Source organism: Anabrus simplex, chromosome 7, assembly GCF_040414725.1.
Source record: "Anabrus simplex isolate iqAnaSimp1 chromosome 7, ASM4041472v1, whole genome shotgun sequence".
NCBI classification, from domain to species: Eukaryota; Metazoa; Arthropoda; class Insecta; order Orthoptera; family Tettigoniidae; genus Anabrus; species Anabrus simplex.
This window is the reverse complement of record NC_090271.1, coordinates 271,859,054-272,003,232: the sequence shown is the minus strand read 5'-3', so window position 1 is coordinate 272,003,232 and position 144,179 is coordinate 271,859,054. Positions and strand designations below refer to the sequence as shown.

Here is a 144,179-nt window from a genome sequence, read left to right as displayed (position 1 = left end):
GTTGGAACAATGCATTTAATAGCGTACTGAGTGTTAAATGACGAACGCAGCATTTTATTATTTACGGGTTTATTTCGGCCAATATTTAAGTATAGAATTCGATTAGGATACCTAAGAAGCAAAAAAAAAAAAAAAAAAAAAAATCTACAACTCCTCTATAGAGGTCAGTTCAGTTAGTTTTTTTTTTGCTAGTGGCTTTATGTCGCACCGACACAGATAGGTCTTATGGCGACGATGGGATACGAAAGGCGTAGGAGTGGGAAGGAAGCGGCCGTTGGCTTAATTAAGGTACAGCCCCAGCATTTGCCAGGTGTAAAAATGGGAAACCACGGAAAACCATCTTCAGGGATGCCGACAGTGGGATTGCAACCCACTATCTCCCGTATACAAGCTCACAGCCGCGTGCCCCTAACCGCACGGCCAACTCGCCCGGTCAGTTCAGGTCAAATGGAAGGAAATTTCGTTATCAACTTAATCTAACCTTGTCTTCTCACTCAGCCTTTGTTTATTCCCATTGACTTACGGCATATATCATCATCATCTGTTTACCCTCCAGGTTCGGTTTTTCCCTCGGACTTAGCGAGGGATGCCACCTCTACCGCCTCAAGGCCAGTGTCCTGGAGCTTCAGACTCTTGGTCGGGGGATACAACTAGGGAGTATGACTAGTACCTCGCCCAGGCGGCCTCACCTGCTATGCTGAACAGGGGCCTTGTGGAGGGATGGGAAGATTGGAAGGGATAGGCAAGGAAGAGGGAAGGAAGCGGCCGTGGCCTTTAGTGAGGTACCATCCCGGCATTCGCCTGGAGGAGAATTGGGAAACCACGGAAAACCACTTCCAGGATGGCTGAGGTGGGAATCGAACCCACCTCTACTCAGTTGACCTCCCGAGGCTGAGTGGACCCCGTTCCAGCCCTCGTACCACTTTTCAAATTTCGTGGCAGAGCCGGGAATCGAACCCGGGCCTCCGGAGGTGGCAGCTAATCACGCTAACCACTACGCCACAGAGGCGGACTACGGCATATATCATCATCATCATCATCATCATCTGTTTACCCTCCAGGTTCGATTTTTCCCTCGGACTTAGCGAGGGATTCCACCTCTACCGCCTCAAGGGCAGTGTCCTGGAGCTTCAGACTCTTGGTCGGGGGATACAACTAGGGAGTATGACCAGTACCTCGCCCAGGCGGCCTCACCTGCTATGCTGAACAGGGGCCTTGTGGAGGGATGGGAAGATTGGAAGGGATAGGCAAGGAAGAGTGAAGGAAGCGGCCGTGGCGTTAAGTTAGGTACCATCCCAGCATTCGCCTGGAGGAGAAGTGGGGAAACCACGGAAAACCACTTCCAGGATGGCTGAGGTGGGAATCGAACCTACCTCTACTCAGTTGACTTCCCGAGGCTGAGTGGACCCCGTTCCAGCCCTCGTACCACGTTTCAAATTTTGTGGCAGAGCCGGGAATCGAACCCGGGCCTCCGGGGGTGGCAGCTAATCACGCTAACCACTACACCACAGAGGCGGACTATGTTGAAAACCACTTCCAGGATGGCTGAGGTGGGAATCGAACCCACCTCTACTCATTTGACCTCCCGAGGCTGAGTGGACCCCGTTCCAGCCCTCGTACCACTTTTCAAATTTCGTGGCAGAGCCTGGAATCGAACCCGTTCCTCCGGAGGTGGCAGCTAATCACGCTAACCACTACACCACAGAGGCGGACAACGGCATATATACCTGTAATATATTTGCTTGTGTGTTTAATTACAGCGTGGTTTTGTTTCAGTTCGGCAAATAATAGCAAATTTCAAGCAGGAGCTGAATTATTTACACAAGGCAAGCACCGAAGAATGTGGTTATAGTAATGCGTATAAAAAAAGATAAAGGCGGAAATATACGAAATTAAATAGAGTGAGGATGAGAGAGAGTGTCCTCATTGAGCTTAAAAACTGACTTAATTATGAATATCTTGAGTGATCATTTATTATCATTTACTTGGGTAAGGCCAACGGCCGTAGCCGTGTTGAAACACCGGATCCCGTGAGATCTCCGAAGTTAAGCAACATTGGGCGTGGTCAGGAGTTGGATCTGTTGCCACGCGCTGTTGGTTGGGGGTAAGGGAATGGAGGAGCGGAAAGGAACTGGCCACCCTACCGCACGTAAACTCCGGCTCAGGAACACCTCTGCTGAGGTTCGGACCTGCCTTCGGGCAGAATAACCCTTACCTACTTGGGTAAGAGAATCTTTATTATTGATACTTACACTGAGGTTAGTTTGTTTATGGTTATATCTCTGGATTTCAATACGGAACTGGTCAGGTTGGTAGCAATGATGAGCCATTAGAAAAAAGAGAATAAAACGGCAATATTTGTATAGTATTTTTTGAGGAGTACTACATATATTAACAAGCAATTTCCTGCGGGCTCCACCCGCAACGTGTTATGATGTGCATTACCACCACGGAGTAGTTGAAAAGTTCCGAGCTAATGAAATAATACATATGAACTGTTGTGGTAATATACTACAATGTTACATCATGTATAAAAATGAAAAACTATGGTACATACGATTGAAACAAATACAGTAATCCAATCTACGACTAATACGAAGTTATGAAAATACGTCTGAAAGCAATCACTCAATACTCATTCCAGATAACAGGCTGCAATGTTGTATAACACAGCAAAATTTGCCGCCTGGAATTAATCATCCGGTCTAGAAAGCCAAGACTAACGGCCGAGAGGATTCGTCGTGCTGACCACACGACACCTCGTAATCTGCAGGCCTTCGGGCTGATCAGCGGTCGCTTGGTAGGCCAAGGCCCTTCAAGGGCTGTAGTGCCATGGGTTTGGTTTGGAATTAATCATTTTATACTCATTTAGAGAAATGAGGTTATTTTTCCAGAGAACAAATCTCTATGGAATTGAGGTTAATACAGAGATTGAATCACTAGACTGTATATAGAAATTCCTTGCTATTTTAATTTGCATGCTATTTGTTTGTCCAGTCTATCCGTTAAGAGTTTTCGTATCAAAAATATCGTCAACACATAAATATAAATACCTTCCACCCTTATATCACATTATGACCAGTTTTTTGAAATCATTGACGAGGTATTTATACCTCCGCGACCCGTAGACTCATTTATTGGATTCAGGTTAATTTTGCAGAGAATAAATCACTAGATTGTGTCATACAGCAAAACGCCGGGATGTACCATTCCAGTACATCCATATGAGGTTTGGCCATATTCCTGGCTATTCAAGGATCCTTGCTTTTGGTGTACCCTGTATAATATTCGTTGCTGTTATATGTTCCATGCTTTTCGTGTGTTCAGTCTATTACTTAAGAACTTTGGTGTCAAAAATAACTTCAACAGAGAAAACATTCTGACCGTTATCACATACTGCGAGTATTACCAATTTTATTTGATTAAAATAATCTTTGACAAAATTACTACCTCTATGAAAGAGCTTGGAATCCCGAGGAACTTGGTTAGCTTGGCAGAAATGACCTTGAAAACAACAGTATGCAAGGTGAAAGTGGAACAGGATCTGTCAGAGGCGTTTTTTGTTGAAAAGGTGCTGAGACAGGGGAATGTTCTCTCCACTCTCCTATTCAATTTAGCACTGGAAAAAGTATTACGCCAACTACCCCTCAACCCAGGGGAACCATCCTGAACAGATTAGTACAAGTGATAGGATATGCTGATGATGTGGCAATTATTGCACGAATTGAAAGAGCTCTTGAAGATAACTATGCTTTGTTAGAAGAGAAAGCACGGGACTTAGGGCTAGAAGTGAATATACTGCAAATAAAACAAAGTATATGAAGATGGGAGACAAAGAGGGAGCAAGATGAAGAACCACAGGGAGAATACATGGGTAGGAATATCAAAGAGTTACAACTTTCAAATATCTAGGCTCAATAATAACTGCAGACCATAAAACCTCTGTGGAAATACAGGAAAGGATGAAAAGTGGGAACCGATGCTTTTACACCTTGCAAAATATGTTTAAATCCAAGAATGTCAGTAGGAATACGAAAATAAAAATATACACGACAGTACTAAGACCTATAGTGATGTATGGCTCAGAATGCTGGGTGATGACCACTAGAGAAGAACAGTGGCTGTTACGGTGGGAAAGGAAGATATTGAGAAAGGTATTTGGAGCAGTTAGAGATCAGGATGGATGGAGAATAAGGACAAATGCAAAGCTGCAAAGATTGTTTGGCCAGCCAGATATTGATGTTAAAATTAAGCAGGGGAAGAAATCGGTGGGCTAGTCATGTTCAGAAACTGGCTGAAACTAGTACTGTCAAAAAGTCTTTATAGGAAAACTTCAAGGAAGAAGGAGGAGAGCAAGATCCAGAAAGAAATGGATTGATGATGTTGAGGACGACCTTAGAAAGCTAGCTAGTTGCTTTACGTCGCACCGACACCGACAGAACTTATGGCGACGATGGGACAGGGAAGGGCTGGGAGTGGGAAGGAAGCGACCGTGGCCTTAATTAAGGTACATCTCCAGCATTTGCCTGGTGTGAAAATGGGAAACCACGGAAAACCATCTTCAGGGCTGCCGACAGTAGGGTTCGAACCTACTATCTCCCGAATACTGGATACTGGCCGCACTTAAGCGACTGCAGCTATCGAGCTCGGTGACCTTAGAAAGATGGGAGTTAAATGCTGGAGTAGGAAAGCCGAGTACCGGGACGAATGGAGGCAGGTGATAATGCAGGCCAAGGACCTACATTGACTGTAGCGCCGACAAGTAAGTAAGTAAGTAATGACACGTCGGAGTACCGCATGAACCTTGGTGCAAATGTTCGCATTGATCAGCGTAGGCGTGTAGATTTGTGTAACAAACAAACAAACTTACTTTTCTATAGATATAGATAAAAAATTTAAATTTTGCTATGATATAGTGCATTATGTAATTTAATATATCATGGGATGAATAACAATGGCGGTATGCACGGCTTGAAAAATTCAATTATAGCACTGTCCTCGACTTCCTTGAGATAAGATTTATAAATTAATGTGCAAAACACATTAAATCAGTCTGGATGCAGTTTATTGAATGTCGGACTGAAGAAAAAGACAATGACGAGGAGGTATTGACAGAAAGCGCAGGAGCAAGGATGACCTCCTTCCCTGCTACAGCATTTTTTTACATAGCCTCTGCGGGGACAATCGGTTTCTTATGAATCTAACTTAATTCAATTTATTGATGATTTACACGCAAGTGAGAATTAAATGACCCTTAATATCGCGTACAGATAAAATGAGGAACAAGTCTAGGAATATACACGTCGGCAGCCGTAACTTGATTTATTTCATTTTGCAATCTTCCCTTTACGAGAAAGATATCATTCTGACACCATCGCCTGATGTCTTCCAGGTATATTTTCTAGGTAGTCGAACTTTAAATAATGTTTCGCTAATTACCATATAGTATTCTAGGTTGAACTTGCCAATTTCTTTCCATAAATATAACATAATCCGAATCTTAAACTATTTTACACGTATCGTCTGTGATTTCATATATATTTTATATTCCCTAATATGAGCTATTAGAGGTAGTAAAGTAGATCTGAGCTTACACTCGGTACCTAGGATTCGCTTTAACTATTTCATTAGTATCCTCTGCTTTCCGTGATAAGTTTTAATCACTTTCATCACGCAATTTTTTCAGATCAGGAGTCCCACTCCGTATCTTCCTGTTCTTACGCTACTACTATAAATCATCCAGAAACCACCATTAAAATATCTCCACTCTCCTGTAACCCGATTTCAAACAACCCCAGAATTTTCAGGATTATCTTGGTTAAGGAAAATATTCTCGAATTGCTTATTAATATAAATATACGAATACGAAGGCTGAATTTCCACTACGTGTAAGATATATGTGTGTAATAAATACATGTCCACATACATATATGATGAAATAAAAGATGAAATGCCATATTTTTAAAGGAATATGTCAGAATATTGTATCCAAGATACCTATAGGAGTAAGTAAATTGCATTTCCTCACAAATTTGAAGGGATAGAAATAACCATAATTGATGCATGGTCGGTTAATCTCGCAAACTGTCATTAATTTATTCACATACCTCAGACGAGTTCTCATAGAGGCTCTATGATAAGGAAGTTATTAAGCAGTAAACCATTCGAAACAATTTACATCGGATTAAAAGTTAGAAACAAAAACGGAAGTCTGCATAGGTTGTAATGGACATAGGATATGAAATGGGAAATACGTCTTTGAGGAGGTGACGTGGGAATTGAACCAGTTTATTGCAACGCATTTATTTTTAGCTGTTTGGTACTGTTCCGTAAGGTGAAAATTAATGTCAAGTGTACTTGACGGGACATTACCAAAGTTTAAGTTATATTCTGGCGCAAATGAAATGACAAAAGAAATGTAAGTTATCACCTAGTGGGCGAGGATCAGAGTTTTCAAACTCTCTGTATGAGACGGCGAGGAAATATTCGATGCCGTCTCCCCTCAACTTCTCTGCCGCATACCATAGAACTTTCCACAAGATGATATAGAACAAATAAAGAAAGAAGGAAGAGAAAGAAATAATAGAAGGTGCCAAATTCCAATGACAATACAAGTGAAGAAAAAAACTTTGCGGTTCGTTCCCTTCACGGGAAGAAAATTGAGTTATCGAAATCTTTTCTTCTTTCATGCAGTCTCCTCTTTTCTCCTGTTCCTCTCGATCGAATAATTCTCTCTTCTCTATTTATGGGCCTCAGCTAACTTTAGAGAGTACATACAGTATTACATCCTTTGTTCGAGATTTGACACTATATAACTCGCTGAAGAATGAGACTCACAATGTTCGTGGTAAGTTACAACATACTCAGCTATACAACACAGAGTTGTAGCCTCTGCAAGCTACAACACACGCTTGTAAAATAATGCAGTAATATAGAGAGCATTTCACACCTACAGACCTGGACTTGAAAGAATAGAAAAGTGGTCAAGCATTTTTATGTTTAGTATTACTTCTTTATTAAATATTCTGACATTTTGAACCGTATTGTACATGAGTATATTAGGGTTATTTTCAGGTCAGCTTTTAAATTATTAGACCTTGAGACAAAATTAGGAAACTAAATTATTGAATATGCGGTGAGTGAAATTAAAGAACTGTTTGTAGCAGCTGGATTTCCTAAACAGATGGTATAATGGCATTGGAAGTTCCACATTACAATTATTGTTTAGATGACACTCAAGTTCGAATCTTGTCCTTCCAGACAAGGCACAGTTGAACAGTGAAAGGTCCACTGTTTTTTTAAATTAAAAATCACAAGTAACCGCCTAAAATGTTAATTTTGAAATATTCAAAGTAGCACTTAAACTTTCCATGGCCGGAGAGAAACTGAGTGAGAATGAATTTGGGTACTAATTTCTTGCACTTGAGTTGGCTATATAAGTAGGGAAAAAATTGTCTTGTGACAGACTAATTTTTACTAAATGTCCAGAGGTTGTTCCACTGTCTTATTAGATGTGTTTTTATTTCGGCTTTTGCATAGCGTGGGGGCGATTTTTTGTATGTGATTTCTCTGTTAGATGTGGAAGCTTCTTTTGCGAGGATGTCCGACTTTTTATTTCCAGGAAAACCGATGAACTCTCTGACCCAGGAAAGACAGACGTGGGGGCACTACTGTGCTCTGTATCTTATAGTAGCAACTATTGGATTGACATTGTGCTTGTCGTTGATTGTGTTCAAACCAGCCTGCGAGTCACTTAAATCTGAGCGCTACTACTGTTGTGTTCACACCACTCCACACGTGATTAGTATTCAGCAACGTTATTACAGTAGTGTCGAAAAATTAAACATATTAAGAAAACCTTAAGAGGGAGGGTGACGTGATCACCGTAAATCGTTAGTTGAAAGAGAAAATCACCTGGCCTTAATTATACCATGATAAATAAATCATTAATCAATCAATCAGCTAATCAATAAATCAATAAAATGAAATGAAATGGCTTTTGGCTTTTAGTGCCGGGAGTGTCCGAGGACAAGTTCGGCTCGCCAGATGCAGGTCTTTTGATTTAACGCCCGTATGTGACCTGCTTGTCGTGATGACGATGAAGTGGTGATGAAGACGACACATACACCCAGCTCCCGTGCCAGCGAAATTAACCAATTATGGTTACAATTCCCGACCATGCCGGGAATCGAACCCGGGACTCCTGTGACCAAAGGCCAGCACGCTAACCATTTAGCCATGGAGCCGGACAACGAGCAATTGAAGTCAAAAGTATTATTCCTAATTAGGATACGTTGGAAAGAAAAATTGTTTCTATTAGGAAGGAAAAAAGAGGATTAATTTTAGACCCAAGTGTGCGAATGGAAAAGGCCAACAAGGAGGCAGTTCGCGTTTACGGAGAAGAAGGCTCTCTTCCATTCATGCGTACATCACACAGTGTCAGACATAACCTGAACACTAATGTAATGGTGGTAAAGAGTCTTCTCTTTAGAGCTCGGGCAAAAGTTTTCATGTATGTGAAGACCATTTAGAAAGAATTCAATATTACTGAAAATGAAATAGATGTCATATGTGGAAATGCTTCAACACATTCTCTTAATATTTTACATTACCATTTGAAGTATTGTGTTAGTAGATTACTAGCAAATGTACCCGTGCTTCGCTACGGTATTCTACATTGTATACGGATATCGACGTAAATACTGTGCGTGCAGCAAATGAGATTGTTTTAAAATTGCATGTCTCTTAGCCTTATCCGAGAAATAGCATGGGGAGGTCCACATACGTTGTTTCCAATGTAAAGTGAGGGTTGCGGAGTTGTGATGATAACGCCAGGCTCACTTGCCTACTGCCATTCACAATCGAGTTGGCAAGTTTACATTATAATTGCAGGCCCCAATGCCTACTGCGCGGTCACAATCGATTTGGGGAGTTTTAGTTACAATGGCAGACCCATTTCCTTTTCAGACAGGTTACAGTTGAGGAGTTTTTATTATAATACCAGGCAACTTCCCTACCACCAGTCAAAATTGAGTTGTGCAGTTATCATTATAATGACATTCCCTTTTTACTGCTGCTAGCCAGCTTACTGCCAGTCACACAGAATTAGTGAGTTTCCATGAAAATAGCAGGCCACAATGCCTAATGCTAGTCAAATTTTAGATTGGAACATTTGTTTATAATGGCGGGCACCCTGGCCTAGAGCCAAACACAATAGAGTAGGGGACTTTCGAACAAAACTGCATGATCCCTTGCCTTCTGCAAGACAAATCGAAAAGTGAATTATTCATTAAAATGGTAGGCCCTCCTTACTAATGCCAGTTACACAGGAGTTGGAGAAGGACCCCATTCCTACTGCCAGCAGTCAAAGTCGGTGTAGGGAGTACTGATTACAATAGCAGACACATCCTTTCTCGATCTCTACAAATCGACATCAATGAATATATATACAGATGGACATACGAAAGTATACGAATGTTTACAATATTGCAGACCTTCATTTACAGATTAACTGCTGCTAAACGGTACGTCATATCGACAAAGGATTGTACCGTAAGGCGCAGTATTTAGCGATCTAAATGGCTGGTCCTATGATATTTTCTCGCATCTAATCTATTCATGGGTCAGATTGAATCAAAAACGTTGAATAGGTTGAAATTTGTGTAAGAATATCTTACATTTCCATTACTTTTCGGATAATTATGTGGCATAGCATTTGGCTCACATATGGGTACTGGGTGGGCCAATGTTCGTGTAGAGTTTGATCATACTATCTTTCCTGTAAGTGATTGAAATTATGCACATGAGAAGAAAAGGTTTAGAAATTAATTTCCATTAAGGCAGGTAGATTTCCATAAAGTTTGGTTGTGTGTATTTAGAGGGAGTGCAAAATCACGGTTTCGGTTTCGTATAAACCCCCAATTAGTTCAGGGATTTAGAAACTATATTTGCCCTAAAACCTCCCCAAAGGACAGGTGGATTCTAAATATGAAGTTTGGTGGAAATATATCCAGTAGTTTTCAAGTTAGAGAAAGACAAACAGACCAACAAACAAAGAAACAAAAAACAAACTAACTAACTAACTAACAGACACCAAGGAAACCTACCCCTGGACAGATGGATGCTATATATAAAATTTGGTTCAAATATCTTGTTAGTTTTCAAGTTGTAAGAAGTACGCTTTACACGCACCCGCTGGGATTTGTACCGAAAAACGGTCCGTTAATGATATATCCCTTACTAAATCCTGTTATCGAAATGATGCACATGAGAAAAAAAGGTTTAGAAATTCATTTTCATTAAGGCAGGTTGATTTCCATTAAGTTCGGTTGTGTATACTTTGAGGGAGTGCAAAATCACGGTTTCGGTTTCGTAAAAATCCCCACTCAGTTCAGGGATTTAGAAACGATATTTGAGCTAAAACCTACCCAAGGAGAGGTGGATTCTAAATATGAAGTTTGGTGGAAACATATCCAGTAGTTTTCAAGTTATAGAAGGACAGACAAACAGACAAACAGACAAACAGACACCAAAGATAAAAATGATGCAGATGGTCATTATTACACCTGAAACGGATAACTGTACGGAAATTTCGCCAAAATCAATGTACAGACACACGGTCGTTACGCTTTTATTTTTTGCGCTAAAACCTACCCAAGGACAGGTGGATTCTAAATATGAAGTTTGGTGGAAATATATCCAGTAGTTTTCAAGTTATAGAAGGACAGACAAACAGACAAACAGACAAACAAACAGACAAACGGACACCAAAGCTAAAAATGATGCAGATGGCCATAATTACAGGTGAAACGGATAACTGTACGGAAATTTCGCCAAAATAATCAATGTACAGACACACGGTCGTTACGATTTAATTTATATAGATGACGGATAAGCATGAGCACGTTGAAAAGTGCAGACTTCCACTTCGAGATTCATATCTCCTAAACGGTTTATGATATTAAGAAACGGTTTGCGCCATCAGACGCCTCATTTATCGCTCTACATGTTTGTTTGTAAACCATTTCCTCGTATCTCCCATATTAAGGGGGTAAATTGAGATCAAATTTTGAATACGGTGAAATTTGGGTGCATTTTTAACATTTTACATTACTTTTTGCCTACTTATGTATAAGCTAGAATCATGAAATTTGGTACACATATGTCCCTTAATCGTGCCAATGTGCGCACACAACGTGATGATCCTATCATTCTTATAAGTGTGTCAAACAATGAAATATACTTGTAAAAATCACCAAATTTACGAACAATCCAGAAATACGGCCAAATTTAACGTATAAGGGAGAGAGATACGACAAAATGTCACAGGACCAAAGTTGTAGATCACTCCGAAAAGAAGCGACATTGTGCCATCCGTTTTGTGATACGACTTACCGTTTAGCCAAAAAATAGCTCAAAAGGAATGTCTGCACAGTCATTAAAATTGCCTATATACTTCGATATCTTAGGGGGGTAAAAAGTGAAAAATTTGAACATCTTGGAATTTTTCCGTCGGTTAGGGACCAAAAGCTATAATTTCACCAAATTTCAATTGTCTACTTCGTCTGGCAGGTTGTGCCGCCATTTTGATTTGGGGGGATAGGGGATAAAAATGAGGAAATTCTCGAAAATTTTTAAGCCCACGAAACCTATAGGTTATCGTTTTGGATATACTATACGACTGTGTTCTTATGCTGAGCCCAAAATTTGAGCCCCCCCAGCGTGCCCCCTTCAGGGAATTTTGAGAATTTCCGATTTTTCTAGGGATCCTGGGGTCATCAGTTTCCTCCGTACAAAGTTTCAAATTTCTGAGATTTCTGGAAGTGCCTCATTAATTCACGTCTTTTTTCATTTTTAAATATTTATATATACATCGCTCCAGCCCGACTTGCTTTTATATATATAGATAAGTGGAGGATACGAAATAGCCTTTATGTTTTTTTCTCCTGGACCCTCGTGGTCATCCGGAATGTCGGTCAGATTTTGACATTTCGGCACCAAATGAAGTTCCTCATTTTTACACGGTATACACAATTTTTTGCATTGATAGTTTGTCGCATCAATACTCAAACTCCAGTGATGGTGGTGGTGATTATTGTTTTAAGAGGAAGTGCAACTAGGCAACCATCCCCTATATAATACTAATCAGAGAGAAAAAATGGAAGGGTTCGGACACTTCGAAATGAACGTATCGGCCAAGGGAAGACAAGGGCCACGAAGCGCATGAAAATGAAAGACTCCCTAGGCCTCCATACGTAATACCGTCGGGGTCGGAAAAGAACAAGAGTTTACCAAGAGAGGTCGTATGGGATAGATGAAACTGAGGAGCCTGGCACAAGTAAGTAGAAGCAATTCCAGGACTCAGCTCAGGGCCCCGTGGTCGCCAACCCAAGTTCAGAGCCCCTTCGGCCCCTTTTAGTCGCCTCTTACGACAGGCAGGGGATACCGTGGGTGTTATTCTACCGCCCCCACCCACAGGGGGTAAACACCAGTGAATGTATTATTGCAAAACTTTCGCACATGGCCTTACAGTGGCTAGGCTATCTTTCATTCCAAGAGTACAGCCGGGGCATACATGCATTAAAAGCTTCGATATAGATCTTGAGGTATCACCTCTATGCTCGAGTCAATTAATGAAATCAATTAAAGTAATTTATCTCCTGTTTCTTTGTGACTAAGTACAGTTTTCTCTAAATTACCAATATAATTATTTCAAAAATAAGGTTTCCTAGAAGGAAACCATGATTTAATTTAAAATTAACAGTCGATGAAATTAAAGTATTGTTTCCTTCTAGGAACATTGTTTTTGGTATAAAGGCCAAAGGCAAACATTTATACAAATGGAGCCACATGCTTCCCCTAGTGCACCGTCTCTGCATTGTCCTACATAAGAGGCTTGCAGTGCTTCTAGACACCAACTAGAGTCTAGTTCCAGTGTATGGGACAGTCACCAGGATTACTTGATTTAAGAACTGGAAAAATTCCAAATCAAAACAGCTCGATTTGTTGTAGATGATTTACGACTAAACAGTGACTTCGGTGACTGCCCAAAATGCTGATCAGTGTGATTAATGGAGTGATTTAAGAAATGTACAGGACAATGTTTTTGTTTTCCAACGATATGTGGGTCTTACCAGACACAGACACCTCGCTATCCAGCTGTAAGACCACTTCGCATCACTCATTAGTTAACTTCCCTTCACCATCCTTCTCGCCGAGCTTAGTGGCTCAGACGGGTGAGGCGCTGGCCTTTGACTCTAACTCAGCAGGTTCGATCCTGGCTCAGTCCAGTGGTATTTGAAGGTGTTAAAATGCGTCAGCCTTGCACCGGTAGATCTACTGTCAGGAAAAAGATCTGCTGTGGGACTAAATCCTGGCACCTCTGCGTCTCACTTAAACCGCAGTAGTATATATAAATTACGTTAGGAAATTTGTTTAGAAGGGTTATAGACAGGTACATTCAGGGAAACGGGGTGACCTAACTAGCGGTGATAAGGGTACAGGGAAATGGAAGTCAAGTAGGGATGACATAAAAATGTTAGTGCTCAACTGTAGAAGTATTGTAAAGAAAGGAGTCGAATTAAGTAAAATTAATAGATATATATACTTACCAAATATTGTAATAGGAGTTGAATCATGGCTGAGAAGTGATATAATTGATGCAGAAATATTCTTACTGAACTGGGGTGTGTATCGTAGAGATGAAATGGGAGGAGAGAGACTATTCATTCTGGTGAAAGAAGAATGTGTAAGCTACGAAAAAGTTATAGATGACAAACATGAAATTCTAGGTGTAAGTCTCATCTCTAAAGATAATAGGCAACTCGATGTCTTCGGGAAAGGGTAGTGCTGACGCTGATTCAGAATTATTTGATAGGGTAATCAGCTATGTTGGAAACGATATGGAAAGGAATGTTATAGTAGCAGATGATCTCAATTTACCTAATGTCAATTGAGAAGGTAATGCGAACGCCAGCAAGCATGAACAACAAATGGCAAATAAGTTAATTTGGGAAGGGCTGCTGATTCAGAAAGTGATGGAACCAAAATGCAGACTGTCGGCTGGACCACATCTGTACCCGGTCACAAACGTCGTCATTCGATGCAAAACACAACTGATTATCGCTTCAGCTGTTTGAAAGGTCGTTGTATTACTTGTGAAAAGGCAGATATGGATGGCGTGCTTTACACACTTTGTGTGGACTATCACTACTGCAGTGTCTACGTCCCTGCCCAATAGCATTAAAAGATGTCGTATGAACACAATCAATTCCGTTAAAAACTTCGATTGCTTCTCAGAAGTGTTATTGTCGTCACATCATTCCGTACGTTCGTTTTTCTCCAAAGTTTATTGCGCCCAAGTGTTCAAAATATTAGTATGAATACATATATTCTAAACGAGATAAAGTAACTATATTTTTACCTTGCCCCATCAGAATATTTGCTTATCAGTGGAAAAAAATTAACCACGAGAATCTTTATTATTTGTAGCCCGACCCCAACATGTGGACAAGAAATTATTTAAAAATAGTGCTGTTTAAGGAAGACAGAAAAAATATCATTGGTGTTTCAATTTCACGTCCCAGTAACTACAGAACTTTGACTATTTACTGGGACGACGAATTGCTGGAATCTTGTCCTCGGGATTTCTTTTATCACTGCCTTCGTGATATACAGGCCGTACTGTAGCTCCGATGACATCATACAAATACGGATGCTGTTTCTTCCGTTCGACTCGCACAATTAAGCACATGATGCGACTGTGCCTTTAGCGTATAGTTAAGAAAGATTCCCAAATGTTCTAATAATATAACAGTTGAGATCATCAACACCTGTAGTCATTTCATATCTCGTAAGTTAGATCTATGTAATTTTAGGAGAAGTAGGCTTAAATGTGATCAAACTGGTCAATGCATAACGATTGATTTACTCGCCCATGTACCCAACAAATCATGACCATTATGAATTAATAAAAATATGGAGACAACGCACGTACGAAAATAAAAATAATACAGCAGTGGCACCATACCTTCAGACGATGGTAAGTACAGTACAACATTCGTGGGTTTCTTTTCTTGGAATTTCTGGCACTATCCTTCAAGGAATTAAGTTGCATCGATTGTTACACCTAAGATTTTCTACTAGCAATAGTTATTAAATATAAACTTTCTAAGGTGTACAGTAGTAATGCCAAAATCATTTGACAGAAGGTCGGGTTTTATAAAATGCATCTCGTTCTACATTTTAGACCGGGTTCTGCATTTACTTCGCACGTTCTCATTATTACCTAATCCACTAAATATCAGAAATGTAGGTTCACTTGATTACTGATAATCTGGGTTACTTTTATACTTGTTCTGTACCAACAATACAAGACACTGCTATAAATCTATACCAGTAAGAAGGAGAAAATCAAGAGTAGAACTCACTCACAGCTCGGAAAACTGAGTGAAACTCTTTATAGTTGTATTTTCGGTTAGGAATCTCGTCTTCCATAAAATTCTCCTGCTCTCGTTTGAAGGAAATGAGAATATTGGTGTGTAATCACATGTATAGTTGGAGATTCGTCGTGATCCACACAAATTCTTGGCAGCGTGACATTTATTTAAATTCGCAACACATTATATTTCCACAAAAACGTGCTCTACAATAACAATTAAAACAACAAATTCTACGAGCAGTATTACGTCCCTTGATTTTTCATTACTAGCTACGTGAAAATAACATACTGCACCTAACCTAAACTAGGACGCTTCATTATCTCTTTAAGAGCTGTTTACGTACATCCTAATGTGATTCAGAATCCTTCAGTCCGCATTTAAAAAAAATCCATATTGTGTGAATAACGTTTTGTAACCACATGTACGTTTTATCCATGATGAGTGGCCTGTCTTGAATAGAGAGGAAGGATTAACTGAAATTCAATTGTCGATGAACAAGATGTATTACGCAAATAACACCAGATTGTGTATCTCATCTTCGTGAGCTAACGGAGGTAACTTCAGGTACACACAGTACATTACGTGGTTATTGGTGACTCGTAAAATAGAAGAACGTGTGAGGTTCAATGATGGTTCTTCACAAGGTGATAGAGCAGGATGTCAGTAATTGTACAGTACATGAACATGTGTTGGTTTGAAATAGAGTTTTGTTTGCAGTGTGAATGTACTGTATTTCCACATTGATTCTGAGCTGTGTTCGTGTATTACATCTACTGCCTGTCGTTACTCCAAGTGAATAAAATTACTCGGAAAAACAAATACGGTTGTATACAAGAGAGTGAACAATGCAAGACTCTTCCTACGTTGGGGATATCAAATATTGTGTATAACGCGTTAGATGAATTTTTTTTCATTTAATAAAATTCTACTCTATGTTGCACACAAAGGAGCAAACGTTTTTGTCCTTCCCTTCCATTCGTAAACATTTGTTTAGGCGGCATATACAGCAGTCACTGAAAAAACAAAACATTTCCATATTTGCTTCCCACGCTTGTAAACAGTAATGATGGTGATAATTGTTGCGGTAATTATTATTTTATGGGCAGTCATCCTCTCTTAAAACTAATCCAAGGAAGAAAATAGAATAGGTCTAATCTGACGATGAGTATGTGTTGAGGCAAAATAAATAGAAGGGTGAGAAATAATAGACTCCCTCGACCTCCTAAGTCTAATATCGTCAGCATCAAAAGTGAACAAGAATTGACCAAGGGAGAGTTCCTACAGAAAGTGGAAGCAATGCCAGACTCACCACTCCACTCTTCACAGCCAAGAGTACCACTTTTCGTCGTCTATCACAACAGCAATTCATGGGATTTTCCGCAGGTATTCCATACCCCACCCTCAGGAGGAAAATGTTACTTTCTAGTATATCAGTTCTTGAGTAAATGAACTTTGACAGGTCTATTGTAATTTAGAAACTTATGTTAATCTTCTTCTTATTCTACTTTTTCTAATAGCTTTCCCACAATTTGTAGGATCGTGGATGCGAACTTTGTAGCACGCGTGGAGTTGGCCCCCTTTACGGCCGGATGCCCTTCCTGACGCCAACCCTAAGTGGAGGTATGTACTAAATACTGTGTGTTTCTGTGTTGGTTGTGTGGTGTGTTGTCTGAATGTGAAGAGGAGAGCGTTGGAACAAACACAAACAACCAGTCCCCATGCCAGAAGAAGTAATCAAAGGCGATTAAAATCCCAGACCCGACTGGGAATTGAACCTGGGACTCTCTGAACCGAAGGCCTCAACGCTGACTATTCAGCCAAGGAGTCGGACAATTTGGAAGCTGACGGTACAGTACCAGAAATCGAACAGGCGCCGAACGAACTGGCTAGGTCATTCACATTGCGTAACAGTAATTTTAAATTTTTGAGGTGTTGAGTTCAAACCTGACCATCCGCAGCCTTCAGGAAGGTTTTGTTTTGTTTCCTATTTACGTACCAGGAAAATAGTCCTGCTCAATCGTTCAGCTGGTCATAGTCGTGATTCACCTGATATGGCCTCACCCCATCTAACCTGATTAATGCCAATCTCCTTCATATATAGGCCTATCTCTCATTTTTCATCCTAATTTTTAACAACTTGTGAAAAAGGTGTCGAGGTTCGGAAATTATGTGATTCGCGGAATTCAAATAGAAACAAGAAGGAACTGGCCAAATACAACTAGCCCTTATTCTTCTTATACGGAGTCGGCCCGAGAAAATCTGAAGAATTTATGTTTCCGGCTTAAACGTATTACCGAATTTACTGATTAATTCGATATCTAATATGTATTAAATATTATTTCGGAAACATACGAAATTAATTTTTGAACTGCATACTACAACCGATGTATGGGAGTGATCGATGACATGTTTGACAGATGAAGCAACAAACCACGCAGTCGGAATATCCTCTCCAACACATGGTGAAAATACAATTGTCTAGATACAAAGGGATATATCAAGTATATCATCATGTCCACAGTTTAGCATTTGCTGTTATGGAAGAGGTAAGGTCGATTTTCAAAAACTTGTCTGATCATGTTCGCTTGGAAAAACGCAAAACCCGCAACAAAACCGTGAATAATTTAAGATGGAACGTATTCCAAAAAATATATTTGTCGGAATTAACACTCTTCATTTTAGCGTCTCTAACACGTGGCCCGTTCAGAAATTATATTTCTCATTAAAAAAGACAACACAGTTACACGATAAACATTATTGGCATCCGATGCAGGAACATTGGAGCTATTTTTCGACATAACCACCGCCAGGATTGAGACACTTGTCATATCATGGGACCAACGTTTGTATGATGGTGTCGTAAAAGCCTGACGCCTGGGAAAGGAACCAACGTGTGGCATTCGTCTTCAGCTCTTCGTCCGTGTGAAAATTTCTAAAGGAGCATGAAACATTAAAATCGCTGGAAGAAAGATCAGGACTGTGCGGTGGATGATCAAACACCTCCCAGGCGTACTCCCGCATAACAGTTGCTGAGCACGGAGCCGTATATGGACGATCATTGACATGGATTAGCACAACACCTGCACTCAGCATTCCACGCCCCTTATTTTGAATGGCTAATCGGAATTTCTGCGGAAACTTTACCACAGACCGAAACCCTCAGATGGCGGGAGAAAGAATACGAACCACTGCTGCTGCGCTGCTGACACTAGGCGGGACTTGTCCGGCCTGTATACGTATGATTCATATGTCATAGATCTATCAAGCATGCTCATATTTCTCGTCTATGTACGTTAACTTTACAAGGAAAGAAATAGGGAAACTTAATTTCTGGATTGTGTACGTACTGTACCTTCCTAAAATAAATGACATAATATAGTGAAATGTAAAACTCCGAGGAAACTGGGCAACGATCCTGGAAGGAACAATATAATAGCATCTTAGACTACTGAAATGGTGAGGCTTCAATGTGTAGAAAAGACTGAAAGGGAGTTATATTTTAACTTTGATGTGTTTATAAGTTACATAAACAGAGTGTGGACATGTGCAGACAATTCTTGTCGTTAAAATAAATATTTTACTAAAGACAACGATACAATCCAAAACGGCTGTGCTAAAACATTCATTAGCACCCACATTACAAAGAGTAAAATGCTTTGATTTGTACGAGAAAAGGTTCACCAAAGTTGCTGAATTTAACATTGCTAAGATAGACAAGGCTAGCTGCCCAGAAGACACCTTTCGTCACACATCTAAATAGAAGGCATCCAGACAGTATTTAATCCAACCAATAACCATCATAGCAGCGTCACGCCATGAAAATAAAGGCATAATAGTAATAATAACAATAGGCTTAATAATAATCTCGCTCTTATTCCGAACTACGGGATCCGCTGTTTTCGTATATCTCCTCCATTTCTGTCTGTTGCCGACGTCTTCAATTTTTTAAGCCAACGTCACGCATGTCGGTCTGGATGTTATCAGTCTACCGCTTTAATGGTCGTATTCCACTCGAGTCTGGTTAGAGAGCTGTTTTATTAACACTTAGTAGTCCTGCCTTCTCATTTCGTGACCACACCAGCGGGGACGAGTTTACCTTACTTTTTTCCACAATTGGAACAACGACAAATGTTTGTCAAAAGTCTGCATTTCTTACGTGGTCACAACGAGTCAGTCCAACAGTCCATTGGAGAATCTTCACCTCAATGCTATGAAGAGCCTGCTCACGCCTTTTTCTTCATTGGGCGATGCTCTGCCCCATAAAAGGTTGCTGGGTGTACCACGGTGCTGTAGTTGTTTGTTTTTAGGTGCAGAGGCATTTTATTTATCGCAGAGTATTCCGGTAACTTGTATCCACTTTAGCCAAGCCGATTTTATTCCCCCCACCCCCAGGGTATTAGAAGTCGCATCGTAGTTCGACGTGACAGTGGACCCTAGCTATTAAAAATCCTTTGTCTTCTGCTAGTCATGATCGTTAATTCTCACGGTACGACTGGTTTGGGGGCCACGTTCTAGGTATTTAGTTCTGAATGTTGAGGCGCAGTCCATACTCAGCCAGTCTATCAAGCCAAGTTTTTGCCTGGTGTTCTCAGCAATCTATCCAGCGAAGTTTGTGTCTCGTGTTCGACTTTGATACGTGTTTCTTGGGCAAGTAACACATCATCTGCGTAGAGAAGGGTCCATGGGGTCCAGTGTCTGTATATCAGCTGTTTCTGTGTCCATGTAGAGGGTGAATAATAGTGGTGATAGTGCAGAGCCCTTATGTACACACACTGCGATATTAAAAGACGGAGAAATTCCGGTCGGACTCCGGACCACGCTAATGGTGTGGTATAGAACTTTTTTCCAACTTACATAGACTTCTGGAGCTTCATGAGAGCGAAGACCTAGCCTAATAAGGTCATGTGAAATTCTATCGAATGCTGTTTAGAAACGCCATGTGTACACTGTTTTGTTCCTCTCTGCACTTCTCCATCAACAAGGGTGCGGAATGGACTGCGTATTGCAGGCCTTGACGTTGGGTGTTACTTTGATAATGTTTCTGAGCGTCCTGTCTAGCTCTCGCTCGAATATCTTCAGTGTACGTCAGAGGATTCGTATAGGCCGATACGTCGAGGAGTCACTCACGTCTTCTTTACCCTCCCAAATTGGAACTGTCGTGCTAGTTGTCCATTTTGCGAGGAAGTTCGTACTCGGTTATCATCTGTTTGAAGAGTGTAGCGAGGAATTCTGAAGAGGGCTTTCCCAAGCATTTCCAATATTTCTGCTCGCATGTCATGTGGGCCAGTCGCTTTCTCATTCTTCATCTTCACGATGCCGGTCATTACTTCCTCATCTATAATTAAGGTCAGAGATTCGAATGTGTGAGAACGACTTGCAATTGGTGAATGTACAATTTCTTCGTTGTTGATCTTTGTCATAACGGGCTTCTGCTAGAGCCACTGCTGCTTTTGATGATAATTTCAGTACTCGACTATCGGTAAGGTCAGCACAAGACGTGTGCTCCACCAAGTGTTTAAGGCTGTCTTCTTCTCCTTAATTACTCACGTGACTTCATCATCCCACCACCAGGTCTGTTTTCAATGAATTTAGCCCAGTTATTGATTTTCCCAGAGTTACTGATGCTGCCTGATGTATTAGTTTCACAGCATCTTTCCATATACCTTCTACCGATTAGTCTAGTTTTACCGAGAAGTAGATTAGGGGTGTTACCAGTGCATCTTGCTGCTCATTCTTCCATAACTTCTAATTCATTCTGGTCCACTTTTAGGTGTTTTAGGTTGTCTGAATTTTTCCAGAATATCATGGACAAGGAAGCGGTGTTGGCGGGCGAGGCAGTTAACTAGAATCACCTGGTGCCTGTCACCAGCTTCAAATCTAGTTGTCAAAACATCTAACAACCGATCTGTGTAGCATGACCTCCACAGATGTATTATTATTGGACTTCGAGACGTATTGGTGTTAGCCTTGAGGATTCGCTGGAGGCGGAGGTTTCGGGCTGAAGGAAGTTCCAACTAATAAGGCATAGCGGAATAAACTTATGTAAGTGTAATTAACTGCATTTGAAGTTTAGGGAATATTTTTGCGGGTTTTATTTGAAATGTAACCGTTAGAGCTTTCCTTTGTCATCGTTATTTAAGGATGGTCTCCGTGCTTAAATTATAATTTTCCTTGTGGGAAATGGTTTGCATGTAAATTAAACTGGATGACTTTATGTAACACTACAATTGAACTTACATTTTTCGGCTTTAAGGGTTCTCCCACTCAGTCACCCCGTAGTATAGGATTAACCTCTGCTTCATCGGGCCATCAGCCCACTTAGTGTTCGAACCATTCCATTCCGGAGAGCTTGATGTCCGCCTCCTTTCTAATTAGGTATCAGCCTATTTTAAATATTTCCTTTCCTAAATTAGTTTTTGCTGTATCCAAGTAGTATAGGCCTTTGGCCTCTGTATACAAGTTGAAGGGTAACCTTAGTAAATACGTTCAATCTGTGTTCTTCAACTTAATAGGCGTTTTTGTGATCACTAATTAAAATTAAAATAGTATGGTGCTGATCTTGTTTGTGAAATGGGTTGTGACCCTTGTTTGGAAGTATAATGACTGAGACATGGTTCCTTTATACAATTTTAAGGCCAGCCTCTAGTTCAATTGAGAAATGAATCAACTAGACCTTATCATGGTCATGTTTTTGTAAAGGGGAGCTCAATCACTTAATAATTGTACCTGTTAGGAGCCAATAGGCTCATGTTGTACCGATGTCAGAGCTTTTTAGCTCTTATTTTGTTTTCTCGAACTGATGAATTCCAGTATTTTTCTAAGTGGAAAGGGTTTATCGAGCAACCTTGATCTTCTATGAACCGTTAACTTACTGTGATGAAACCAAAAACTATTAGACAAAAAATGAAATGTCTGGAATTTTGATAGTTTAACTTATACTTCGAATATTGCTTGTCTGCCCATTCAACCCTGGCCCTTTCTATACCTCTGTGAACCGAGGAAACTCTGTAACAATAATAATAATAACAATAATAATAATTTGTTGCTATTTGATTTACGTCGCATCGACACAGATAGGTCTTATGGCGACGATGAGGTAAGAAAGGCTTAGGAATGGGAAGGAGGCATCCGTTGGCTTAATTAAGATACAGCCCCTGCATCTGCCTGGTGTGGAAACGAGAATCTACGGAAAACCATCTTCAGGGCTGCCGGCAGTGTGGTTCGAACCCACTATCTCCCGTATGCAAGCTCACAGCCGCGCGCCCCTAACCGCATGGGCAACTCGCCCGGTAATAATAATAATAATAATAATAATAATAATAATAATAATAATAATATAAACATCAGCACTGGTTAACATAATGGATTTGATCTTTTATGTTGAAATACGTGTTGGTCACAACCATGCCATGAACCTCTGCACAATCAAGTGTGTGACAACCATAATAATTTTGCACTTCAAGTCCACATCCACCGTGGCATCTCATATATCTTTCCCACTGAAAGGCAACATGTACTTTTAAATCTCCTTCAAAATTAATGGACTAATCCGGAGGAAACTCCCGAAGATGAGAATCGAGAATGTTCCAGAATTCATCCTTGTTGTAATATAGACAGCTATTGATGAATAAATCTTGACAGATATGAGCCTATCCGACACTCAACTGGCACTTGTGATGTTGTTGCGGTAGTGCTGGTCAATGGCTGCTGACACACCGTTCCGTGCAGTATTGTACCAATATAAATTACTTTGTAGCCATTCCGACTTTCATTCGCTTTTGAACCTCTCCACTTGGTCTCCACTAGGTATGCAACAAAAATGGACACGTATGTTATTCAGCATTTCTGCTAACTCGCAATGTCGTCCAGTCAATGTTCCAGTGTTAAGTACAGTATTACTTGCCGTTTCTGGACTAGCTTCGTTAACGTTACCTGTCCATAGGAAGGTAACCCTCGCCCATTTCTCATCACTCGGGCGCAAGTGGCGCTTTCGGGGAATGACCTCTCATGATCCGAATTTCGAAGAGACAATTACTTTGTAGCCATTCCGTATTTCGAAGAGACATAGCCATTGATGCAACAAGAAATAGCTCAAGCGGCGTGTCGCTTCGTTCGTCGCCAACATCATTTATGCCTATTGCCAGGATTAAAAGAATCTGGAGTACAGGCACATTTACCAGCTGCCTGTAACATGACGAATAGACGCTATCTTTTTACAGTGTTTGGTCCGCGAAAGCTATTTTATTTTGCTCAAACCCGCCAGCAAGCCAGTTAGGAACACCTATCCTCCACCTGGGACGAACGCCGTATTGGTAACACTTCTCTCCCTGCTACGATAGTATATAAAAATACGACATCATATAATAATAATAATAATAATAATAATAATAATAATAATAATAATAATAATAATAATAATAATAATAATAATAATAATAATAATAATAATAATAATAATAATAATAATAATAATAAATCTTCACAAATATGAGCCGGAAATATTTGCATCTACCCACCTACAAAAGAGATGAACATGGGTCACGTAGAAGCAAAAACCACTTCACGGGAAATACCCCCACGAACTGGGTGAGCCTCATATCGACGAACCTGCTTCGCACATTTGGCTGACCTACTCTGGTCTTTTCCCAGAAAAAGAAGGATGTGTTTTGGTCATCCAAGACCAAGTACTGTAATTCCTACACGGAACTAACGTAGATTCACCTTGCATGTTCCAGTACCTGTCATAGACAAGTGCCGCCGCTGTTACGAAACTACAGAAAGCATGCACGTCATCTCTGGCTGCCCACACTTTGCCAACACTTGATTATAAGCATTGACACGATCAGGCAGCTAAAATCATTCACCATAAACTTTCTGTAAAATTTAGATCTCTTCTGGCATCGACTGTAAATTGGAAATACACACCTCCACCCGTTCTCGAAAACTATTCATATAAGATTCTACGGGACCGTGAAGTCATAGCCAATGTCACTCTCTGCAACAATAGGCCAGATATTCTAATCGATAAATGAAAAAGATTCGCGTCCCTTACAGTAATCGCTTGTCCAAACATATCCAGTCTGCAAATGACAATAGCCACCAATACCTCAAAATACACAGAAATGGCAATAGAAATACAACGCCTGAGAAAACTAGAATTATTCACCACAGTTCCAATAGTAATATCATGTACTGGTGATATTTCTAAAAGCTTGCACAGGTCTCTGGCCGCATTAAACCTACATTATCACACTCACGTTAAACTACCGAAAGCAACCGTCCTGAGCACCTGCCGCGTTGTGAGAAAGTTTCTAGAAATTGCTTTTCCTTTGAGTTACACCAAACAGCATGAAGATCCAGGTCATAGTTCCGGTAATACTGAAGGACAGAATCCCAAAAAGGGGAGAGATAAAAAATGTGTTTGAGACCATCATCTGTGCAATTTGTTGTATATATGTTGTAAATATTCGTAGATAACTGTATAGTTTCCTAATCCAGAGGGTGACTCCTTTCTTAGGCTGAGTCAGCTCATCATGATACCGGCACAAGCCGAGCATTCCTAAATGGATGCAATAATAATAATAATAATAATAATAATAATAATAATAATAATAATAATAATAATAATAATAATAATAATAATAATAATAATAATAATAATAATAATAATTAGAATTAGAATTAGGGCTCGGATGTTTAAGACCTAAAAATAACCCAAATAAGCAAGCAAATATGACCTCAAAAGAGACAAAATATGACCTCAAAAGTGACGAAATATGACCTCAAAAGTGACAAAATATGACCTCAGAAGTGACGAAATATGACGTAAAATGACAAAATATGACCCGAAAATGATTAATCTAAATATGATCTTTTTAAAACTAGAAATCAATCTGTTTTTAAATATTTTGCAACTTTTAAGTCCAGATTTCATTAATATTACTCAAATGCGTTAACGTTTAAATTGAGCACCCCGAAATGAATTAAGTAGATGTCTTTCAATACATTATGGTAGGTCGGCAGGGCACATACTGCAAACTCGCATACCTTTTTCATTCTTCTCCGCGGGTGGAATTGAGTGTATGACAAGATTCATATTCAAAGCATAAGGCACGAAAGATCTCCGATTATCACTTAACACATTATTGTAAGAAGAGAAGCTCCTTTCTACGACACAAGACGTTATTAGTGCATATTTAACTAATGTTAAATCACTTCTGACGAGTATGCACTCGTCTTGAAATTTACTGGTAAACAACATCATTTATCTTGCACACACAGCGAAAAGTGTCATTTCGACTAAGCACGTTTTAAAGTTTCCGTTTTACACTGTCGCCAACTATTCCATGTGTCTGATGTACTGAAAGTTCAGCACTTCTCACACTTTCAATACGTGCATGAATTTCTAAGCTAGCAACTTCTAAACGAGGAATTGCACTCGATATAATTCCAAAATTAGACTTAATATATGCCAAACTTCCTGACAAACTGTCAGAAAACAATTCAACAATATTGATAGAAGAGGCAAAGTATTCCACTTGTATTAGCTGCAGACATGATACCGAGAAACAGTTTTGTGAATACTAGTTCGTATTTGGTAAGTTGAAGGTAATTTTGCACAGCTACAGCTGTCGTCAAACCGCCGAAATATGACCGAAATATGACGTTTCTACGAAAATATCTCAAAATATGACCTTACGACAAAAAAAGCTAAAATATTCATTTATATGACAAATAAAAATCACTTAATTGTGACGATAATCACCTGATTTACACCAAAATCCAATCATGTATAAGTAATAATAATAACAACGTAAACGTTTCCACATTTTCAATACTAAAATATATTCACAAAATTATAAATTACACGGTACTAGTTTCTACCCATCTAGGGGTCATCATCAGCCGTATTGGAGCAAAGATCATTTTTGGCGAAATCCTAAGAAAATGTTATTTTAAAGAATAACAAGTGAAAAGAGAAGTTATTATGGTAATAGTTAATAATACAAGGAATATACATACTAAGAGGTTTTTAACAAAGAATAAAGTATAAATGGGGTGTTGTAAAAATTATAATCAAGGAAATCAGTAAGTTCTTGTATTGAAATGACATATATAAAAATTATATATGGCTTAGGAAGAGGGCTTAAGGTGGGGCTGAAGGGTGCGGGAGAAAGTGTAATTGTCTTGGAAAAGTACCTTTGATTAAATTTTGTGAATATATTTTAGTATTGAAAAGGTGGAAACGTTTACGTTGTTATTATAATTACTTATATATTATTCTCAGTTCAATACGGACCAAAAACATGAAATTCATAACCATTAAAAATCCAATCATGCAAAAAAATTGACACAAAGGAAAAAATATGTCTTTTCCTAAACATCCGAGCCCTAATAATAATAATAATAATAATAATAATAATAATAATAATAATAATAATAATAATAATAATAATAATAATAATAATACAGTAACATTAAACATTTCCAATTCCATATTCAAATATGCATATATTTTACCATCGACTGACCTGGAATGATTTTTTTTTCAGTTTCAATATCCTCACCGTGAGTACGAAAGGTCAAATTAGTTTCGCATGCCGAACATCGTGACCTTCAGTTTCCTTTTATATTGCACGACCTTACCGAGAACGTCAACTAACAGTACAGCACAAGAACCATAATTGAGGAACATAAGCTTCACTGCCGCCGCAAGGTGGAGAAAGAATCACATTACAGCACAAGAACCATAATTTAGGAAAACAAGCTTCACTGCCGGCGCAAGGTGGAGAAAGAATCACATTTCACACAAAGTCGTTGTTAAAACCAAATTCAATTTCAAATACTGAAAACAGCTACCTCCAGAGAACATGCTTTAAAAACAGAAAAATACAGTGTATCCAACTAGCTATCGAAAGCAGAATTTCTTCAATAATTCCTACAACAAAGATATTGCAACATCCAATAAGATTTGAATATGCATGGACGTGATTCAATATTTCGTAAATCTCAAACTCATTGATGTAATATATATTAGATTCTTCTTCATAGTTCAACCATGTTGTTAGTTTGAGTTGTTGTTTCCTCTACATTCCACACAGTTTACGGACGTTTCGAATACATTGCAGTATTCTTTGTCAAGGCGAATTAAATACCCCTAGTCGATCCGAGATAATAAGTTTCCCAGGCAGCTAATCAACTACGAAACTAGTTACTCTCCTTGGCCTTAAATAGTCTTTTCTTTGGCGGAAGGTCATGAAAGATCCGAAACGTATGGGTCACTTGCCAGGAGGCTGGGGATTACCGGTTCTCTTACGTGACGAGAGTTCGTCCTGTGTGTTCTTGTTGTAACGTGCAGCTTGTAATCCATGTATAATGGGTATCCAAGAACCGCTTATTTTGTATCCCTTCTCTAAATTCATATTGTTCGTGTGTTTCTTAACGTTGATAGCCTCTCGGATTTTCTTTCGAGATTCCAGAGAATTGCTGCTAAATTTTAGTCAAATAAAATTTCGTGTCTTGTTTCTCAGGAATACTTTGCTATAGCTTAAATATCCCTATCTTGGTCCTTGGTGTGATATCTCGTTTCACCTACGCAGCAGATACCACAGATATATTCAATGTTGTAGGCTCCAGGGGCCTGTAATTCTATTGTATCGTTGACTGGTGGCAGATATAGCTTCCGGTGTGGTTTATAGATGGTCCCTATGTCGTGTTTGTTTACCTCTAAAAAATGAGTAAAATAATACATTTCTTATATTTCCAAATTAATTAGTGAAGAGGGGGTTTCAGCTCTGACAGAAGGCAGTTAGCCTTTCTGACAGATAGTTTTGTCCCCCACCAGTGTAATAGAACAGAGATTTTCCGACTCATCGGGTATCCCTAGGAAACAGATGAGTAAAAGGGCACATTTTCGCCCTGGGACTCTCCATCCATCTCGACCCCAACAAAAAAAAAACAAAAAAAAGTATTTGTTTAGTTTCTCGCCTTCTGTCTCTAATATTTCTGACTGTTTTCGGACGGGTGCGTTCCTTCTTCCCTTTGTTCTCTTGTACGGCGCCCTTTCCTTTACTTTCTTCTAATTTTGTAAAAACTCGTCGGATATTGTTAAATGAGTATCCATTTCTCCTCGGGGTTACCGTGAGTTGTTCTTTCTCTTCTTCATATCTCTAAGATCGTATTAATAAGTAGTTTTGGAACAGCCTGATTTTGTGATAGGTGGTGGTGAAAAACAGGCGTGCAGGAAACCCAGGACCGGTAGCTTCCCCTCTACATCGATTTCTACGGTAGACTGAATATTCACAGGAATAGATTTGAGATGGTCGAAAAATAACTGCAGATAATTGCTCCCTTGGGGCCATGTGACGAAAGTGCCGTCCACGTAAAGGAGAAAGCATTTTGGTTTCAGACTTGATGCGGCTAAGGCTTTCTGTTCGAAATGTTCCATGTATATTTTTATAATTATCGGAGAAAACAGTAATTCCATTGCAGTCCCTTGTGTCTGTTCGTATAACTCCGTGTTGAAATAAAAAATATGGTCTTTTGGCAGTTTCTTGTCTAATAGTGCAAATACATACTCCTGTTAGCTGCAACTTAGTGAAAAGTAACGAGACGTCAAATTTACTAATACGTCCGTGCTTTCGATGGATTGATCTTTGAAGAACTAGATGACATTTTTCGGAGCTCCTTAACGTAGGTTTCATTGTGCCTTATATGTGACTGAACCAGTCCGGCTAGCAAACGTGCGATTACGTGAGTCGGAGACCTCATAGCGCTCACTGTAGTCCGCAGCGGCATGCTTCTTTATGAAGCTTTGGAAAGCCATCCTGTTTGGGAGGTATCGGGTCGGAGGAAATCATCTTCTATATTTCGACTGGAATAATGGATCGTTTATTGTTTTGTGAACAGAAAAAAACAAGGTTCAACACGCAAAACGAACGAAATAATTCTACAGACTGTGGAAGCTTCACATCATCGATATAAATTCCAGCTACGAGATGAAACTACCGTTTCCCCAAATACGGACATCATAGTGAGGAACCACTAACCCGTCAGTATACAAATATTTCACAGGCATATAACGGATAATAACACTTTTAGCGACATCCAAATATGTTGGGAAGTTTCAATTGTAATGTGTTTGTCTATACTAGTCTACTATTAAAAATCAGGTGGTATCTGTTAGTTCGTTCGTTTGTTTGTTTGTTCCGGATAGCCTCGAGAACTAGTGGACTGACTGAGAGGAAATTTGCTAAATATATAGCTTGAAATCCCGATTCGCACTAGGGATATTTTAGAATTCGATATATTTCACCGTTTCTAAATAGTGGGATATTTTACAGGAGTATGTACCAAATTTGTGCAATTTTCGCCCCCACATCAGCTAAAATAACGGGTATACCGTTGGCCCCGTCGAATAAATAAGTGCACAGAATGTGGTCTTGAAGTTACATTTTCTACAAGGTACGTCATAGGCCTATGCATTTTCTTCGTAACTCCAACAGTTTTCGAGGAAATTAAGCTTTCTTATGATTTTATTAATGAATGGGCTACTTATTTCACGCCTAAGTAGCGCTCTCGCAAAGCCATGCTCTTTTTGTAAAGTTGTTGTTCGTTTGTTAACATCCCAACTAGTTGTTGTTGTTGTTGTTGTTGTTGGGTAATTACCTATGTTTTTAACTTTACTTTATTATGACTTGTTTTGTTAAGCTAGTAGTAAGCTCAACTAATAGTAGTGTATGCTGTAGTTTTAAATACTGGAAATACTTAAGTTGTGCAGAAAGTTAAACCAGTAGTATTTATTGTAATATTTTCTTTCTATAGAATTGCTTGTTGTACTCTTGTTGTTTTGTTGTTGTTGTTGTTAGGTAGTTATGCTTTAACCTTACTTGATTATAACTTGTAATGTTAAGTTAGTAGTAAATTCAACCTATGGTATTGTAAGCCATAGTGTTAAGTACTGGAAATAATTAACTTGTGTATTAGATTGTATATGATGAGGCTGGATTTAGAATGTTAAACTAGTAGTATTTCTTGTAATAAATTTTCCTTGGAATTGCTTTTTGTATTCGTGTTGTTGTAGTTGTTGTGTAGTTGCGTTTTTAACTTTATTTTATTATCACTTGTAGTATTAAGTTAGTAGTAAATTCAACCTATAGTATTGTAAGCCGTAGGGTTAAGTACTGGAAATACTTATGTTGTGCATGGATTTATATATAGTGTAGCTGGATTTAGAAAATTAAACTAGTAGTATTTCTTGTCATATTTTCTTTCCATGGAATTTCATAGCCCAGTACTCTCGAATAGCTCAAGACTTTACGTCTCCATCCGACAGGGTCATATGTCCTCACACCATATAAGACCAAAAACGGCTTGCTAGGCCATGGATGTGAAACGGCTCCTTGAATTGTGTGCTCTACCTACCTTATGTACGTTTCCTAGTGACAGTGACTCTATGCATATAATCTTGGTGACAGCACGTTGGATTGTCATATCCCAATACACGTTTTCCGATGGTTTTTCGTTCTTAACTCATCAACGAAAGTGAAAATTAAATCTCCGGCTTCGAGGTGCTTCCGTAACCCATTCCATCTACCTATGTTCAAAATTTCAGATCTCTGCGTGCTGTAGATCTTGCTTGGCACAGACAGACAGACAGACAGACAGACAGACAGACAGACAGACAGACAGACAGACAGACAGACAGACAGACAGACAGACAGACAGACAGACAGACAGACAGACAGACAGACAGACAGACAGACAGACAGACAAACACTTCCTTTTATTGTTATAAGATTAGTATAGATTATTATTCCTATTTATCAATGTCATATAACATTTGTGGGCTACAGATGGAGGTTCGTATTCATGTAGAAATCTTAAACTCTTCCACAGTGCAACATTAATCCAATCGTAATAACCCTCCAGTTGTGTTCCACTTCACTGGTAGATGTCAGCAAACAGGAACGTCAAAGTTGGTTTGCAGAACTATAACTCAGTAGTTCAGTCCATACGATTATTATTACAATTATTATAATAACTAGCTGAAGACAACCCGCTTCTCAGGGTTTTTGTTGTACATCTGTGCGGTTTTCTCTATATAATACAGAAGACATGCATTAAAGGACCACTCTATATCATACAGAAGACATGCATTCAAAGACCACTCTATATAATACAGAAACATTCTTTCAAAGACCACTCTATATAATACAGAAACATGCATTCAAGGACCACTCTATATAATACAGAAACATGCATTCAAGGACCACTCTATATAATACAGAAACATGCATTCAAAGACCACTCTATATAATACAGAAACATGCATTCAAGGACCACTCTATATAACTTAATACAGAAACATACACTCAAAGACCACTCTATATAATACAGAAACATGCATTCAAAGACCACTCTATATAATACAGAAACATGCATTCAAAGACCACTTTTTTCCTGTTTCTTCCTTAATTTTCATTTTTTTCTGAGTACATAAATATATTATATGCTAAGTAATATCACAAATAAATATATACAGTACATTTTATACTTGTTGTCTGGCGCATGTCCAAACAGATTTTCTTCTCGTGCGGAACGTGAGAAAGCAACATACAACTGACCATGTGAGAAACAGGAATCCTTCAAATTAACTACGCAATAGTGGAACGTTTGACCCTGAGCCGTACTGATACTCATATCATAAGCTGATTTCACTGGAAATTGTAATCGTTTGGAACAAAATGATAAATCATTTGAGATTTGGTATGAAAAACAATTTTTCCTGTTTCTTTGACGGTTAGGGTTACTGCCTCAATTTCTTTTTTTTTTTTTTTTTTGCTAGTTGTTTTACGTCGCACCGACACAGATAGGTCTTACGGCGACGATGGGACAGGAAAGGCTAGGAGTGGTAAGGAAGCGGCCGTGGCTTTAATTAAGGTACAGCCCCCAGCATTTGCCTGGTGTTAAAATGGGAAACCACGGAAAACCATTTTCAGGGCTGCCGACAGAATACTGGATACTGGCCGCACTTAAGCGACTGCAGCTATCGAGCTCGGTGAGTGCCTCAATTTCAGTACGTATCAGCTTTATATTCAAGTATTACAGAAAATGCTCTCAGATGTATTCAATCAACAAACTGTTATGATTCTGGGATCACCACACTCCTGTCAGATGAAGGATGAAGGAATAAATCGAAATCTACATTCTGTTTCCAGTCATTCGACCGGGCTGCCGAAGCCTGTCGCACTCTTCGGAGGCAATAATTAATGACTGAAAGATGAAATGAAATGATATTGGACAGTGTTGTTGGAATAAAAGATGACAGAAAAAGCCGGAGTGCCCGGAGAAAAACATGTCCCTCCTCCGCATTGTCCAACACAAATCTCACATGGAGTGACTGGGATTTGAACCATAGGAATCAGGGGAGAGAGCCTGGCGTGGTGCCGCCTGAGCCACGGAGCCGCCCTCATAGACGGTATATAAAACCAAGGAGTACACCTCACAGCCTTCTAGAGTACATTCTCACTCAAATCCTTCCAGTAAATCCTCATACATTTTTATACATTCAATGACGAAGTCAGTCAATTTCAAGCCACACATCCCCCACACCACAACAGTTACTGACACGCAACTACCATAGTGCACGATGGGAGACTCGAGGCTGATACCACACATAAACACCAGTGGTCTGGGATGGGTGGTTATGTCTGCAAGGTGAAATATACGAACACACACGTCTATTTTATATATAGGCGGTCCGTTTCAAAGTTTTTGAGTGGTAGTAGTCTCTGGTCTCCCATCGTTAACTATGGTGGTTGTGTGTCGGAAGCTGTGATTGTGTGGAGAAGTGGGGGATTGAAAATGACCAACCATTTATATAAACAGACGTGTGTGTCCTGATATTTCATCTCACAGCTGCAAATACTCGAAGCTACTACCACACGCAAACACTAGTGGTCTGCGGCGGGTATTTTTGTAGCTGTGAGGTAAATGAAATGGCGTGTGGCTTTTAGTGCCGGGAGTGTCCGAGGACATGTTTGGCTCGCCAGGTGCAGGTCTTTTGATTTGATGTCCGTAGGCGACCCGCGCGTCGTTATGATGATGATGATGAAGACGACACATACACCCAGCCCCCGTGCCAGCGAAATTAACCAATGATAGTTAAAATTCCAGACCCTGCCTGGAATCGAACCCGGGACCCCTGTGACCAAAGGTCAGCACGCTAACCATTTAGCCATGGATCCGGACAGCTGTGAGGTGAAATATACGGACACACGTCAATTTTTATATATACTTGGCCACATTAAATCCCCAGGTCTACACATCACCACAGATATGGACACGGAACCACTATATTGCACGACGGGAGACTCAGGCTACTACCACACACTAACACCAGTGGTCTGCGACGCGTAGTTGTTGCTGAAAAGTGAAATATACGAGCACACACGTCTACTTTTATGTATAGACGGGCACTTTCAACCCCCGCATCTCCCATTCAACCACAGCTATTGACACACAACCAATATAAATAAATAAATAAATAAATAAATAAATAAATAAATAAATAAATAAATAAATCAGTGGTCTGCGGTGTGTAGTTTAGGCTGTGAGGTGAAATATACCAACACACACGGCTATTTTTATATACAGTATACAGAGGGGTCCAAAACAGTGTACTCACTGTTTTATAGTCAATACTTTATGACAAATTTCACTTTCAGGTAAAATTTTTGGCACTGAGAGAAAGCTGCAGACCGAATTACAGCTGTACGTGTATCTGGCGTAATGGCACCCCATGGCGATACGATGTGAATGGCTTGAGCATATGTTACGCGAGGATGAGGATTTTACAGGGAACTTTGTGTGATCTGACACGGCACAATTTAAACTTCACGGTACTGTTCGCCATAATTGTGTCTACTGGTCTCCAGTAAATCCTCACGTTCATGTGGAGAAATCGTAGCGTCATGTGCTGCTGTTACACCAGATACACGGACAGTTATAATTAGGTCTGTAGTTCGGTGATATCGGCATTGTTTAGAAGATGCTGGTAATCGTTTCAAACATATAACATTACTCTCTTCTAGTGAAAAGAATTGTACCTGCAAGTCAAATTTATCAGATGATATAGACTATCAAACTGTGAGTACATTTTTGTACCACTCATAGATATAATATTGCGAATGATGAGTGCCTCACTAATGGATTGTTTTGTCAATGGATGAGGCAGGAATACTTGGAACAAGTGGGAGTTGAAATGAGCTCGTAATGTTTTAAATTTTCGCCAGGAGATGAACAAATCTCATGATGATCTGATGGAAAGCCCCGTTATTATGGCCTGTACTGACGGAGGCCTGGTTTGTCATTTGCTTTCTAATCATCACACTATTACCAAATCAGTTATTTACTTTGTGAAATGATCCCGAGGATTTAATTGAAATATAACTGACAGTTGGTATTACCAATTGCGCATCATTAAATAGCTTGCATTAGGATGTTGCATCAGGTGTCATTGTTGATGCACGATACTCTCCGAATAATACTAATTACAAACTAGATAATTTGAAGCCCAATTGTTTCATTAAAGGAAAGGAGAACCTCCATAATTCTTTTTTGTTTGTGAGTATTGCCCTATCAATGGCCACTGATAAATTGTTAAATCTCTGGATAATTGATCTTAAATTCTGATGATTATATACTGGGAATCAGAATCGCTTCCGATTGCTGTGGTTTAATTGGATGTCTAAGGGATGTCCAGGGCCGTCATTTCTAAACGTATGAAATACAACCAATCAACGAAAGAACAGTCTTTGTTATTAATAAACGACGGCCTAATAGAAGATTGTGAAGGGTGATTCAGGGTCTAATGGTAAAATGAGAAGTCGTAGCTTGTCTATTACTCTCAACGAACTTAGAGTCATTTTACGATGATAATCTTTTTGGTTCATAAAATAGGGTTTGCTAGAACAGGCGAGTGCACTTCTAATTAACATCGTAATGCTCAAGATTTACTCTTCAATCAATCAATCAATCAATCAATCAATCAATCAATCAATCAATCAATCAATCAATCAATCAATCAATCAATCAATCAATCAATCAATCAATCAATCAATCAATCAATCAATCAATCAATCAATCAATCAATCAATCAATCAATCAATCAATCAATCAATCAATCAATCAATCAATCAATCAATCAATCAATACTGATCTGCATTTATGGCAGTCGCCCAGGTGGCAGATTCCCTATCTGTTGTTTTCCTAGCCTCTTCCTAAATGATTTCAAAGAAATTGGAAATTTATTGAACATCTCCCCTGGTAAGTTATTCCAATCCCTAATTCCCCTTCCTATATTTGCCCCAGTTTGTCCTTTTGAATTCCAACTTTATCTTCATATTGTGATCTTTCCTACTTTTATAAACGCCACTACTAATGTCATTCCACGCCATCTCTCAGCAGACAGCTCGGAACATACCACTTAGTCAAACAGCTCTTCTTCTTTCTCCCAGTTCTTCCCAGTCCAAACTTTGCAACATTATTATAGCGCTACTCTTTTGTCGGAAATCACCCAGAACAAATCGAGCTGCTTATCTTTGGATTTTTTCCAGTTCTTGAATCAGGTAATCCTGGTGAGGGTCCCATACACTGGAACCATACCCTAGTTGGGGTCTTACCAGAGAATTATATGCCCTCTCCTTTACATTCTTACTACAACTCCTAAACACCCTCACAACCATGTGCAGAGATCTGTAACTATTATTTACAATCTCATTTATGTGATTACCCCCATGAAGATCTTTCCTTATATTAACACCTAGATACTTACAATGATCCCCAATATGAACTTTCACCCCATCAACGCAGTAATTAAAACTCAGAGGACTTTTCCTATTTGTGAAACTCGCAACCTGACTTTTAACCCCGTTTATCAACATACCATTGCCTGCTGTCCATCTCACAACATTATCGAGGTCACGTTGCAGTTGCTCACAATTTTGTAACTTATTTATTACTCTATGGAGAAAAACGTCATCCGCAAAAAGCCTTACCTCTGATTCCACTCCTTTACTCATATCATTTATATATATAAGGAAACATAAAGGTCCGATAATACTGCCTTGAGGAATTCCCCTCTTAATTATTACAGGGTCAGATAAAGCTTCAAACACTCTACTTCTCTGAGATCTATTTTCTAGAAATTTAGCAACCCATTCAGTCACTCTTTTGTCTAGTCCAATTGCACTCATTTCTGCCAGTAGTCTCTCATGATCCACCCTACCAAATGCTTTAGACAGGTCAATCGCGATACAGTCCATTTGACCTCCTGAATCCAAGATAGGTGCTATATGTTGCTGGAATACTACAAGTTGGGCTCCAGTGGAATAAACTTTCCTAAAGCCGAAGTGCCTTCTATCGAACCAGTTATTAATTTCACAAACATGTCTAATATATTCCCACCGGGCGAGTTGGCTGTGCGCGTAGAGGCGCGCGGCTGTGAGCTTGCATCCGGGAGATAGTAGGTTCGAATCCCACTATCGGCAGCCCTGAAGATGGTTTTCCGTGGTTTCCCATTTTCACACCAGGCAAATGCTGGGGCGGTACCTTAATTAAGGCCACGGCCGCTTCCGTCCAACTCCTAGACCTTTCCTATCCCATCGTCGCCATAAGACCTATCTGTGTCGGTGCGACGTAATGCCCGTAGCAAAAAAAGAAAAAAAAGAAAAAAAGTAATATATTCCCAAAGCTTACATACAATGCATGTCAAACTTACTGGCCTGTAATTTTCAGCTTTATGTTTATCACCCTTTCCTTTATACACAGGGGCTACTATAGCAACTCTCCATTCATCTGGTATAGCTCCGCCGAACAAAAATAATCAGATAAGTACTTCAGATATGGTACTCTATGCAAACCCATTGTCTTTAGTATATCCTCAGAAATCTTATCAATTACAGCCGCTTTTCTAGCTTTCAGTTTTTCAATTCAATCTTATTGTAAATGTCATTTTTATCATATGTAAATTTTAATACTTCTTTAGCCTTAGTCTCCTCCTCTATCTGGACATTATCCTTGTAACCAACAATCTTTACATACTGCTGACTGAATACTTCTGCCTTTTGAAGATCCTCACATACATACTCCCCTTGTTCATTCATTATTCCTGGAATGTCCTTCTTGGAACCTGTTTCTGCCTTAAAATACCTATACATACCCTTCCATTTTTCACTAAAATTTTTATGACTGCCAATTATGCTTGCCATCATGTTATCCTTAGCTGCCTTCTTTGCTAGATTCAGTTTTCTAGTAAGTTCCTTCAATTTCTCCTTACTTACGCAGCCATTTCTAACTCTATTTCTTTCCAGTCTGCACCTCCTTCTTAGTCTCTTTATTTCTCTATTATAATAAGGTGGGTCTTTACCATTCCTTACCACCCTTAAAGGTACAAACCTGTTTTCACATTCCTCAACAATTGCTTTAAACCCATACCAGAGTCTGTTTACATTTTTATTTACCGTTTTCCACCGATCATACTTACTGCCTCATGCCTGCTTTATCAGCCATGTGGTACTGCGTAATAAACCTATTTTTAAGACCTTCCTTTCTATTACATTTATTTTTAACTACGACAAAAACAGTTTTATGATCACTAATGCCATCTATTACTTCAGTTTCTGTATAGAGCTCATCTGGTTTTATCAGCACCACATCCAGGATATTTTTCCCTCTGGTTGGTTCCATCACTTTCTGGATCAGCTTTCCTTCCCAAATTAACTTATTTGCCATTTGTTGGTCATGCTTCCTGTCGTTCGCACTTCCTTCCCAATTGACACCTGGTAAAATCAGATCACCGGCTACAATCACATTTCTTTCCATGTCGTTTCCTAAATAGCTGATTATGTTATATAATAATTCTGAATCCGTTTCAGTGCTACCCTTTCCCGGTCTGTACACTCAAAATATATCAAGTTTCCTATTATCTTTAGAACTGAGCCTTACACCTAGAATTTCATGTGCTTCATCTTTAACTTTTTCTTAGCTTACAAATTCTTCTTTCACCAGAATGAATACACCCCCTCCCACCATTCCTATTCTAACTCTACGATACACACTCCAGTTCCATGAGAAAATTTCTTCATTCATTATATCATTTCTCAGCCATCATTCAACTCCTATTACAATATCGGGTAAATATATATCTATTAAATTACTTAATTCTATTCCTTTCTTTTCAATACTTTTACTGTTCAGCACTAAACATTTTATGTCATCCCTACTTGATTTCCAGTTCCCTGTTCCCTTATCACCGCTCCCTAGGCCACCTCGTTTCCCTGAATGTACCTCCCTATTACCCTTCCAAACAAATTTCCGAACTTATACATACCACTGCGGTTTAAGTGAAGGCCATCTGAGCGCAGATTCCAGATCCCTACCTCCTACCCACCCATTAGGATCTAGAAATTTCACTTCCACTTTCCCACATACCCACTCCACAGTCTCATTTAAATCCCCAATCACCCTCTAGTCACTATCCCTCCTACGTAGTTTTCCACTAATAACAATCTCCGCTTTCCCACACATCTCCAACTATGTTGGTACTTATGCCTGCTTGCCTTACGTTGTTGGTACCAACGTGAAACACTACCACTTCTCCTTCATCTCCACCCTCTCTTCTACTTTCTTCAACATCTGCCTCAAACTAATTCCTGGATAGCACTCTGCCTTGGTTCCCTTTCCTCCACACACTTTCCCCACGTGTCTAACGATGTGGAATCCCCCATGACCAGAGCCTCAACCCTACCCACCTCAATTGATCCCCTTCCCTCCTGGTCAGCCCTATCTTTCCTGATAGCTGCAAAAGCTACTTTCTCCTCCCTTTTCTCCTTCCCATGACCCTGTTCCACCTGTCTTTTCCTGTCCTCTACTCTGCATTTCCCTTTCCTACGTTTTCCCTTCCTCCTACTTCCACACATCTCAGCAAAAGTTCCCTGTCCCTCATCTTCCCTCTGTTGTTCTGCCTGGAGTGACTCGTACCGATTTCGCACAGACACCTGTCCTGAATTCTCATCCTGAATAGAGCCCTTAGCCTGCAATCTCCTTCCCCTTATAACATTAGACTACCTTCTACAAATCCCCCCCTTTCCTTCCCATCGCTATTGTACACCTACTGTAACGTGTACATTGTTTGAGGGAGTCCTGTCTTCCTTCATGTCTTCTGTGAGAATCCTAATTTTCAACCTCAAACTCTCCAATTCCTCCCTCATACCCATCAATGCCTCGTACACCCACAGTTCGTACACTCGCGCTCTCCTGTATCACGAGGAAAATTATATCACTTCCATACGTTTGTGAAAGGCACTATTTTGATATTACCACAAAAAGTTATGAATTAACTTTCAATTTATACGATCCTTCACTTTAAAGCAATAATATGTGACAATATACATGAACTCATGTTGTTTGAGTCACCAGTCCATGGATGGTTTGATGAAGTACTCCATGTCAGCCTATCCTGTGCTAAACTTTTCATTTCTACGTAAATACTTCATCCGACATCTGCTCTAACCTTCTTGTAATATTCATACCGTAGTCTACTCCTACCGTTCCTACGCCTGAAATTCCATCAAAAACCAACTGAACAAGTCCTGGGTGTCTTAAGGTGTGTCGTATCGTTCTGTTCATTCTTCAAGTCAAATTTAGCCAACTCGATCACCTCTCACCAATTCGATTCAGTATCTCTTCATTCGTGATTCGATCTATCTATCTCACCTTCAGCATTCCTCCGTAACACCACATCTCAAAAGCTTCTATTATCTTTCTGAACTACTTATCGCACATGTTTCACTTCCATACAGTACCACGCTCCAGACTGAAGTCTTCAGAAACATTCTAATTCCTATATCAATGTTCGAAGTAAGCAATTTTTTTAAGAAAGCTCTTCCTTGGTTCTGCTGGTCTGAATTTTATGTCCTCCTTACTTCTACCATCGTTAGTTACTTTACTAAACAAGTAACAATATATATCTACTTTCTTTAAGACTTCATTTCCTAATCTAATATTACCCGCATCAGCTGCCTTCGTTCCACTGCAGTCCATTACTGTTGTTTTGGACTTAGTTATTTTCATCTTGTACTGCTTACCCAAGCCTCCGTCCATACCATTCAGCAACTTCTCGAGACCTTCTGCAGTCTCAGATAAAATAACAATATCATCGGTAAATCTCGTAGTCTGGATTTCCTCTCCCTGGATTCCAATTCCCTTTCCAAATTCCTCTTTGATTTCCTTGGAGGGAGGGGGGGGGATGCAGCCTTGTCTCACTCCTTTCTGGATTGCTGCTATCGCAAGTTTTCTCGGTCCAGAAAGTAAAGATGTAGAGGTTTGGTGATCTATATTCTCGATGAGTAGACGGGTTGCATGGATCTCATTCATCGTACTAATCCTGTTGACGAAGACACACTGGTTTGGTAAAATCTGGACAATGTTGCGTAGTCAATTGTCTATAACTCGTTCAAAGAGTTTTACTGAGTGACAGGGTAGGTGGACTGGGCGATAGTTTGCAAAGTCGCGAACATCACCTTTACCCTTCCAGACTGGTATGGTAGTGCTCGACAGCCAGAGTTTGGGGAGGCGTCTTTCGTCAAAAATGCGATTGGAAAGGGCGACAAGGACTTCAGATCCGCCTTGGCCGAGTGTCTTCCATACCTCAGATGGTACGTCGTCTTGTCCGGTCGCATAACCATTTCTCACTTTGATCACAGCTTGTGATACTTCCTGGATGTGAATTGGCAGGACAGATATCAAATCGGATAGCATCTGTCTTCCGTACGACAGGGGATCACACTACCTGCCTCTCACAAGGGCCTCAACTATGAATTTCAGGCAACGTTGCCACCAAAATTTACTAGGAAAGAGATGAAATCGAGCAGTGTTACTCGTATGTTATGTTAAATTAGAGATTAGCCTTTTTTTAAGCTGTACACTATATATAACTAAGCGATCTGTTATTATTAAGGATAATAGAAATGAGCTGATTTAAAATTTTTGGATACCATGTTATACCTCGTCCTCATCATTATAATTATTTCTTATCATTATTAATTATTTAATAGCTGTAAAATGATCCTCGTGGTCTCTTTAAATCTTTTATTTCTGCACATGTAAATATTGTATTTTCTGATGAGAAATAAGAAAGGGCCTATTGCCCTAATCTTTCCAGACACAATAAACCTATTCTATTCTGTTATATTCTTTTCTATTCCACCTCTGCGACTATTTGCTTTTCCTCCCTGAAATGGTTTAGGTGTCCATTTCTATTTAATCTAACAAAAGCTTAATTTCGCTCTTTTCTAGAAGTGATAGCCTCTTTTCACTATTTCATAACTACAAGAACGGGAAGTCATTCTGCGTCATTCCGAGTGAATAAATCGCACTGCTACTGCCTTGGCTACGGAACTCCAAAGGGAAACCAAGTGGGCCAACACGTCAAACATTTCTCTGGACTGGCGATTATGATGTTGTTAGTTATTGTTTGAAGGCAAAGAACGACTAAAAATCTTTACCCCATAAAATATAATAATTGGAACACAAAGTAAAAAGTTCGATTATTGAAGGAAATCATTGACAGGGGAAAGAAAGGAAAGACTTACAAAGAGTGTGAAAATGATACAACGTCCAAAGCTTGACGGAACCAATATCATTAGGATTGCTACAAAATTGAGGGTGTCATCCTATTTGCTTGCTTCATACGACGTGAACATTAAGGAAAGCCTCTACGAGTCTTGTTCAAATACGAAGTCCAAGATCCACATTCGGCACATGAAGGCCTTTTAATCAAGCCTCAAATAACTTCACAAAAAATTAAAATTGCAAACCAAACAACCCAAGCTTTGTGCGTAAAGGTTATAATGTTATAAAAAGCGTAAACTGTATTTTATTAACGATCCAACTTTAAGCAATTCATGTGTACAAAATTTGAAAAAATTACTGGCCTCCAGGTATGAGGCGAACATGCTATACCTACACAATAGGCCTGAGACCTAAATGTGAATAACAATATTAATGATAATAATAATAAGAGAGCTTGCTAGAGGCTTTACGTCGCACCGACACAGATAGGTCTTATGGCGACGATGGGATAGGATAGGCCTAGGAGTTGGAAGGAAGCGGCCGTGGCCTTAATTAAGGTACAGCCCCAGCATTTGCCTGGTGTGAAAATGGGAAACCACGGAAAACCACCTTCAGGGCTGCCGACAGTGGGATTCGAAACCACTATCTCCCGGTTGCAAGTTCACAGCCGCGCGCCTCAATAAGAAGAAGAATAAACCAAGGAAGTTAGCTACGCGGTTTGTGCCAGTAGCTGTGAACTTGCATTCTGGAGATGTGGGTTCAAATCACACTGTCGGAAGCCCTGAAGATGCTATTTCGTTGTTTCCCATTTTCGCACAAGGCAAATGCTGGGGCTGTACCATTATTAAGAACATGGTCGCTTCCTTTTCTGCCCAAGACCTGTTCTATCCTGTTATCGACATAATATCTACTGTTTCGGTACGACGTAAGGCAAATAGTAAAATTATTATTATTATTATTATTATTTTTACTTTTATTATTATTATTATTATTATTATTATTATTATTATTATTATTATTATTATTATTATTATTATTATTATTATCGAATGGATTCAGCTATAGTGTGCCAGTATTTTGATAATACGGGATTTAGGCTGCGTAGTTATTTTCACATTTCGTTTCCCATTATCGCACGGTGGAGAAATAAAGACCCGTTTCGTTTGACCTGTGGCCGAGTTGTAATTAATTTTGCTGAGTAAACATCAAATGTGTCACCAGTGATCTTTTTCATGCCGACATCGTACGACATGGGGTTGCGGATGGATTTTCAAAAATTCCACTACCTCTCCTGAGTTTTAACCCAAGATGTTGGGGTTCGAATGCGGACAATCTATCACTCATCGACATAATTTAAAAATTATGCAGTGGTCCTGAGTTAATGTCCCAGAACATGGTAGATGAAAACAACAAACTCCTTTTTTTTTCTGGTACACCCACTATGTTAGCTTAAAACCTCGTATATTTGAATTCACCATTCTGGAGTAAAATTGTTGTATGGGAAAGAAAATATGTTCCATAATTTAAGCCAGGCAGGTATATGACAGGAAAGTGTTTGAAAAATCACTCAACACATTTGACAGTGTAACACGTTCAAGAATGGTAATACTCACTACTGCTGTGAATAAATGCTCCATGTGACAATATTACCATTACATTTTGCTTGTTCAGCTGAGCAAATGTTGTTATAGCGACATTTGTATTATACCCGGCTCATCGAAATACAAACTTTTCGTTCGTTTACACACGGATATCATGATGTATTTTAATTATCGGTGGAATCGATATGCTCATTTATTTTTGCTAGCGTATCGTATTCGTTAAGCACAGGCCATCTGGTAACTTAAACATGTAATTCAAGGTAAATAAAAGTGTAATATAAATTCGTCCATCAATATGGTAACGAGGGGCATGCAGCAGTTTTGAAGAACAGTTTGAAATAATAACACCATTAGAAGTAAATTAGTAGAATTGTAGCATCATAAGCAGGCCTAGAATTTATGAAAATGAAAATCCACATCCTGTTTCCAGTCATTCGACCAGGTCAGGAATGGAATGAATGGAGACCCCATCTAGCGGCTAGGATAGAAATCGTGCCGGCTGCCGAAGCCTGTCTCACTCACCTGGGGCAATGATTAATGAATGACAGATGAAATGAAATGATATGGGAGAGTATTGCTGGAATTAATTATGACAGGGAAAATCGCAGTACCCGGAGAAAACCCTGCACCTCGTCCGCTTTTTCCAGCACAAATCTCACATGGAGTGACCGGGATTTGAACCACGGAACCCAGCGGTGAGAGGCCGGCGCGCTGCCGCCTGAGCCACGGAGGCTCCCCAGCATTTATATGCAATAAAAATGGCTGAATATCCTCATACCTACGGCCTAAACATGTTCAAAATATTTAGTGAAATGTGGTTTATTTTAACCCTGACAGTTACACCATACGATTTTCTGACGTGTCGTGCGAATGAATGCCATCTAGTACTCATAAGGAGGGGAGAGTTATGCCCTCCACCACCTCTTTTCCTTTTTCATTCCGTCTGGTAACTTTAAGGTAACTTTAAATAATAGGCTTTGAGTGGCACGTCTTCGAGACGTGTGGTGTAACTAAAGCGATATTTATAGACATTTTACTGTCAGGGTTAAATATAAAAAGGTGAAAAATATCTTTATTGTATCAAAATTAAACAATAAAAAGAATAGAGTTAAATATTTATTGCTTAACTTGGGAGTGGTAACGTGGGGTGCTGCTACATGTCCACGGTAAAATAACTACTGCCATTCGTGTTTGGTTAACTTTACTGTTAATATTTTTTCAACCTTTATTCATAAGTTCTCTTAAGTTCTTTACATGCGTCTCCAATGTTTTATGTTATAATTTGCTTTCTTGTAGCACAGACACAAAGATGTCTTATGCCGACGATGGGATAGGAAAGAGCTAGGAGTGGAAGGAGGTACAGCTCCGACATTTGCCAATTGTGAAAATGGGAAATCTCTGGAAACATATTTGGGACTGCGGACAGTGGAGTTCAAACCCACTATCACTAGTATGCAAGCTCACAACTGCGAGACCCGAACCGCACGGCCATCTTGCTAGATTCTTACAGAAATAAAATGGGCGATTATTGTGATCGGGGTGCTGGTGAAACTTTTCGTGTACTTACTTCTAGGTCATTGTGTTATAAGTGCTTACGATGCATGGAGTACAAAAAGCAAAACAACACACAACTAATGAATCTGAATTCGACTTTCAAGGAAACAGAATTAGGTACATTGAAGGCTCAAATGATGAAAAACGGAACTGTTGTTGCATCTGTGATGTGTACCTGTTTGTTTAAGGGACAGAACATTGCAGTTCTATTCGGTGTTTACTCTAGGACTCCTAAGGGGAGAGAGATAGAGAGAGATTTAGAGAGAGAGAGGGAGAGAGGATTCGTTGGATACTTAACTTTACATATCACTGATATTTTCCTTACAAATGTTCGCAGATGCTCCTCCTTTCGAGTAATTGTCCCTTGACTAATTTATGAAATGCATTATGGCTATTAGTGCCGGTAGTGTTCAAGGACATGTTCGCCTCGCCTGGTGCAGGTCTTTTGATTTGGCTCCCGTAGGTGACCTGCGTGTCGTGATGAGTATGACATTATGATGATGACGACAAATACACTCAGCCCCCATACCGGTGGAATTAACGAATGATCGTTAAAATGGTCGAACTTGACGGGAATCGAACCCGGGATATCTGTGACCAAAGGCCAGCACGCAAACCATTTAGTCATAGAGCTGGATGACTATTTTAAACACCATAGTATTATAATTTTAGTCGTCATATTATGCACTTGTTAAAATAAATAAAAATTGTTATTATGGGTTCCACCCTCACGGGAGTCCATGAAATTTTTTTTTTTTATATCGCTGGGTGTTATGTTTCTCGCAACAACAATTAATGGAAAATTGTATCCCATGATAAAAGTGATTTGACCAACAACGGTTCTTTTCAACAATGGCTGTTTTCTAAGAATCTAAATTGTTCGTAAAAGTAATGTATATATACCCCATATATATTTCTTTTTGCTATTTGGCTCTACGTCGCTCCGACACAGATGGATCTTATGGCGACGATGAGATAGGAAAGGCCTAGGAGTAGGAAGGAGGCCGTGGCCTTAATTAAGGTGCAGCCCCAGCATTTGCCCGGTGTGAAAATGGAAAACCAAGGAAAACAATCTTAGGGCTGCCGACAGTGGGGTTCGAGCCCACTATCTCCTGGATGCAAGCTGACTGCTGCGCGCCCCTAACCGCACGGTCAACTCGCCTGCTAGTAATAATGTTATTGGATTTAAGTCCCACTAACTCCATTTTTTTATGATTTTTCGGAGACTCCGTTATGCCGGAATTTAGTCTGGCAGGTGTTCTTTTACGTGCCAGTAAATCTTCCGACACGAGGCTGACGTATTTGTATTTGTAAAAGCATAACAGGGGAAAGCTATTCCTTTTACAGGCTGGACTGAAAATGTTGACACCTCAAGAGGAATACAGAATTACAAATGCAAAAGAGGCTCCCGAGCAGATTATTCAGTCAATGGAATCTATCCTAGTTAGAAAAATCAAGCTGGAACGATCCAGTCGAGATCAGCCTCCTACACGGAAAGGCCGGTGTTACGTTTGGGTGCAAGATGCTAAAATCAGAAAGGAAAAGTATAACAATTTGAGGAAGCCAAAATAATATTGTGCACATTGTAATAGATATGTTCGTAAAGCAGACTCAGAAGAACTTAAAAAATGTGTCAATTTGCTTGAAACAGATGAGTTAGAGTAATATCAATTTACACGTTACAAAATATGACTGTATGAGATGTTGGTGTGTGAGTCATCAATCCATAGACTGGTTTGATGCAGCTCTTCATGCCACCCTAACCTGTGCTTAGTTTTTCATTTCTACATAACCGCTGCATCTTACATCTGGTCTAATCTGCTTGGCATACTCATATATTGGTCTACCCGTACCGTTCTTACCCTCAAAAACCAACTGCACAAGTCCTGGGTGTCTTAAGATGTGTCCGATCATTCTATCTCTTCTTCTCGTCAAATTTAACCAAATCGTTCTCCTCTCACCAATTCGATTCAGTATCTCTTCATTCGTGATTCGATCTATCCATCTCACCTTCAGCAATCTTCTGTAACACCACATTTCAAAAGCTTCTCTTCTCTTTTTTTCTGAGCTAGTTATCGTCCATGTTTTACTTCCATACAATGCCACGATCCAACCGAAATTCTTCACAAACATTCTTCTAATTCCTATATCAATGTTCGAAGTGAGCAAATTTCATCTCTCAATAAATGACTTCCTTGCTTGTGCTAGCCTGCATTTTATGCCCTCCTTACTTCTGCCATCGTTAGTTATTTTACTACCCAAGTAACAATATTCATCCACTTCCTTTAAGGCTTCATTTCCCAATCTAATATTCCCTGCATCACCTAACTTCGTACGACTGAAATCCATTACTTTGTTTTGGACTTCTTTATTTTCATCTTGTACTCCTCCCCCAAGTCTCCGTCAATACCATTCCTCAACTTCTCTAGCTATTCTACAGTCTCAGATAAAATAACACTATCATCGGCAAATCCGCGGGTTTTGATTTCCTTTCCTTGGACTGTGATTCCCTTAGTTTTCAATATTTGAAATTAGTTGAGATTATTGCATACTAGGTACATTTTGTAGTGAATGGATGAGGTTTTAATAAAATTGTAATTTTTAAATAATAATAATAATAATAATAATAATAATAATAATAATAATAATAATAATAATAATAATAATTTTATTTATTTATTTATTTATAACTTATCTAAAATACATTTGCAAATATGCAGTAGGATATTATACATTATCTTTGCAATTATTTACACCTGCAAAGCACTTGATGTGCTTATCTGCCGGTGTAGTTGTTTCACATTTATATACAATGTTGCAATCCTTACTGTTTACAACATTAATAAGGTATGTATATTTACATTAGCATTGTAATTTTGTCCTGTGGTGTGAGTTTTTCTTAATCCCTGAAAGTATCACTCAATGTAGATAAGTCTTTGGTACATTTTTCATTCATGAACAAATATTTAAACTGTAATTTTATTATCTATGATCCATAGTTTCACATGTTTTTTTAGTTGATATTTGGTTTTCAAGTGTGTCAATTCTGAGGGCAACTTGTTCAAAAATTTAGGAACTACAACTTGCAGTGTTCTGGATCCATATTTGTTGTAGTACCTCATGACCTGAAAATAACTTATATGTCTCAGTCTTGTTCCATGTGTATGTTCATTAACAATTCTATATGGTGGCTTCCAGTAATTTTCTTTAATTATGTTGTACATATATAGTTGTTTAACTCTCAAGAACCTTTCCTTCTGGTACATCCCTGCTAACATATCCTCACTTAAGCTAAATATTCCCCTGTTTTCATACCAAAAGAATGCTTTGACAATGCGATTTTGTAACATTTGTACCATGTTTATGTCTGTAACAGAAGCTGATCCCCATACACTTACACCATACGATATAAGTGACTCAACAAGTGAATGATAAACCAATTTTAAGCTATCATGAGGTATTATGTACTTAACCATTTGCATTTTGAACAAGCTTAGCCTCAGTCTTTCACACAACTTATTAATATGTTGCTTCCATGAAAAATATCTATCTATTATTATACCTAAATATTTCATGTTATCAACTTCCTCTATTACATAGTCACAATTGCATGATTTTTGTTCACCATCGTGAATGCACTGAACTGAATGGCCTGTTATTTTAATGTTTTCTCTTTGCATTTTTGGGGTAGTAATGTACAAGACTTTTGTTTTTGAAGTGTTAATTACTAGACCCTTATCATGGCACCTTTCTTGAAAGTAGTTGTACTCCATTTGTAAATGCTTCTCTGCTACTTTTGGGTTTTTATGTACTGATACAATTATTTTATCGTCTGCATACATGAAATATTTACATTTTTTAAAACATGAGCTTATATCATTGACAAAAATAATATACAAAATGGGTCCTAGGATACTTTCTTGTGGAACACCTCTTTTAATAGAAGTTATTTCTCCATATATATTATCAATTTTTACCCTATACGTTCGGTCAGTCAGATAACTTTCAAAAACTTTTAGTGGTGTTCCTCTTACCCCAATTTTGCTTAAGGCTGCAATAATTTTTTCATGGGAAATTGAATCAAATGCCTTTGAGAAATCAATAAACATAGCTAAAATGTGCATACCTTGATTTAGCTTCCCATTGATCAAATTGGAGAATTCCTCAAGAAGATTACTTGTACCCTTGTGTTTTTGATAAGCAAATTGATGTTCATCAATAATTTTAAATTTTTCTAAATATGAGATTAGGTGATCAGCAATGTATCTTTCAACTGCTTTACCTATAGTTTGAAGAATAGATATCTGTCTATAGTTTTCATACTGTAAATGTGAACCTTGCTTGTAAATAGGTCTCACTATGGCAGTCTTCAGATCCTTTGGGAAAATACCTGTCTCTATTATTTTATTGATTAGCTTCTGTATTACTGGTGTTACTATGTCTATGTTATCTTTCAGATGTTTAACTGTTAATTTATCCATGCCTGGTGATTTATTTATGTCCATTCCTTCAATTATGTGTGCTATATCTGCTGTACTTGCTAGTGGTAGATAAAATGATGAAAGTCTCTCTGTATTAGGTAATGGTCTTCGTTGTACTCTACATTCATGTACTACCTTGTCTAGCTGTTCTGAAAATGTTTTTGAAAAGTTATCAACTATATTTTCTAGTGAGTCTTGCCTTCCTAAATAATGTCTTACCGTTTCTTCTATTGTCCATTTCTTTTTAGTCTTTAGCACATCATTTAATACTTCCCAAGTTTTCTTCATGTCCCCTCTACAACTTTCAAACTGCAATCTGTAATACTTTCTTTTTGCTTTTTGAATATCAGCTATTATATCATTCCTCATTCTTTTATATAACCTCCTTGAATTTTCCTTATTTTCTGGATTTAAATTTGATGCATTTTTCCATCTTTTGAAAAGTCTGTCCCTTTCTTTGATTTTTTCTATTATAGCACCCGTCAGCCACAGTTGAGAGTCTTTCCTTCTCTTCTGTTTTTTTGTATCCTTCGTTTCAATAGTTGCCTTATTAACTGCATTGCAAATCTTCATGTATATATCATTTGAACTCATGTTCTCATTTATTTCTTTTGCAATAATTTCTATTTCTGTTCTTAACATGGATTTACTCACCCTTTCCTGTATGTTATCTATAACTTTTTCACTTGGAACATATTTATTACACCTAGTATCATGTGATATCTGTACAGTTCTTATATAATGATCAGAAACTTTAGTCTGAATTACAGAAGAATCTCTTACATTTTTCCCACTCCTAACCAATGCATGGTCGATGCAGGATTGTGTTAGTTTTCCATTTACATATTCTTCCCTTGTGAACTTGTTAATGCAATGAACTAACTGATGATCTGCTAGCACATTATTGTACAAGGATGTGACTCTGCTGTCTTTCAGAATATCTATGTTCATGTCCCCAATAATTATTAAGTTTCTGGCATTCATACTATGTAAATGAAGATCTAACTCCTCCACAAAATCCTTTGGATTATAGTCAGGTGGTCTGTATACTGCCATAATGATCCCATATAGTGTTCCATTAATCCAAACTTCCCCTGATAAATTTTCAAATTGATTTGTTATACATTTCTTTTCTTTAAATATGAACCCTTCCTTGACAAAAATGACTATTCCTCCACCCCTAGAAACATTTCTTATTGAATAATGCATACTATATCCTTCTAACTCATACTGCTCAATTTCCATTTCATTATTTACACTTATTTCACTAAATATTAGCACATCTACCAGTGGCCTGCTGTGTCTTAATATTATAACCATCTGATCCCAATATTTTCTAATTGATCTGATATTCATATGAAGTAGAGACATTTCACTTTCTTGTTTCTTTGTCATCTGTAGCCATTCATCACAATTATTGTATACCTTTGAGTCTAGTAATAAACTACAACTATCAATGTAACTAACATCCATAACTAAATTTAAGATACATTAGAGTAAAATTAAATATTGATATTTTCATAATCATAATAATCATAATAATAATCATAATAATAATGATAACCTGACGCGTTGCCCTCTAAACCGCGGGGCCGGACTTCTTTAAATTTTAACTTAATTTTGTTAATTACCCATGTAAGTGTGCAGCATAAAATTTACAGATTTGACATTTTTAGTAAAATGAAAAAATCGGTTAGTGCGACTGTCGGCTGTAAAGACCGTTGATTAGTGGCCCTTTGGGAGTTCTTATAACCGATTTCGATTGTATCATGTTGGACCTCGTCTTCGGACACTGGAGGCAGGAAGAATTTTTCCTCAACTTCCGAGTTCCAGTTATGAGGCTAAGTGACAAAATACTTCTTTTTCAAACAATTCTTTACTGTTATAATGAAAAACCGGAAAGAGTCCACTGTCCAACATCCTCTCATGCTGAAGAAATTTATTCATCTTGGCTAAGTTTCCCTCTGCCATCATGAGGAACTTTAATTGACGTCCTTCCGCTCAATGTATCGCTCAAGTTGAGAGTTGCTAAGATGTGTGGTGGCTGTGGTCAGGAACTCCCCCGTGCGCCAACCATGGGGTTGAAGCCTGGATGTGGTGAGGAAAATCCCTGCGGACGTTCTGGAGGAGAACTGTTGATTGAGACTTCAGAAGCAATGTTTCGCGGGTGCGACTGCCATCACATAATAAGCTAGGAGGGAGAGATAAACGCGTATACCGCCGTAGGAAGGGGCCATCCTGCCAACGAACTAATCGCTGGCGAGGGTTCTGGATATCCCGAAGGAATTATACGCTCTGCCTCACAGAGAAACAAATGACACATAGACGATTAGAAATTAACACTATCGCACGTATGCAGGTTATTTCAAATCTAGAAATATTCTTATTCATGCTGATCTTTCTAAATGCCTTCTGAAGTTAATAGCAATGCTTGTTTCAAAAGTGATTTACTGGGGATTTTTCTTTCTTTTTTCTTTAGAATTCGCTGTGCTGAATGGCTCAGGCGGTTGACGCGCTGGCCTTCTGACCCCAACTTGGCCGGTTCGATCCTGGCTCAGTACTGTGGTAATTGAAGGTGCTCAAACACGTTAGCTCAGTGTTGGTAGATTTATTGGCACTAAAAAGAACTCCTGCGGGACAAAATTACTGCGCCTCGGCGTCTCCGAAAACGGAAAAGGTAGTTGGTGGGACTTAAAGCAAATAACTTATTTTTTTTACAATTGACCTTTACGTCACACCGATTCAGGTAGGTCTTATGGCGGCGATGGGAAGGGAAAGGGCTAGGCGTGAATGGAAGGGGCGTGGCCTTAATTAAGGTACAGACCCAGCTTTTTCCTGGTGTGAAAATGGTAAACCACGGAAAGCCATCTTCAGTGTTGCGGACAGTGTAGTTCAAAGCCACCATCTCCCGAATGCAAGTTCACAGCTGCGCTCTCCTAACCTAATGGCTTACTCGTTCGGTAAACTACTGAGGATAATATTTGTAATAATAATAATAATAATAATTGTACCGGGCGGTACACCTCCACTCCGTTAATTTAAAATGTGCGCCTGTTGGAACTCCTCTGCTGGAGGAGGGCTGAACTTTATCTACGCTGTTAATTCTTTACTTTCTCAAAAGATGTCACCATGTGGAAAAATTTGAGTTTTTGAACTGTGTCACTTTTGATGTGTTTTTGTTTAGCTTGAAGTAAGAAGTGTGAACTTTCTCTTCTAGAGGACACTACTGAAGATCAACAATAGTGTAACCTAGTGCGGAGTCAAAGAACTATTTTGTTGGAGAAAATTTAATTTCAAGAGTTTGTTCTTTGTTAAATTTCTTTCTGTCTTTGTTTAAGTTGGCAATATTTACCCCTTTCTTCCCCTTGTTATGAATGTAACCAATCCCGAATTTCTTTAATTAAATTCTGACCTATCAGGGGTATCTTCCCCCAACTTGAATCTGTTGCGGGGTCCTATCCAATAAAAAAGTTGTGGGCGGGTGTTTTCTTTCCCCTACCGCCTAGAACCTTCCACGAGAGGTTATAAACTGCTGATTTTTGGGTCTCCGGGCCACTTCTGTTCCATCTTTCAGTGTGTTAAGTACATAGCAGGGGGCGGGAAGCGCCTCTTTCTTCGGCAGCGGTCAACAACAAGGTAATGGCCGATTAATAACTTCTTTCTTTGCTAGCTCAGCAGTTTAACTTTCGGGGCGGGTTCTAAGCGTTCTACCATGTAACCTTTTCCTAAATGTAACTACTCTTTTATATATTCTCTTTTAAAGCTTCATATTGGGATAGAGAGTGCTAACCCTCTCGAGCTCCCACTCATATTGTTGTGAGGTGAACTTAGTTTTCTCAACCTATTCTTCGATAACGTAAAACAATGTGTTCTCTTCTTAAGTCACCTCTTTAGAATGGGATTAGCCCTTGTGTTAACGGCCTAGTGCCAAGTAGGTCTTAATCAAAGTGTACTAGGAGTGCCAGTTTGCCTCCTCCCAAATTGTCATTTTAGAGGTCATTTAATTAACCTTCTTTTTCATTCAATAGACCTCAGTAGGTTGGGTATTTTACCCCTGTGTATATGTCCTGAGAGGACAGCTTGAAGGTGAAGTTTGGTGTGGCCTGTGATTGGCTTACACTTTGAGAGCAGATTGCGCTTTTGGAATTCAATTTTTGTATGCCTCGAGGAGGCTTTACTGTGTAATTTGGAGCAAGTGCTCCAGGGTTTGATTGGGGTCTTCTGCCCCTTGGTTAAAATTTGTATATCGGAAAGTTGGGCTAGTTGCCCAAGAATTGTGAACTCAGGGCTCGAAGCCCAAATTCCGTAATCTCTGTAATTGTACATTTCAAATTGTGTTTCGGCTACTAAGTACCTGTTCTTTGTTATTACTTAATTTTGAAAAGAAAATATAACCTTGTTAAATTTTACAGTAACTTTGATTCTGTAGTTTGAGACTCATTCACGCCCGCACCTTCTTTTACCTCTACCTACCACCAAAACACGGTAACAAGTGGTAGCAGAGCGTGGTTGAATGGGTCTCAATTTAGCCCCTTTTGACGGCTAAACATTGTTTTGATCCGAACTCTAACTATTTTCCCAGTTGCTGGAATTTTTTGAGTTTTTCTAAATTGTTCTGTCATCATGCCAGGCCCTCGCGATGTTCTCCATCTTAATTATTTGCGCAAAGAGGAGTTGATCTATGAATTAACTATCAGAAATGTACAATCTGGAGGCACGGTTGCAGTAGACACTAACAAGCTTAGAGAGTCCCTAGATTTGCCCATTTCCATCCCCAATTTGGGAGAGAAAGAAATTGATGACTCTCTTTCCACGATCGTCGAGAATATTACTGGGCTAGCTTCTGTAGTTAGTTTTTTTGATGAAAATGATCCGTCTCCTAATCAAATTAAGCGTGTGCAAGGCAGGCTATATCATTTTTCGAATAGGGTTAACGATCTGTTGTCTCTAAAACTGAATGACGTTCAGAGGAAGGAAGCTAGTACGCTCCTGGAAAATATTTCCGAATTATCTAGTAAGGTCACTTTATTGTTGACTGGGGAAGTCCCTCCCAAATCTGATCAACCCACCATAGTGAATGCAGGTAGTGAGGAAGCGCCTCCCAAGGGAGAAGTTAATAGGATAACCGTTGCTGCTCAAACTATCTCTGCCCCATTGGACAACGAGCCTGAACGCCGTGCATCGTTGAGTAACATTCGTTCTGAATTAACTTCTTTGCCATTGAAACCTTTACCTACTATGTCACCCGGGTTTAGCAGCTTGCCTCATCCATTGGCAATGTTGCTCAGAGGGATTTCTAAGTTTTCCGTTAATACCACCAGTGATGTAATTTCTTTTTTAAGATTTCTAGTTGAATTTCAGGATCATGCCCTTGTGTTTTCTCTTTCTCCATGTCAAATTTTGCAAATTATCTATCCGTATGCTATTGGTATTCTCTCTGATAAAATCGTAAGAGCCATTGCCGAGCAATCATCTATTGAGGATTTCCATGCCCATTTGCTAGCTAACTTCATCCCTGCTAGGGCTAGGTCCTCCCTTATTCAGAAGTACTATTATCGTGTACAGCGCTTGGATGAAAACTTGGCTGATTTCATACAGGACATTAAGTTTTATACTAGGGTGTTTGCCCTTCATTTTCCTGAAGATCAGATTGTACAGGCTATTGTAGAGGGAATTTCACATCCCTATAGGTCATATTTGTGTTTCGCGGCGTGCCCGCAAACTTTCTCGGAACTTGAAGCATTGGCCGTCTCAGCGGAAGGAGTTAGATACGCCGATTCTTTGCGTGTCGCGAAAGAACCCCCGCCTTCCATTAGTAATACTCGGCCTCCACCTCGCCGATCAGTCACCCCTCGTAAATGTTATGCTTGCGGGTCGCCTGACCATCTGCGCAATAAGTGTCCTCTGATCAAGTCTAGTAGGGCAAATAATGGAGCGGGTTCATCACAAGGCTGTTTTAAATGTGGGGCTTTCTCACATATCGCAAAGAATTGTCCCAATTCGAATAGCACCCCCTCCTGCTCAACTTCTGGTGTAACTTCCAACAACAATCAAAAGTGGCTAGTGGCTGCGGCTGAGTCAACTAATTCTGCTTCCCAAGGCTCAGCCCCTGGCAAAAAGGTCGAGAATTCAGGGAACGATAAGTCTTCGAATACATCTTTTGAATGCCCCAAAGAGTGTCTTAGGATTGCGGCGGATACCCCCGCACCTGTTCCTTTTCTTAAGATTGAGTTAAATAACGAGCCTATAACAGCTCTCTTAGATTCAGGCAGTGTTTGTTCGATTATTTCGGCTGAATGGTATTCTAAATTGAAAGCTGTTTGTAAACTACCTGACTACGTCTCATCTCCTATTCAATATGTTTCGGCTAATTCATCTCCATTAGAAATTCTAGGTTCCGTACTGGTCAAAATTCGTATTTTTAAATTTACATGGAAAATTAAATTGTTTGTGGCTAAGCACTTGTCTTGCCCCATCATACTGGGAGCGGACTTTATTTCTCACACTGGTCTTGTGCTCGATCTCCAGTCTAGGTCGTGCACATTCAAATTTGCTTCTAATTGTAAAATACCACTATTAAAGTGTAATTCCGTGTCATGTTCTTCTATTTCGCCTACCCAGGATGAGATGTTGTTAGACCTTAGACATCTACCTGAGGAGCAGGCTAATAGTATTCGCAAACTGTGTCAGTCGTTTCCCGAGGTGTTCTCTGATACTCTTGGTGTTACTGACCTTATTGAATACAAAATTGAGGTCACGGATTCGATTCCTGTCCGTTTTCCACCTTATAGGCTATCTCCACCTAAAATGAAGGCTCTGAAAGAAATTATCGATCAGATGTTGAAGGATGGTATTATTAGGCCCTCTAAGTCGGCGTATTCATCGCCTATTTTTCTAGTCCCGAAACCCCAAGGAGGCTTCAGGCCTGTCATTGATTACAGGGCTCTCAATCGGAAGGTGGTGTTACAATCTGTGCCCCTTCCTGACCTTCACTCTTGTTTTTCATGGTTTCGTAAGGCCAAGTTCTTTACTATCTTGGACTTGAATCAGGCCTATAATCAAATTCCCCTTGCCGAAGAGTCTAAACATCTTACAGCGTTTGCCACGGACTGGAACTTATACGAATACAACCGCGTGCCTTTCGGGCTCCCCACGGGAGCAGCTGTACTCACTAGGCTACTAGATAGGGTCTTCTCCGACATCAAATTTGAATACTTGTATCACTACTTGGATGATGTCGTCGTATTTTCAGAGACTTTTGAAGAGCATCTAGATCATCTGCGAGAAGTTCTCGATCGCCTTCGTAAGGCTGGGTTAACTGTTAAGTTGTCCAAGGTTGCCTTCGCTAAGCCCTCTATGTCATTCCTAGGGCATATTGTGTCACCCGATGGTGTAGCAGTCGATCATTCTAGAACACAGGCCATCCGTGATTTTAAACCTCCCAAGGACATTAAAGGTATCGCCAGGTTCATTGGTATGGTGAATTTCTTCAGAAAGTTCATTCCTAACTTTGCTAATAGAGCGGCGCCCTTAAACCTTCTTCGTAGGAAAGGCATCAAATTCGAGTGGGGACCTTCTCAACAAGCCGCTTTTGAAGACCTTAAATTAGCGCTTTGTAATGCCCCTGTCCTTGCTATGCCTGATTTCTCGAAGAAATTCATTGTCCAAACCGACGCATCGTCGTCAGCAGTAGCTGCAGTCCTTCTTCAAGAGACTGAACTAGGGAGGCGACCCATCGCCTATGCGTCTAGGACATTGTCGGCTCAAGAAGCCAAGTATTCCATCTATGAGCTCGAAGGTTTGGCAGTCTTATTCGCCTTAGAGAAGTTCCGTCTCTATCTGGAACATGTTAAATTCGACCTGGAGACAGATAATCAAGCCTTAAGCTGGGTCTTAGGTAGGCCGCGTCGTACTGGTCGTATAGCCCGTTGGGCCATCCGTATTTCTGCCTTCCAATTTGACGTCAGGCATATCAGAGGTACCGAAAATGTTGTTGCTGATGGACTCAGCCGTATGTTTTCTAACGACGTCGAGATCCAGGAACCGGTCGACAGTTCATCACCTCCCGAGTCCATACTATCTGGTGTTAATGCCATTTTAACAGATGCTCCCATGCTTTTTAGGGATATTGAGAAATACCAACGTGAAGATCCGACGCTGGCTCCGATAATGGAAACCCTTTCTTCTGGGGAACATGTCGTCCCTTATGTTCTGAGGAATGGTGTTTTATGTTGCCCTTCGAGGCATGACAAGATGATGAAGGTTGTCGTTCCAGCTGTTCTTGTGCCTATGATCTTCAAGTACTATCATGAGACCCCATTAGGGGGGCATCTTGGTATTTTTAAAACTCGTGAAAAGATTCGTGAAATGTTCATCTGGAAAGGTATGGACGGTGTAATCCGTGAACTAGTAAAGGCTTGTAAATCCTGTTTGATTAGTAAACCAACCACGTCCACCAAGGTAGGCCTCTTGTCTTCGCATCAAGCATCGCGCCCCATGGAACGCCTGTATATTGATTATGTAGGACCCTTCCCCCAGTCGAAGGGAAATGCCAACAAATTCATCTTTGTATGTGTAGATGGTTTTACCAGATTTTCCTGGTTATTTCCGACTAAGCTGGCTACCGCTCAGTCCACCATTACTTGCCTAAATTCTATTTTTGCTTCTTTTGGTCCGTGCCAATATATTGTATCCGATAATGCTAAGGCTTTTACATCTAATTTATTTCGTAAATTCTGCTTTGACTTATCCATCTCTCATGTAACTACTTCCGCGTATTATCCTCAACCATCTCTGGCTGAACGGGTTAATCGTAATCTCAGGTCCGCACTGATTGCCTATCATCATGATGATCATTCCAGGTGGGACACGTCCCTGCATTGGTTAGCTTTTGCTTTGAATTCGGCGGTTCATGAATCTCACAAGTTTACTCCAGCTTCTTTGATGTTCAAGTTTGTTCCCAACTCGCCGCTCTCTAACCTCTGGTCTCTGAGTGACATTCTACCCGAGACAATAGATCCGGATAACATTAAAGATCTTTGGAAGAAGGCTAAAGCCAATCTTAAAGTGTCTCATGAAAAGGTTAGGGAAAGGTATGATCGTGGACGGAGACCTACCCCTTTGAAGGTAGGTGACCAGGTTAGGGTCAAAAATTTTGTTCCCGCGGGCAAGCTTGCCCCCAGATTTCATGGGCCATGCATCATTCTCGATTTTCTCACACCGGTTACATTGTTAGTAAGCAATCCAGCCACCGAGAGGATATTTAGGGTTCACCTGTCCCAGGTGAAACCGGTGTAAATTTTGTGTCAACTTGCTTCATATAATTTGATAGGAATATGATGGTTATATATATATTTTTTTTTTTTTGAATTCCACTCTTAAGGCATTCTGCTCCTTCTATTATATTTTATTTTATATGTAAGCATTTCTTGTAAACCTCCCCGATTGTTAAACTGCCATCCTGTCCTTGCCACGGCCATTACCACGCTCCCGTCTCCTGCTCCAATACACACTGTGGCTTCATAATATTAAATGCCATGGATATCTACACGCCGCTGGCCCCTCAACCTCTCCATAATGCCTGTGCCCTCAAAAAAGATGATGGTCCAACACAATTCTGCCGCCTAGTTTTATGTTTCAGTGCCCCCGCAGCCGCGCGGCGCTGTGCCGCGGCTGGGTTCGAGGACGGGCCCCCTCGGCCCCAGCGAGGACGACATGTGCACGGCGAGCCGGAGCTCTCCTCCCGGCCAAGGCTGATGTGCGGCGCACAACCTGCTACTTGCCCGCAGCCTGTATATGTTCACCGCGGGCGCGGCGTGCTTCAACACCCTTGCTCCCCTCATAGTGCGGGCGAGCGGTATCTCAGGGTACTTGAGGGGTCCGAGCGGCCTCCTTTGGACGCAAGCTGCAACGGCCGGTCTGGCCATTCAACTTAGCCTACATCAACTACATGGACAGTCACTATAAGAGATGACTACACTTGGGAATTCAACAACAAATTTGGTGGACATTGCAAAATTTTTCATCACATTTTAAAAGATTATCTTCAGAAATTCGCCTTCTACAAACATAAAAACCTTACGTTACCAATTACAACAAAAATTTTGGAACTGAATTAAGAATTTCTCAAATACTTCTGCAAATTATTTTAATATCAACATCAAAACTTGGACTTTTGTTTTCAAACTGACTTCATGTGAAATCCCTGGAGGAACTTTTGGGGGGGGGAGGTCTGTACCGGGCGGTACACCTCCACTCCGTTAATTTAAAATGTGCGCCTGTTGGAACTCCTCTGCTGGAGGAGGGCTGAACTTTATCTACGCTGTTAATTCTTTACTTTCTCAAAAGATGTCACCATGTGGAAAAATTTGAGTTTTTGAACTGTGTCACTTTTGATGTGTTTTTGTTTAGCTTGAAGTAAGAAGTGTGAACTTTCTCTTCTAGAGGACACTACTGAAGATCAACAATAGTGTAACCTAGTGCGGAGTCAAAGAACTATTTTGTTGGAGAAAATTTAATTTCAAGAGTTTGTTCTTTGTTAAATTTCTTTCTGTCTTTGTTTAAGTTGGCAATATTTACCCCTTTCTTCCCCTTGTTATGAATGTAACCAATCCCGAATTTCTTTAATTAAATTCTGACCTATCAGGGGTATCTTCCCCCAACTTGAATCTGTTGCGGGGTCCTATCCAATAAAAAAGTTGTGGGCGGGTGTTTTCTTTCCCCTAACGCCTAGAACCTTCCACGAGAGGTTATAAACTGCTGATTTTTGGGTCTCCGGGCCACTTCTGTTCCATCTTTCAGTGTGTTAAGTACATAGCAGGGGGCGGGAAGCGCCTCTTTCTTCGGCAGCGGTCAACAACAAGGTAATGGCCGATTAATAACTTCTTTCTTTGCTAGCTCAGCAGTTTAACTTTCGGGGCGGGTTCTAAGCGTTCTACCATGTAACCTTTTCCTAAATGTAACTACTCTTTTATATATTCTCTTTTAAAGCTTCATATTGGGATAGAGAGTGCTAACCCTCTCGAGCTCCCACTCATATTGTTGTGAGGTGAACTTAGTTTTCTCAACCTATTCTTCGATAACGTAAAACAATGTGTTCTCTTCTTAAGTCACCTCTTTAGAATGGGATTAGCCCTTGTGTTAACGGCCTAGTGCCAAGTAGGTCTTAATCAAAGTGTACTAGGAGTGCCAGTTTGCCTCCTCCCAAATTGTCATTTTAGAGGTCATTTAATTAACCTTCTTTTTCATTCAATAGACCTCAGTAGGTTGGGTATTTTACCCCTGTGTATATGTCCTGAGAGGACAGCTTGAAGGTGAAGTTTGGTGTGGCCTGTGATTGGCTTACACTTTGAGAGCAGATTGCGCTTTTGGAATTCAATTTTTGTATGCCTCGAGGAGGCTTTACTGTGTAATTTGGAGCAAGTGCTCCAGGGTTTGATTGGGGTCTTCTGCCCCTTGGTTAAAATTTGTATATCGGAAAGTTGGGCTAGTTGCCCAAGAATTGTGAACTCAGGGCTCGAAGCCCAAATTCTGTAATCTCTGTAATTGTACATTTCAAATTGTGTTTCGGCTACTAAGTACCTGTTCTTTGTTATTACTTAATTTTGAAAAGAAAATATAACCTTGTTAAATTTTACAGTAACTTTGATTCTGTAGTTTGAGACTCATTCACGCCCGCACCTTCTTTTACCTCTACCTACCACCAAAACACGGTAACAATAATAATAATAATAATAATAATAATAATAATAATAATAATAATGATAATAATAATAATAATAATAATAATAATCAAAGGGGTCTTAAGAAACGACAACTGAAGAACGTAAGAACCACTACCCTGTTTTCATTTAAGTATTAATGGGGGGGGGGGGCGTTCATGAAAAAAAATACACCATTTTAAAGATGCACCAAACCCACACTTTTGAAGGTACGTCAATGAAATGTTGTACCATGCTTTACATACAATTAACACATTCTCTATTATGTCCCTGGATTATATATATCTATTAATATTTTTAATTTTCATTTTTTAAGAAATATATATATGCATCCTTTCCTAAAAAGCTTGCATATAGTACGCTTCCTTCACGAGGTTTTCTGAATATATCGATTAAGAGAATTTGAAAAGTAATAATTTTGTAAATATGATATACAAATACAAATTTCCAAGTACTTTGCCCCATATTTCAGCTTACACTCAGAATTTCAAAATTTACTCTTGAGTCAACATTTATTAGGTTTATAAAAATAAATGTACAAAATTTTATAATTCTACCCTTCATAGAATCTGACAAAAATACATAAACGTTTAAAAGCATAATTTTCAGAAAATGCAATTTAAAATTGAACATACTGTTTTTTTCTCATATCACCTCTTCAGAAGGCTCCAGATTTGTATTCAGCGTCCTCATTCCCTTCAAGTCTCCTCTTCTGGTTTCTTCCTTTCTGCCTTCTTTGCTTTACCAAGTCTTCAGCCGACTTTTCAGCTGCAGAGAGGCGCTCTAAATCTTTTTTTTCTCAAGATGTCTTGTGCGAAAAATCCTACCTTAAAGCTCATTCTCTCTAACACGTTCATACTCCCTACGTACCCACCATTAAATACAAGAACTGCATCATAAGTTGCAATTTTGACAACTGTAGCAGATGAAAATGTTGTTTTATGGCATCGTTTCCATATGATTGTATTTAGAGACTAATTTGGATTCTGATTTTTGCCAAGAATACTTTTTGAGAAGTTCAGAAGCGGCCAGAAACCTGCAAGTTGGCCTGAAAACATCTAGGATACATTTTGGAAGCCTCTCCTTGTAAATGTAGGGGTTATTATCTCTCTGAGCTTGTATATATTTCCACCAGCTAATGTGGCACAGATTACGAATGGTTTGTTCATCTGTTGACACCATGTGAAAATATGTACCGCATACTGTTCTTACTTCGGATCTAACCTCATTGCTGGTTTGTTTCTCACGTCTTGAGTTAACTAACTTCTGCAAACGCAGTTTATCCATTCTTCTATACACTCTTCGTGACCGTGGAATTATTGAATGATGAAAGAATCGAACACTTGCACAAGGCAAAACAAGAATTCATTGCTTCTTCATAAACAAAGCAGCTGGTGTGGTATTATTTCTAAGATACGGAACACAGTCACAGATGATCTATAAAACCAAAGAGTATGTATCACAGCTATCTAGATGTATCCCGTGCAAGTGTGCTTGAACGTAATCCAGGGAATCGTCCTTCACCGAGATAGTATTAAAGTGTTGCTTCAAAAGTGGGAGTGGAAGGAAAGTCGCATCACACATTTAATTATTATTTTTCAGGCACTTAGGATGCGATTTCATACTTGAAACTTTGGTAACCTATTGTCAATGAGTTCTACTATTAAATAAAATAAAAACTGAAAATTGATATTTTCGGCCCATTTCATGAACGTTCCCAATTAAACAAAATTTTGTGAACTAATATGTATTGGTTAAGGACACTTTGTCCTTGTGGCAGCCCGCAATTGTTGTAGGAAGATATCTAATAAATATTACAACAACAACAATAATAATAATAATAATAATAATAATAATAATAATAATAATAATAATAATAATAATAATAATAATAATAATAATAATAATGTTGTTTTAATCATCATTGCGTAGGCTGGTTTAATGCAGCTTTCCTTTTAATCCTATACTGTGCTAATATTTTTATCTCTACGTAACTACTACATCCTATATCCAATCAACAGTTGTAGTCATATTCATGCTTTGGTCTGCACATACTGTTATCACTGCCTACACTTTTCTCATATACTAAATGAACAAGCCCTGAGTGTCTCAAGGTATGTCCCCATCACTCTGTTGCTTCTTCGGGTAAAAAAATTCCAAAACGTTCTCCTGTTACCAGTTCGATTCTCATTATTTTTCGTTCATGATTCGTATACTACTACTTCACTTAAGTGAGACATAACCTACCTATCAGCGTACGACAGGCGGAAGTTCTCCTTTTTGGGGTTTGGAGTACGAGTGAATGATGTGTGAATGAAACAAAAATTTCAGCATTAAATGTTAGGCTATACTTCTTAAATTTTTACTATTCTTATTCAAGACTATGCACTGTTACCAAGAATAGATAACATAGTGACGTAGTTTTTTAGTGAACTCATATTGTAACAGTAATATTCAGTTAATTTCAGTTTGCCTCATAATATAATTTTTCCTTTAACCTAGTTTCCAAATAATGCATTCTTAGTTATCGATTTGATAATTTTCTGTTATTGTCTACTCCCTATTTTGCCTATACTTTATTCATCAACGATAATCGTAATTAATTCTACTTCTGTTAATCCTTATGTGATTTACTCGTCTTGTCTCATTAATACCCCTGTGGGTGGGGGCGATAGAATAACACCAACCTTATCCACTGTCTGTCGTAAGAGGTGACTAAAATGGGCCTCAGGGCCTCTCATCTTTAAAGAAGCGTGGGTTGGAGACCACGGGGTCCTTAGCTGAGTTCTGTCACTTGTGCCAGGCTCCTCATTTTCATCTATTCTATCCGACCTCCCTTGGTCAACTCTTATCCAATTCCGACCCCGACTCTATCAGATCATTCGCTGGCTAGGGAGCCTTCTATTTTCATGCCCTTCGTGGCCCTTGTCTTTGAACGATATCTTCAATTTTCTAAGTGTGGGATCCCTTCCATGTTTTTCTCTCAGACTAGTGTTATATGGAGTATAGTTGCCTAGTTGTACTTCCTCTTAAAACAACAATCAGTGCCACTTAACTCTTTAACTGTAAATGATTACAATGGTATTTTGAAGTAATGCTATAAATATTTAAAAATTGTTCATGGTTATGTGCAAGAGTGGGCCAAGTGTCCTAACTTCGGCAATTTATAAAGACACAAATAAATAAACACGTAAATACGTGACCAAATAAATTAACTAAATAAACAATCACTATTCCTAACTATTTATTATTTTTAATAATAATAATGTTATTTGTTTTACGTCCCACTAACTGCTTTTACGGTCTTCGGAGACACCGAGATGCCGGAATTTAGTCCCGCAGGAGTTCCTTTATGTGCCAGTAAATCTACCGACACGAGGCTGCCGTATTTGAGCACCTTCAAATACCATCGGACTGAGCCAGGATCGAACCTGCCAAGTTGGGGTTAGAAGGGCAGCGCCTTAACCGTCTGAGCCACTCAGCCCAGCTTTATTATTTTTAATACAGTATATGACTTCTTGCTTTCATGGCAAGCGGATAAGTAATTTAAACGTTTTATGTAGAGTGCTGTACAGAGTGTACCAGTAAGATACGGCCAAACTTTTGGGGCACATTGCATATGCGTAGAATAATAAAATATGTTATTATGGGCAAGGGTCCGGAAACGCTTTATTTCCATGTTAGAACTAATTTTCTACAACGCTACATAGTACATGGAAAACACACAGAATAGAACGTACTAGCACTCCACGTGAAACTCTTTCTCGCATGAAATGCTCGGAATAACCCCTATGTTAGCATTGATACATACTCCCACGGTACTGCAGAATGCTTAAGAATTACAGCACTTCAATGTGTCTTGAATGATTGACCGTACGTTTTTGTTACACCTTATCTTATATTTGTTTGTGTTATGTTATGAATTTTTCTGATAATTCGGAATGCCTTTTCCACTAGGGTCTATTTATCCTCCACAATCTTCTGGTGATCATAGAACGTAGGTAAGCACTTCCACTACATATGATACCTTGTAATAATAAATAAATAAATAAATAAATAAATAAATAAATAAATAAATAAATAAATAAATAAATAAATAAATAATATTTTCCCGTTCCGTATATGAGACGCTGTGCAGTGCAGATCGCACTGCTGAGTTTGTTTATTGGGGTAACTTCGGTTTTCATGCAGGAATCAAAGTAATGACTGAACAATCATTTTCAAAATAATTCCACTGCCTTTTAATATTTACTAGGGGTGCAATAGATCAGCGGCTTCGCTGCTCACTTTCAGCCTGGCAGCTGTGGTTAGATTCCTGGCCGATGTATGCGGGATTTTTCCGAAAAGGAATCACATTCCTGTGTTTCATATTCTTCGGGAAAATTGTACGTCTCATCACTATAGTCACGCAGTTTATAGTGACAAAAACTTTAGGCTTCCTAATATTTACTGTTTTTATTATTTTTAAATTTGTGTTACGTCGCGCCGGCACAGATAGGGCTTATGCCGACGATGGGATAGGAAAGAGCTAGGAGTGGGAATGAAGCAGCTGTGGCCTTAATTAAGATATAGGCCCAGAATTTGCCTGGTGTGAAAATGGGATACAACGGAAAGCCATCTTCAGAGCTGCCGACTGTGTGGTTCGAATCCACCATCTCCAGAATGCAAGCTCACAGCTGTGCACGTGGTTATGAGGGTATTTATGGATTGTAGTAAGGATGTAAAGAGAGGCCATATAAGTCTCTGGTAAGACCCCAAGTAGAGTACGGTTCCAGCTTATGGGACCCTCACCTCGATTACTTAATTGGAGAACTGGAGAAAATCCAAAGAAAAGCAGTTCGGTTTCTTCTGGGTGATTTCCAACAAAAGAGTAGCGTTACGAGTATGTGGCAGAATTTGGGGTGTGAAGACTTCGAATAAAGGATACGAGCTGCTCGACTAAATGGTATGTTCCGAACTGTCATTGGAGAGATGACGTGGATTGACATTAGTAGGACAGGTTTGAATGGTGATTTGAAAAGTATGAAAGATCAACATCTGAAGATAAAGTGGAAACGCAAGTGGACAGATTGGGGAAACTATTCCTTTATAGGAGGAGGAGTTAGGTATTGGAATAATTTACGAAGGGAGATGTTCAATAAATTTCCAAATTCTTTGCAATTATTTAAGAAAAGACTAGGTAAACAACGGACAGGGTATCTGCCAACTGGGCAACTGCCCTAAATACAAATCAGTATTATTGATTAATTTAATGATTGATTGGTTGCTTTCCTGATTGATTGATTGATTGATTGATTGATTATTTCATTAATTAATTAATTAATTAATTTATTTATTTATTTATTTATTTATTTATTTATTTATTTATTTATTTATTTATTTATTTATTTATTTATTTATTTATTGAAGCTATGTTACTTGCGACATTACCTGTTGATGATCGTAATACTGAAGAGTCACAATTGAAATGATGAACGCACAGGGTATTTGAGAAAAGTAGGAAGTGAAATGTTTCTGATTCTAGCAGAACATCAAGTCCTTTGTAACGATGATGGACTTGATATTATAGCAGACTCCTTGTGATACATGAGGAACAGCGCAACATTGTGAATCATCTCATCAATTTAGGCCCAAGTTTGATGACAGCAGCATACTAGAAATCACAGAAAACAAAACCGTTTTAGACTCATAAACAAAAAACAAATTTCAACTTAAATACATTTCGATTTAAATAAAACAAACAACAAAACATCACCCTCGTTCAAACTATCACGAAGGTAATAATGTATTCAATTAAAAGACACGATACGCCTGTAAACTTCGATTTATAAAGAAGTTGAAGGGAATACGCTGTATTACACTGGATAATTACTCAACACTCTTTAGATTGTTGACGATTGTTTGCTGCATTCCAACGAGATCAAAGGCAATATTATTGCTGAATAATCAAATACATGAATGAGCTGATTACTGTATTCCGTTAATATGCAGACTTTCCACCTTCGTTTATTCATCGTGTAAAAGTTAATAATCAAATTCATATATCCCAATAATATTGCAGTTCAAGTCCCCGGAGTAGTTTTGACAGAAATTATTGTAGACAACCTATTATTTTTAAGCTTTTAAGGACACCTTCACTCGTAGTAGGAAAAATAATATTAATCCACCAGCCGTAAAAATCATATAACCACATTTAAGTTGAGAATTGAAGTGCAAATACAGTACATTTAGATAGTATCATGCGTGCTATATTCGTGTGTATCTTTGTGTGTGTAACCTCCATGTATATCTATTAGACCATAGTAGGATAAAATAGTACTAGCCTATTAATAATAATCTGTCTACGCATTTAGTTTTGTCGGTAATCTTTGAGTGGTCTTGCGAATTACAAATTTGCAATTTTTATTTCTCTCTGTGCCTAGTAGTAACATGTTGTCCAGCTCCATGGCTAAATGGTTAGCGTGCTGGCCTTTGAGTCACAGGTGTGCCGGGCCGATTCCTGGCCGGGTAGGAGATTTTAACCTCAAATGGTTAATTCCCTTGCCTTGGGGACTGGGTGTTTGTGCTGTCCCCAACATCCCTCCAATTCACACACCACACATAACATTATCCTCTACCACAATAACATGCAGTTACCTACATATGGCAGATGCCACCCAACCTCATCGGAGGGTCTGCCTCACAAGGGCTATACTCGGCTAGAAATAGCCACACGAAATTATTATTACTATAGCAACACATTTTAATTAGGATACGTTTGAACGTAGTTTAAAAATATTGTAATGTATTGTAGTACCTTATTAGAAATTAGCGTGCTTATTCTATGCTAAAATGTTTATGTAGTATAGTAGAAGTATCACTAGAAACTTTCTTACTAGAATTCAGTTGTTGTAATTACGATAGTTTTTTTTGCTAGTTGCTTTTAAGTCGCACCGACACAAGATAGGTCATACGGCGACGATGGGACAGGAAAGGCCTAGGAATGGGAAGGAAGCGGCCGTGGCCTTAATTAAGGTACAGACCCAGCATTTGTCTCCTGTGAAAATGGGAAACCACGGAAAAACATCTTAAGGACTGTCGACAGTGGGGTTCGGACTCACTCTCTTCCGGATGCCAGCTCACAGCTGCGCGCTCCTAACCGCACGGGCAACTCGCCCGGTAGGATAGGTTTAACCGCAGTTTAGAACTGAGTAATTCCTGTGCATTCCTTTCGGTATTCAGTAATTAACGTCAGTCGTTATCCTGATAGGGTGTTGTCAAAAAAAATATAGTACGACTAAGTAGTATTGCAGTGTAGTAGTATATTAATTACCTTATTGTCGTGTTATCTTTGTGTTATATCCTAGAAAATATTTCTTTTTTTGTTTTCCTGGATATAATAAGTTATTTATTCTTCTTTCCATTTTTTCGTAAAGAATGGCTAAGGAGTGAAAGTGTAGGAAATTTGGGTGTGACCAGGTATTAAGGTGTACGAGGGAGGAGTTGGTGAGTTTGAGGGATATAATTAGGATTCTCTAAGAAGACAGGAAGGATGGAGGGCCTCCATCAATCCATGTACAGGATACAGTTGGTATAAAAGAGGGATGGGAAGGAAAGGAGGAATTATAGAAGGCAGGGGATCGAATGTTTTAAGAGGAAGGAGATTGCAGACTAAGGGCTCTATCCAGAATCAGAATTCAGGACAGGTGCCTGTGAGAAATCGGTACGAGTCACTGCAGGTAGAACAACAGAAGGAAGATGAGGAACAGAGAACTGTTGCTGAGAAGTGTAGAATTAGGAGAAAGAAAAAATGTAGGAAAGGTTAGATGTAAAGTAGAGGATAGGAAAAGGCAGGTGGAACAGGGTCATGGGAGGAAAGGGGGAAGAAAGTATATTCTACAGCTGTCAGGAAAGATGGGGCTGACCAAGAGGAGAGGCGATGAAATGAGGTGGGTAGGGTTGAGGCTCTTGTCATGGAGGATTTCATTGTTAGACATGCGAGGAAAATGCGTGGAGGAAAAGGAACCAGGGTAGAGTGTTATCCAGGATTCAGGTTAAGGCGGATGTTGAAGAAAGTAGAAGAGAAGGAGGAGGGAAAGAAAAAAGTGGTAGTGTTTCACGTTGGTACCAACAACGTAAGGCAAGCAGGCATAAGTACCAACATAGTTGGGGCTGTGTGGGACCTGTTAAATGAATCACGGGTGATGCTTAAGGAAGCGGAGATTGTTATCAGAGGAAAACTGTGCAGGAGGGATACTAACTGGAAGGTGAATTGGGATTTAAATGAGACGATGAAGAGGGTATGTGGAAACTAGGAGTGAGATTTCTAGATCCTAATGGAGTGTAGGAGATAGGGATCTGCGCTCAGATGGCCTCCACTTAAACCGCAATGGTACGTATCAGTTAGGAAATTTGTTTGGACGTTTTTTAGGGAGGTACATTCAGGGAAGCGGCGTGGTCTAGGGAGCGGTGATAAGGGTACAGGGATCTGGAAGTCAAGTACGGATGACATAAAATTGTTAGTGTTGAACTGTAGAAGTATTGTAAAGAAAGGAATAGAATTAAGTAACTTAATAGATACATACTTACCAGATATTGTAACAGGAGTAGAACCATGGATGAGAAATGATGTAACGGATTCGGAAAATTTTCATGGAAGTGTAGTGTGTATCGCAGAGATAGTCCAGGAATGGTAGGAGGGGGAGTGTTCATTCTGATGAAAGAAGAATTTGTAACCTGCGAAAAAGTTAAGGATGACAAATATGAAATTCTAGGCGTAAGGATCATTTCTAAAACTAGGCAACCTTATGTCATTGGAGTGTAAAGATCAGGAAAGCGTGGCGCTGATGCTGATTCAGAATTATTCGAGAAGACAATCAGCTATGTGGGAAACGACATGGAAAGGAATGTTGTTGTAGCGGGAGATCACAGTTTGCCAAATGTACATTGAAAAGGTAACGCGAACGACAGAGAGCATGACCAACAAATGGCAAATAAGTAAAATGGGAAGGACAGATTATTCAGAAAGTGATGGAACAACTAGAGAGAAGAATATACTGGACGTGTAGTTGGTAAAACCTGGTGAGCTCTATAGGGAAACCGAAGTAATGGATGGCATAGTGATCACAAAGCTGTTTTGTGGTAGTTCAAAATAAATGTGATAGAATGGAAGGTCTTAAAAGTAGGACTATTAGGCAGTACCATATGTTTGGTAAAGCATGCGTGAGGGAGTTTTTTAAAAAGTAACTATGATCGCTGGCAAATGGTATATAAAAATGTAAACAGACTCTAGGAAGGGTTCAAAGCAATTGTTGAGGAATGTGAAAGCAGGTTTCTACGTTTAAAGGTAATAATAATAATAATGATAATAATAATGGCGTATGGCCTCCGGAGAAGCCTGGTGCGGGTCGTTGTATCGTAGATGGCCTACTAGGCGACCTGCATGTCTGTGAAAATTAGGGCCCTACCTAGGATGATTTCTAATGCTGAATACGCTACACACATTCAGCCCCCGAGCCATTGGAATTAACCAATTAAAGTTAAAATCCACGACCCGGCCGGGAATCGTACCCGGCACTCTCTGAACAGAAGGCCAGTACGCTGACCATTCTGCCAACGATTCAGACTTTAAAAGTGGTAAGGTATGGTAGAGACCCACTTTATTATACCAGAGAAATAAAGAGACTAAGAAGGGGGTGCAGAATGGAAAGAAACAGAGTTAGAAATCTGTAAATCTTGTAACTTGATTTCTGCATTTATCTGAAAAGTAAGTTAATCGAGTATTATTATTATTATGTTTTTTATGTTAGGTAAAAGGAAGAGACACATTATCAAAATCACAACAACAACAACAACAACAAGCATTATTAGTCAATCTGCTGTCCAGTCACATCTTTTCCAATCCTGTGTCTTGATTTGATAGTTCTGCATCCTCATCATAGGGAGAAGGTGTACACATCTTCATTATGTTTTAAGGTATGTTTAAGCTTTCCTTAAAAAGCATATGTTGTTGTTATTAAAATTCATTAATTATAGTAAACCATTTTAGAATGGAGACCATTAACAATCTCGGTCGATTCACAGGAAAACCATTGCGAAGGCGCTCCCATCTTCCTGTTAATGAACAATTTAATGTTATTTCATTTCAAAGAATATCTACAAGATTTGGTGAAAGAATTGTATATACTTGTCAAGATTTTAATGTGGTTTTACCCAATCGATTTAATACCCTTACGAATTCCGATCTTGAAAATATAAATCAACGAAGAATTTCAATGACATATCATGGTATTGAAAACAATACATGTATTGTTAGTTATAACGATGTGTGATTAAATAATAGATCACGTAAACTTCATCACATACATAGCAACATTTGATTATGAATTAATTGCATTAGTAGACGAATACGTTTGAGTAGTGTTTTCAAAAGTAGGAAAGATCACAATATGGACATTATATATTATTTGTAGTAATAATTTTAAAATGTGTTCTGCTTATTAGTTTTCTTTTACTTCTTTCTATTATTGTTACTGTACCGGGAGGTACACCTCAACGCCGCGCATTCAAAATAAGCGCCTTAATAAAATAGTCTATCGATCAAAGGTAAAACTGATAACGCAACAAGTTGGAACGTTAATCAGAAGATGTCACCACTGAAAAATTAAGGAATTGTGTTATTGTGAAGTTTCCTAAACTGACTGAATTTCTCCTTGTTTTGTTTGCTATACATCAAGAAGTTTGGACATATTTCCACAAATGACACTACCAAAAAACTCTGATCATGCACTCTTGTGCAAGGTGGAATAACTTATAACTTAAAGAAGTTTCATATTCCTAGGTTTTCCATAACTGATCTATGTTCATTTATTTTTGGTTTGGCAATACTTCGTTTTCTTTCCACCAGTTTTGAATCTAGCCAATCACGAATTTTTGTAATTAATTTTCAACCAATCCCGCATTTCTTGTTCACTTTGTGTTAACCAATAAAAATTGAGAGGGTGTGGCTGGTTTAGTTTTGAATTATCTCGAACCTTCCCTGAGGGTATATAAGTTGCGGCTTTCGTGTTTCCTTGCCAAATTGATCATCGTCAATCTGTGTATGTGTTAAGGCAGGTGGCTGGGCCGCCTCTTTCTTCGATCAGCAGAACATCTATAAGGTAATGGCCACGTAAAATCTATCTTTCTTGCTACCTCCGCAGCTTTATTCGAGGGGAAGGTCCGAATCTTTAACTATGTAACTACACTTTTCTAAAATGCAACTTTTCTTCCGCTTAATGTAAAAACTTCATAAAATCTTTAACTGTAAATCGGGGATAGAAAGTGAGTTACCCTCTCGAGCTCCCCTTCACCTTGCTTTGAGTGGACTATGTTTTGCAACCTTCCTGTAATGTGTTAAAGTTATTTCCATCCGAGCCACCTCAGTAGTGTGGGAATAGCTCCAGTTTCATCGGCTAAGAGCCCCGTAGGATTTTATATTTCATTATCTGGAGTGCAGGGTATACGCCTCCATTCAGTTTCTTGTTCGGGCCGTTTATTTAACCTGTTCCTTTTCGCAAAGGCCCTGTAGGTTGGGTACTAGATACCCTGTGTAAAAACCAATTCAAATTGTAAATTGTGGCTTGAGAGGCCAGACATTGTAAATTTCGATGTAATGTTGCCTTGAGTGGGCTGTTAGAAACTCAGAGCCTGTTAGCTCTTTTCGCGTTTTTGTAATAGTAATGAGTGACTCTGGAAGGCTAGATATTGTATTTTGGGAGCAAGTGATCTTGAATTAGGGGATTTCTGCCCTTGAGTAAATGATTCCTTGTTTGAATTAAAGTTGTAAACTGGATCCGGTATCTCTGGAATTGTAACCTAGGGGCTTGTAGCCCAGAACTGTCAAGGTCCAAATCTTGAATTTTCCAATTTCTGAAATTGTCATTGTACCTGATGTTTCATTGTTTTGAAAAATTGTTAAGTTTGAAGTTCTAAAAGAAATATAACCTTCAGTTCAAATTTTAAATTAATTTCGATATTGGAGACCCATTCACCCCGGCACCTACTTTAACCTCTTTCTGCTCCACGGGTGGCCCCGTAACAGTTACTATTGTTATTATTTTTGTTTGATGTATTTAAAGTTTAAAGTCTGTATGTCATGAACGAAGGTAATTGGGCTCAACCTGTGTAACTTCGTACTATCAAATAAATAAAGAAAGAAAAAATTTGGAATATTCGTTTATATGAAGGAATGTTAGGGATTCCTTGCAATTATCTAAAACAACAGATAAGGAATCTGCCACTTGGGCGACAGCACTCAATGCAGATCGGTGGTAATTAATGATTGGTGGCTGTAAACTGTTCACTTGTTTCTTTTTTCAAGAATCGTTTGTGTAATGGTTTAATGACTTGCAGAAAAATGATTCTTTGCTTCTAATCTCTTTCTTACCACCCCGATTAGAAGATGTCCACTGGGCAGCCTCTAGTTCGAAGGAGCTAATCAATTTGGTCATTTTAACACTCACAGGATAAGACACCAACTTCTCTTAAAAGTAGAAAGCTTGATTTATCCAACGACAAACGGATACATTTGTATGAGTTTAATTGGTCAGTACCAAAAAATCTTCTCTTAGAGAGATTTATGTAACATTTATTCCATTCTTAAGTAAAAGGATATTATCCTATTCAAACTGTAAGCTACTTAATTCCAGTGTGATTTACAGTAGTCTGTTTAATTCCACTGTGTATATTAAGGTGTAAGTACGGTGGTAATTTGAATGTAAATTTGTATATCAATAGCATCCTGATTATACTACAAACAAACGTGCACAAAGCAATATACCACATTAATTAATGTGTGCTACATTACAGAGGTTATCTATTTGTCTGCTGTTAAATAATTCGTGTGTATGATAAACACAAAAAAAATGAATTAAACAACGGGCAAAAAGCAGTGGTGTTATATTTTACTGCCCCTTTTCTCTGTTTAAAATACAGTAGTGTTAGCTACGGGTTAAACGGTATGCTAGTTAAATATCTGGGGACACGATATTTATACAGTACGACCCATTTTAGTGACCCGGAGACCTGTGGTTGAAGCGTCATGGGAGTAATGTAAAATATACGCTGTGCTAGATCGCAAAGCTCAAAACATTAAATGTAACTCTGGCTTCATCCACTACATAGACATATAAAAAGGACCAAGAATCTGTTTACAAACTATTCATTCCACCAGTACTCTGAGCTGTATCATCACATTTTTAATCCATTACGGAGCTCAATTAGGATAATGTGCCTTAAAAGGTCAACTTGCTCGTGTAGTATATATCGCAATTTTATTTACATTATAATTTTCAGATACTGGTGCTATTTGAGGTTATGTTTGTATGGTTCTCGGTGCTTTTCATTTGCATATTCATTTGAAACAATTTTACCAGCTTCGTCTACTCGTTGATCTATAATTTCTACTATAAGACTAATGTGATCATTTACAAATGGCTAAGTATTAGTGGCTTTATTTAGGAAAAAGTTCTTGCATTGTTTGCCTAAGAAATTATTGAACACATACATTTTAATGGCGATTTCATGCTCATGATGTATGGAAAATACTAAAAAGCCAATCACTGCGAGAAGTTAACTATTACATTAAGAAAATGACACACATTATTAAGCGTCCATCTAAAACTGTCATATACTTACCAGAAATATCCGTAATTTGGACGCTAAAGTTCACCAAAATGGATAGCTCGAATTTTTATAGAGCATGATAATTCTCTCTCCCAGGGCGTGTACATAAAGTTGGTACTGGTACATCTGCTACGGGCCTTACTTAACCCTGTGTTATATGCACCATTACAGGGAATGTCTTTATTGGGATAATCAAATTAACGAGATTGTAAAGGAAGGTTACCACAAAAGAATAGTGTTATTAGAATTTTGCGAACTTTGGGTTGGGAAAACTTGGAACTAAGGAGACGAGACGAGCTGCTCGCTAAGTGACATGTTCCAAGTTGTCAGTTTGGTTGCAGAGTAGGCTGGTCCGTGAGCCGACAGGTCTGCACTCCGACCGGCTCTACGCCTCTGCATTCAGGAGACGGAGAGGGGATGGCCCTCACAGTCGGCTGTCCTGAGATGGATTTCCGTGGTTTTCTATTCTCCTGAACTAAGGCGAAAGCCGGGAAAGTTCGTAGTTCTGACCACGGTGGAGGCCCGCCTCCCCCTTGAGGGGGACGAAAGAAATAATTTAGTATTAGTAGTAGTAGTATTAGAAGTAGTAGTGGAAAAACATTACCGCTACTTCGGCTGCTACTACTACAATGATTTCATTCCCTACCCTGACGGTGTACGGCGGGCCTCCCAGAAGGTGACGCCAAGGATTTGGAGCGGTGAATGTGATGTATAGTTTGGCGGCCATGGCCTATACTAGGAGCTGTCACAGCATTCATCTTTGTTCGGCAGAATGGAACACCACGAACAACCATTCTTATGACAGCCGACGGTGTGGACAAGTACCTTCCCGTCTCCTGACTGCCGAGCAGTACAGCCACGGTGGAGCCATGACCAGCGGTAAGCCGAAACTACCTCTGCATTCGCCAACCGTCATTAGAACACAAATAAGCTTGAACGGAGTTTAAAAATGTTAAAAGGATCATAATATCAAAGAGGAAAATCTGGGGAAAATATTATTTTATCGGGAGAAGATTTAGGGATTGGAATAATTTACCAAAGGAAATGTTTGACAGATTTCCAAGTTATTTGGAATATTTTAAGAAAAGTCTAGGTAAACACTTGATAAGAAATCTGATACCTGGGTGACAACCTATATGCACGTCAGTATTTATTTATTTATTTATTTATTTATTTATTTATTTATTTATTTATTTATTTATTTATTTATTTATTTATTGAAGCCCTTGAGGACTAGTTATGTCCGAACTAAAGCAAGAGTGCACGAATGGGGAATAATCGATTTTCCAACATAACTGTGGACTTCCACAACAGAGTGCGACAGAGAAAGTTGAGGAATGTCCCAAGAGAGATTCCTAGCAGGGATGAACTGATGGATGTCATGCCAAGAGCAGTAGAGTAGAATAAGTTGCTGGACATCAAACTTTACCTCGGATAAACTTACGGGATATATTACCAACACATTTTTTTAATAACTAACATTTTCTATTCGCTGCATTTTAAACAGCTGTCAACTTCAATAATAATAATAATAATAATAATAATAATAATAATAATAATAATAATAATAATAATAATAATAATAAAGCGATTGAAGACAGACTCAAAGCCTGGAAAAATGGAACGGTCACCAGACGGGTGAACGATGGGAGGCATTCATTAAGACTCAGAAGTTGACAGCCAAGGTAATACCCAGGGGAAAGCGCGCATACGACAGGAACCAACTCATAGACGTAGAACAGGATTTCATTAAAAACAAATGTAGGAATTTCTACAAGACATTTCTACAAACACCAAAGAAAACTGCAAATATTATTTTACCGGGAGAAGATTTAGGGATTTGAATAATTTACCAAAGGAGATGTTTGACAGATTTTAAAATTGATAGAAATATTTAAAGAAAAGTCTAGGTAAACACTTGAAGAGGAATCTGCTACCTGGGCGATAACCCTAATTACACATCATTGGTTATTTATATTTAATTCCATTACCTACTCAGCTGTGACCCAACAAAGGAGAAATTACTTTTAAAAGTCCACGTCAAACTCAGATTCACATCCACCGACACTGGAAGAAACAGCAGAGATCATTCTGTCTCTTATAAATAACAAACCACCGGGAGAAGATGACATTACCTCAGAGATGTTGAAACTTGGAGGAGAAGAGCTTACTAGAAGAATTAACACAATCCTAACAGAAATCTGGAAAACAGAAGCTATTCCGCAGGACTGGAAGTGTGCGTTAATTCATCCTTTGCACGAAAAAGGTGACAAAACAGATTCGAATAATTACATAGGTCCATCCCTACTACCCGTTGCTTATAAAGTTATATCTAAAGCTCCACGAAACCGACTAGAGAAACAAAGAGATCATTATTTGATTTGGGAATATTAAGCGGGTTTTAGGAAGGGACGTTCGTGTGCTGAACAGATATGGAATCTGAAAATGATTCTGAAGATCCGCGGAAGCAACAACAAGATAGTCACCTTCGTAGATCTGAGGAAGGCGTATGACTCTGTGGTCAGACAGACCTTCTTCGACAAGCTAGAGAAACTTCGAGTGGATAAGAAGACCAGGGAACTGATACGTCAGACTCTCGCAACATCTAAGGTGAAATTTTGGGGGGAAATTTCTGACTCTTTTGAAGTACAGTACACACGGTGTTTGTCAAGGAGATTGATTCTCTCCTCTTCTATTTAACTTGGTTTTAGATAAAGTCGTCAGAGAGTGAAAGAAGGATATCACAGGCGTACCATCGGTACTGGTGGGAACAAAATTAAAGTGAAATGCTTGGCTTTCGCAGATGACCTAGCTGTCATCACTAAGAACAAGGAGGCTACTAGATATGCTATCGAGACATCATTCGAGAAAACCAAGTATATGCAGAATTTTCAGCAAGAGTGCAAGAAAGATCAAATTGAAACGGCATATGGGACAATTTCACAGGTATCTCATTTTAAATACCTTCGAGGAATAATTCTTTCATTGGTATTAGATAGTTTGGCCAATACAGAAAGGGCCTCAAAACTTCAGAGGGTATTTAGACTGACATGGAATCATTACAATAAACGAATAATGTCACGTAATGTTAAACTGAAACATTACCTAAGAGTTATTCCACAAAAAGCTCTATATAAATCAGAACCTTAACTTTAGGAGGTAATTCTAAAATTGCAGATACCGGCAAACAAGAACGTAAAATTATTAGAAAACTTTTCGTCCCCATACAAAAAAAAAAAAAAAAAAAATGGAATTTGGATCAAAAGGCGAACTACATACCTCTATAGTCAAACAGATAGTTTCATCAGTACTGTACAGAAGAGACGTTTGAAATATTTTGGACACATTTTTACGATGGATAATATTGGACTGACAAAAATGTTACTCAATGTAATAAATTCCCAAAACAGGGATATAAAGTGGCTGAAGGAAACAAGAGGAGACCTGAATGAATTCAGAATCGAGGAAGACCTCATGAAAAGTCGCTAAGTCTTCAGAACCTCAGTAAATAAACACACATTTGTGGTCAAAACTAATAGCAGGACTGGTACAAAGTGGTCAGAAGAACGAAAGAGATAACACAGTGAGTTCATGAAGCGATTTTGGAAGAATAGGAAGGCGAAAGTCATGAAGCCAACGAACAAGTTCCAACGCGCTCCATGAATGGGCATAACAAAACAAGAAGAAGAAGAAGAAGAAGAAGAAAAAGAAAAAGAATGCCGGACAGAGTGTCTCATGCGGCTGAGGCCCTGGCCTTCTGACCCCAACTTAGCAGGTCCGATCATGGTTCAAGCCGCTGGTATTTGAAGGTGCTCAGATACGTCAGTATTCTGTAAGTAAAAATCCTGGCACGTAAAAGAACACCTACGGGATAGAATTCCGGAATTTTGGCCTCTCCGAAAAGCGTCAAAAGTAGCATGTGGGACATAAAAACAGATATTTAGAATATTATTATTATTATTATTATTATTATTATTTATTATTTATTATTTATTATTTATTATTCTTCTTGTTTTCGAATGGGTCTACTATGGACCACGTTAAGTATCATTCATCTACGGTTCTTCCTCTTTCGATCGGCCCAGTACTTCTTCATCCTTTCGGAGTGGGCTTCTTTGCGTTCTCGTGACCAGTTGTCGCCGGTCCGTTTTTTGCTACTTTGATCTTGGAATCCCTTAATTTTGTTGATGATTTTTCTGTACTCCTGTCTGTTGTATACTACCTGATGTGATATATTATTTTCCTTCATATACTCCTTGACCCCTTTAAGCCAGCTAGTTTGTGTCTTCCTGTTCTCCATGTATTCCAGAATTCGCTTGGCTGTTCTCTCTGGTGGCATTCTTTTAATGTGTCCATTTTGGTGAACAAATTACGGATATTTCTGGTAAGTATATGATAGTTTTAGATGGACGCTTAATAATGTGTGTCATTTTCTTAATGTAATAGTTAACTTCTCGCAGTGATTGGCTTTTTAGTATTTTCCATACATCATGAGCATGAAATCGCCATTAAAATTTATGTGTTCAATAATTTCTTGGGCACCGGGCGAGTTGGCTGTGCGCGTAGAGGCGCGCGGCTGTGAGCTTGCATCTGGGAGATAGTAGGTTCGAATCCCACTATCGGCAGCCTTGAAAATGGCTTTCCGTAGGTTCAGATTTTCAAACCAGGCAAATGCTGGGGCTGTACCTTAATTAAGGCCACGGCCGCTTCCTTGCAACTCCTAGGCCTTTCCAATCCCATCGTCGCCATAAGACCTATCTGTGTTGGAGCGACGTAATAATAATAATAATAATAATAATAATAATAATAATAATAATAATAATAATAATAATAATAATAATAATAGCACGTTCTAGTACATGCCCTTTTACCGCACAAATGTTACCCTGTACATGTATTTTGATTCCAGTTTATAATCACAATCTAATTTTTACTACAATCGTGTGATGAGCTTTGGGTGCAACCATTACGTAATCTGCTTATCGTTCACATCTTATTAGTCTACTAATCGTGCAAGTGATTCGGTGATGGAGTGCTGTACCGATAGTTCAAAGATCAAGGGTTTAATCTCGAATTATACAATCGAGTTTTGAAGTGCAAACGTAAATTGAGGTATTCAGAAATACACATTTTCGTAAGTTCAATAATCTCTCGTAATGCTCTGTTCGTTAACCCCACAAAATTATTAGTATACGTAGTAGAAATATTTGCTTATGGGGGCCATGTGTAGCGAAGTCGTTTAGTTACTTGTTTTACATCTCGATGACTTAGTTTTCAATCCCGGAGGATCGTTGGATAAAAGTTTCATCCGAGGAATCGCGTGACTACAGGAAGAGTATCTGATCATAAATTCCGGACCAAAACGAGAAACATCAGGTTGAATGGCTCAGTGGTAGAGCGCTGGTTTTCGATCCAGGAGAAGTCCAGCGGTACTTGAAGGTGCTCAAAAATGCATCAGCCTCGAATCAAAAATTGTATGTATATGTAAAGTAACTCCTGTGGGATGAGATTTTGGTACCACGAGTCTCCGAAAGCCGGAGAATTAATTTGTGGGACGTAAAACCAATAGGCAGTCAACAGTACCGAAGCTTAGGAGGCTATGTATCGTGTGTAGTTGCAAATTAGTGACATGCAAATTATTTAGAGTAATATAAGAGTCACTGATACATTAACGTAAAGATATACATGAATACTGGATTAAAGCCACTATATATATTTACTTAATGAAGCCGAGCGTTCAGCCAAATTGCATTGGCCTTCATCAAGGCATGTTAAGTTCTGCCTCCGACAATGAGCAAATACACTGACTGACAGTGACAATGCAACACCAAGGAGGAGTGGTTCGAAAGGGATGAAAGTTGGGGAAAAAACAGAGACGGCACGGATGAATAATTGATGTTTATTTCAAACCGATATGCAGGTTACACAATGCGCACGGCATCGACTCAGTAGGATGTAGGACCACCGCGAGCGGCGATGCACGCAGAAACACGTCGAGGTACAGAGTCAATAAGAGTGCGGATGGTGTCCTGAGGGATGGTTCTCCATTCTCTGTCAACCATTTGTCACAGTTGGTCGTCCGTACGAGGCTGGGGCAGAGTTTGCAAACGGCGTCCAATGAGATCCCACACGTGTTCGATTGGTGAGAGATCCGGAGAGTACGCTGGCCATGGAAGCATCTGTACACCTCGTAGAGCCTGTTGGGAGATGCGAGCAGTGTGTGGGCGGGCATTATCCTGCTGAAACAGAGCATTGGGCAGCCCCTGAAGGTACGGGAGTGCCACCGGCCGCAGCACATGCTGCACGTAGCGGTGGGCATTTAACGTGTCTTGAATACGCACTAGTGGTGACGTGGAATCATACGCAATAGCGCCCCAAACCATGATGCCGCGTTGTCTAGCGGTAGGGCGCTCCACAGTTACTGCCGGATTTGACCTTTCTCCACGCCGACGCCACACTCGTCTGCGGTGACTATCACTGACAGAACAGAAGCGTGACTCATCGGAGAACACGACGTTCCGCCATTCCCTCATCCAAGTCGCTCTAGCTCGGCACCATGCCAGGCGTGCACGTCTATGCTGTGGAGTCAATGGTAGTCTTCTGAGCGGACGCCGGGAGTGCAGGCCTCCTTCAACCAATCGACGGGAAATTGTTCTGGTCGATATTGGAACAGCCAGGGTGTCTTGCACATGCTGAAGAATGGCGGTTGACGTGGCGTGCGGGGCTGCCACCGCTTGGCGGCGGATGCGCCGATCCTCGCGTGCTGACGTCACTCGGGCTGCGCCTGGACCCCTCGCACGTGCCACATGTCCCTGCGCCAACCATCTTCGCCACAGGCGCTGCACCATGGACACATTCCTATGGGTAACGGCTGCGATTTGACGAAGCGACCAACCTGCCCTTCTCAGCCCGATCACCATACCCCTCGTAAAGTCGTGTGTCTGCTGGAAATGGCTCCGTTGACGGCGGCCTGGCATTCTTAGCTCTACACGTGTCCTGTGGCACACGACAACACGTTCTACAATGACTGTCGGCTGAGAAATCACGGTACGAAGTGGGCCATTCGCCAACGCCGTGTCCCATTTATCGTTCGCTACGTGCGCAGCACAGCGGCGCATTTCACATCATGAGCATACCTCAGTGACGTCAGTCTACCCTGCAATTGGCATAAAGTTCTGACCACTCCTTCTTGGTGTTGCATTTGCTCTGTCAGTCAGTGTAAATTTGAAGGAACGTGGAGGATGCCATAAGCCAGTCTGCCATAGCACAACATTTCTACAGTACAGACCTTGACATCCTCTTTGACCAGGCGAAGGTTATCGAACCTGTAAAAGATTTCTATGCTCGACTGGTAAGGGAAGCCATTGAGATAGAGCTGCGCAGAAATAACATCAACAGGGAAGACGGCTTCAAGTTATCAAATACATGGAGACCTGTACTGCAGAAATAAATGCATAACACCGCCAAGGAACTGCAGGACGCAGTCACGAAACTGTCAATATGGGGCGGTGAATCAGAGAACAACGATCCTTGAGTCCAATTTGTGGTTGTAGGCCGTGGGTAGTAGGGGCATGTCTTCCACGTTCCTTCGAATTTCATTGTTCACTGTCGGAGGCAGACATTAACATGCCCTGATGAAGGCCAATGCAATTTGTCTGAAAGCTCGGCTTCATTATATAAATATATATAGTGGCTCTAATCCAGAATTCATTTCTTTCTTTCTTTCTTAATCTGCTTACCCTCCAGGGTTGGATTTTCCCTGGGACTCAGCGAGGGATCCCACCTCTACCGCCTCAAGGGCAGTGTCCTGGAGCGTGAGACATTGGATCGGGGATACAACTAAGGGAGAATGAACAGTATCTCGCCCAGACGGCCTCTCCTTCGATGCTGAATAGGGGCCTTGATGGGGGATAGGAAGATTGGATGGGATAGGCAAGGGAGGTGGAAGGAAGCGGCCGTGGCCTTAAGTTAGGTACCATCCCGGCATTTGCCTGGAGGAGAAGTGAGAAACCTCGGAAAACCACTTCCAGGATGGCTGAGGTGGGAATCGAACCCACCACTACTGAGTTGACCTCCCGAGGCTGAGTGGACCCCGTTCCAGCCCTCGTACCACTTTTCAAATTTCGTGGCAGAGCCGGGAATCGAACCCGGGCCTCCGGGGGTGGCAGCTAATCACACTAACCACTACACCTCAGAGGCGGACATTCATTTATTTCTTTACGTTAATGCAATGAGCCATGAAAACCTACGTTCATTAGTCAGTGATACATGTTGACATAAGTATTGTGCTTTATGGCTGAGACTAATCGGAAAATGCCTAAGTGGTTAGCGTGCTGGCCATTCAACACAGGGGACCCGGGTTCGATTCCTGAGAGGGTGGGGAATTTTAAGCTTAATTGGTTAATTTCCCTGGCACGGGGGCTGGGTGTACGTGTCGTCTTCATCATTATTTCATCCTCATCACGACGCACAGGTCGCCTAGGGGAGTGAAAATAAACACCTGCATCTGGCGATCCGAACTTGTTCTCGGACACTCTCGGCACTAAAATTCATACGCCATTTCATTTTTTCATCGGAAAATTCACATCATGAAATTAGAGATACAAAATATTGCAGGCTGTGATATGAATGTTATTAACTTATATGGCCATGAGTGAGCAACATATAGAAGCTTCTTTTATCAAAGAGGCCTCATCTCATCACACTTTAGAGAATTTATTTCATTCGTGGTAGTTCCATAGGCCCTGGGTCAGTTTCCTACCTTCGATGTACTGTTTCCTACATTTGTTGACTACAAATTCCATACAGATATCTCTGGAAAGCGATTCGTTAGATTCAAATAAATTAATCATTAATTAAAGTAAATTTGTGTCGTCATCCCGCAGTGGTGCAGCTCTTTTTATCCACATCCCCAATGAAGGTGAACTGCAGTACCGTTTCATTCACATACCATCCCTTCTGACATTCTTAAATTTCTGACAGTACCGGGAATCGAACCCGGGACTACAAGTACGGCAGCTAATAACTCTAACCGTTATGCTGCGGAGGCGGACATTAATCATTATTAATGTGAGTTTAATTTATTGAAAGACGCATTTATGGTAATTAAATTTCCCCAAAGTGAAATGTACCACTTTCTTTTATCAGGACCAAAGCTACGATCTTGGATTAATCATAGGGAAAGGTTCAAATTTGAAACGGTGACTATCGTCCAACAAATGGGAGCAGCTTTTAAGGGGGGGGGGCATCCTCAGGTTTACTACGCCAAAATGAGACAATGTAGTAAATACTAATTTCAAACCGAACGGATTTGCTCACTGCGTTGCAGCACTGCCAATTATGGCTGCTAGTTTTATATTCGGGAGGCAGCTGGTCATCCTCGTAATGATTTTCCATTTGAGCTCCTGGCAAATACCAGAATGTTACCTTTCTCAATCCCACAAACACTTCCTTCCCTTTCTTAGCCTGTACAATTACTCCCATACCCACAGACAACATCCGCCCGCAGCGGTACATGTAGATCATACCAATGGGGTGTACCGAGAAAAGCAGCGGTATATCTGGCAAGCTGAACATCCTCGAACATTCTCGGCACTAAAAGCTATATCGAGCGAGTGATTTGGGTCGAAAACCACTGTCGGAAGCCCTGAAGAATTTTCCCGTGGTTTCCCATTTTCACACCACACAAATGCGGGGGATGTACCATAATTAAGTTCACGGTCACTTCCCTCCCGCTCCTAGCCTTTCCTGTCCCCATCTGAGTCCGTGCGGTGTAAAGCAAGTAATAAAAACGAAAACAACTAAAAGCCAAGAAAGGAATAAAATACAGTTAAAAATTGTTCAGATTGTCTCCTTAGGGCCTGTTCGATAATATCGTCAGAATTGCACAGTCCGTCCCTCCATCCATCCATCCGTCCGTCCGTCCATCCATCCAACCATCCATCCATCCATCCATACAGATCTGCATTTAGGGCCGTCGCCCAGGTGGCAGATTCCCTATCTGTTGTTTTCCTAGGCTTTCCTTAAATGATTTCAAAGAAATTGGAAAATTATTGAATATCTCCCTTGGTAAGTTATTCCAATGCCTAACTCCCCTTCCTTTAAAGGAATATTTGCCCCAATTTTGTCCTCTTGAATTCCAACTTTATCTTCATATTTTGATCTTTCCTACTTTTAAAGACGCCACTCAAACTTATTCGCCTACTAATGTCATTCCACGCTATCTCTACGCTGACAGTTCGGAACGTACCACTTAGTCGAGCAACTCGTCTCCTTTCTCCCAATTCTTCTAAGCCCAAACTAACGCTACTCTTTTGTCGGAAATCACCCAGAACAAATCGAGCTGCTTTTCTTTGGATTTTTTCTAGTTCATGAATCAGGTAATCCTGGTGAGGGTCCCAGACACTGGAACCATACCCTAGTTGGGACTTACCAGAGACTTATATGTCCTCTCCTTTACATCCTTACTACACCCCGTAAATACCCTCAAAACCATGTGCAGAGATCCGTACCCTTTATTTACAATCCCATTTATGTGATTACCTCAATGAAGATCTTCCCTTATACTAGATACTAGATACTTACAATGATCCCCAAAAGGAACTTTCACCCCATCAACACAGTAATTAAAACTGATAGGACTTTTCCTATTTGTGAAACTCACAACCTGACTTTTAACCCCGTTTATGAACATACCATTGCCTGCTGCCCGTCTCACAACATTATCGAGGTCATGTTGCCCTCTAAGTATTAGGCCATATATATCAGTAGATGTGTCATTTCCATTACATAGGCATCGTATTTGACGACCAAGGCATTCGGAATGAGACATGAGTTCGAGGATTAAGTAGGCTAGGTGACATAAACGTGGAGATTACCACTTAGCATTTTAATCCGTCCGTCCTATGCCCACTCACTTCGTATGCCTGTTTATGAAAGTTGAACTGTAGATACCAATATTGGAAAAGAAATTAACATCTTCGAACAGAGGAGCTTCACTCGAAGCTCCGTTAGCAATATGGAAATTATAAAGGAGGCTTGCACTCCTGGTAATGAGTACCACGTTGATTCCTGGGAGCAAGGGTGGACGAACAAGTTGAGTTAACTAGCGTATCCCAGTCAGTTTCAAGGTTAAGGAAAATGAAAGTTTTCACATTCAAATCCACCAGAGGTATTCGAAAGAAGTTTTTTACTAATGTATGCAAAATACGTTGGACACATATTGGAGGGTGTATTATCAAAAACTGTCATTTAGATTAATCGCAGAACTTGGATAATTTAACTAGCGCAGTTCATGCCCCACCAGCCAATTATCCAATAATTATGTAAACATTTCAGAGTGTGTAATTTGTTATTGTGGTTATTTGTGGCTATTTCGCTAACATTGTGGTATCGGTGGTTAATTGAACAGAAGAAAACTAGTAAAACAGGTTAATTTTAATGACTCTTTATGAAAGGTTTCCAATTCAAAAATAAATATTGCTCATTATACAAACAATAACAAGCAACATGTGCTGATTTACTTCATGGTCATAAAAACGAGCAAATACAGGGAGAATCATGCAGTGATTTTAGTCAAAAATTGAAGTAGCTCACAATTAATAAACCACTACGAGATTTTTTCCTTGTGATGTTCAAGGATTTATACTATTTTAAAAGTACTTGAACTTCTACTTTCACTTTGTTAATAAAGAAATGCGTTAGGATGTACTTACGTAAAATAATTCATTACCGGGCGAGTTAGCCGTGCGCGTAGAGGCGCGCGGCTGTGAGCTTGCATCCGGGAGATAGTAGGTTCGAATCCCACTATCGGCAGCCCTGAAGATGGTTTTCCGTGGTTTCCCATTTTCACACCAGGCAAATGCTGGGGCTGTACCTTAATTAAGGCCACGGCCGCTTCCTTCCAACTCCTAGGCCTTTCCTATCCCATCGTCGCCATATCTGTGTCGGTGCGACGTAAAGCTCCTAGCAAAAAAAAAATAATTCTTTAATTGAAACCTATAAATCTATTCTGATCGTGAAAAATTATAAAATTAACCTCAATTCATTCAAATTCTCAATTGCACTATTATTATTCCGTGTGGTTATTGCATGTCTGGTGCAGTCCTCGTAAGGCAGACCTTCCGAATAGAAAAGGCGGCATGTGCAATGCGTATGACACTGCGTATTATTTATTTATTGATGTCTTTATCTGCGGCGAAGTTAGGGCTCTTGGCCCTCTCTTACACTTAACCACATTATGCGGCTTGTTAATGAATACGAACTTAATATTCAAACTTAATATACTTGTATATAATATAAGTATATAATATGATAATAAAAGTTGTGGTTGAGGATAGTGTTGTGTGTAGTGTATGATTTGCAGGAAGGTTTGGAAAAAACAGATCAGTCCCCGAATCAAGCGAAATAACCGTTTTAGATTAAAATCATCAAGCATGCAGGTGTCGAGCCCAGGTCCTTCTGAACCAAAATCCGCTATGCTCACCATATATCTGAGGAGCCGAACAGTTATATTAATATATTACCGTAACATCGGGAAAGAGTATGTTATCTGATTGTTAAGAAAGCTTCATCTGTGACAGTCTCCGAGTGAAGGAAGCGTATACTATAGTTTAACAGCAATAAATGAATTGATAATAAATACGTATCAGAAGTTATTAGACATGAAGTATGAAAGAAACGAAGTGTTTTCTTCTGATGAAATTTAACTGGGTCTTTGCATAACTTCAAGTTTTCCAGTTTCTTTCTTCTTCTTTTTTTTTTTTTTTTTTTTTTTTTTTTTTTTGCTTAACGTCGCACCGACACAGATATGTCTTATGGCGACGAATTTTCCAGTTTCACCAGGTATAAAACGTGAAAGATATCATGTTGGAGGTCACAGGAAACGTACCCAATAAAACTGGTTAAAATAAATCAACACCACCACCTCGTATCTCTTATAATAATGACACTTGCGCACGAATACTTGTATGAGTGAAATGAAAATCTTAAAAGAACAAATTATTTACTTGTAGACTACTAATCAATATGATTTCAAAATTCGTACTTAAGTGCTTCTTTCTGTTCATTTTGGATCGTATGACAGTTCTTTCACTCTTTTGTAAAATTAGGTTCTTATACGAGGATAATATAACCATGAATGTTAACACGTGTACCGGTCTCTCAAAAATCTGTTGACTAACTCTGGTATAATTTAAATCGTAGTCAAACAAGGAAGATTTCCCCTTGTAGAATAAGAAAATGCAATTTACATAGACCTATGTGCATTCAAAGTGCATTGCAATCAGGTGAATACCACTAATAAAATTGTTACAATGATGACCGATTGCAGGGTGGCCGGCGATAATGCCAGCCAGCTAGGGAAAATAAATACGGTTCAGTTGCAACGATATGGTCGGGACCATCAGCGAGCAAAACATAGCGCTGATGAATTGTTGAGACTCGCGATAAGTACGTTCCTAGAAGAAGCTGAAAACTGATTAATAATTGACAAGGCGTCAGAATGACCTGGAAGAGAGAACTGCTAGAATCTTCCACGAGCCTGTATGAAGAGTGAAACTGGTGCGTGCCATCAATGAATGAATGAATGAATGAATGAATGAATGAATCAATCAATCAATCAATCAATCAATCAATCAACCAATCAATCAATCAATCAATCAATCAATCAATCAATCAATCAATCAATCAATCAATCAATCAATCAATCAATCAATCAATCAATCAATCAATCAATCAATCAATCAATCAATCAATCAATCAATCAATCAATCAATCAATCAATCAATCAATCAATCAATCAATCAATCACCACTGATCTGTATTGGGAGCAGTCACCCAGGTGGCAGATTCCCTATCTGTTGTTTACCTAGTCTTTTCTTATAACATTGCAAAGAATTTGGAAGTTTATTGAACGTTTTCTTTTGTAAATTATTCCGGTCACTAACTCCTCTTCCTCAAAACGAATATTTGCCCTCTCAAACGTATTCGTCTACTAATGATATCCCACGCCATCTCGCCACTGACAGGTCGGAATATTCTTAAATACTCTCATTACCATGTGGAGGGGCCTGTATAATTTATTTAAATGTCCGTTCATAACATGGCAATTTTATTTATTTAATGTCCCACTAACTACATTTTTATGGTTTTGGAAGCGCGGAATTGTCAGAAATTTGTCCCGCAGGGGTTGATTTACGGGCAATTACCGGAAACTGAAGGATTACTTTCCATTGCCCTGGCTAGACGGTACCTTGTGCAACTAAGCCGGAGTCCAGTGGTTCTGAACTCCGGACCTGAAGTAGGGATATTGGCAGGTGGCGCTGAACCCAGAGGGCAAGAAGAATATGGCGTTCTCTACCGACCAGTGTTGGTGACAGTTCACCGTTATTCCATTCGGATTGTGTAATGCATTTACGACTTTCGAGCTATTGATTGAAATGGTGTTGAGACTTCGACAGCCCTGATGAATCTTTACTGTGATTTTCCATTTCCACAACAAGAAAATGCTGTGGCTATTCCTTGTTTAAGGCCACCGAAAACCTTCAATGTGTTTGTGTGATGTTAAACCAGTAGCGAAAAAGAAACATCTATGTAACCACTCTATCTAACAAAATTCTGGTGTTAGAAATGATAGAAGCCGTTATCTTCCACTCTTCCGTATGCATTCCTGCCATGTACGGAAAGGACTAAGGTTTACATCTCTAAAGGGGATATCACACAGAGAGAAAAGGACACGAGTCCCATAGAACATCTACTAGTATATACATTGGAATCTAAAACAGGAGAAAAACTGGTAATTTTATTATTGAGTTTCCTGAATTTTATTGAGATATTGTTAACAAGTTCAACCAGTTGCTTACAAGATATTCGCCAAAATTCTACTAATTAGCGTAGGCGTAGGCGATGGTAAATCTCCCATTCTCTTCAACTGTATCCTGGAGAGAATCGTATGAATTGGGATTGAGACATTAACATTTCTCTAATAACTTTGGAGAGAAAAGTTAACCCTCTACTGCATACTATTGCCTTTAGGCAACAAATAAATTTTCCCCTGTATAAATGGACAAATATCGTAGACAGAGGTAGTTTTACGGCACACCTTCAACTTACAATCAATTAAACACATATCCCAGTGATGCCTTTTTTTTTTTTTACACATAACATAAGACAAAACAGCCCTACAACCAAAGGTACTCCTTCCACCCTGTCAACATCCACGCGAAACAACCACCGTTTATTTTACGTGGGCCCTCCCCATCACATTACCACAGGCTTCAGGAGTACCTCTGGCTCAACCTCAAAGACATTACCGACCTACGGTTCTGCAAGCTGTACTTGCGCCGTGCAGTACGTACCCATGGCCAGTAGATAGCTCGGTCTCTGAATGTTAAAAGCTTAGCGTAAAATCGTGAAAAATCGTATATATATTCAACTATGGCAATCCACATCACATATGAGTGTTAAGCTATTAGCCCCAGTTAAGAATTGCCAATACATCTAATACACTGAACGTATGTTGAACATTAAAGCTTGAAATTTTTTTCACCAAACGAAAACGAAAAATAATTCATGCAGTAGAGGGTTAAAGGTTTTGAAACAAATAGTCAATTTGCAGATGATCTCGTTATAGGCCTACTTTCCGAAACCTAACCAATGAAACAATACAAATCAGTCTATTGGAAGAAATAGCCAACAACACGGATTTTCGAATATCCGTAAGTAAAACCAAATTTATTACGAGCATAAAAAGTGTTCCAAACTAGTAAAAGTCAGATGGTGGTCGAATCGAGAAAGTGAAGAATTTCAAATATTTTGGGGAAGATTATTCAAGAAAATGATTCAAGAAAGTCTGGTGTTGATGGGAGGAACAGAAGAAACGGCATATGTTATTACTAAGACGTTTTACTGTAAAAAGTACGGTACCTAACCGAAAGTCTTAAAATAGTAGTGAAAGCCTCCGTGGCGCAGACGGCAGCGCGCCGGCCACTTAGGGCTGGGTCCGTGTTTCAAGTTCCGGTCAATCCATGTGAGAATTTTACTGGACAAAGCGGAGGCGGGTCAGGTTTTTCTCCAGGTAGATTATTCCTATCATCTTTCATTCCAGCAACACTCTCCAGTACCGTTTCATATGGCAATCGTTAATCATTACCCCAAAAGCGTGCGACAAGATTCGGCAAACGGCACAGCTCCTATCCTCGCCGCTGGATGGGGGCTTCATTCATTCAATTCTTCAAGTCGAATGACTGGAAACAGGCTGTGGATTTCATTTTCATTATAAGTCGTGCAAACACGAGATGTTTCACTGAAGATTTTTCACTGCATGGTATCATACGATATGAAGTGCCCGAAAGGAAATTTTTTCCGCCCAGTAAAATTTCGTCTACCTCTGCCGGGTTTGAACCAGCAATCTTAAGATCCAGAGACAGACTCTTGACCACTGGTCCACAGAGGCAGGTAAAATATCATGCACAATGAATGGACATGATACTTAAAATATCGAATAATAACTGAGCTATAATAACGAAGATTACAAATCAAATCGGAAATATATTTTAAAGCTGGCCCGTCAGTATCAAATACCTGAAATCCACTATTGTAGAGCGGTTGTATCCTAGTGTAATCCCTGCTTTTTAATTGTCTTCCCACTTTAGAGCAACGAAATTCCGACAACGAACTTTTAGCCTTTAGTATCCATGTCTAGGGACATGCATGCATGTAAATAGGGATCGAACGTGATCCCAGGGAGTGTATCATGTCGAGTTCATTAATCCGCCCACTCAAGCGGGAGATCGTTTGTTCGATTACCTGAATACACGCGTCGTATGTATTACTCTACCTCTGCCGTCAAGCGGGATTTAGCTCTCGGCTGAGACGTGTAATTCGATTTCGCGCTACTTCATTTTCAAGGCTAAAAGAAAATGACTTAGTGGCTTCTCTCCGATGTTCGTAAGGTCATATATTCTAACCAAGGACACAGCAGGATTTAAAGAACAACCGCACAGAGAACGAAATTAAACTGCCCACCTTGTACAAGCATATATCCATGTGAATGATTATGAATCTTATAAATAATTATTTGCGGTTAGTGGCGTGCGGCTGTGAGTTTGCATCCGGGAGATAGTGGGTTCGAACTCCCCTGTCGGCAGCCCTTAAGATGGTTTTCCGTGGTATCGCATTTTCACACCAGGCAAATGCTGGGGCTCTACCATAATTAAGGCCACGGACGATTTCTTTCCACTCCTAGACCTTCCCTATCTATTCGTCACCATTCGACCTATCTGTGCCCTTGCGACGTAAAGCCAATTATAAAAGAAGCTTGTTTTGAGTCGCACGGACACGGATAGGGCTTATGACGACGACGGGACGGGGAAGAGCTAGAAGTCGGAAGGAAGTTCACTTCGTCTTAATTAATGTACATTTACCTGGTGTGAAAATGGGGAACCGCGGAAAACCATATTTAGGGCTGCCGATAGTGAGGTTCGAACTATAACTTTGTTTACTAGTGATGTCACGATATAAAAGTTACCTTTACTTTTTACAATTTTGCTTTACAGATACGTTTTATGGCGATGATGGGATAGCAAAGGTCTAGGAGAGGAAAGGAAGCAGCCATGGCCTTAATTAAGGTCCAGTCCCAGCATTTGCCGGGTGTGAAATTGGGAAACCACGGAAAACAATCCTCAGGCCTACCGACAGTGGGTTCGAACCCACTATCTCCCGCATGCAAGCTAACAGCTTGCACCCATAACCTCACGAACAACTCGTCCGGTATAAAAGTTACCTCCCGCTTGATTGGACGAATTAATGAACTTGACATGAAATACTCCCTGCGATCACATCCAGTCCCTATTTACATATTATTTATTCCTCATTTCACAGTGAAATATACTTTTTATTTTCCTTAACCTTTTCTCTGTTATCTGGGCTCAGGAATATCGATGATTAAGCCTAGTTTTACGACGGGATATTTTTCTAAACCCAAATTTTGAGGAGGGATGTCTTCAATATTGCGTTTTTCTATAGGCCTAGTGGTTTGTTTATAGGGTGATATGTTAAACGTAAACGAATATGTCTAGTAAGACGATCGTATTCATCCAGGACTTAAAGCGTAGCCGTGAACTGAAGGGAACTAAACTGACATTTCGGTTGAGGAGCCAAACTCAGTGGAATCAAATATGATACATTGAAATATTTCCTATAATACATATATATATATATACTTCAAAAGACATCAGTTCACAAAGCGTGAATGACCACAAGGATCCTGATTTTTTACAATTTAGGCGATGGTAACCAAAAATATTAAAATTGTTATACAGGAAGGAAACACTAGATGATTTATCATTTAGGTTTAGATTTAAGATTAAGATTTAAGAGTGTCCACTATAATTTTGTCCCAAAGTCGTGCGCCGGATTCCAAGTTTTTTAAATCCACGTATGCTTAGGTACATTGCCTCTGCTTCCAAATAGCATACCCAACGCGGACATGTTTTCTGGGCGAAATTTATGTCTCTCACTCAGATTTTGGATGCATGGTTCAATGTTCTTCTTTTCCTGGTCAACTTCCTTGGCGTGGGATAAATCTCTTTCGAACCGGATGATCTGGTCAAGAATAACAGCTCTTTGAGTCTGCTGGCGGATGGCAACAATATCTGCTCTTCTGTCGGACCCCGTGGAAGAGATACAGTGTACTTCTTCATAAACTCTCCACTCCAGATCTCTCAGTGAAGAGGCTAAGTTTGCTCTCACTCTGCGATTATGGGTGTTCCTGAGCAATTCTCCTTTGCGGCAGTATCCTAACACATAGCCAAGTGTTTCGTTCTCACCGCAGGCTGGATGTCGGCAGCGGATTGTGCCAGGACATCTATTACTTTGTGGCCATAACATTCAACTTTAGTTCACCAAACGCTGGCCATGTGAAGTGCATTTGTAGCGTAGAACTGATGCCTCAAGATCGATATCGAGCCTCTAAGTGCATGTATGCCTCAGCTCACAATGGTCTCATTCGGCACACCAAAGCATCGTAAGTGACCAGTAGTTTAGGAGTGGTGCCCCTTGCAGCCAGCATGAGAGCTATGACCTCGATGTCCTCAAAGACAATGAATTTTCTCTCGGAAGAAGGATCCGTGGCAAACCACAATTCAAATATTCCAACCTTAACGGAATTCTGTTCCTCAAACTCTTTTTTTTATTTACACTTTTTGGATCGTAGGAGTAATAAAAGAGATGTTATTACGAAATATTTCACAATGTAAGTTCTAGAAGACATAGCCCAGCAGTGGATCTGTATAGTGCTGATTTGATAAAACTGGAATATTACTGTTCATTTTTCTTCCTTCCTTGGTTAAGACCTACTGTTGGGAGGCCTGAAGTTCGAATCTGGACGCTTACACCAGCCGCTGTCAGTCTGGAAACTACCCCCCGTATTCCAGGGAATACTCAGTTTGACCACGAAGGTACTCATCCTAGCCCTACACTCAAGTAATTACAGCAATACACACACTTCCAAATATACGACAATAACGTAGGTTGCGTACCAGTTTCTAATCGCAGTGCCCCGTCGGTTACGAATAAGTCACAGGGTCAGAGTCAGAGTTGCTGGACTTGACCTAAGGCCAAGCCGCTCCTCACCCGGCTAGCAGTACGTCGCATTCTCCCGTGTTAGTGCCAGTAAATCATAATTCATTTGTACTCATTGCAACAGAAAAACAAATGCTATGTACAAATAAGTATTCGATTAAATAACTGGCTTCAAGCATCCCAATGTAGGACTTGCTTCACATGAAAGCGCCTAAAATTCGGTAGGTCAGCAACTGTGAAGTTGCGTACCCTTTGTGCGTATCAACATTGTTACGTGGTAGCTCCAGCGTAGCTCCTTTCGGTATTTCTAGGAAGGGGTTGGTGACTCAAACGACCTGGAATCTCTCAGCCGGCCTGTGCGGTGGGGCCGGCCCTTATGTGTGTTGTTCTCGGCGGCCGGCTTACCTCTGAGTTCCTTTGAGATTCAACGGTAATGTTCTGTCTACAGTGACATCGTGAAATTTCTGGATCAAATTGCGCGGCTATAAAAATGGAGACTAGCCTCGGAGAGTCTGTCAAATGTTGGACTCGGAGTGATATTTGGGCTCCGAGGTGGAGGCAGTGTGTTGGTGTTCGGCGGCTGGATTGAGGGCGACAGAAGTGTTGGCTGTCGCCAGTGTCCCACCGACGTCTGAACGAGGAACTGTGGTTGTAGTGTCGGAGAGACCAGTGAGTGTGTGACTGGAGGCGACAGAACGAAATACTGTGTACTGCCTTAGAGTACTGTGTGTGTGTACTTCTGTAGATTGAGAACCGCCGTGAATCAGCGATTGAAGCAATTATCGTAAGTGTGAGGATAGTTGGACGTGTATTAATATTCGCTGTTGTGAGTTATCGTCCTGATGTTGGATACTGTTGAGCTGTTGCTGATTGTTGTTCACTTCATGCGAGTATGTGAAGTACCGGACAAGCATTGGAGTTCGAACCAACGAACAGTCGTCGTGTGTTGTATATCCAGTGACACTGTGTTTAAAAATCCAGCTGTCTACGCACAGCCGTTGTATGAGTTGATTAACTGTACGTGAGGAAGTGAAAGTGATGCTTAAGCGTCCGCAGGTAGACGAGCGGGCTAGACCGCCTACTGTGTGTGCAGAAGAGAGATTTGTAAATAGAATAATTAGGGAGACCATTCATAACTGGTTAGAATTGCTTGTGTTTAAATATGTATGTGTGCATTTATTAGGTTATCCTGAAATAAATTAGAGTAATGAAACAGATGGTGTTTTATATTCGGAACAATATCTTAGGTTATATTGTTGCAGGCTATGAAGTTCAAAGAATGATAGGTGGAGATAATTTTGCCTTTATATTCTTTCTATATACAAATATTCCCCTTAATGTAACTGTGTCTATATTAACCCGTCAATACGGATATTGCCCGTGAAATTAACTTTTGTATATGGGGGGACAAATATCAATTTACTGCCAAACAGCACTCCTAAGTCATTTTGTTCTGATAAGAGTTCGGAACGAGCTACTAAGCAGCGAGTATGTACTAAGAATAGGGGATTTACGAAGCGTGATCGAAATATATAGATAAGAAATAGGTATATAGATTACCATTCCCTTTTTCTACTTAGCTGTGTCATTTTGCCCAAATTTATCCAGGTTTACGGCCGAATTCCCTTTACGTGACCCAGAATTTATGTGATTGTTGTTAGTATTCAGACTAACGAATACAATGTCATCGATCCCGAGAAATTAACCATATGCATTTAGAATTCTCTTCCTGGCGGGAATCAAACATGGGGCCCTCTGAACCGAAGGTCACTACGCTAAGCATTCTGCTAAGTAACCGGATTATGAACTTCAGAAAGGTTAATGATAATTCTTTAGGTTTTATTCATACGTCTGACGTTCTCATCAGGCGTCATGTTGTTATAAAACAATAATAATAATAATAATAATAATAATAATAATAATAATAATAATAATAATAATAATAATAATAATAGAAATGATAATAAGCTCTGGGACTCTTGCCATGTCAGAAAACGAGGTGAAATTCTTTGCACTTCGCGGAGAAAGGTTCTCTGCCTCTCTCCTTCAGCAGAGTTCCTTTCTACAGCTAGAATCATTCGTTTCTCGAATTCATTCCCGACTGTAATTGCATACTATAATAATAACGGTTACTTACGGCAGGCGTTTAAATTGATATTCAGCTATAAACCTCAGAAATTCACCATCATCGTCTTCTTATTTATATTCTTGATAATAATATCTCAGCAACCGTGTGCAGGTGTATCATTATGGTGCAGCTTGGGTTGCCTGCGTTTGAACTTCGACGTTGTTATTTCCACTACCAGATGAATGAGAATCCAAAATGTAATTTGGCTGACTTTTGAACGAGTTTTAACCCATTAAAGTCACAAAAAATATCCACATAGCTGACTGTGGAAACAGATTTAATTTCTCCGCCCGTAGTCTGAGCGTACCTGTCACACACAAACCTGCATAAAATAAAAACTAATGCAGATAATTCACTCAAATTTCGAATTTATGTCGTGAAAGGTTATGACTTCATTCCTTGAGTGCTGGCTGTAGTACAAATGTTTCATTCTAAATAATTTCAAAAAATAATCAGTGTATTCTAAAAGCATAGCAATTTTGGACGGTGGGCAGACTATACATTTTCCATAAGTATTTCTTAAACACCACTGTATGCACCAAATTAATATATATATATAGTCTATATATACACTGACTGACAGAGCAAATGCAACACCAAGAAGGAGTGATCAGAACTTTATGCCAATTGCAGGGTAGACTGACGTCACTGAGGTATGCCATGATGTGAAATGCGCCGCTGTGCTGCGCACGTAGCGAACGATAAATGGGACACGGCGTTGGCGAATGGCCCACTTCGTACCGTGATTTCTCAGCCGACAGTCATTGTAGAACGTGTTGTCGTGTGCCACAGGACACGTGTATAGCTAAGAATGCCAGGCCGCCGTCAACGGAAGCATTTCCAGCAGACAGACGACTTTACGAGGGGTATGGTGATCGGGCTGAGAAGGGCAGGTTGGTCGCTTCGTCAAATCGCAGCCGATACCCATAGGGATGTGTCCACGGTGCAGCGCCTGTGGCGAAGATGGTTGGCGCAGGGACATGTGGCACGTGCGAGGGGTCCAGGCGCAGCCCGAGTGACGTCAGCACGCGAGGATCGGCGCATCCGCCGCCAAGCGGTGGCAGCCCCGCACGCCACGTCAACCGCCATTCTTCAGCATGTGCAAGACACCCTGGCTGTTCCAATATCGACCAGAACAATTTCCCGTCGATTGGTTGAAGGAAGCCTGCACACCCGGCGTCCGCTCAGAAGACTACCATTGACTCCACAGCATAGACGTGCACGCCTGGCATTGTGCCGGGCTAGAGCGACTTGGATGAGGGAATGGCGGAACGTCGTGTTCTCCGATGAGTCACGCTTCTGTTCTGTCAGTGATAGTCACCGCAGACGAGTGTGGCGTCGGCGTGGAGAAAGGTCAAATCCGGCAGTAACTGTGGAGCGCCCTACCGCTAGACAACGCGGCATCATGGTTTGGGGCGCTATTGCGTATGATTCCACGTCACCTCTAGTGCGTATTCAAGGCACGTTAAATGCCCACCGCTACGTGCAGCATGTGCTGCGGCCGGTGGCACTCCCGTACCTTCAGGGGCTGCCCAATGCTCTGTTTCAGCAGGATAATGCCCGCCCACACACTGCTCGCATCTCCCAACAGGCTCTACGAGGTGTACAGATGCTTCCGTGGCCAGCGTACTCTCCGGATCTCTCACCAATCGAACACGTGTGGGATCTCATTGGACGCCGTTTGCAAACTCTGGCCCAGCCTCGTACGGACGACCAACTGTGGCAAATGGTTGACAGAGAATGGAGAACCATCCCTCAGGACACCATCCGCACTCTTATTGACTCTGTACCTCGACATGTTTCTGCGTGCATCGCCGCTCGCGGTGGTCCTACATCCTACTGAGTCGATGCCGTGCGCATTGTGTAACCTGCATATCGGTTTGAAATAAACATCAATTATTCATCCGTGCCGTCTCTGTTTTTTCCCCAACTTTCATCCCTTTCGAACCACTCCTCCTTGGTGTTGCATTGTCACTGTCAGTCAGTGTATGTGTATATATATATATATATATAATATTGTCTTTTTTCTCCAATTTTCAATCACTACTGTTCTTTTGTGTCACCGCCCACGCGCATTTGGAAGAACCTGGCGTGACACTTTTACTCTAACTTTCTTCTATATTCTTCAGTAACTTTCACTTTTGCTATCACTATCCTCGAACTCGGATTCATTTTCCAGAACGTCATTATTGCCATAATGGCCATCTAAACACGATATCTAAAAGCGCTTTTAATTTATCTTCGGCATTACCGCGAAACCGCTTCAACTGCATAATGAATACTGAATGCCGATGAAAATAAACTGTTATTCAACAATTCCGGTGTAACACAGAAATATAGGTAGCACTGTTTACCATCAGTACATGCATCTAGTTCCCTACAGTGTGTATTTCTAGAAATTACGAGTATATTGCAAAGGGAATCTAATATATGAATGTATACAAGTGAGGCACTACCTCATTGTGAGCTGAGCGCGTCATTAGATTCATGCGCCAAAACACCGCTCGCGACCACAGCTCGTCATATGACGCGAATGGGTTTAATCATCAAATACATTACCCGAATCGGGCGAATTGGCCGTGTGGTCAGGGGCACGCAGCTGTGAGCTTGCATCCGGGAGATAGTGGATTCGAATCCCACTGTCGACAGCCCTGAAGATGGTTTTCCGTGGTTTCCCATTTCCACACCAGGCCACGGCCGCTTCCTACCAACTCCTAGGCCTTTCCTATCCTATCCTATCGTCGCCATAAGACCTATCTGTGTCGGTGCGACGTAAAGCAACTAGCATTACCCGAGCTTTTTTTCGTGCCGGCATCTTAAGATAATCAGTGGAAAAATTTTCCCCGCCCTTTAAACGCTTGCTGTGTTTCAACCCGTGATCTTGGCATCTGGAATCTAACATTCTACCAGTGATCCACGATAATGGTGGGAGCAAACTTTATGGAACTGTCTCATTTGCACATGTCCAAGGCCAATGAGCTCATCCGTCAAATTTGTAGTTCATCTGGAAGAAGACTATAAATGAAACACTTTAGAGCTACTAAACAATACAGTATTATGATGTAAAAATGAGAATAAAAATAAGAAATTATGATGTCGGTCTCTGTGTTGTGGTGGTTAGTGTGATTATCTGCCACCTCTGGGGGCCAGGGTTCCGTTCCTGGATCTACCGCGAAATTTAAAAAGCTGTAGGAGAGCTGGGACCGGATCCACTCGGCCTCAGGAGGCCAGCTGAGGTCTATTACCTCCTCACCCATCCTCAAGGTGGCTTTCCATGGTTTCCCACTTCTCCTTCAGGCAAATACCGGGATGGTACATAACTTAACGCTACGGCCGCTTCCTTCTATCTTCCTTTCCTGCCCCTCACAATCTTCCCATCCCACCACAAGTGTCCTGTTCAGTACAGCAGGCGAGGGTGCCTGGACGAGGTATTGGTCCTCCTTCCCAGTTTCCGTTACATGTTGTTTCATTTACTGTTTTCTCAGTTACGTATTTTTTTGAATTATCCCATTACTTCTAGCACGGTGTGGACTTATATAAGGAGTAGCCGAATTATTCCCCTACAATAACAGATCTTGGTTAGGATCGAACTCAGTAGTGAGATAAATCCATCAAATCTAGTTTATCCCCTAGCAGTACCGGTACTTCTGGATAGGAACTAACCAACCCTATTCAGTGTATCATGTCAGCGAAAGCTGTATCATGATCTTATCCTGAAGCATTGAAATGTTGACTTACTCTGTAACGAAAGAAGTGCAATTTCTGCAAGGAATGTGAACTTGCTGCAGGGAGTCATCTCGGCCAATCATTTCCGGCTAGTCTTCTGGTGAAACGCACTGCCAAACTCAAGGTGAACGGAAGATTATTTAGTATAATTAATTAAGAAATGTGTGTGAATTTACGTATTTCTAAGGTCTGCGTTTTTAAGAAAATTACGCCAGGCTGTTATGCTTATGGTTGCAGAAACAGATCAAGAAAGGTTTTAAAATGAAATTAGGCAACTGCTTGTTTTTAGCACGTTATAAGACGCTCCCAACAACGAAAAGAGTTGTTTCATGCATTATAATGGTAACAATAATAACAAAATGTGTCAGTAATTTTGTAGAGGCCAAGACAGTAAATATCAGATTTCTCCGTTAATATTCGCCGTATCGAAAATCTGTACATAAAGAAAGTTGTTTAGAATATAATTTCCGACATTTTACGTTTGTTTAGAATATAAGTTCCGACATTTTACGTTTGTGCGATTTTGCCGCATAAGGAAAACAACAGATTTTCACGATTATATCATATTTTACAAATGTTCAAATATCCCCGAAAATATCTGTTTTAACTGAAAACTGTACTTAACAAAACTTACAGGAAAGGTCACTCCCGAACATTCATTGTAAGTCTCATTCATTTTCACCGCATGAGGTATTACGATTGATATATTCCCGAATACAAATTTTTATGGCCATTCATCTATTAAAGGACGTGGTTATAAGTGCCGCCTAGCATCAAGTTGAATTCTCTCATACATTATAATGAAAACAATAATAGTCTGACTCCGTGGTTGAATGGTCAGCGTACTGCCCTTCGGTTCAGAGTGTCCCGGGTTCGATTCCCGGCCGGGTGGGGTATTTTAATAGCCCGGGCTTGGGGACTGGGTATTTTTGTTTGTGCCAACACTCTCCTCTTCATACTCAGACAACATACCACACTGAAAATCACCACAGAAACACGCAATAATGATTACATCCCTCCATATATGATTAGCGTCAGGAATAGCATCCGGCCGTTAAACAGGACCAAATCCACATGTGTGACGCAGTTCCCACCCACAACCCCACAGTTGTGGGAAGAGCGGTAGAAAAATAAGAAGCTATTGATAACAGTGATAACAATGCATTAGCAAAACGGATAGTAGCAAATAGAATGTTTAAAATACAGCAGATATCTACCAATACTAACCGAACCGGAGCACAGAATTAGTCACACATCACGGAAGTCGAACAGCAGGTGGTCGATAATTGAGTCCTGAATACAAGTACACCTGGACCAGAAAAACTGCTTGTTTTCACCGACCAACAAGTAGTATTTTCTCAAACGATAGGTATGTTGTGTAGTGATACTAATATAATGCCTTGTTGCGGGGATCAAACCGTAGCCAGCATTAAAGGAGCACTATACACAACCCGGGGACCATGGCAGTTGCTTGTTTTCGTCACTAAAGAGTAGCAGGTTTTCGCTATTATTTCTATTAGTTCCACGAGTGCCGCCTCTGTGGTGTAGTGGTTAGCGTGATTAGCTGCCACCCCCGGAGGCCCGGGTTCGATTCCCGGCTCTGCCATGAAATTTGAAAAGTGGTACGAGGGCTGGAACGGGGTCCACTCAGCCTCGGGAGGTCAACTGAGTAGAAGTGGGTTCGATTCCCACCTCAGCCATTCTGGAAGTGGTTTTCCGTGGTTTCCCACTTCTCCGCCAGGCGAATGCCGGGATGGTACCTAACTTAAGGCCACGGCCGCTTCCTTCCCTCTTCCTTGCCTATCCCTTCCAATCTTCCCATCCCTCCACAAGGCCCCTGTTCAGCATAGCAGGTGAGGCCGCCTGGGCGAGGTACTGGTCATACTCCCCAGTTGTATCCCCCGACCAGGACACTGGACACTGCCCTTGAGGCGGTAGAGGTGGGATCCCTCGCTAAGTCCGAGGGAAAAACCGAACCTGGAGGGTAAACAGATGATGATGATGATGATGAGTACCACGAGTAAAATGGTACAGTATATTACGTTAACATAAATATGGAGCTAGGTAATATAATTTTGTCTACCCATCGGTTAACTTGTCATATCATTTTCTATCTTCTGCGCGTGTTCAGATTACATACATACCGATAAGTCATATATAAAAAAATACTTTTCTATGTATAGTTTTATGATACTACGTTGTATATTCTTATATGTAAAACCATGTAACCTGATGTATGGTAATGTTATAATTTTTTAAATTTAATTTACCGGGTGAATCGGCCGTGCAGTTAGGGGCGCGCAGATGTGAGCTTGCATCTGGGAGATAGTGGGTTCGAACCCTACTGTCGGCAGCCCTGAAGATAGTTTTCCGTGGTTTCCCATTTTCACACCAGGCAAATGCTGAGGCTGTACCTTAATAAAGGCAGCGGCCGCTTCCTTCCCATTCCTTTCTTTTCCCATCGTCGCCATAAGACCTATCTGTGTCGGTGCGACGTAAAGCAAATAGAAAAAAATTAAATGTAGGCTAACTTTACAGTCATCACATACATTATTCAAGACAATGACTATACTGTTTTATGCCACATGTATTATAAATGTTATGATAGGCCTAGCTACAAACACAGAATGTCTAACCTCTTCAATAATTGTGACTTGTAGGCCCAAACCTCGTATAACTCTAAATTTTGAAGTCTTACGTCAGGTAGCCGGACTCTGAATATAACAAATACTGATAGGCATGTATACATACAGCATAAGCAAAATAAATAACCTTAAAACTTTGACCTAGCCTATTCTTTATTGAAATAATAATAATATCACTCTCCTTCATCTATCAGCTAGCTGCCTCTGTGGATCAGCGGTAGAGTGTCGGCCTCTGGATCCCAAGATAGCGGGTTCAAACCCGGCAGAGGTAGTCGGATTTTTGAAGGGCGGAAAAAAGTCCATTCGACACTCCATGTCGTACGATGTCGGCATGTAAAAGATCTCTGGTGACACATTTGGTGTTTACCCGACAAAATTCATTAAATCTCAGCCATAGACGCCCAAGAGAGTTTCGGTTTACTCGGTCTGCCATCTAGTGCTGGCCTAGAGTAAAACGGAACGTCGAAATTGACGAGCAGACAGCCAGATGGCGTCAAATTGAAATGTCTGCACACGGTAGCTGAGGCCATACGATTGTTATTATTATTATTATTATTATTATTATTATTATTATTATCTATCAGCTGATTGAGTACTTGGCTAAAACATGGCGGCTGGACTGGCCTTGGCCACACTGTACATGTAGAGTCACTGTAATTGGACCAAAGGCCTGCACGCTAACCATTTATCCATGGAGTCGAACATTTTAAGAATAATAATGCCTGAAGGTCGGCTCAATTGATGAATGGCCACTGAACTGATTCTTCGTTCAGACGGCTCCGGGTTCGATTCCTTGTCCTGACAATAAGTGTTACTATGTATGGTTAATATCTCTGGTTCGAGAACTGGTCAACTGTATTGGTCTCAAGAACTTATCTTTGTATACACAAAGCTCACTGCACTACTAACCACTAGAGAAATAGCGAGTACATCTCTCCACTTTGGGTTGTCGTCAGGAAGATCATCTGGGCCAAATCTACATCAAGTGCAGATCCTAATAAAATTCAATTAAGGGAGGAGGAAGGAGAATACGCGTCAAAATAAATAATTCATCCCATGGAATAACAAAATAAGTCAATCAATTAAAGTTCTCATGGGAAGCACTTTCTTTAAACAATACGAAATCACCATTTCACCAAATACTGTCAAACCATTCCGCGTTATATGAAACAGCTATTTAAGTATTTCATTTGGGTTTGATCTTCTTTAATTCAAAATATTAATACAGTATCTGATTCGGGTCGTGAATAAGAGTGACTTGTCCTATACTGGCCAGGCATTAGTTTCTGATGTAGACTTGTCAAAACCAGTGTATAAGTCATATTCATGTATTGTTAGCTAGTAAGATTTAACAGTTCTGTTTAACGAAGGGAGCTGTGTAAATTCACTGTCAATAATTCATTTACAAGATAATGATGTCCAAATCCACAATAACAACACAAACTGACTTATCTGGTTGAAGCCACTTGTATTAACAATAATCAGAGTAATAACAAGATAACTCAACTTATCTGGTTCTTTCTGATGACTGTTTTCTATTCTTGAATAATCTGGAAATAAAACTTGACTATTTCTTCGGTATTATTACGAAATTATTTATTCTGTTATTGTAATAAGATAGAGAGCATTAGCCTTAGCAGATTACTGCGAAACGAAAAGAACTGAAAAACATTACAGCCTATCTGGATTTTTCATGTGATGAGTGAATTAATGAGAGATTAAAATATAAGAAATATTGATCCTCTAGACATAAATTAAGAACAATATTTTCTGAAGGAATCTCTCGCCGAATTTAGAGTATCTAGTGATGTACAGTAAGCATATGAATGATAATATTTATAGCGAGAGCAGAAGAATGATAAGAACAATTGATAAAGAATTTGCAGGTAATTTTACAACTTTTAATTAGACTGAATATAATTTCACAATTGCAAATCCATAGCTCTAAAAATTGAACTTCACTGAGCATTGAAAGTATACCTCCCTATTCAAAGGGCAACTCTGCCAGAACTCGACCTCACAATGTTGAAGGTCTAAGGACTTTTCAACCGACCGACATTAACAGAGACAATTTCTACATTATTTAAATGCTTACTTATGCTATTAAGGAGACAATCCTAATTTAAACATTCTCATACATTGTGACTTTAATTGGCTGAAATGTGTAATTTCTCTGGGTGATAAAAAGTACACAGTAGTAAAGGCATTTATTGTAATTCCCTTCCTCCTTCACACGCAGATACTGCCGAGGGGAGAAGACTTTACTCTGGAAGGATCTCTCTTCTCTGTTTGAAGTTACTGGCAATATTCCAACAGTAGGCCATCAAAGTGTGAATTATAGGTCATATAGACTTTAATGACTGAAGTTATTTTAAGTGCCAACTCAAATGCTTTATGAATACGTTATTCCGAAGAAGTTTTAATCTTTTCGGGTGATATACGACTCCAAGAAAGATTCCTTCATTAATTTGAACATTTTCTTTATGACCAATACTTGTAAGCATTCTTGAGTTCTGTGTTAAAAAAAACTCAAATGTTTACTCATCATAAACGAATGTGTTGTTCATACACCTCCTGTGTATAAGGTTGCATAGTTTACTCCAAGCCAGAGAGTTAGAGGTTTATACAACCCCCGTTATTTTTCTGAATTTCTGTTCTATTGAAATGAAATGTCGTATGGCTTTTAGTGCCGGGAGTGTCCGAGGATATGTTCGGCTCGCCAGGTACAAGTCTTTTATTTTGACTCCCGTAGGCGACCTGCGCGTCGTGATGAGAATGAAATGGTGATGAAGACAACACATACACCTAGCCGCCATGCCAGCGAAATTAACCAATGATAGTTAAAATTCCTGACCCTGCCGGGAATCGAAGCCGGGACCCCTGTGAGCAAAGGCCAGCACGCTAGCCATTTGTCCATGGAGCCGGGCTTCTGTTCTATTGATATATTACTGTATTAATTTACAGTCTTCGTTCTGTAGCTATCATTCTGGTATTTAACTCCACAGAAATCGTCATATTTTTAGGCAAGATGAAACTAGTTTATAGAGGATTTTGGTTTGCGCGGGAACAGGTGTTGAAGGCGTTGTCTACACATCCATTGAGATCCGTATGCCACATTCCTTGACGTAAATACTAACATACTTGCGGAAATAAGGAAAGACATGCATAAAGCTTCTACTTCACCTAGGCTTAGTGCGAGCATTTTATTTATTCGACTTGTGAAATGAACTGTCGTAAAGTTTGCATGAAAACAACAGACACTGTAATTAAGATCTTGTATTTGGTATTCAAGTAATAAACACAGAAATACACGTTCATAACTGCTGATAATGTGGTTCGAACCCACTATCTCACAAATAGAAGCTCAAAGTTACGTGACCCACACTGCGTAGCCAGGTCACTCGGTAATTGTTGTCCTGACACACATTATTTTGTAGGATGTCAGGAGTTTGCAGTACTGGTAGTGCTACGATTAGTCATGCCTCGTGGAAGCCTAAGAATTTCATTTTTCAATTACATTTTTTCACATTTCTTGAGTTGAAATAATTTCGCCTGGTAGCATCACCGTCGGTAAAAACGATCTACATAGTCTACTGTCAACCTACATTATACGTTGCCAGTAGACTTTATAGACCGTACTTACTGGCATCTTCTTTTTCTTTTTACAATAACTGGCTTTACGTCTCACCGACACAGATAGGTCTTATGGCGACGATGGGACAGGTAAAGGCTAGTAGTGGGAAGAAAGCAGCCGTGGCCTTAATAAAGTACAGCCCCAGAATTTTCCTGGTGTGAAAATGGGAAAACACCTAAATCCATTTTCAAAGCTGTTGACAGTGAGATTTGAACTAACTGTCTCCCGAATACCTCCTCATAGCTGAGCGCTCTTAACCGCACGGCCAACTCTTTCGGTTTAATGACACCTAACAATCTTTTTTAAGGATAAAATCAAGACTGATGTTTATTTCTTCTCATAGTGTATTTGGCTAATATACTCGTAGGTTAAAATGAATGTGAACGACGTATTTACTCATTTATTAACTTTATCTTAATTACAAGATTCCTCCAAGTACTGTGGCTGCGCTACTTGACAGAGTATAATAAAATACACTCGTACATAAAATGAATTCCAATTTTAAAATGAATTATACCCACAGTCATATTACAACAAGTATACATCTTTCGAGCCAGGACTTAAGCGTATAAATCATGTTATTATGGGTCCCCTTAGTTCAAGTCATTAATTTGATTTTCAGTGGTTCAGAGGAGAAAATTACAACTAAAATTTAGCATTAGAGTTATTTTTTGAATATGTTGATTTTGTTGTTAATATCAAACTCTCTACAATTAATGCTGCCTCTGCTTTTAAAACTTAAACTATCCAAAAATCCAGCTATTTCTGACTTATACTATTGAGCCGTGGTACGAAATATATATAAAAATGCTTATGACAAGCGAATTTCTTATGAACATTTGTCCTAGGCCATACAAGTGATTGCTGAGGTGGGTTATGGAACCCTTCAAAGTACTGATGGCAACGATCTTTATTAGACCCTTGTCTAGGCCAATCTGTTGGCAGAATTGGACAAAATGATGCGTGGTGGCTCCGCTAGATCAGGGGTTTACAAATGGTGGCTCGCGAAAGCTTAAAAATTATATATTAAATATATGACGCGAATTTACAATAAATACTTTTTAGCTCGTTCAAATTTTTTAATCTTTATACCTCTTATAGCCCAAGTCAAAACAAATTCATTCTTCAATATTATTTCCAATTTTTAAGCATTGAATTGTTCTGAGTAGATCATTTTAACTGAAATTAAATAAAATACAAACTTCGGGGGAAATATGAGCCGATGCTATATGGAGAATTGCTGATGTACAACCATGTAAAAGTGGCTGAGTGCAGGGAAGTGCCTTTGGAAGATTTTTGCGATTCGCAAAGAAATCCCTGAATGTCTTACTAAGTTTATCTCGTCTGATACTTCAGAACCAGAAGAGAAAATTCAAAGCCCACAGTTTTAAAACACATAGCTTTTGTAAAAGATATGACAAATTAACTAAATACTTTCATTTTGACTTTTCAAGGAATAAATCAGGAGATGTCGTGTATGGTGGTAACTGTGAACTGATTTCCAAACAATTTTCAAAATTTCAATGTTGTTAAGGAAACAATCAATTGACACATTTCCCTTCCTGTCTACAATTAGCGGCAACAATGGCTAGGAAATTATAGAATTTTCAGATTTCGTTAACACATTCAAGACATCGTTGAAGAATTCAACACACGATTCTAGGAAAATGAAAAAATGAAAAGCAGTATGCAACTTTTAATGAGCCTTCTTGGTGCTAGAATTGAAGAATAAAAACTGCATATACAACTCGAACAGTGCGATCTACCAGCTGAAATGTTCCTATAGACCAGGCAAGAAAAGGATCACATAAAAAACCGCTACCCAGCAAAAAAAAAAAAAGTTAAGACAATTTCTACTAAAACTTCTTTGATGTTTGGGATCACGTAAATATGTGAAAGTGTTTGTTTCTTGTACGAAATCAGTTAAAATCAATACAGTAGTCAACTTTCAGATTGTTCCTTTCTGCATCTTTCGAGATTAGCAACAACAGATCTGGAGGTAGACATTCGTTCCTTGGTAGATGCTGCTGATCGAGCACACTACTCCCACTAAATTGTCCTTCTTTAAGTTTTGTTTTCACTGTTAATTTCAGTTTGTCTTTAGGTATTTCCTTCTTCTTCTTTGTCATTTGTCAAATATTAATTCGAATAAACTGACGTTGTTCGATGCTCTTCTTCAAAATTCGATTCAATTCAATTGTCCTGGGTATTATAGTATTTATTTTTAATTTTACTCAATTATGCAATTGTAAAATAGTGTTTTAATTAATTATTGAAACTTCGTTTCACTTGAACTATGCGTATTATTTCATACCGGTAATTTGTTCTATCTGCAAAATTTTATGAACCTTAACCTATTATTGAAGTACTGCCCGCGATCATACCTAAGGTTTCCAATGTGGCCGTAGTACCCTTGAAAATTTCGGAAACCCTCGGTCTAGACCCGACCATGAGGCCGATTACCGAGATATCTCATAGCTGGTACTTAACTCTGCAATAGGAATAGCAATAGGAATTGTAGATTTGTAGAAGCTACACTTGTCAGTTTGGACTTTAGCTGGTTGTTCTGTGATTATTACTCTAATCACATTAAATATGCATGAAATGAAATACTTAATCTTCGCAATATGTGATCTCACTTTGTACTTACCCTCGGATTTTCACATAAAATATGCCCTGCTGTTGGGCATTCTCCTTGTAACAAAACTGATTAATTTCACATACAGAAATCAGAAATCCTAACACTTTAATTAATGATGGGCGCCAGCTGCAAATAAAAGTAACAATAATAGTATGAGAAACTTGAATATCTCTAGGGTGTAGAGTAATAAGCTTACTTTGACAGCATAACATATAGGTTCTGGGAAATGGATGTTGACGTTTGGTTCCCAACTATAATTTGGTATTACCTGTTTTACCATGAAATGAAACAATTAACTGTACTTGATACTAAAAAAATTATATTTTTATATTTTGAAAAAAGATAGTGAGATTTGCTGCTATACTGAGATCACAATATAAAACTCTGAAATTAAAACGGAGTGGACCTCTAGGCATTACATTTAAAATACTCTTGACCGGACATTTGAAATCTGTACAGGAAATTTATCCCTCACTGGTTCACATTACAATACCTTGGACAATTTAAGTTTTCCTGTGATGTATTCCTTGGAATTGGCATCAGCTGTAACTATCTCAAACCTGATTTGGTGACTTAAACTTTTACCTTCACCAACGAGAGATGGCATGGCCTATAAATATAACCGCACTGCACAATCGACTTTACACGTAATCCACCGAACTGTTAGTCTCCATTTCGAAGGCTCTATCTTCGGCTATCTCCGAAAGGTCACAAGTTGGCTCGACCAAACATATGCACGGAATTAACATTTAATACATCTGATCACTGAAGACTCCGTATCCAACTGACTGCTTCTTCACCATCCAACTGACTGACCGACTGAGGCCTCACCATCCATATGACTCCTCACTACCAACAAAGACTCTCCATCGAGCAAGTATCTCCATCCAACTGACTGACTGCTTTGGGAGACAAGCCCTTTTATAGATTCATATTGTCACATGGTTTGCTCTGTACGTCGTGGTTAAATCAAACCATGACCTCACCCAAACCAAGCTTCAAAGTATTTCATATTATGTGACAATCGCCTCAGGAAGGCTAAAAACTCGCTTCGAGCACCTCCTGTTTCTCAATGAACGCAGTGACGTATGGGGTAGAACCATGACTCGACACTAAATGTAACAGTATTACACTACCTAATGCAACTTCTTAAACGTAAGTTCACATAATTAATTAATTAATATCTTACACTAAGCTGCAAATCTCGTAGTATACACATTCCCTTAATGCTAACACACACACATACATAGGGCACATAACGGATGAAATGAAATGGAGCAAACGATAATTATTAAATAGCGAAATCAGATGACAGAATTGAAAACAAAATAATAGTAGATAATACTAATCATAATAACAACAAAAATAATACCAATAATAATCGTAATAATAATAATAATAATAATAATAATAATAATAATAATAATAATAATAATAATAAATACAGAGGGATGTTTGTAACAGGATTTGAACAGTTACAATTATGCATGGGGCTCGATTTTTACTGTAGGGTCGATAATCCATCCCATGCTGTTGCCTCAGAAGTTAATCACATCTATTCCCCTACTGCTGAAGTTTTCGGAGATATCGTTGGCCTCTAGGTACATGGAATAGCTCTTATTGCGCAGCGCAGGGTTTCTGCCGTTAGCGATCGCACTCGAAGGTCCCTGATTTCGCCATGAGAAAAGCTCACAAGACGTGATCAAAAGTGTTTTCCGTACTGGGACAATGTCTGCCGTGGGTACCATCTTGAGATCTGCCTGGAACGGCTCTTACTTTCCCCGATATTTTGATTATTTATTTCCACTGTCCGCTTGTTAATGCTTCGGGTTTATTTTTCCACGTATTAGCTGCGAGACATTCTTGTATTCCCTGACCTCAAGAAGTCTTGCTTCCTTCACTTTCGAGATAAAGCTAATGATAAAGAGTTTAGGAAGTCCTATTATTCAGTTATGCATATGTCAGTGTATTGAAAGCAATAGTAGAAATTTCTGGAGAATATTTATACCAGGTGGCTCGCGAGCACCGTACTTTATATTTACAATTGTCCCGCATACAATAGTGATGCATGGGATGCCTAATCACTTGTTTTCGAAAGAGAGCTACAACGTGGTGTATTGTGCATGTTTGAAACAAATAACAGGCATTTTAAAGCACACGTTCCATAACAGGGTGCATTTGTGAATACGCCAAAGGTGCAGAAAAAAGTGTAATAACTTATTAACTTATACACGTGTAGACATTTCACTCTGTAATAGAGTTGCTTGTATGAAACAAAAACTAATACTGTTGGGAGAAATACGTGCGTGGAAGGCAAACGTCTGTTTGGAGCTTCGGCTGCATTCTCACCAGATTCTACACAGATTAAAATGATGTTTGAGTATTCGTTGTTGCTGTTCACACTAGCCATTGCCGATATGCACACAGCAAATATAGTGTTGTTGTACACTAGTACAGACACCAGCGTAGTACTATGCGGTCGTAAACGAGGTTACTAATTCAAGGGGTTGTAATAGACGGGTAGCGCTGAGAAACATGCTGCGAGCGACCGTCCTATTGTTCATATTCTGACGTAACCTGCCTACTGGCAGTGGTACCACTATGAAAATCAGTTTTCATGAGATATATTTATAAGTAGAAACTACGGCACTGAGGAGCCGCCTGGTATATGATATATTCAACATACGCATTCCATACTCTCATTTAAATCTCCAATTACCCTCCAGGCAATATCCCTCCTACACATTATTTAACAAAATATATCGGGTTGTTGTGTCTAGAACACGGTTATATGTTCCTCAAGCATGTATTTTATGGTCTTGCCATTCCCAAGTAAGAATTTTTCATGTCACTGATAACCCTGTTATGCACTGTTATGCAAAATTGGGCTGTTTTCTTCGTTACTGTATGCGGTCCACGTCATTCAACATTATGCAGCGAAAAAAAAACCGATTTGGTAAAAGCACAGACTTGGGATGTTTTTGAAATCACCCCTTCAGTTAGATGTTTTACGAATCGGAATTCTGTGTCACCTACCTTCACTGCGTACGTGATATACTTACGATTAATATTTACAGTGATTTCGAATGTGATATATTAGTTAGTAGTATTAACTACGATATTACATCATGTTTGAAATATACACTCATTTTTTGCGATTGCTCCAACTCTTGCAATAAGAGCCACAAGCAAAAATTTCTCTGTTCCTTGCAGACATAATTTCCAATTTGCACCGAAGAAATATGCCTTTGCTGGCGAGGTGTAGTGTTTACAGTGCACTATGTCTTCTGGTTTGGGCTATATCGAATTTGTTACTTTCATTGACCTGTCTCAGTCTCATCCTTGGCTTTGACAATATGAAAGTGACTGAGGTATGAGCGATGCCAGTAATATCATTCCTTATGCAGCCAGTCCCTGTTATGAATGGTGTGAAAATATCGCTCATAGGGTCGGTTGGTGCATACATTTCAGTGGGCTTGGCAGAGTGATATGTAATAGCAACTGCTGGCTCGGTGAGGAAAGCAACGGGAAACTACATTACTCCTCGTTTCCTTAGTACGCCTCTTCAGTGACGCCTAGGCTATTTATGACAGCTGTTGGGGGAGCTGCAGAGAATCAAACCAGCCTTCGGGCTGATTACCCAACATACACCGAAGAAATAACATTGCCTTATTGTTCATTTCCTGTTACTAGCATTCCATAACGTTGACGAACTTATAGACATACTTACCAACTTATAATGGAATTACGGTCAACGATTTATACACATTTCAAATAGCTACAGAGTAGGTGACACTGAAAACTGACGGGGTTAACGATGATGTCCGGACAGTAACGTCAGTGACACAAAGTAAAAAAGAAATATTTTTGAGCACCAATTAGCAGTCGGTACGAAGGAATTCCTTATCATGCCAGCTGTAGGAGAACGTCGCTGAAGGAAATCAACAATAACGTTACTTTTACTCTTATTAATGTTAAAGTGTGAAGATTCTATTCTGCTGCCACTCATTTCCGCTAAATGGCATTAGTACTCTAAATGTAATATAAAACTGTCGGTATCCGGATCTCTACATCACAGTTTCCAAACCGACAAGTCTCTGAAATGCGTAGTTGATCATTTATTATTATTATTATTATTATTATTATTATTATTATTATTATTATTAATTGGCCACTTTAAGTGGAGTTTACTCCGTCTCCGATACTCCATGAGTTCGCTGGCCTGCTTTAGTTGTTCTTCTTCACAGGCATTTCCCGTCTTCTTTCTTCTTCCTGCGGTTGAAACCCTTCCAAATTTTTCACCGTGTTCCTATGTGTATTTCTCTCTAACGTGTGAACCTTCGAGCTTTCTGACCTTTCCTTATATTTCAGCAATTCATTAATACATCTTGTAGTGGCTTTCTCTCCCCAGAAATAATTAAATGTCTGTTTGGTAAGCCATTTTTGATGTACAAAAGTCCGATAAATGCCAGCCACGTCCTCTTCATGGTCTTTGCGATTCTCTACACATTCCGGTAAACTTATTTGTAGTTCCGAAGTTCCCATCTGCCTTCAATCTGGACAGCACCCAGAATTTTTCCGAGGATTTTTCTTTCTGAGACCTCTAGCTTCTGTTACTTGTAGTTCATTTACAGGCATTCACTGGCATTATATCATACTGTTTTGAAGACGGTCTAGGCCTAGTAATTTTTATTTTCGAGCGCTTTTTGTCAGTAAAATTATTATTATTATTATTATTATTATTATTATTATTATTATTATTATTATTATTATTACCACGTCAATTCCACTTCACTTCCTTCTCATCATCCCTTTTTCCTTCCTCTTTCTCCACAGTGCCTTCATTTTTCAGAATGTTGTGCTCTTCTCCCTCCCTTCAGTCCATCTTCCCCCTCTTCGCTCTTTCGTTCCTTCAACAAGAACTTTTATGTTGGAAAGTCTTTTCCTGAATTGGTCTGTATCACGACATTCATCTGCAATTGCTAACCTCTTGAGTTCTTCCTTCATCTGCCTGGCATATACCCCTGGCTCTTCAAGTAGTATATTTTATAAAAAAATTGTTTATTTAAACTTGCCGGATCCATTCTGACCATGTGTCCAAAGAATCGCAGCCGTATTTTCCTTATTGTTGTTTAGGTATTCTGTTCTTTTGTATATCTCCTTATTTGATCGTAATCTGCAATTTCCCTCTGCAACCCTTGGGCCATAAATCATCCTTAATATTCTCCTTTCAATCTTTAGTAGTTTTTCCAGGTTCGTTAGTGTTGCTATTTCCACCCCATACAGAATCGCTGCTTTAACCACAGCATCATAATGTCTTAGTTTGGCATTAATGGAAGGATTCTTATTCTTCTCATTATTAATTTAAACCTTACAAAATATTCGAATTGAGTGATAATCGATTCTTGTTTCTTATCTATACAGATGATTGTAATGTTACTGGTTTAAGGTACCCTAAACTACATTTTACGGTTTTCGGAGACGAGATGATGTTGGAATTTTGCCCCGGAGAAGTTCTTTATCGTTCTAATAAATCTACCGACACAACGCTGTCGTATTTCAGCACCTTCAGATGCCACTGGACTCATCTGGGATCAATCCCGCCAGTTTGATCTCAAAAGGCTAGCGATCTACCGTGTTCATCATCCACTCCAAGAGAGGAGTGAATCTATGTTACAAAAAATGAATATGAAATAAAATTCAGAAAGCCAACATGGGTCAATTAGAAGTCTTTTTCTTCAAAATGAAGCAGGCAAAAAGCAAAATAGAGCTATCTACCTTAAGTGGAAATGGTGACTTACTTCAGATGGAAGGACGTGGGTCGATTTTTTCCGGGAAATTGAAAACGAAATTTCCACTCCTGGAGAAGCTTATGGCTCTGAGGTTCACTCAGCTTACTCCAAAAGTGAGTACAGGATTAATTCGTCGAAATAAAATATCCATACACAAAACTAAACTAGTGCATTACATTTAGTGCCTAGCGTTCAGTACATATTTCTTCCTGTTTCATTTTTCGTTTCTTTAGGTCACACCGGTTCAGACAGGTCCCATGACGACGAGAGTATACGAATTTTCTAGGACTAGGAAGGAAGTGATTGTGGCTTTAATTATGGTTAGAAAACATCCAAATAAAATATTCAGTGCTGCTAACAATGGGGATCAAACCTGCTATCTTCTTAATGCAAGCTGACTGCTATGTGAACGAAACCTCGCAGCCTTCACTCCCGGCACTGGTCAAAGTATCAAATTAAAATGTTCCATTTAAATTCTGCTTAATACCATAATATTCCAAGATTTTATGTCTAAAAGTAGCCACATACAGTGTATAAATAAAACATAAAAAATGGTCGCTAAAAATGCCGAATACCTCGTCAAGATACCACAAAGGTTCAATTTTGATGTGAATGCCTTTAGAAAATCCTTGCCAATCCTGTTATTAACGGCGATTTAACATGAATATCCAACCTTGTCCCGTTTCTCTACGAAGTCTGATATGAATGGAGATGAATTTTCGTAACGAGTTTCTACGACCGGATGCCCTTCCTGATGTTAACCATAATTATTGAGATATAAATAACGACGTGATATATGATAGTAGGACAGGAGACGGTTGTACTCGATGCCGGTACATAGACTACTCCCGTATTATAGTACCAAGGGGTCTGCTAAAGGCTTAAAGTCCCCATCCGACGGACGAAACACCACCAACAGCATCATATGAGCTCACTTCATATGAGCACTACGGAGAGGTTTGGGATTGAATGCAGGCGTTTGGCACGCAATCTATTGATTCGGAATTGCATACCATCCCCTATGATGGCGAATTTGTTTCGACCAATGGGACTCGAATCGGCTGACTACGGTGTCAGACCATACCTCAGTGATCATGGCAATCAGGCGAGTATTTAACAAATAAATATTTTTTACAAGTTTCTTTACCTCGCACCGACACTGATAGGTTTCATGGCGACGATAGGATAGGGAAGGACTAGGAATGGTAAGGAAGCGGCTGTTGCCTTTGGTACAGCGCCAGCATCTTCCTGGTGTAAAAATGGGAAACAACGGCAAAAACTTCTTCAGTGCATCTGACAGTGGAGTTTCAACCCAATATCTCCCAAATTCAAACTTGCAGCTGCGAGCCCCTAACCACACGGCCAACTCGCTCGCTAACATGTAATGATCATACGAAATAATTTGCTTATTGTGTTCCTTTTAAAAGATCTACTCATATTTCGGTTTAAGTTAACCTTCTATAGACTATTACACTTCTTGATCCTAGCAATGATTTGGCACTTTAATTTTTCACGAAATGTAACACAACGAACTTACGAATTTCTTGTTGTCCTGCAATTGTTCACAACGGACTAATATTGAGGCTAAGTCTGATGTTACAAAAATTACTTTCTTGTACTATCCTGGCATAAAAATTACAAACTACTCAAGGGAAAGAAGATGACTTAGATATGTAGCTCAATATCATGATTAAAGCGAGAAAGACGATGGAAGTAATGCAAGCTTTGAAATATGTAATAGCGTTTGGCTTTCGTTTAGTGCGGCTCTCCATGGTTAAATGGTTAGCTTGTAGCCATTGGTCATAGGGGTTCCTGGGCTTGATTCCTGGCACTATCAAGAGTTTGAACCATATTTGGTTAATTCCGCTGGCACGGGGGCTGGGTGTATGTGTAGTCTTCATCATCATTCCATCCTCATCGCAAGGCGCAGATCGCTTACGGGTGTCAATTCGAAAGACCTGCATCTGGCGAGCCGAACTTGTCCTCGGACACTCGCGGCACTAAAAGTCATACGCCACTTCATTTCACTTTCGTTTACCTCATACGTACCGGAATGAAAAATTTTATTATTCCTTTTCATTTAATGTGTAATATTATCTAACAAGTATAAAAATGAATCATTTTTGAAAATATTCCCGACAAGAGCGATCGTGGACGAGTTGCCATACGATGACCGAACATTATCTAGACTGGGGTATAACTGGGGTGTGCATCATTGATGCAGCACGTCCGGCCACGGATCGCAAGAGATGAAGACAATAATCAATAACGTCATCGGAGTTCACGATCTTCATAATTGAGGGAACGATAGCGGAGAGAGAGGATCTGCTTAACATCACCCGAATATCGATGGCTTATCGCGACACTGACTTAAGAAAGGTTTGCGATATCTGAGATAAAAAGGTCTAGAACGGACAAGACATTCACTGTAGGAATTGTAACATAATTTATTCTTACGAGTATAAATTATGTTACAATTCTGGCGTTGTCCTGGTTTTAAATGGAAAATAACGGAGGGCATCGTGGCTGTTGATGATAGGACAAGAATCCACCATCTATTGACTCACACTTACAGTTATAGCATAAATAACGCTTGAAGTCCAAATTATTATTATTATTATTATTATTATTATTATTATTATTATTATTATTAGTAGTAGTAGTAGTAGTAGTAGTAGTAGTAGTAGTAGTAGTATACAGAAGCTTTTACCTACATTTTACCCATATTTTACCATTACTTATGGTAAAAGGATACATTAAATGCAATCACTTACAACGAGCATAATATCCATTCAAAATCGATTTTTTTAAAATATATTCGTTTTTATTTATTTATTATTTAATTGAATATTTATCTATGACGAGTGATAATCAAACTGAAGTTTATTAGGAGGCCAGCAGCAGTGAAAGAAAATAACATGATTCATACATGCTGCGAAGGAAGTCGCTGATAAAATTAGATGAGCTTCGAACCTGCAGTCTCCAGCTGAACCCTATCTCGTACTTGTACCAGTCTCCGGTGCAAGGTATGAATAACTTATGATGAAAGAAAAGACTCAATGTAAAATTTAACTCTCTTCCGTGATAATCTCCTTCTTGAATTACCGGGTGACCTGGCACGCCGCTGTGCACTTGCATCCGGGAAATAGTGGCTTCGAACCCCACTGTCGGCAGCTCTGAAGATGGTTTTCCGTGGTTCCCATTCTCACACCAGCCAAATGCTGGAGCTGTATCTTAATGAAGGCTATGGCCGATTTCTTCTCACTCCTAGCCCTTTCCTCTCTTATCGTCGCCAATAAGACCTATCTTTGTCTGTGCAACCTAAAAGAAATAAAAAAAAAACCTTGAATATCCAGTCATTTAATATGCTGCGCTAGTGGCTACCTGCAAGCGCACTTACAGTTTCCTTGGCCTTCTAACCACTGACATATTCTCGACTATAGAGAGGACAGAGAAAGTGGCTTTATACAAGGAAATGCAAGAGCTCACTTTATTCGTGGAAGTATGCTGCAACACCGAGGTGCGACTGTGGACAATTCTCCAAATAGTAATTGACTGTATGTTGCGGGTCTATTCAGGCAGTAGAAGTGACTCCCTCAGACTAGAATAGTAGCGTAGAAAACTTGATCTCCATCTATGATAAGCAGCTCATGGAGAGAGACCCGTTTCTCATTGTAAATATGTTTATATGCAATACATTTTCTTACCACTAGCTACATAATAATAATCACTATTATATCGACAATTGTGTGTACATTTTGAATATATATATACATTAGTAAACAGACCGTCTCCGAGCAAGTGGCTGTGTGGTTTGGGTCACGCAGCTACCAGCTTGCATTCGGCAGACAGTGGGTTGGAACCCTACTGTCGGCAGCCCTGAACATGGGTTTTCATGGTTTCCCATTTTAACACCAGTCAAATTCTGGGGTTGTACCTTAATTAATGCCACGGCAGCTTCCTTCCCTCTCCTAACCCTTTCCTATCCCATCGTCACCATAAGACCTACCTGTGTCAGTGCGACGTAGAATAACAGATTTAAAAAATTGGCGATAGGCTGTCTCTATTCTAACGGGCGCAGTTTTTTGAGAATTTCATAGACTTATTTAATATAAATAAAATACAATATGTGGATAATACATTTTATTCATGATAGCAACGTTTACTTGGGATGTGGGTAATAACCCAGACAGTCTGTGATATGTGAAATAAAACACATATTTTAAGATTTTGGGAGAAATTTTAGGGTAAAAGTAAGATAAATGATTTGTCCATTGTGGTGGGATAGTTGCTCGGCACAACATTCAAATTAAAGTCATGGGTTTTTTGTTGAGAAAATCAACCTCCTACTGACGGAGCGAGTCAACACAGCGCATTCTGATAACAGAGTATGCGTGTGACGTTACATATTTAGCACAAAATTTAACTTACTCTGAAGCGCCAAAAATAATAATAATAATAATAATCGTATGGCCTTAGCTACCGTGTGCAGGCATTTCAATTTGACGCCATCTGGCTGTCTACTCGTCAATTTCGACGTTCCGTTTTACTCTAGGCCCACTAGATGGCAGACAGAGTAAACCGGATCTCTCTTGGGTGTCTGTGGTTGAGATTTTAATGAATTTTGTCGGGTAAACACCAAATGTGTCACCAGAGATCTTTCACATGCCGACATCGTACGACATGGAGTGTCGAATGGACTTTTTTTCCGCCCTTCAAAAATCCGAATACCTCTGCCGGGTTTGAACCCGCTATCTTGGGATCCGGAGGCCGACACTCTACCACTGATCCACAGAGGCAGCTATTTCATGAAAACTACGTCTCAGATTTATTTATTTATTTATTTATTTATTTATTTATTTATTTATTTATTTATTTATTTATTCTTTTTCTTAATCTGCTTAATCTCCAGGGTTGGGTTTTACCTCGGACTCAGCAAAAAAGCAGTGTCCTGGAGCGTGAGACATTGGGTCTGGGGATACAACTGGAGAGGATGATCAGTACCTCGCCCAGGCGGTCTCACCTGCTATGCTGAACAGAGGCCTTGGTGGGGGATGGGAAGATTGGAAGAGATAGACAAGAAAGAGGGAAGTAAGCGGCCGTGGCCTTATGTTAGGTACCATCTCGGCATTGGCCTGGAGGAGAAGTGGGAAACCACGGAAAACCACTTCCAGGATGGCTGAGGTGGGAATCGAACCCACCTCTACTCATTTGACCTCCTGAGGCTGAGTGGACCCCGTTCCAGCCCTCATACCATTTTTCAAATTTCGTGACAGAGCCGGGAATCGAACCCGGACCTCAGGGGGGTGGCAGCTAATCACACTAACCACTACACCACAGAGGCGGACTATTTATTTATTTATTTATTTATTTATTTATTTATTTATTTATTTATTTATTTATTTATTTATTTATTTATTATTATTCTTGCGTTCCGGCCTTCTAAGGACCACGTTACAATTTCAATTGTTCCTCCTTAGTTGTTCTTTCCTTTTCTTCCAGTATTCTTTCATTGTTTCACTGTGTTTCTTTTTCCTGTCTTCAGTCCACTTTGTGCCTGTTTTCTTTTCCTTCCTCCCTTGGAATCCTTCCATTTGTAAGACTTTCTTCCTAAAAATCTTTCTTTCCAATAATTCTTCTTCTCGTATGTTGTTCCTTTCCAGGTCTTTCTTGACTTCTTGAATCCAGGTGGTAGTTGATTTCTTTTCCCAAAGGTACTTGAAGATTCGTTTACTTAGTCTATTGTCATCCATTCTGTAAATGTGTCCAAGAAATAGCAATCTCCTTTTTCTTATTGTTTCTGATATGTTTTCTACGTTCTGGTAAATTTCATTGTTACTTCTTAATTTCCAAAACTCTGCAATTCTTGGAGGACCTAATATTTTCCTTATAATTCTTCTTTCTAATATTTCTAATTTATCAAGCTTGTAGTTCAGTGCTAGACATTCGCTGGCATAAAGGCATTCTGGTTTCACTACTGTGTTGTAGTGCTTTATTTTAAGTTTCCTTGATAAGCACTTTTTGTTGTAAGTATTCTTAGTTATACCGTATGCTCTTTCCATCTTTTGTATCCTCTCCTCTATAGCAGATTTTTCTAAACCATTTTCTTGAATTGTCTCACCCAAATATTTGAATTTCTTAACCTTTTCTATTCGACCAATATCCGTTGCTAAAAACTTTGGGGCACTTTTTATATTCGTCAAAAATTTTGTTTTCTCGGCAGAGATTCTCAAGCCTGTCATGTTGGCTGTCTCTTCAAGGAGATTGACTTGCATTGCTGCATCTGTAAGGCTTTCTGAAAGTATGGCAAAGTCATCTGCAAATGCTAGGCAATTTATTGCAACACCTTTGTTCTTCTTCCCCAGCATGAGTGGCAATATTTTAGATTCTTTCAGTTTTTCATTCCAAATTCTTACAATTTTCTCCATGACACAATTGAAAAGGAGTGGAGATAGACCATCGCCCTGCCTGACACCTGTATTTATTTTGAAAGGTCGAGATACTTCACCCATAAATTTTACTTTCGAGATAGTGTCTGTAAGTGTTTCACGAATTAGGTTTGCCAATTTAGTTTTAACTCCAAATTCACGGATTACTTTATCTAGGGTTTCCCTATCAACAGAGTCAAAGGCTTTTTTAAAGTCAATAAATGTTACAACTATGTCTTTGGAGTTTATTAATCTGTGTCGAATTATAGATTTCAGGTTGAAAAATCTGTTCGGAGCAAGATCTTCCTTCTCTAAATCCACCTTGATATTCACCCAATTGACTGTCCAGTGTCGATTTTACTCTATTTAGTAGTATTGTTGAGAATATCTTGTAAGCAACTGGCAAGAGAGATATACCTCTGTAGTTGTTGACATCCTGCTTGTTACCCTTCTTGTGTAATGGGTGTATTAGAGCCACTTTCCAATCCTCTGGGATCTTTTCTGTTTCCCAAATTTCTTCAAAGATTACTTGTAGATCTTCTATAATTTTTGGTTCAGCCCATTTTAAAAGTTCAGCTGTTATGGAGTCTTCCCCACTAGCTTTGTTATTTTTAAGATTTTTTATTGCTTCCTTTATTTCTTCCGCTTTTGGAGGTGAATCAGCTTCTAGATTTTCCTGAATTTCTGAAAATTCTAATTTATGATTTGGCTCAGGGCAGTTCAGCAGGTGTTCGAAGTGTTTTGCCAGAATCTCACAATTCTCGGCATTGTTAAGGCCAATATTACCATTTGCATCTCTGAAGCAAATGCTCCGGGATTGATAACCTTTCAGGTTATTCTTAAAGGTCTGATAGAAATTTCGGGAGTTATTTCCTACAAAATTATTCTCAATTTCTAATAGCTGCGATTTTTCAAAAGATCTTTTAACCTGCCTTATTATTCTTGTTGTTTCCTTTCTTTGTTGTTTAAATAGCTCATAGTGTTCATTCTTTCCGGAACATTTCCATTTTTTCCACTTTTTCACTCTTTCCATAAGTGCTTCCTCACATACGTTATTCCACCATACTTTCTTTTTAGTTTTAACTGATCCAAATACTTTCTTCGCTGCACTATTAATCTGTTTAGATAATTCTGGCCATTTGCCATGCTGAGTTATTTTAATTTCTTCCTGAAAGTTTTCTATAGTTGCTTGGGTAATGTTGAGCCTATCTATGTTGTATTTCATTAATTTTCTCGGCTTTCTTTGATTCCTGCGAGGTAGAAGCTTTAGCTTAATTTTAGAGAGGTAATGATCTGAGTCAAACTCCCCACTTCTTATTACTTTAACATTCATAATTTCCTTAATACTTTCTTGAGAAATAGCTACATGGTCCAACTGAAACTCACCTAACATCGGATTTGGGGACACCCATGTTTTAGCCTTTCTTGGAAGTTTCTTAAAGAAGGTAGACATTAATTTTAGGTGAAAGGATTTACAGAGATTAATTAGTCTCATGCCATTTTTGTTTGTTCTTTTGTGTGCCGGATATGCCCCTACTGTTTTGCTGAAAACTTTTTCTTTGCCTACCTGTGCATTAAAATCACCGAGTAGAATAATAACATTTGATTTTGGAATTTTTGACATTTCATCATCTAGAAGACTCCAGAATTCTTCAGTTTTACTTGGGTTCTTGCTATTATCTTCATTTATTGGTGCATGACAGTTAACAAATGTATACTTTTTGTTCTTGCATTTAAGTGTGAGAAGAGATAACCTTTCTGAACTAGATTTAAATTCCATAACATTATCAACTATTGCTTTATGGACATAAAAGGCGGTACCTAGTAGTGGCATTCCTTTCATAATTTTGACTGCTGGTTTACCTTTAAAGATTCTATAATTTTTGGTTTCTGTTACATTCTCATCCATAAACCGTGTCTCTTGAGCTGCTAAGATCTGGATTTCATGTCTATCTAAGAAAATTTCCAGTTCTTTCTGTTTGCCGGTTTTTAGCAAGGAATTTACATTAAGAGTGCCTGCAAAGAATTTCCTCTTAAATTTAAGTCTGAAAGGATTCCAAGGATGCTCCGACTCACCCTTATTGCAGATGTTGGGACTCCCCAGAACCCTAGGTCCCGATGCATTGCATAACGCAATGGTGGATTTCTCTTCCGAGCTACCACCTGGGGTAGTGCTTTCATTCAGCGGACTTTCCATTCTGCAATTGAAATTGTACATTGTACAAGGTAGGAAATTATTTATTTATTTATTTATTTATTTATTTATTTATTTATTTATTTATTTATTTATTTATTTATTTATTTATTTATTTATTTATTTATTTATTTTGCAACTTGTATCCTCCTCTTTTATCTGTTAATTGGTGCCAAGGAGCGGATTTACAACAGAACAAAGGTTTGGAAAACTGATATCACGTACTTAAAAAATCTGAACCTTTCAATTTCCGTATGACCGTATGTTATGACTAACGTACGATGTAAGTCACCGTGATGTACCGTACAAAATGAGAGTTAAATCAGCTATGCGTAACTGAGTCACTTATACTATTACAAAAATGTATTTGTTTCACGTCACACCGACGATGGTTAGGGAAAGGGCAAGAGCTGGGAAGGAAGCAACGGTATGTTTCGAACTCTCCGTCGGCGGGCCTGAAGGTGGTGTTCCATGGTTTCCTATTTTCACAGTAGGAAAATACTGGGACTGTACCTTAAATGAAGCCACGCTCCCTTCCTTCCCCAACGGGTGAGTTGGCCCCACGGTTAGGTTCGCGTAGGCGTCAGCTCACATACGGGAGCTATGGGTTCGAATCCCACCGTCAGCAGCTCTGAGGAAAGATTTTCGTTTCTCATTTTCACACCAAGCAAATGCTTTGGCTGTACCTTAATTAAGGTCACAGCCTCTCCAATCCTTGCTCTTTCCCATCCTTACGTAGCCGAAAAACTTTCGATGTGCTAGCGCGACGTAAATCTGCTAAAACGGAAGGAAACTTCCTACCCAGTCCTTTCTCTCAGACAAAGACTCAACGTATCACACATCCAATAGAAAATTCTGGTGGTAGCAGTCCGACGCAATCACAGTACATATACTGCCTTAATAAGCGTGACTGGCGAAATAAGACAGGCTATTGATGAGCAAACAGGGAAAATTCTAGTATTATTGGACTTCAGCAATATAATTGACTCTGCAGACCATGTGTTGCTCCTATCCAATGTTTATCGCCTAGGTTTCTCCTACAGTACTCTGAGATGTAAGGGAGCCTAGTTACACGAACGTCAACAATGTATCGTCAATCAGGATACCTCTTCTTCGTGGCAATATGTGAAAACAGGTATCCCACAAAGGTCAACCCTAGTTCCTTTGCTATTTTAGTCTATATCAACGACCTAGTTAAACAGCTGACGCATTGTAAACTTCACATTTATGCTGACGACATGCAATTGTACATTCATACAGAACCAACGGAAGTTTCGACAGCAATCGAGCAAGTTATCATGAATCTAGAGAGCGTAAGCAAATGGTATTCCCAGCTTGGATTTTTTAAACCCGAAAAAAATCTGAACACCATGATAAAACACCAGAGTGCTGAACACGGCATTGTTCGGTATTCCTAAGCATAAATCCTCAACTTACAACAATTCCTTCACTGTTGTCGCCAGCCGTGAATGAAACTTCCTTGCGCAGGAAGTCTTTGAGGGATATCAAACCACAGAAGATTTAAAAGAGGGTGCTCAATATATCTCCAGGAAATGACCTCATAATACGACAGTTTTCTTCTTCTACTTCTCTTCCTTATTCTCCTCCTCTTCCTCCTTCTGGTCTACTTTCTTCTTCTTCTTCTCCTTCTTGTTATTATTATAGCATTCATCCATACTGTCAGAGCAGTATTAGTACTGTGGTCCTCAGCATAGTTATCCTTATCCCGTTCCCCATTTTGTAATGTTTTTCGCCCACAGTTATAACAAGAAAACTATAAGTTTCGTCATTATGAGAAATGTGTGGAATTAGACACTAGATTGTAAATAATGGTAGGTTTATCAATATTTTTATTATTATTGTTATTATTATTATTATTATTATTAATGTAATTCATTGTATTTTAATTTCTTCCTAGGCATTATATTATGGTACTTAGGAAGAAAAATGTTCATTTATATAATGTATTGTATTGTAGATTTTTTCACAGCAAAATTGCATAGTAGCATATTAATTTGTATAAGTAGTTTTTTCATTTATTCAATATTTTTATTTATGTTATTTATGTATACACTGGTTAAGTATAAGACAGGAGGAACACGTGTCCGTAACTTTGCCAGTTAAAATAAAAAATATTTATCTATCCCAATTACTTTACTTACAGCATGAAGTATCCTAAATTATTTCCTGAAAGTGGCTATATTTTTTAATAGTTTTCTAAAATTTGGAGATATATAACTCCTAAAATACTACACTAAACTCAGTGAAAACCAGTTCCATATTTATATGCAAGAATTCTGAAAAATGAATTTCTGCGTCACACATCAGATTCTAGGTGACCGTTCATGGTATTCGAAAGTGATGTTAAATTTTTAACATGTACTGCAGAGCTTTGTTTCCTACCAAAACTCTTATATTCAAACCCACTAGAAACTCCCTACAAACCTCACCATAATGTATACAAAATTTCAAATCCGGTGGATACGTTACGCGATTTGATTCGCAAGTGTAATGTTGCTTTGCATTCCTGTCACTAGCGCTTAAATTATACATCCATTCTCAGCCATCCCGGTTATAGTACTCTCCACAATTCTAATTACGCGTATTCCGACGTAGACTTTAGAGACCAGTAATTTACAATGTATTTCACGACAGTTGTACGAAACTGTAATGATAAAATTCATTACATATTCCACAATGTAGCAGGCTAGTTGGCGTACGAATCGTGACTCCTACAAGGTGATAGACCGGATATTACAGTCGTAATTTCTCCTGCCTGTCGGCAGAAGTAATTGCCAGTGTCTTCCCACTGTTCCACTAAATCAGCTACGGCCTTAATGTATTTTAGCTGGTCACATAAGACACTATAACTAACAGTATTCATAGTCGATATTAGGCTGGAATATATCTTACCCAAACTTGGTATTACAGTAATTCATCGCTAAGGCAACTTGATAAGGTGGTAATGTTCGGAACTCGCTTCCAGTGGGGTCAGTTTGAAGGTGATGGTGTGAGGTTCAAAACGGTTTCGTTTCGAATTGTGTCTTATTCTTCTTTATCTTCTTAAAACTCTCCTTCATCAGATAGGACCAGGCTAGTTGGCCGTGCGGTTAGGGGCGCGCAGCTGTGAGCTTGCATCCGATATTTAGTGGGTTCGAATTCCACTGTCGGCAGCCCGGAAGATGGTTTCCATGGTGTCCCATCTTCACACCAGGCAAATGCTGAGGCTGTACTTTAATTAAGACCACGGCCGCTTCCATCCAACTCCTAGCCCTTTCATGTTCCATCGTCGTCATCAGAGCTGTCTGTATCTGTGCGACGTAAAGCCACTAGCAAACCAAAATCATCAAATAGGTGGCGGGTGGGTTATACTTACTGTAACAAGCATTCCTTTTAGTCAGGTTCACGGTACATATTTTGATGTTTCTCCCCAGGGATGGTCCTTTATACAGTGCATGTATTATCCAAAATATCGCCCTGTGGGTTTGGATGGTAGAATACCATCCGCAGTATCCCCTTCCCGGCGTAAGAGGGGACCAAAATTGGCGCCAGAGGCTCTCAACTTTGGCGCGTGAGTTAGCGACCGCGGGGCCCTCAGCTGAGCCTGGCAATGCTTCCATTTAATTGTGTCAGGCTGCTCAATTTCATACATTCTTTCCGTCTCTCTTGGTCGACTCTTTTACTTTTCCGATCCCGACGCCGTTCGAAATCGATGCCCAGGGAGTCTTTCATTTTCACACCCTTCGTGGCTTTTGTCTTTCTTCGGCCGAAACTTTCACTTTTCGAAGTGTCGGACCCCTTCCATCTTTTCCACCGATTAAGCTTAATAGAGGATGGTCGAAGAGCTATACTTCCTCTTAAAACAATAGTCACCACCTCCTGATTGAGGATAGCATTCATTCGCGCTGTAAATTTTGCTGCTGCACTGGAAAGGAAAGACGAGATAGGAAGTTGCATATTAAACTTCTGTGCTAGCAGAATATGAGTGCCAGACATGCTCGTGGAATAGGAACTGCAGAATAAGCATTTACAGCATTCACAGTATATTAAGACATATTATGACAATATTGTTTCATGGTAGGTAATTATAATAATAATAATTATTATTATTATCACAACGATTTCCTAAACTCCAGTTTCTCGGGTGTGGTGTAAGAGCATTCGACATCTCCTTGGATTTCTAATCAATGGTTCAATGAAAATAAGTAATAGAGTTACAGTCTCTTTGGGAAGAATAACTACAAATGTAATAGTCGTTCAAACTTTCAATACGGTCAGAGTAGTTCAGACCGTAGGGTTGTAGCCTCCTATGCTTATATTGGCAGGTTCGATCCTGGCTCGGTTCGGTGGTATTTTAAGGTGTTGAAATATGTGAGCCCCGTGTCGGTAGATTCACTGACATGTAAAATAACTCCTGCTAGATAAATTCTGCTACATCGGCGCCTCCGAAAACAGTGGATGCAAAAATAATTACATTACTCCATAATTTGAAATCAAATGAACATTTTTAAATATCGGTACTTGAAAATATGTTTAATGTCGATACGCGGAAATAATGAGCCTGAGAAATGTAACTCTCAAATAATGACAACGACATTTGGAGCATCACAAAGTGTGTTAACATTCCTTTCAATATTCAGTATACTTCAAGTATTGAATATTAAGTATGAAATTGTATGAAATCCTGGGACAAATAAATATGGGATGTATACTGAATAATAATTGATAATGCGATAGGTTGACAAGTTGTTTAAATCAGTAAATGTAAGCATTTTTTATACGACAAACTATCAATGCGCCTTGAGTAACTTAGGTGGGTTTTCCTCTAAACTTGCCTTTATTTGAAGTAAATACTCCTTAACATGTACACCTCGAATAAGATTCTTTCTCACTACCTAACTGGCACCGCTTCATATGACATATCATCTAATGGAAGGAAATATTCCTCTGACTCATCGTTGACATCAGCATATCAGCATAATTTGTCATCTCTACCAACAAGACACGAATCTTACTCATAATCTCGAATAAATGAAAACTGTGATGCAATCTAAACATCTTTATCGCATTAACTAATTCGATTGGTGATTATGAGTAATGACCAGAAAAATACTCAGTTTTGTTCGAATCCCACCGTCGGCAGCCTTCAGTACGATTTTCCGTGGTTTCCCATTTTCACACCAGGATGAGGCTGTACCTTAATTAAGACTACGGGAGTTTCCTTTTCAGTCCTACCCCTCTCGCATCCTTGCGTCGCTGAAAGCCTTCGATGTGTTAGTGCGACACTAATCTACTAGCAAAAACAGAAGAAAACCATACCCATTTTTATTAAATTTACCATCACGTGCTACAACAGGAGTCTCTCTATACCAAGTTCAAGTAATTCTGCCTCACTTTCGAAACTCATACCTCAGTTGCAGTTTTGACAATAATTAACACTCCAGATCCAACAGACGATTCAACGACCTGCAAGGCAAAGGCAATCAGCAAACGATGTACCTAAAAATGAAACGATGATAAAGAAAATTTTCAATGTGTTGAATACGTTCCCTTACAACACTGCACACTCTTCACTAAAATTATGAAATTTTCAGGGATATCTCGGATAATAACATTCTCCGATACTATTTTACTTACCTTTTTGTCAATGAGTGTTTTCATTAGTTTTCGGAAACATCAGTATATATTAAAATACAACATTAGCAATGTTTCTTTGAAGTAATAAAACGTTTTATTTATTTGATATTGGATGCGATGTCCCAAAATTGAGTCATAAATGTAAGAAGATAAGACTATTTACTCGTTGGACTAAATCATGAGAACATTTACTTATTACGAGGCACCTTCTACGGAAATATAAGTTAGTGTGTAGAACCCATTTCGTGTGAGTTCAATGTTCTGCGAACAGCATAAACTACACTCCACACTAAAGCACAGTTTTTACATTTATGTGTCGTGTGACTCCAATTATTTTATCTACTCCATATTCCATCAATGTGGCAAATTAGCAATCAGTAACGTATCTGTAAAGATATTTACTTGAATTATCTGAAGATGTTGACCTGATTGCCTAAAAAAATTAAGTTTGATTCGTTTCTTACATTGAACTTCTTTTTTCTATTAAATTGTGTACAATTCCTTGCTCTTCTTTACTTTCTCACAGAAATTATTGTTTTAATGTAGTGCGAAGCTAAACAGTAACAGAGTCCGCCTGTTGTTCTGTACTAATATGATCAACCTCTATGAATTACTCACAAGTTTATATTTTAAATCTGTATTGATAACATCGTACTTGCAGCATTCTTAGGGCATAGGATGCTGCTAATGACACTACTTAGTCGTTTCTCAATGAGGTGCTCATCAACTTTAATTCATTTTACTAGGGAGTTTCCGACAATGAAGGTTATTATGTTTCACAATCTGCAAGGCAGAGCTAGCATTAGTACTTTAAAGTTACTTTGTATGCTATTCACAAGTCCAGCGAAACTCAATGCTCTCAAAATCCCACAAGAATAACGTAATAATAGAGCTACTGTAAAATTTATACCCTCTTATGTGTGTCTTTTGAAGCTCGGAAACGAATGCACTTTTAATTTAGATTCCAGCCCCTTCTTAAGAACATATCTAAAATTTATGTTCGCTGGTTGCATACATAATGCTATCGTACGAGGAAAGGACAATTAAAAATTAGTGTGAAGAAAGGACGTGGGTTGGAAATATCTTGTAAAACCTAGAAGCGTTCCTCTCATTAACTATATATCCTTGTACCATACTAAGAAGTGCGCAGGTACAAGGGGTGTCAACATTCACGATGAAACCGTCGACTAGTATCGGCCGTACAGGACTAGTATATGTGAATGTAAATTAAGAATAAAACATTTGTGAATGGTATTAAATATTTTACTCATAAGTAGTATTCGATAGCTTATGGCCTAAATAAGTACAAAATATGCAAGCAAACATGCCCGAGGAACTAGCTAAATATGGTCATAATTGGTAAAATATGACTTAAGGAATTTAGTGATAAGTAATAAATACGAGAGTACTATTGACATTAAACCTCACAAGTAATAAAATGTGATTAGTGATAATACAACACACAGATTAAATCATGAAAACTGAAAGATATGAATTCACATTAAATCGGTTTCCTTCCACTACCTGATGTTCAGAAGCTATACAAACGGGATCGGTTCAATCAGTAGGCCTCCTGAAGATCTCTTCACCTGACCCTTTCACCTGATTTCTTAATTTTACATCTTCACTGCACTGTAGTTAAGCTATACACACGGGATCTGTTCAATCAGTAGGCCTCCTGAAGATCTCTTCACCTGACTCTTTCACCTGATTTCTTAATTTTACATCTTCACTGCACTGTAGTTATGATGAGATTCACTGTAGTGATAGAAGTGTGACTAATCGGTTAAAATTCGTTGGTGGTGAAAGGGGAATACGGCTGTAACTGACGAGAATCTGGCGAGAGAAAACATGAGATTTTTCATATATTCTGATTGCTTCTAAGCTAATTATATCAACTAAAATGACATCCTCCTCAACGAGACGTCCGCACAGCAGTTCCTTCTCGGACTGAGGTCTTCTAAACCTGCTCTCTGTCTATTCCGGGAAAAGAAAGAAAGAAAAATACAAGCACTGCAGTATCTGGAAATCCCGTTTTCGAAACTCGACGTAGATAATATACCACCATGCTAGAAACGACGCCCAAATTTACGCAAAAATGCTCAAAACATAACCAAATGTAATAATGAAAATGAGAAAAATATGGCAGAAACACTTAAATCGGCTAGAATAACTTTTAATAGTCTTATAAAATTGCTTTAAACGGGGTCAGGGATTCGTCATTCACACTTGTTTTTCATATTTCTCGTTAAATATTGTTCAGGAAGAAAATATGAGTTTTCCCTAAGATCCGAACGTAAGTGACCGTGATAATTTTATTTTGATGAATATGTGTTAATAAAGACGGTGGTTAAAGGTTCTCCTCAATTAGTTGTATTTTAAAATTAATATACATACAATCATGGTATCTGAAAAACATTCATATTTTGTATTAAAGTGACTATTCCACATTCCATGTCGTACGATGTCGGCATATAAAAGATCTATGGTGGCACACTTGGTGTTCTCCCGTCAAAATTAATGAAAACTCAGCCATAAACTCCCAGGAGAGGTCCGGTTTACTCTGCCGTTTAGTAGGCCTGGAGTAAAACGGAACATCGGAATTGACGAGCACGCAGTCGAAATAGAAATGCTTGCACACGGTAACTGAGGCCATACAATAATAATAATAATAATAATAATAATAATAATAATAATAATAATAATAATAATAATAATAATAATAATAATAATAATAATATTTTTCCAGTAAGTAGCCGGGTCAGGGATGGAATGAATGAAGCTCAATCTTGCGGCGAGGATAGGAATTGTGCCGGCTTCCAAAGCCTGTCTCACTTCCCTGACAGATGAAATGAAATGATATTGGAGGGTGTTGTTCCTCTTTTTCCAGCATAAATCTCACATTTAGTGACCGGGATTTGAACCACGGAACCCAGCGGTGAGAGGCCGACGCGCTGCCGCCTGAGCAAGGAGGTTCAATGAAAGGTAATTATACTGGTCGAATAACCATTTTTATGAAATGTGCACTACATCAGGATATTCCTCTATGTTTCCTTCTCATATTTTACAATTGGTAACCCTTATATGGTCGCCTTGTAAAGAACATGTTTATTGATTCATATTTTATAAAGCACTCTTCTGAGTAGACTCATCCCTAGTTTGATCGATATTTTGTTCATGTGACGAGTACAATTCATCATTTCTAATTAAAAGAAGAGTAACCTGAAGAATCTCGCCTTATTTACTTAACTGGAGTGTAGTCCTGCAGACTTCTTAATTATTTGTTCTGAAAATACCCAAGTGAGTCAGTCACCGCGATTCTCTGTGACAATAAAGACCGGTTTCGTATTGTGAAGTATGCAGAAGTACGTATATATAGAAAGTGATAGTTCATTAAACTTATCGTATGCTGGTACTGAAGGCAACGGGCCCAAGTGAAGGAGGTCTACGCCCGTTTGATGAAGGGAAGGGTTTTAAAATCTTAGAGGTATATCCATTCTTCTTCTGGTAACATAGGCTATAATACTTCGTTTTAACAATCACACTGTAAATGTCGATATGAATGTCTGAGCTTACCTATTGTGCTCAGTCCCGTCCAGCTTTAAACATTATTGAGCCGAAGAATGTCTTTTCTTATTGTACAGGATACTTGAGGTTAATCGTAAACATTTATTCAAATGTTCAAGGATATTTTTTCACATATTGTACGTAAATAAGGATATAAATAAATAAATAAGAAAAAAAAAGTTAGAATAACATTTCGATAAACTTTTTTCGTACTGGGCGATTTGGCCTTGCGGTTATGGGCGCACAACTGTGAGCTTGCATCCGCGAGATAGTGGGTTCGAACCCCACTGTCCGCAGCCTTGAAGATGGTTTTCCGCCATTTTTACACAGGGCAAATGCTGGGGTTGTTCCTTAATTAAGGCCACGGCCGCTTCCTTACCACTCCTATGCCTTTCCTATCCGAATGTCGCCGTCATTTCTATCTGTGTCGGTGAGACGTAAAGCAAATTGTAAAAGTATATCAAAATGTTCAAAGGTACTTTCTCAGATACTGTACGCAAATAAATAAATAAATAAATAAATAAATAAATAAATAAATAAATAAATAAATAAATAAATAAATAAATAAATAAATAAACACATTTATTATTTCCTCCCTCATATACATCATATTTGTAATTAAGCATGTATAATGGGTAAATGTTACCTTGTCCGGCTCTTTGACAGAGTGGTTAGGCTGGTGGCCTTCGGCTCAAAGGGCGTTGGAATCGATTCCTGGCTAAGTCGGCGATTTTAACTTCAGTTAATTCCTCTAGCTCGTGGGCGGGGTGATAGTGTTCGTCTTAATACCATATTCATTTAAATACATCATACAAAAAACCATCACAGAAAGACGCAATTGTGAATATAATCGCCCAAATAGGGCTCATGTCAGGAAAGGTGGTGGTGGTGATTACTGATTTAAAATGATGTACTAGAGGTGAGCCGTCCTCTCTTAACACTAATTGGAAGTGAAGGAGGAAGAGGTTTGCAACTTGAAAGAATGAAGGCATCAGCGAAAGGAAGGGAAGGGCCACGAAGGGCGTGAAAATGAAGGGCTCACTAGGCCTTCGGCGTCAGAAACGACCGAAAGTTGACTAAGAGAGGTCGGACAGGAAAGGTGAAAGTAAGGAGACTGTTATACGTAACTGGAATAATAGCTAGTGGACCAAACCACGCACCCAAATTGAAAGAACTTGTGTCTCCTTTCAATCGCTTCTTGCGACATACAGGGGATACCTTGAAGGTATTCTTGCCGAGAAGAAGAAGAAGAAGAATTGGTTACTGTTATCTTGATGATCAAAGCAAGAAATATATTCTATAAGAAGTAGATTCCTCTCCATAGGGGCAATTAAGTACCTTGAGTACTGACAATGTTACATTTGTCCCATTTAGGTACATTTATCTCAAGAACTATGCATGATAAGACAGTAAACTTCTAGTGGCTGATAGAGCATTATTTTCGCTTCCAAATGCCATTCTTGTAGCTAGACAGTTTGAATAACTTGGTTTTTATAAATAATTTTGTTAGTTATTAAAACAATCCATAGATTTCAATTTAATTATTTGATAATTACCAATTTCTCGGAAACTAACCTCTTAGGACAATTAAAACTATACATATTACAAAGGATAAGCATAAGATAATTTCAGCATTTTTAAGAACTTGAATAAAACAGTTATTATTATTATTATTATTATTATTATTATTATTATTATTATTATTATTATTATTATTAACAAATACATCGCATTGGGAAATAACCAGGTGTCAATTGTTTCTTACAGTAGTGTGATGATAAGATAAAGTTAAAACATAATTACCAAACAACAACAACAAAACAAATATATAACAACAAAAGTACAACAAGCAATTCCATGGTTTGATAATTATCAATTGAAAAAATGGATTTTTGAATAACTTTCCAAATTATTTCTAAAAAAAAACTTTATGCAAACTATGTAGCTACAAAAATGATGTTTGGAAGAGACAATCATGCTCTATCAGCCACCAAAATTTTACTTTCTTAACATGTGTAGTTCTTGAGATAAATGTACCTAAATGACACAAATTTAACATTGTCAGTATACAAGGTACAATCTCCCCTTAAGGAACTTGGAGGTGTGAATGGGAAATGTTTCCACTATGAGTAATGTTCCTTATAATTTGCTTAGCGTTGCACCGACACAGATAGGTTTTTAGCGACGATGGTATAGTAAAGGGATAGGAGTGGGAAGGAAGTGTCCGTGACCTAATTTAAGCTGCAGCGCCAGTATATGCCTGGTGTGAAAATGGGAAACGAAGGAAGATGATCTTCAAGGCTGCACGCAGTGGAGTTTAAACCCACTATTCGTAAAGTCGGCGCTAAGTAGGATCGAGTGGTTAGTTCTACGCTACTCATTTCTGTCATGGCTGAATGAGCTCCAGGGCCATGCACCTATTCGTAAGTGGAAGTCTAGTTTCGACATCCTGACGAGGAATCGACATTTCAGGTAAACTAAGCACGTCTTTATAATCGCGGGTAAATAGCTCCCTAATATACCTTAGGCATGGCAACGAAAATTACGATGTTGATGATGTTTATGGAAACATACTCGAAAAGTAAATGTGCTATATTCTTAAAGTATATATGCCCTATATTGATCATTACGATAAATAAATAAACTTTATATGTGGATTGCCAACGGCCGTAGCCGTGTTGACACACCGTATCCCGTGAGATTTCCGAAGTTAATCAACATTGGGCGTGGTCAGGAGTTGGATGGGTTGCCACGCGCTGTTGGTGGGGGTAAGGGAACGGAGGAGCGGAAAGGAACTGGCCACCCTACCGCACGTAAACTCTGGCTCAGAAACACCTCTGCGGAGGTTCGGATCTGCCTACGGGCAGAATAACCCTTACCTATATGTGGATTAATGCTACTTTATATGAATGAGTCTAACAAACACAAAAAAAATGGCGGTAGGCTGTCACTATTCTAACGGCCCCTGGGTTTTCAGGGTTTTTTGGACTTACTTAATAGGAAAAAAAGAAAAATATTTTGTGGATAACATATTGTTATCAATAGAAAGTGGAACACTTGCAACGAGGCTGATAACACGTTGTGGCATGGATCTCTGATATAAGATCATAATTTAAGAGTTCGGAAGTAATCACGATTAAAGTAAGTCGTACTTGATATATTTCATAGTAGTTACTTATTGCAAATTGTTTTTGAGGTTTCAGTTTACACAGTAATGCTATTACGCTATTTTTGTTGACTTTCTTTTATTCCTTCGTTATTCACTTTTCTCGTTTCAACTCTTTCTTTTGTACATATTTCCCGAATCCTAATTAAATTATTTCTTTACCATGATTAAATTTTTTTATACTAGGCCTATACAACTGAGCAAGATGTATTCAAAGCCACCGTTAACCTCCAACTGAGCGCACGAGTCAACACAGCGCCATCTTATAACAGAGTATGCGTGTGACGTCACATAATTAGCACAAATTTTGCCTTACTATGAAGCGCTATTTTATTAAAACAACGTTTCAAATTTTCAATAAAATTTATTTATTTATTTTTGAACAGGGAGTCTCCCGTTTTGTCCGTCAATTGAGACCTTAAACCTAACTGTAAGTTAAATAATCTCGGCGATATACGCGTTTTACCAAAACACTAACAGCTTCTTAAAAGTTTTCTTTCCATGTACTCATTACCGGGGAACGTTTTCTGCCGAGTTTTATTGGCTTTCATCAAGGCAAAGCATGTGCAGGACTGCTGCTGACTGTAAGCATAGCGATTCTCGAAGGAACATGGAAGTCACGACCGTACTATCCATGACCCCCCACTAACTGGACTCATGTATCGTCGCTCAGTGCTCTGGTGGTTGGGGGAGAAGTTACTGACTCACCGCCCTCTGCCGACAGTTTCTGGAGTGCGTCGCGTTGTGCCATGGTCGTGTTACTCATATATTTCTGTAGTACAGGTCTCTATGTATTTGGTAACTTGAAGTCGTCTACCTTGTCAAATTTATTTGGGCGCACTGCTAACTCCCTCACAAGCAGAGTTGCTAAATGTACGCCATGAACCGTACGTTTACGGTTTTCAACGCTCAATGTACGGTGTACGATTTGAATGTCAAACAGCAAGCGTTATACACAGTTCTGCGATATTTTAAATGAACATTCTTTTATTATTGAAAATGTTCAGATTTTGCATCCAAAACAATTTTTTTTTCTTAGAACATACAGTACCTCATTTCCTGGACAGGTTTGACGTGGCCTCCATTTCTCCAAGGGACTCCTAAGCTTTTAACGTTGTGGTTCACCTTTGAGGTGGTTTCAGATCAACCAATGAAGCATCTGAATAGTCTGACACATGGGATTTTTCTGTCGCACTCTGCGGTCGGGATTACTCTGTTTGAAACTTTATCAACTGTGGATCTCCTAGTCGTATATTTGTTCACAGTCACACTCTTGTATCAGCCTACACCAAACTCCTTCAACCGTTTCTTAAACAGTGGGAAGTGCGGTGTAACACCAAACATGTAACAGTGTAGCGTCTAGTTGTAAATCTTATGGGTACGTGATTTCGTCAAACTTATGAATAATATTGTGATGTACTTGCAAATTATTTTGCTGCGGCAGTGCAGTGCTTAAATTTCTTGTTGGTTAGCTTTCTGTGTATTACACTTAAGAAAATGGAAATTGCAACACCATGAAGGTATTGGTAGTTTGTGTTGATTTTCAAGATATGGAACGATGCCATGTAGGTATGTAAACGATCAAAGTTTCAGACCCATTGGATTGTTGCTACAGGTCTCCCCACGTGATTGGTCGCGGAGAAATCAACTCCAGTAAACGGACTCTGGTGTAGCGTAGTTGACTTGCAGTCGGTGCAGTGAAGTGTTCCCCATCAAACGCGCCTAGACGACAGAGAAGAGCACGCTATCAACAACTGTCGCCGTTTGAGAGGGCTCGGATAATTGGGCTGTGTGAGGCTGGATTATCGCTAAGGACTGTCGCTGCATGTGTTGGCCGACAGGCATCTACGGTACAACGTGTATGGCAGCAGTGGTCAAATGAAGGTACCCATACTCGTAGACCTGGAACAGGCCCAGCGGGACAGACAACTGTGAGAGAGGATCGCCGCATCATTCGGATGGCCCGGATGGAACCCCATGCAACAACAGCGCAAATTCGAGCAGCTTGTGGCACCCCACGTTACACAACAAACAGTTGTTAATCGCCTGCGTGCAGCTGGCTTACGAGCCCGTGTCCCTATAGAAGGTGTTCCACCAGAACAGAACAGCGACGTGTAAGGCTGGCCTGGTGTCGAGAAATATCGACGTGGGTCGACAATTGGCATAGGGTAGTCCTTTGTGATGAATCGCGCTTCTGTCTTGCCCGCAGTGATCGCCGGAATCGTGTGCACCGACGTACCGGGGAGAGGGCCCCCCCAGATCTTATTGTCGAGAGGCACACTGGGCCAACACCAAGCATTATGATCTGGGGAGCTATTGGCTTTGATGTGAAATGACAATTAGTGCTTGTTGAGGGCACTATGACTGCTCGACAGTACGTTGATAGAGTACTCAATCCAGTGGTTGTCCGTAAGATGGCGAAAATTGCTAAAATGGGATGTTTCAGCCGGACAATGCCCGGGTTCACACTGCACGCATCTCCAGAGAAGCTCTCTACGACTTCACAACCTTAGAATGGCCCACCAGATCCCCGGACCTCAGTCCTATTGAGCATGTGTGGGACATGGTGGGTCGACAACTGGCCAACCATCCTCAGCCACCCAAAACTCTGGAACAACTGACCCGTGCAGTGCAGCAAGCATGGGCCACAATTCCTCAGGAAGTGATCCAGGGCCTTATTAACTCCATGCCTCGACGAATTCATCAATGTATTGCAGCTCGTAGTGGGCACATCCTGTATTGATTGTTGTCCAAACTTGCGGTCAGAGGGTCCTGAAAGTGTAATCATCGAATCACAACCGAACACTCGTCCTGCATGTTCAATTGCAGCAATGTAGTACCACTCCTTCTGGGTGTTGCAATTTCCATTTTCTTCAGTGTAATGAAATACACGCCGTACGGTTAGGAGCGCGCAGCTGTGAATTCACATCCGGGAGATAGTGGGTTCGAACCCCACTGTTGGCAGCCCTGAAAATGGTTTTCCGTGGTTTCCCATTTTCACACCAGGCAAATGCTGGGGCTGTACCTTAATTAAGGCCATGGCCGCTTCATTCCCATTCCTAGGCCTTTCCTATCCCATCGTCGCCATAAAACCTATCTGTGTCGGTGCGAAGTAAAGCAACTAGCAAAAATAAATTAAGTACGCATTGTTTTCTTTGGAGTTTATTTTGAATGTTAAGTAAGTAAAGATACGATAAACATCTGATTCCAAAAATTAAAATTCCTGTTAAAACACATTGGAAGAAAAAATACAGGCAATCCTGGGATAGTATAGACAGTGTAGGAAGTAGTTGCGACCTGATCCAACATATGAAAAAAGGGCAAAGTGTACGTGTTGCAGTTTCTTACATCTATACGTTAGTAATAAGCTTCAGTTAAGTATTCCTATCTGATATTACGCATTCCATTGCATTTTAGTCTATTTGAGTGAATATTAGAAATGTACGGTTGTACGATAAGGAATACGGTTTATTTGAATTTCTGTACTCTTTTCCACTTTCGGAGGTTGGCAACGCTGCTCACAAGTTGAGCATAGCAGTCTCTTACAGGCGGGATGACCCTCACCTGGTCAAAGAGGATTCGAAGGTCTGTACTGTAGAAGTGTTCTGCTATGGCGGACTGGCTTATGGCATTCCAGAAACTGTCGGCAGAGGGCCGCGAGTCAGTAACTTCTCTCCCTAGCACCATAACAGAGCACGTCGATCCCTGAGTCCAGTAAGTAGGGGACCATGGATATGAGGTCGTGACTTCCGTGTTATCTCGAAATATCCGAGTTTCAAAATATCCGACTTCCAGAGGACGGTTTGACAAGCCAATTTGGTACCTGGATGATGAGGCTCAAGATATCCGAAATCCATAAGACGGGTTAAAAGTCAGTTTGACAACTGGATGATGAGGCTAAAAATATCCGAATTCCACAAGACGGTTTAACCCTTTACTGCAAACTGTTGCCCTCAGTCAACATGTAACTTTTAACCTGTATAAATTGATACAGATTGTGGGCAGAGGTAGTTTTACAGCACACCTTCAACTGTACAGTCATTTAAAGATATACCAGTGATGTATTTTTTTCTTTTACATAACATAAGACAAAAGAGCCCTACAACCAAAGGTACTCCTTCCACCATGTCAACATCCACGCGTACCAACCACTGTTTATTTTACGTGGGCGCTCCCCATCACACTACCATAGGCTTCAGGAGTACCTCTGGCTCAACCTCAAAGACATTACCGACCTATGATCGTGCAAGTTGTACTTGCGCCTTGCAGTACGCACCCACAGCCAGTAGGCAGTAATGTTCGGTCTTTGCGTGAAAATCGTGAAATCATGAAAAACCCTATAAAAACCCCGTTATGGCAATCCACATCACATACGAGTGTTACGCTATTAGCCCCAGTTAAGAATTGCTGGTAAATCTGAAACACTGAACGTACGTTGAACACTGAAGCTTGAACTTTTCTTCACCAAACGAAAACAAAAAATAATTCATGCAGTAAAGCGTTAACAAGCCTTGATACCTGAAGGATGAGTCTCAAATCCCCAAACGAAAACGGAAAGTAATTCATGCAGTAAAGGGTTAACGTCCCATTTTGATACTTGAAGGATGAGTATCAAAATATTCGAATTCCAGAGGACGGTTTAACAAAACAGTTTAAAACCTGGACGATGGGTCTCAAAATATCCGAATTTCCAATGGTTTTAAAACAGCCTGCAAATATAAAACATGGCTACAGTAAACGCGATGTAGTACAAGGAAGTTCATAGCATCGAAACTACGTGCACTCTTCTTAAATTGGTATTTCATTCTCAGCGTATGCCTACCGTACAGCAGTATACGACAGGGAGTCAGCACACACGGAGGCCATGATCCTCCACAATGCTATGCCTAGTCCCATTTTCATAAATGCAGCTATTGCTTTGTTGTACATGTACAATCTTGCAGTCTGCAAATTTAGGCCCAGTTCCATTTTTTAAAATGCAGCGATTGTTATATCATACATGTACAATTTTGATCGTTTAAAAATTTTACTGTGGAAATATTTACAATCTTTTCGTCAGAATGTCAAAATGTCAGTTTGATGACGTAAAAGATTTGTTTTGAAAAGGAATCGGTGTCTCCAGATACCTCATATATACCTGTAGACCTTATGATTCTTTCGTCTAAAAACTGCAAAGTTTATTTCTTCTGTTCAAATCTTCGAGATTTATATCCACTCTAGCAATATGATATATTTCACATTTTTTAAAACAAGGTACCAAGTCTTTTTATTTCCCGGTTGGCCTTATAATTCCGTCCTTAAATGGGACCTTTTATTCGTTGTCGTTTACAAAAAAAAAAAAAAATAATCCGTAACTCTAGTGGTATTTGTGAATTATCTAGCCACTAGTAGTCGAATTAATGTGAAAAAAACTTTCAAATAAAATTAATAAATATAAAAATTCTTCCACCGGGCGAGTTGGCCGTGCGCGTAGAGGCGTGCGACTGTGAAGCTTGCATCCGGGAGATAGCAGGTTCGAATCCCACTATCGGCAGCCCTGAAAATGGTTTTCCGTGGTTTCCCATTTTCACACCAGGCAAATGCTGGGGCTGTACCTTTATTAAGGCCACGGCCGCTTCCTTCCCACTCCTAGGCCTTTCCTATCCCATCGTCGCCATAAGACCTATCTGTGTCGGTGCGACGTAAAGCCCATAGCAAAAAAAAAAAAAAAAAAAAAAATTCTTCCTCGCTCTAGTGAAATACGGGCACGTACAAGTACGAACCCTGACAGCGATGCAGCTACTTGCAGTTCACGGCGCCTCATTATTTATTTCGGCTGCATATTTCTTGCGGATATTTTGATAGTGTTTACTGTCAATTTCAAGTTCGGATATGCCGGGCGAGGTGGCCGTGCGCGTAGAGGCACGCGGCTGTGAGCTTGCATCCGGGAGATAGTAGGTTCGAATCCCATTATCGGCAGCTCTGAAGATGGTTTTCCGTGGTTTCCCGTTTTCACACCAGGCAAATGCAGGGGCTGTACCTTAATTAAGGGCACGGCCGCTTCCTTCCAACTCCTAGGCCTGTCCTATCCCATCGTCGCTATAAGACCTATCTGTGTCGGTGCGACGTAAAGCCCCTAGCAAAAAAAAAAGTTCGGATATTTGGAGACTCGGATATTCTGTCACTGCACTGTGGCTTCCATATCCCTTGAAGAATTTCAGTGCTCACTGTCAGGAGCATACATTCACATGAAAGCCAATGAAACTTATTATCTCACCGGGCGAGTTGGCCGTGCGCGTAGAGGCGCGCGGCTGTGAGCTTGCATCCGGGAGATAGTACGTTCGAATCCCACTATCTTCAGCCCTGAAAATGGTTTTCCGTGGTTTCCCATTTTCACACCAGGCAAATGCTGGGGCTGTACCTTAATTAAGGCCACGGCCGCTTCCTTCCAACTCCTTGTCCTTTCCTATCCCATCGTCGCCATAAGACCTGTCTGTGTCGGTGCGACGTAAAGCCCCTAGCAAAAAAAAAAATAGAAACATTAGAAAGCTCGGTATTTTTAAAATGTTCAATTCACTTCTCAGCAGACTGGGTAGGGATCCCCATACTACGGAAGACGTAAAATTATGCAATTTTATCAATTGTGCCGAACGTTGAAGGGATAAAGGGCCACGAAACATTTCAAATTGTGAGTCTTGGATACCTCTAAAAACTGAAAAAAAAAATTCCGAAAATCACTTCCGGCCTAAATACAGTTCCGGAAAATCAGCTTAAATCGCTTGTTTCTTTACTCGTTTGCTCTTTGATTAAAATCCTAGCCAAATTAACTTATTCGCATTATTGTTTATGTAATGTGTTCCTTTGTTCAGTACTCTCAGCCGTTTTTTGAAAAATGTCCAGGGCTTGTGTGAAACTCCGCATTGACTCACATTCGCGGTCGTAGTGGAAGGAAAAGGAAAACTCTAATCTAATCGAGTGGATAACGTTGATAAAGAAAATTATACTAATTTTTAGGAATATATAAAGGACATAAGCCATACTTTATTAAATTTTATTTACCTAAAATTCGTAGCTCATATGTTTAGGATGGTGTTAACATTTAGTTGCTTACCTGAAGGACTAGAACTGTGGAATTGTTTTAATATTCGTTATTATAAAGTGACTTTAATCCTGATTTAATATTTATTAATTTTAATAAATTACACTGAGCCACGAAAACCTACTTTCAATATGTACGTTGTTATTGTTTTTGTAAAAATGGATGTATCATATTTCAGTTTGTTCGTACCTAAAGAGGAACTGAATTTTATTATGTTTAATCTCTTTCCTTGTTAATCAAGAGGCGTATATCCAGTGTGTTTCTAAAACACCGCACAATAACATCAAGCGCTATCAAATATAGTGGTTTTATTTGTAGGAAGTGAAGCCCGGGGGAGCACTTTTTCGTTTATACTTGAAGGCTTGTTAAATAATCAGCTGTACTATGGCGGACATTGGAAGAGCAAAACAGGACCTAAATTAAGCATGTAGTGCGAGTTGGTTGCGGGGTAGCTTCTCCATTGTTTTGTATCTCTGGGGTTACAGTCTGCGGGGAAGAATGAACTGGCCGTAGACCGTTAAAATGCTTCCTAATTGATAACATGAGCACGAACCAAACGAGTGAAATAAAGGGAAACACTCTCACTAAATGCATAGCCCTCGAAATGCCTGGAAGACTGCTCTTCAATAAAATTAACTCTTTTTCCCTACTAATAAAATTAAGTAAAAGTTATCGATACATAAAGATAGGATTAAGATTGTAAACTGACGTACGTTAATGAGGCACTTATATACCAGGTACCTTGAAACTTATCTGGTATAATGAGAAGTGATAACCCGAAATTCCCCAAATATATATCGTCGTTGCCGGGACAAAACCACTTATGTGTTAATATTTTTGGAGATATACTGACCCGCAGCACATACATTATGAAGAGCGAGAATGCCC

At 39.5% G+C, this 144,179-nt stretch overlaps 1 pseudogene; it reads right to left on the bottom strand.

Annotated features, from left to right (window-relative positions):
• Nucleotides 1–46,948: 46,948 nt before the first annotated feature.
• On the bottom strand, nucleotides 46,949–75,801 carry LOC136877811 (uncharacterized; annotated as a pseudogene).
• Between the last annotated feature and the right edge of the window lie 68,378 nt (nucleotides 75,802–144,179).